The sequence below is a fragment of the Simochromis diagramma genome, unplaced genomic scaffold (assembly GCF_900408965.1).
Source record: "Simochromis diagramma unplaced genomic scaffold, fSimDia1.1 OVJJ01000216.1, whole genome shotgun sequence".
In the NCBI taxonomy this organism is placed as follows: domain Eukaryota; kingdom Metazoa; phylum Chordata; class Actinopteri; order Cichliformes; family Cichlidae; genus Simochromis; species Simochromis diagramma.
The window spans coordinates 13,484,491-13,611,989 of NW_024386883.1; the positions used below are offsets into that span (position 1 = coordinate 13,484,491).

Consider the following 127,499-nt stretch of genomic DNA (forward strand, 5'->3'; position numbering starts at 1 on the left):
AGCACTGACTGGTGTAAATCTACTAAAAAATCATTTTAGTGAATAAATTTTTGAATAATTTTTTTTTTTTTTTTAAATCCATGTACTTTTTCAAACAGCTGTTAAATTCATGATTCAGAATATTAAAGTGGATGGCACCAAAAACCAGCAGCAACAAAGGTTACAACAGGAAATCTTAGAGTGATGAACTGAGCGTTAACGTTCCTCTGCACCTGTCCAAACCTTCCCAGTCTTGTCTCTCTAACTTTAACCTGAGCTGTCCTTCTGCACTCTCTTCTTCTCTAGTGCCCTGTCTGTTATTTGGATGGCTGACCCCAGGTATTTAACCTCATCCACCTTCACTACCGCTATCCATTGCAACTTTATCTGTCCATTTCCTGTTTTGCTTCTACTAACTTTCATTCTCCAGGCTCCCCTCCACCTGTTTACTACAAATCACAGTGTCATCTGCAAACATAGACTCCACAGAGACTCCGGCCTAACTTCATCTGTCAGTCTGACCATTGGTAACAGCCACCACTATAGCATATGACAGACAAATTAGGACAAACATAATAACGTCACTATTTTTCACATTCCTAATACTCCAAGTTTCTAATTCTAGCTAATCCAGTTTATTTTAAAAAATGCAGTCATACAATTAAGTGTGTAACATGTAAAATACATGCTTAAATGAAGCAGAACATCTGTTTGCATTTGTTTTGAATGGTCAGATGATTTATGACTGGATTGATCAATATAAAGCAACAAAACATTCGTTTTTTTGTAATTATTGCTATAACATCACTACAGACAAGTCATAGTGTAACAGTTTCACGATAAAAGTCTCAAATGTGAGCAAAGTAGGTGTAGGTTGAGTCAGTTTGCTGACTAAACATGCAGAGAAACAGCCTGAAGGGATTTTAAAGAGACAAACACCCTCCCACAGCACTCCATACAGCAGCCAAATCCATGTAAATAAAGCAAAACATTGTTTAGTGTTAGGAATCTTGTATGTAAGTATGGCGAATTATTAAAGAATTCATTCAAAGTTTTCGGCTACAATGCTGCTGCAATGTTTTATACCTTAAAGGAAGGTCGTATTTATCAGTAACATAGTTAATTAGGTCAGACTGAGGTAGAAAGAGGCAAGAGATAGTGAGCTTCTAACAAAGGAGAAAATCTTGGATGCTTGGAGGCATGCTTGGAAGCTCTTTCTGTTTTACCTATAGGGGTTTTTAAGTGTTTTGTGCAAAGTGGCTTTTGTTTCCAGGCCTAATGCCTGCATCGTGCCCATAGCTGTAATTTCACTTATGATGGGGGTCGAACAACTGGGTGACCAACTCCAGGAAACTTTTCTGCTGCAGCTGTTAGCCAAGGTGACCCCACATGCAGTGATTAAAAACACTGGGAGCTGCTGTATTGGAAGCAGTCCAGTGTGTCTAAACTTTGCTCAGTTTGCACACTGAAACTCGCAAAACTAAATATATGTTGATGAAACTTAGAGTGATGATACATTTGTTAACCTCCATCAAGCAAAAAATATTTAAATACAGGATTCATTCAATAATTCAAGGTGAGGAAGACATATGAGCAAAACTGCTTGACATAAAGATAGAAAAGTCTTTTTTACCAGGTGTCTTAGTATAAACCCCTTTTGTGGGTTATGTGATTTTTGGACAAAACTCCAAAGTTCTAAGACTTGAGTAAGGTAGACCCACATGTCCCTCAGTCTGAAGACAAAAGACAAACAGGTGAAAAGACTACATATCTAGACAGGTGTCTGACAACCATGCATAGATGCAATAATCAGTAAATTCACTGTGTCTTTGAGTAATTATGAGCATATATTCTACTCAGCAGTGGATAACTGGAATAACCTTGAAAAGCTTTTGATTTAAAGGGACTGTTTTTTAGTAGTAAAGTCGTAAAAGCTGGTTCCAGAATTGCAGTTTTACATTAGCAGCTGCTGCATGAGTAACTCAGAGATTAAAGAAGATAGGGTTTTTCAACTAGCTGCTGCCTCGGACATCAGTAACAAGCAAGCAAACACTAAGTGTCTGTCTCTGAAATCACAGTCTAGTGTTAACACTTTTATCTATCTGAGGTGAAAACAACACATCATTGAATTCAAACTGCACCACAAGGTGATTTGAACCTTCGAATTTGCTTTACTGATAGAATGTAAATCAGATGTTTCCATGTACTGTGGAAGAGGTCCCTCCCAGTGTAGGCAAATTTAGTTTAGGTCAAAGATTTCAAACAGAGGAAAAAATAACATAGTTCATTAATGAACCGAGGCCATTCAAAACATGTGAGAGCCCAGAAGAGCTTATGTCTATGTTGGCTTCGTACCTTCCTAAACATAGTTTGCTCCATATCCTTTTTACTGTATCTAAGAGTGACAATTTGTATCTTTCATCCGTGTTATAAATGGTGTATAGTGATGACAAGTTAGAGAAAATAAAGTGTCTTTGCAAGGTGCTGAGCTACTATTTGCCAAAACAAATAGTGGTGTGCTGGAACAATCTGGAAGATTGTTCCTTCAGAATACATTTTCCCCATTGGATGTTCTAATGATGGAAGTGGACAATGCCAGGGTTATGGATGGGCCTCGGGAGTCCAGGCCAGCCCAGTGAAGTCACTATCATCCTCAGATGAATTCTTCCGATACACTTTGACTATAAATTACACTAATTCATGCAGTTTGGCAATGAAAAACTTAAACACTCAGAGTGTTAAGTTTGAAATTTAAGGGCTAAGTTATTGCAGTTTAGTAGTTTACAGTGCTTCTTCTAAAATTGTGGTGGGCAGCATGACTAAAGAGGACACTAAATAGATGGCTTTGTGCAGAAAAACAAATAAAAACTATAAGTGGAAATGTGATCACAGGTAAAAAGCCATTTTAAACAGATGGGCTTTAAAGTTGAAATTCCAAAGGTGGTGGTTAATCAATATATCTGATATTGGAAAATAAGCCGGGGAGCAGGGCAACTAAAAGCTCTGAACCCCTTGATTGTGAGACAAGCAGAGGGAACAGTCAGGTGTAGGAAGGAAGAAGATCTTAGAGTACAAGAGGAAGTGACAACATGGAGAAGGTCAGACAGATATGGAGGGGTGATGGCCTTGAATACCAGTAGGAGAATTTTGAAGTTGATGTGGAATTTCAGTGGGAGCCAGTGAAGCCGGAACAGGAGTGATGTGGTGTGTAGAGTGGTTCTAGTGATAATACGGGCAGCTGAATTCTGGACCAGCTGAATCTTATGAAGGGATTTGTGAGTAAGGCCAAAGAAGAGGGAACTGTAGTAATCCAGGCGAAAAGTAACAATGATAGAAGTGGTATGGGGAGGGAGGGGTGAAGGTGGCTGATGTTACAGAGATACAAATATGCCGACCAGGTAATATAATTACTGTCAACAATGGCACTCACACTCTTAACCTGTGAGGAGAGGAACACAGAGGAATTCTTAATGACTAAGGAAAAACGGTCAATTTTGGATACTGCTGAAACCAATGAGGAGAACCTCAGTTTTGTCAGTATTTAATTTGAATTTTTTTTGAAGATGACCGAGATTTTACTTCAGATATGTTGTTGATGAGAGAGTGTGGAGGCAAAGTGGATGTAAGTCTGGTACTGAGGTAGAGCTGGGTGTCATCTGCACAGGAGTGGAAATTGATGTTGTATTTATGGAAGATATTGCCAAGGGGAAGAAGATAAACGATAAAAAGGAAGGGGCCCAGGACAAAGCCCTGAATTTCCAAAGTTGGTGGTTAATCAATATTTATGACCCAAATAGGTAGGATTTAAACCAGTCACGTAGAGTGTGAGTGATACCAATGGAAGATAATCTTTTGAGAAGGGTGATATGACTGATAGTGTCAAAGGCCGCACTGAAGTCAAGAAGGATGAGAATAGTAAGTAAACTGAAATCAGCTGCCATATAATTGGTAATTTTTGTAAGTGCAGTCTCTGAATTATGAACAAAGCAAAAACCAGACTGAAATTGTTCACACAACATGTTATAAGATAAAAGTGAATGAAGTTGAATAGCAAAAAGAATTTTGGAAATGAAAAGTTGATTAGAAAGGAAGTTGGTAGGATCAGCACCAGTTTTTTTTTTCAGAATCCGGTTTATTGCAGCAGTTTTGACAGAGATGAGAGGGACCAGAGAGAGGAGGCAACTTCTAAAGAGGACTAGATGAGGGTCCAGGTTACAAGTAGATGTCTTGTAGTTACGAATCAGGTCTGAAATATCTGAGGAGTTGTGGAGCTTGAAAGAGGGGAAGTATGTTCAGATGAGATAGTTGAGGAATACAGAACAATATTCTGATGAATCTTCTGAATATTTCAATTAAAGAAAGGCATAATATAATTACACAAAACTTCTGCACTTAAAGAGATTTTCTCTCCTGTTTGTCTTCTTTGCATTCTGTGTTGTATCTTCAATCTAAGACAAATATTTTGACATTTGTTTTAACTGTGAAGGCATTTCTCTGTGAGTGTCCTATGCATATATTATTGTAAATATGCACTTTTTGTGTTGTTGTTTATATTTTGAAAAGCAAGGTGACTAGAGGCAAATGTCCTTGTCAAAGTTGATTGCACATCCAGTTCATAAGGTCTGCTGCCAACCGTGTAGGTGGATAGTGCTGTCTAAACTGTAATCTCCCATAAGTGTGCAGATAATTTGAACTCTGGTGACTGTGAAAATCCTCATCCTTCCTGTGGGCACTGTCATCAGTATCTCTAATTACAATGAAAAGATTTCCCCTTGCAGAGTAAAACAGCTTTGTTTTTATTTGGAGTGGCACTTCTTCCTTGAAAAGGCAAAGGGAGCCAAACCATACCAGCCAAATGTCCTCCACATCTTAACAGAGCCATCTGGTTCTTCAGATGCACAAGTCAAGGGTTGAGGTTTTCCTCTAACCCTGAATATTTTTTAAAATCACTGTCTGGCTTAAAAACAGGCTTCGCTGGCCTCTCAGTAGTCTTAAGTTTGGCACACTCATCTCAGCAGTCTTAACCATCAGAAAACACAACAGAAAAAACCAAACAAACCTCCATCTATGAAGCTTTTTAATTAATACACGTCAGCTTATTTTAATTTTACAATCTGCACATAATGTGATAAGTCAGAGGCTAAGATATAGTGTAATCTAGTTCATATGAGAGCATTTTATTCCCCCTTTACACGTATTTCCTGTATGTAGGCTATTAAACAAGATATATAATCTTAATTGGTAAGCTTCATAAATGCTGGTAGGCATATTTTTGTTAAGCTGTCATTCAGAATTTATGCTAAACGAGGCTAACTGCCTGCTGGCTCTAGATATGTGGCATCACTCTCATCTGGACAGCTTATTAGCATATTTTACAAAAATCTACAGCCCGGTAGCTCCTAAATTAAATTTCAGACTCCTGTATAAATAAACTTTTAACCTTGATCTAGCATTAGCGCAAAGTTAAACTGAATACAGCCAACAGGCCATGCGATTTGGCCTCAAAGGTGCGGAGGCGTGATAAGGTGGGCATATTAAACAGTGACCTTGAGGACTTTCCACCAAGAAGGAATCTATGCAGCGTGAATTTGCAGCAGAAGAAAACACCGATAAGCTCTGTGCCTCTGCCACACACGTTAAGGCCCCACAATACGAGATCCCAGCCGCACTGAGACTTTAATTGAACTCCCTCCCCTCCCCTCTCTTCTCCTCCACCCTCCCCCCGTCTTCTCTCCTCTTCTCTCCTCCGTCTCCAGCGGGCAGCTAACTTCTCGTCGACGCACCACTTGGCTTCAGTTTGTTTTGGAGTGGATACGGACAAGCAGTAAAAGACATGACTTTCCTTCGTAGAGCGTTTCTGCTGCTGTTTCTTCAGGTCTGCCTGTTGCACGTGAGCGGTGAGTTAAAAAAAATAGAGAAGTAAAAGAGCACGGTTTATTTTTGGTTTTGCTTTTTTTTGCGCGTTATTATCAAAGAATAAAGTTTCGCGGAGGAGTGCAGAGTTTGAATGAGAATTGGATGCGTGTCTCTTCTTGGATGCGGCGACAATTTTCGGAGCGTTTGTTTTGTTTGCTCGAGACGTTGACGTGTTTTTGTGTCGCGTGCTTCTGAGGAGTTCATTATCTTATTCCGTTAACAAGCTTTTGGCTTCTGTGTTGAATTTTCATCCTCATTTTAATATAGTAACATATGAACCTCCTGGTGTTGACTTCTACACGTTTTACATGTTTTATTTTTTTTAAGTTGCTTGTCGTCTTCGTGAAATGTCGCCTTTTTAAAGGTGTGTTTAATTACTGCGTAATTGATACTAATTAAGCACCAAATGCGTAGCTGTAGCCCGTAGAGCTAAACGCGGGCATGCGTCGAGCGTCTGAGGAGCTCGTGTGTTATAAAACTCTTCTCGGTCTGCGAAGAAAGTTGGTAAAGGTTTAATGCGACTGCTGTGAACATCTAAAGAACCACAACACTTTATGTAGACCACAGCACCAAATTTAGAAGAGGGTTGAGTTTTCAAGGCAGGGGCATTTTGTTTTTCTTTAGTTAAAGGATGGGATAGATAAGCACAGAGCAGTGCAATGTGTTTGTTTGTTTGCTTCAGTGTCTGTATATCCTCAGCTTGTGTCATTTTAAGAGCCAGTCTGAGTTTACCTTTTTGTGAATATTTTTGCAAAGGCGTGACTCATTGCCTCAGGGAGCTGTGGAGGTTAGAAGCTGTTTATAGATCTTTTTAGTTGGGGCTTCTATGAACAATTTTCTTTGATTCTCTTGACCAGATTGGCTCAAATTGAGAAAAATACCTATAGTTTCCCGGTAGTGAAAGGTTCTCGTGTATTGTTTGTCTGGTCTGTCTGAGTACAAAATAAGACAGAGAAAAGCAGTATGCCTTAAGGACTTGGGGCTCATCAAAGCTATTCACAGGTAAGCAAACATTAGTTTAAGGTTTGAGGCTTGTTGAATAATCAATCTGCAAAAAAGTACAATACTGAATGCTTTTGTAATAACTGCAACTTCTTCCTTTTATGCCCCTTTAAGTTACATGACATATTAAAAAACAAGGTGGGTGGACTGAAACATTTCAATTTCAATATTTTGACTTTTTTTAAAGGTTCAAAACAATCTGAACCTTTTTGGGTTGTTGGGTTTTGTACTGTCTGACAATTTTAGCTATTTTAAGCTTTTCCCTTGAGCTGTGGAAAATTATGATGATTAATTTTTTATGGAATTTTGTAGAAGTAGTAGGTTAACTGGGGAAATACTTGAAGTTTTTGGATAGCTAACTGCAACTCTACTGTTTATCTAGCCAGTGTAGGGTAATGGCACCATGCACCTTCTCATTTTGAAGGACGTGATCAACTAGAGTGTGTTGTATATCGACGATACAGCTGCGTGCTTTCAACTTTATGTTGGACTGTTAAATGCTGTACTGCTTTCATTACAGTGGCTGATCCTTTTAAATGAACATGAAAAATGAAGAAAGATAAATTATTCACCTGATATGGGTGTCTTTAAATTTTTATTAGAATCATATTTGCAAAACACATTAATCAAAACTCATTAAGTCAGTTTCCCCACCCAAACCATCCGCCCTCTCGCAACTCACTTTGTCCTGACCTTATCCCTCTTTTTTTCCTTAAATCCACTTTTTTTTTTTACTCCATCAGCCTTGTCTTAATTGGGTTATCTCTATTTAATCCTCATCTCCCCTCTACCTCCTCTGGAGACCAAGTAAAGCTGTCTGTTTTTGGATTAGGTCATTAGCCTTTGGTAGAGACCCTGGACCTCTAAAGAGCTTCTAAACCAGCCCCTGTCAAAACTGACCTACTCCCTAATGGACCTTGAAGAGCACTTACTCGAATACAATTTGTGGCTAAAAGCATTTCTGCTGCATGGAAATGAACCCATCCTGAGCATGAGAAGAAACCCAAACATGAAGCTTTGTTGATGCACTGTATGCAACCCACTATTGATTTCAGAGTCCAATGTTCATCAATATGATCATCACGTTCTGTTAAAAGAATGGGCAAGTGGTCCGGGAATGGTGGTGGAGCAGTAAATCTGAGCAGTGCCTGAGCTTTTACGATGACATTTACAGAACATAGAGTAGGGAAAGCAGACAGGCCTTTTTAGTTAATGCTGTTATGAAATATTTCTAACCAAACAAGGTTTTATCCATCGGTGCATTTGGAGGCTCGGAGGGATCCGCTCTGAGTTTGTGTGTGTAAAATGCCTCTTGCATTCAGAAAACTGGCAGATGCTTTTATATAATATATGTTAGTGTAACAACATGTGAGTACCGCAGACTTTAGTAAGAAACTGCTGCAACTTACCTGAATAAATATTTCTTTGTGATGTTAAAATGAGCAGCTGTTTCGTAGTGTACCGCTAACTGTGACATCACCCAAAGACAGTGTGCTTTGTTGACAAAGTCAGTTATTCAGCGTACCTGCTAAAAGATAGGAGGTGCTGGTTTACTGTTGCATCAACTGGTTAGTTTGTTTGTGTTGTTATTTGACTTTGGTCTTTGAAAGGGTTAGTTCAGAACTGGATTAACCTGTTAAAAAAAAGGTCACACGGTGGTAGACCAGCAACTTTCATGATCTGCAGGGTGAAATGGCGATTTTTGTCAAAGAAGTCTGTTGTGTTTAAGGAGTATCGTTGTCATAATAATACAGATACTGGGAAATTCCTCAATCCTTCTCACTATTTTGGATACCACAAGAGGTAAAAAAATGACAGAAAATCAGTTATAAGTGAAGAGTCAGTTAAAAAAAAGAGAGAACAGCGATGGCACTATCATGCAAAAAAGGTTTTAACATAATTGCATAGTGTATTTATGACAAATATTTTAAGATTGTCTTAGGGACTGCTAACAACAAAAAAGTCAGTATTTTTAGGTTTTCTGAGGTGGTGCTGTGCTTCTGGTGAATTGGCTCCATACTTTGTTTGCTGATGAAACACAGTTGTTAAGGTAGTTTGCCACAATTTCTGTTTGGTTGCTGGTAGACTTTTCTTAGCTTCAGTTGGAAGAAACATAATGATTTTTAGACCCAAACAGTTCTGTTATCCTGGTAAATTAACATCGTCTATTATAAAGTTACAGACGTGCAGGGCTGATAACGTTCACGTCCCACCTGCAAAGTTTAGCCATGGCTGTTACCATAATGATAATTAACAGTCAGCTAATGTGGCTGTTACATAAATGCACCTTCAGGCTTGGGATGGGCACTAGGAGTACACTACCTTGTGACTCCCTGGGTTTGTAGCTATTGGGTAAATTGCTAATGCCTTGATTATACTCTGCTGCAGACAGGGACAGCTGGAGACTCAACAGATGAGTAGTCATTCCCGTTACGCTTCTTTGAAGTCTGTCACTTGGATCGCATTGTAATTCAAATTTTCTACAAGTCCATACTGTCACAAAAAACAGGTAGGTACACAGATGTCCACACAGACCATCGCAAGGTGAAATTTACCTCACTAGGACCCGAACAGACCCACGGATAGTGTAATTAAGACTCGTTGTTAAGCAATTAATGTTGCAACTGGAGCTTTATTGGCTTCTCGAAATTCCTCTTAAAGTGTTGTTAAGTGTTGTCAATGTCAATTACTGCAGATGCTAGTGAGGGGAGGGGCTGTATGAAGTTATGTGTCAACTGGAGGAGATAAAAACAGGACTGCTGCTATTAATACTGATGCAAATGAGTACCTAATCCAGTGGTCAGTATCTGAGAATCAGTGTTTTTTGCAGCCCTAATAAGAAGAGCAATTTCTTTCTAAGTACAGTGTTTCCACAAATCACCACCTACTGTGGACACCCATGCAGTTATAACATATGCCTTCAACCTTGGAGATATTATTTATTGTTGGACCATAAAGAAGTCGAACCAAGTGTCAAAAGCAAGCTATATCAATACAATTGGTAATGTCTCAACTTATATCCTGTTTGGAAACATAACAAGAAAGCAAAGAAAAACATTGATATACTGCCCAGCTGTACCGTGAACTCGCATTGTTGTTGAAAACGATTAAGGGCACCTTCTAGAAAATGCTAAAGTTGTAAAGTTAGCCCCAAATCCCAGTTTTACTGGCCTTAGACACACTTTTCACTTGGAGGTAAACTTGAAAGTTTTCCTACAGAGCAGCTCATTCCAGCTCTAAAGAAAATTCAGTATCCAAACACGCGCGAGAACAATTCAGCTGCCTGTTAGGGAGTGACTCCTGATAATACCCCTATAGTATGGGTGTATCGGATAGCCGCATACTATAGGGGTGGGTTGATTTTTAAAAAGTGGTTGTATTGACATCATTTGATCAGTTTTAACATCACTTGGGGAAGAAAATCTGTTGAAGTATTAAAAGTATGATGCTTAATCAAAAACAATACCATGTTGCTGGTGTTATGTGTGTTGAAGTGTTAAATGACATTAAGGTTTCTTTTATTTCCCTTTCATATGCTTACCCACATTCAGCCTTTCTTAAATTCTTTTGGCTTTAAGCATTTTTGATAGAATTAATACACATCTGAAGGACTTTGTAATTTGTTATTTATGTGAAATATAATGAATAGATAGCAGTGGCAATTTGTCTAGCACAACTGCTGGACCAGCTCTAGTTTCAAACCCTGAATTGTAAGCGTTTCCTGGTTGGCATCATATATCATATTTTAATATCCGTGGACAGTAAGCCAATCAATCAAGCTTTCTAAAGATGTCGCCTTTAAATATTTCTCGAATTGTTGAGTTATGAAAATAATAATGTCATTTTTAGACAATAAGTGATGACCATGCAGTCCTCTACAATGTTATTTATAATTCATTGTGGTTTATATACATTTATTTATATTCTAAATATATCAGACTGTTGAATTATTAAACAGTCAATCCTGTAATTGAGACATTCAAATTCATGTTGACTCCAAGGTCATATTGAAAAATACTTGAAAATGAAAATAAATTCATAGAGATATAAATATGCTATTAAAAATGTATTTGCTGTAAATCTGCAGGTCTTTTTTTGACTTCTAAGAAAATATTTTTTGCAGCATATAGAAAAATAAAAAAGCAGTCATCATGTATCCCAGTGAGTCAGTCTTCTCTAGTAAATAATGGCTGGTCTCCCTGACCTCCTCTTCATCCGTCTCCGTGGCTGAATGCCTGGGAATGCCTGCGCTTTGCTGCTGGGCTTGTCTGGATGTGGCAGGAAGTGTGCAGCTGTTGGCTGCAGTTGTCCATGTGGGATTAGTGCATTTGCCTGAGTGATAGCTAGGCATGACAGCCATATAATCTAATGTATTGGCTCATTGTTTTCATTAAAGAGAGTGTGCTGTTTGATCCCTGTAGTATTATAATGGTGACTTGCTGTAGCATTAGGCATATGTAAGCTAATTCGGCTAACATGTAGGTCAGCACAGTGGACAATTAAATAAATACAAGCAATTGCATTAACTTTTTTCATTACTTTAGCTAATCATTCAAACTTAAAAGCTTCTAAATAGATTGCAGGATACCTTGTGTGTTATTCCAGACTTTTAAGACATGGGGTTTGCATGTTTTGATTTAGACTATTTAAATGTTAGTAAATGTTAGGATTTTTAAGACATTTTTGACAGAAAGACTGGCACTTTCTTTAAACCTGAGTGGTTTAATTTGACTTGATATAGCTTTAGAAGTTATGAGGGGATATTGTATATGATAGTAAACCAAGCATTTTCCTTTGTTGTTGGAGAAAAAGATGATCTAAGTATCATAGTTTCCCAGAGAACATAACTTTTTTTTTTTTCATTTTGAATGTGTGCCAACACCAAGACAGCAGGCTTGATACCTTTTGTTTTAAAAGGTGCTCAACCTGTCTGCTTCTCTGCTGCAAATCGACTGGAACAAAAAATAAAAAGCATTTTGCTTGAGCACTCATTGGTGTTTGTTGTTTCAGTTTGTGGTTTGAAGCCAGTGCATGCTCTGAAGATCCAAGACATGTTTTGGGAAATCAAAGCCCTAGCTGTTTAGCTGGCAGGAACAGAGCTGACATCACCCTTAAGCCTAAATTGAAAGGTTTTTCAAGGGCCTTGTCTTGCATGTGTAGTGGATGGTTGATGTTTGAGTGGGATTTTATTTCCAACAGCTGCCTCTGTAGTTTGATCCCTGTCCTTCTGGGAGGGACTCTCCTGTATCGACTACCTTTCTGGTGCTTCAGAGCTGCCCCAAAACATCCTCGCCTGGTATGTTATTCAAAGCACATCATTCACCACAGTGAGAAATCCATAAAGCGAACAATCACCTCAGAAAAGATAGGACCTCTTTTAAGAGCTAGAGACGGTTGTCTAAGCAGACTCAGTCAGGGTGAAGGATGCAGGAAATTACTCATGAGACTTAAGAAGATATGTGTCCATTCAGGAGGTAAAGAATTTGTCATACGGTTGCTTCAGAGCGTTAAACTGTTATCACACAGTGTCAGAAACATGAAAAATCTCCCCAGAAACACATTAAGTTCATTTTTTAATACTTGTTCCCTTAAAAGGCATTGCAGAATTCAGTTTTTTTCAGGAATCTTGCAGGTTCAGGTTTTTCTCGTCTTGTTGGGAGAGTGCTCAGGGGCTTTTTTCATCACACTTCTTTGACTCACAAATATTGGATTTGGCTGCATTGCTCGCACAGGATTGATTATTTCTATCCAGTACTGTAAGAGCAGTGTGAAGTGAAGTAGAGGTATATTTTACCCTGCTGGATTGGCTGTGCCGATGATGTCAGCAAAGTTAGAGCATAAGAGTTACACCTTAAGAGTTACAGTGCCCTTGCACTGTAAATCATTTCCTTATATCCTTCATGTCCACTGCAGCGTAGCACCCACAGAACTCACAAAGTAGCATTATAATTTCGCAGCGGCTTGGACTGCATTGCAAGAGTAAAAATAATAACACAGGGCAATGATGTGGTTTATGCTTTGCTAGTTGTTTTGTTAACTTTGGCAAACTGTGCTTTGTTGTTGGTGATATTTGGGAGGAGTAGTCTTCCGTCGTGTGGGATGCTGCCGGCATATTTGGATATTCATCCAGGAGTATTTACCATCTCAGCTTGTGTGCGTGACATCCCTATCACTCACAGCATTGGTTATCATGTTCATTTCACCTCACTGTTGCCAACTTAGCAATTTTTAATAGCTCTTTGGGGACTTTTTTTAAAAGCACCATCCTCTCTCTTCTTTTCTGTTCAGCAGTGGGGAACTGAAAAGAATACCGACATTTTCTACTGCTCGTAAATTTGTCTCTTAGTAGGCATCTGACTTGTAAATGTAGCAAAAATTATAGCAGAGACCATTTCTTTAACATTTGTGTACCGTGGCAATGTGAGACAACATCACAGTAACAAACTTGCCATACCTTGACATGTTCACATTTCTGTTCGTGGCTCTCTGGGGCCCTGCAAATATGTTATTAAGAACAACACTAGTCAAAAGTTTAATCAGTCAGGGTCAAGTCCCAGCAAGAAGTCTTTCAGAGACATTCAGAAGCACCTTGCCCTGAAAAGCTGCTTCTTTTATCCCTTGAAAACGGTGCTGAAAGGCATCCTACAGGGGGAAAATTTCTTTGGTTTGAATGAGCACAAAGGAATCTTAAACTGCCTGAGAATTTCTGCAGTGGAAAATGATGATAAAGAAACAACATGCAGCTTGAAATGTTGACAGTAGCCTAAATATTTGCTTAAAATTTCCATTCACCAAGAAATGTATGATTATTTGTGACTCTCCTCCCGTGTCTTCTATAATTATGTATGTTATGTAGAATCCTCAGGATTTGATAATCATAGATACTGCATACTGTTAGTAGAATTAGTTGTAATTATAAAATAACAACTAAAAGTTTAAAATGTATCTTTTTCATAAGTAAAATATCTAAGTATGATTGAAAAAACACTGCAGGGAGTACCATAACAACTACTGGGTTCTTTGTCTTAAAATAAGACAAATTTGTAGTATTTCAGTCTTCAGCAGATTTGGCCATTTGTCTTTGAGCTGTGCCCAGGCAAAATTGGCCATCTGTACATTATGTCCCTTCATATTTAGAAGGCCCATCTGTGGGACACATGGCACTGTCTTGGGCCACAGTCCAAGTCCTGGCAGCAGTCCCTTGAGTGCCAGGGCGAGAGACGAAAAAACCCTCCAGTATTGAATTCATTGAGAAGTCTTTCATTTCTCCTTTTCCCTCTTCTCTCCCTTTTTGGTCCATAAACAGAGCTTAAAGAGCAGCTGCACACACCTGACGCCAGTACATCGGACAAGGCACAATCTGCCGTGGGGCAACAAGCAGGGGCTCGTGTTACAGAGAAATTTTACACCACAATGGTCTTTGCCTCCTTCCCGCCTTTTTCTGAGCCATCTCCCCCCCCACACCCTGTGCTCTGCACACCTCTCTCATGCCCTCTTCTTTGCTTTGTTTTTTTTTATATTTGCCAGAGCCTGGGATTATTTGCTTTGCTGTTGTTGAAATCAACAGTTCTCTCACGAGCACACACAAAGGGATGGAATTTATTCCATACTGTGCTGCATACGTTGGTTATAGAGCTTAGTTTAATTTTCAGTTTACTCTTATCTGAGTTAATCAGTAAAATCTTATGTCGGATTTTTAAAGAAATTATACTTTGGCATATGAAACATAACCTTCCACGTGGGAAGCCTAACCAAGTGACAGGAATAATTACTTCCTAACCAGAAACATGATTTGAAATCACACCAGATTGTTTTGGGATTTAGTTGAACCTTCTTTCATTCTTGGCAGTAGAATCTGATGCAAGCTAGTATATTTTATATTTCCTAGAGTTAAGTTGAGAAATTAAGATGCTTAATTTTGGACGTTGATATTAAGATTTTTGTCTTTCTGCAGCCAGCAACTTTAAAGCTTACCATCATGTCCAAATGAAGTTGGATTGTGCAGAAACTGAAGCAATATTTATATATATATAAATTTTTTTCTACTGTTAGCACCATTAGGTTAGTACTAAATTATTTTATAATAGTACCTCAAGCAGCAGGCACTAAAAAAAGGATCGAGTGCCACATCTCTGGGCCAGAATTTACCCATTAATTACGAACATTGTTGCTTACAATTTGTTACAAAAGGGTCCATAAATTATTACTCCTGGAAAGTGGGAAGCAGAGATTCCCCTTGCCATCCTGCGGGGTTCAGGTGTTTGTGAAATGTGACCACAGCACTATGTCATTGGTTTTTCTGTTTTTTTTGTAATGGATATGAGATATGATTCTTCTTCGAACAATGCAGATGTCATTAAGCTTCTTAAGTATTTGCTCAAGGCTTCCCCTCAGACCATGCCATTGTCCTAGTGAATGCCATGTCCTCTGATTTCTTTTGTTCTTTGACTTTATGTCAAACTGTCAATGCATTCGATGTGTCTGTGGGGAAATATATTTAGAGTACCATTTAGCCCATAACCAGGATTAAGTTGCAAAGTGATATCGGCACTATATATGAGGAAAGTAACAAAATAGTAAATACATGTTACTGACAATACCTGCTGTAAGACACAAAGAGGACAAAGGCTTATGGGTTACTGATTATTGTGTCAGATACCAAAAATAAAGTGACAGTTTGACTGCTTCAGGGTGTTCATGGGTTAGTAAAGCGAGGGTAGGGACGGGTCATGGGGTCAACGGGGGTTTTCCTGCTTCCCTCTTTTTTCAGAAACAAATCAATAAGACAGTCATTCTCCGTTGTTGCTTCACGGCTAAGAAACAAATTGACTTCAATTTGATTAACTTTACTTGTCCGTCCTCTGCTTTCGTTTTTTTATGTATTTGCTTTTTTGTATGTCATGATTTTTAGCCAACGGGACATCTTGCCGTGTCGGGGCAGGTTGTCCTGTTGGCTGTTTTTTCCTCTAATATCATATCTGATATCATTATTTCTGCCTGTAGGAAACAAAGACTTGTCATAGATTTTGACAGTTTCATAACCATCAGGAAGGAAACATGATGAAAAAAATAACCTGCCAAATGCATTTACCATTACATTATTAGCTGTACTGTCTTTCCTTATTCATCTCCCTCCAGATAAAATGATGAGACTCATTATGTCTGGCACTGTGCCAGTCAGTTGCCTGCCACATAAACCTGCATTCACATCTGCTAAATTAAAATGAAACCAGTCTGAATCCAGACTGACTTTGATGGTGAAAAGAAATCTCTGTGTTCAGTGTGTGCATGTGCAGATGAATATTCATGAGGACCCCAGGGCTAACCAGACAGTCTTTCATGGTTTTCGCTTCAATCTAATGGGCTGTGCCATGCCATGGATATAGCATGCATCTGGCAGTGTTGCTGTTTCTTAGGGGCTGGTTTTGACCGCCTTTTGTAACTTGTCAAAATTTCAGGGTTTCTTGTTGAATTGTTAGCGTGAAATTTGCACATTAGTGTAAGCTAACATAATAAAACACCCCCAACATTATATGCTTTGCAAAATAAAGTTTGTCTGAAGGTGTGGAGGCATGTCTGCACATGATTCTATGCATAGGGGATGAACAACATTAGAGAGTCCTGTGTCAGTCATGTCTTTTAATGTTATTCTGGCCCCTAAGGCTCAACCATCAGTGCAGAGGTAAAGTGTCTGATTTAACTCACATTTCATGCTTTGAGTGGGTTTCTCCCCTTTAGCTGACTTGTAGTGCAGGCTAATTATTTTGGTCTTTTTTGGTTGTTCAGTAAGTGGTTGCGGGGCATTTGTTGCATTTGTGTGATTGATTCCCCAGAGGGCTGATCTCTTTGTTTAAGTGTCCCTCAGGAAGCGCAAGAGAGGCAGAAAATTAAGCAATTAAGGAAAACCAACAACTACTGTTGATCGGACAGAGGAATTTGTCTAAAATGTTTCTCTACATCATTTTAACATCAGGGCCAAAATATTTATTCGCTTTCACTACCAGTTCTTCACATTAATACTTGGTGTTTTTTTATTTTTGCATTTAACATTTTCTTTAAAAGGTCGATTGCCTCACCAAACTAATAGTTTGTATTTCTTAAGCCTTGAGAAAATATATCTGATTTTGGTACTAAAGAGGTTGTTTTTTCAAGAATGAAAAACTTTTGCATTTTAAATGGCAAAAAAAAAACAACGGACTTGCAAATGTTAAATGTTGGCTAAACAAAAGACTCTTTATCTTTCCTTTAATGATTTTCCTGAAATGACTCATTTGTATTACTGGAAATGAGATTCTTGTATCTTTTTACAATCTGTGTGTGCACACTATGTGTACAGCCACCAGAAGTCATGGGGCAAATGTGTGGGAGGATTTGTAGACAGATGCCTTGCAGTGAGTGAGATGAGCTGAATTCGATTTGTAAAGGATCTAAAAATACGTATTCGAACTGAACAGAATGCCTTCCCACAATATGAAGATGGATTAATATGAGTTTATTCGGATGAGATGTGTAGATATAACAAGAGTATTTAGGCTTTTGTTGGAACATCTTCCTGGTCTTGCTGTGGGCTGTGACAACTGGCTGTATTCACAGATAAGAATCAGATGCTGAAGGGTGATAACTAAATCACAGACAGGATTTATTAAAGAGACATGATGCAGAGTTGACTTTAGGGGCGATTTGGTCGCTGCCAGACACAGGGAATGGATTTTAAAGACGTGTCTGATGAGAGCTGTAATGTGATCTACCTTTGCAGCTCAAGTTCAGCGTTTGGAATCTGCCTTCAGGGGGTCTTCTTCTACAAGTGCAATTTAAGTGTAAAGGCATGTCAAGACTCCAGGTGTACACTGTCCCTTGCAATGTGAAAACTGGACTGAAGACTATGAAATAGCTTTAGTTCAGGACAATAAAGATAAAACCTGTGGTTAGCTGTTGGCAGGCACCATCCCGTTCAAGCAAAGATGCAGATTTGACACAGTTTTTGCTAGTATTTCTTGTGGTGTATTTATTTTTTAAAAGGTTTTACTTGTTTTCCAAAATGTATTATGACAAACAGACTTTTCTCTTCGTACAAATGAAAATCATGTTAGTGATTTATTTTGTCCCTGGAAAGGACTCAATTTAATAAAGAACTTGAATCAATACCAAATGAAGACATCATGCTTACTGCACTGGATTATCTTGCTTCATAGCAGTCATTAATTTGCTCCAAACATATTAAAGTGAATGTTTGTCACAGACAAATGGTAACCACCCAGAGGGTTTTCTGTAAATTATGCGATGGCTGATAATGATTTAGAGATTCCTTTTTCTTTGGCCTTTGGCAAAATGTCTTGGGGAGGAAAAACAATTTTTATCTTGATATTGAAAGAACAGTTTTCATTTTAAGATACATTCATTTAACATTATGTAAAGATGCCATATTTGATGTTTCATAAAGCAGTGAAAAAGTAAAAGATGAAGGCAGACTGACAGGTATTGCAGAAAGGTACTTTAATTAATACTGGAAAAAAAGAAAACATGCTGTACCGTGATGGCAGGAAACCCTGAAGTACTGAGAAGGTCAAAAATATGAAGAATGGAGCAAATTCACCAGAGCCCACTGGGGAGACAGCAATACGGGAACAAAGGGGAGACCATATGGTGATCTGACATAGGTAGAAAATAAAGATTAAATACACAAACCAGAAAAATGGGTAATAAGGCACAAGTGAATTCAATCATGACAGTAACAAGGTCAGAAAAGGAACAAGGGAGGGAGGTAAAAGCACAAAGTCACAGGAGGAACTAACTTTCAAAATAAAACGGGAGACAACTGGAAGCAGGACAAAGAATAAACTCATAAAGCCAAGACAATAAGACACAGAGAACGCAGAACACATTTAGAAAAGGAACGAACATTCGAAAACACACTGCAAGATAGATTAATGATTACAATAGAAACCACAGATAACAGAAAAACTCAGAAAAACCATGACATAGGTAACAGTGACACGATGCAGTGGACAAAGTGAGGTGACTTCTGGCTCTCAGGCTTTTACAAACCGGTAAACTTCAGAGAAAACTGTAACAATCTTTGTGTGTGGTAAGTGGTTTTGTCTCTCTAAATGCACTTCTCAGCTTTGAGAGGAGATGGAGCAGCAGCAAAACTGCCCATTTTCCCTCGAGGCAAAGCAAAAACATGACTCTCATCTTAGCCAAAGTCTCCCTGTAGTTCCTCTAACATTAGTGGGTGGCAGGAGCAGAATTTAGTGTCAAACTACAGTTTCTCCATTTTGAGAGGAGTCATTCAGGGTGGTTTGGGCATCTGGTGGAGATGCCCTGATGGAGGCAGACAAGCCTGGAAGTCATTGCTGTCCTTGACCTGTTGTTAAAGTGACTGTGAACTTAATATGTGACTCAAAATGGATGCAATAGACAGGTTTTTATGCAGTTATACTTAGTGAACATGCAGTCTCTTAACTTTAAGGTTTAATTCAGTGCACTTATATTTTATTTTGTTGCATTTATATGAAAGATAGGTAAGGTAAAGTAACAGACCCACCTTTTTCTCCTCTGCTCAGTCTTCCTGGAAGTACATACACCACATTACCCCACAAAAAATGTCCAGCTTTAAGACCCCGTTGGAGGTGTTTAAGTTGCAACATGTCATACTAATGTAATATGCAGTCAAATTGATATAACAGACCCCATGCAGGCTCGCATTTAATAAATTATGGCTCCTGAAGTGTTACACAGTCATTAGCTGCTTGATTCAGTTTAAGCTCCTTTTCCATATACGCTGTCGCATAGTTACAGACACAAGGAGGAAAAAAAAAAGCTTGGTAATGGCGACTAGATTTTTGGAAACCATGCCAGACAGTATCCAAGTATGGTTAACAAGCAGAAAACCTGCTGAAGAAGTCTCTGACTAGGCAAAGCCCCCTGCAGGGCCGGAGGAGTCAGAACACCATGGGCTTCCGCCACCTCCAGCCAGCTTGGCATCTGCTGCCCAGCAGAGACCAGGAACACTGATATCGACAGGCCTGAAAAAAACACTGCTGCTTGTTAAAGGGTACAGCACACAGAGCCAATTGTTATGGAGGAGTAAGCAATGGTTTAGAGAGTTCCAAGACAAATGTTCATGATGTTTGATTTAATGGTATTTTAACCAGAAATCAGACAGCCAGTTTATTGTGTCATCCCTTATTGAGATTATCTGCAAGACTGGTGGTTCTTTACAACTTGGTCACGACCATGCAGGGCCTATTACCCAGTGACAAAGATGTTATCTGATTATCATCCATCATCTCCACTTCCCCTTCTGCTAGCAGTCTGCGCAAGATCTCATGATGTGTGTTGTAAGGTCATTTTGACACAGAGAGTATAGTCAGCAGTTTTCCAACACTAATTCTTGCTTTGAGAATTTCTGAATTTTCTTTCTTCAGGATTAATAAATGTTTAGTGATCTAATGTGTGTTTTGCTTCAGTGCAGTGAATCTTAATCATTTGCTTTACTGATGCACTTCTTTTAATGGCTCTAGACAGCAGTTGAACTCTTTGGAAGATTGGAAGCTGTAAAATTGTTCGGTTTCATCTGTTGACTTCTTTTGCTGACAATAAGAAAAAAAAAAACAGTATTTTTTTAACTAATGAAAAATAAGGCTGTAGCCATATATTCAATTATTCATGTGATGAGGATCAGTTTAGACCTTATTTTGTTTTCAGTGTCAGAGTTGGGGTTATTTTAATGCGGGATAGTAGACCAATACAATACAATAGTCCTTTCTAATAACAGCAGTAGTGTTCATTAGTTAGTTAATTTTTACCAATTTAACACATTTATCACAAGATTGTGTGTCTTTGTAATTGTTCGAGATTCTTTTTTAAAAAGTACCTAGTGAGAAATGTATTGACAGTTTTGTTTAGTGGTGGAGAGTCTTTATCTCCCACAAGAATTTTGTTTTGTAGAGTGAGGCATTACTCTCGGCCCTCAGGGAGGCTGTGCACTGTGCACGACAAAGTACAAGACATTCTGTTGCTTTTAAAGGTCTTTCTGTGCGAAATGAGTTATTTTTAAAGCCACGATTTATACTTTGAATATTTTCTGTTTGACTAGCACCAGAAAATGCCTAGAAATTTGCACTCAGGACAATCCTGCTATAAAGTTAGAGCACTTGTGATAGGCTGGTAACAAAAATTTGAATGTTAACTTTGAAGCAGCAGAGAGCATTAGTTTCTTTGCATGGATCAAACTCTGGAAATATTTAACACACTTCCCATGAATTCTTTCTGACTGGTTCTTCCAATGCCTCAGCCCGAGTTTAAATTGTAGTTTCTTAAAAAACTGAGTCCTCCAAGCCCAAGCTGAGATTACATTATCTGGGTCTTTTCAGCTACTTCAGAGCCAGAGATGGTGTATAACCATTTCTGCAGGTTTGGTAATTCTCTCCATGGCTAGTGCACAGATACTCTTGTGTTAAATCAGTGGTTCGCCCCTTTAATAAGAAGCAGTCATGCTTTACACAGTGCTGACGTGTTCATAGCGATAGATGTACCTTAACCTTAAAAAACTCTGAGGTGTTGAATACTTTGAAACTGAATTGACTTCAACCTACTTTCAAACTTTTTAAACTTCACTGAATGAACCGAATCTTTAATTTTGCAACTTTATTCATCTCCGATTCAGCATTTTCAGTGCTATATTACCTTGGTGTTCTAATGCTAATCCCCTTATCTTTTTCATATATGAACAAATTATGGACTCAGTCTGCCAGAAGCATTTGCTCTAATCGTTTGATCACCTTGTCTTTCTGATCTCACCTGTACGTGTCTTAACTGAGCTGAATCATTTTTTAAATGCTTTACATGGTGAGAGCTGAGCTTCAAAGATAGGTCTTGATAACAAAGCAGTCACTATTACACTGATAGAAATGTATGATAAATAAAATATGATCTGTCAAGTTCAAGAAAGGTTTTGTATGCACTCAGTAACTCTCTGCAAAAACTCTGGAAATGGAAGACAAATTCTATAGTTTTTGCACATTTTTAAAGCACCTTGCATTGCTTATAAATGTTCAGAGACATGTCAATGCTAAACTTGAAAGAACTATGAGGGTGATGTAAGTGAAAAATGTTATACTGGCACAAACAAAGGCAACTTTGGTGTCTCAAGACCGATGAAACAGCAATAAGATGGAGTCAGTTTGTGACTGAATGGTGTTTTCCTTTTGGTTCTTGGTGTTTTGGTTTCTGTTCTATATTTCTTAGCTTGTGTATTCCTTTGGCCCTGATGTCACTCTGACCCCTGTACTGTGTTCCTCCTGTTCTTGGTCAGAGTTATCCGTGTTCAGTCTGTGGATTTTCTGTTTTATTTTGAAGGTTCATATCTTATGTCAGTGTTTCTAGTTTCGCTTCCTCTGTCTCGTTTAGTCTAATTTTTCCCGGCTGTGTTCCCACCTGTTCCTCGTTCCCTCATGTTCCTGCCCGGGTATTTATAGTGTGTGTCCTCCAGTGTTCTGCGTTGTGTCGTTAACGTCAGTTCTCTCTCGTGCTGTGGCTCTCCTGATGTTTTCTTGTGTATTTTAGTTCTAGCTTTCCAGTTTAGGTTTTCTGTTTGGTTTTCCTTTGGTCAGCATTAAAGCTGCTTTCAAGTTCACGTTTTGCCTCCGTGAGTCCTGCATTTTGGGTCCAATTCCTGCCTGCCACACAGCCAACCATGACAAACAGTTTGTTTTAATGCAGTGATTAACTGTGAACACTGGTGCAAATAACATCGGCTTCTTCTTGAGTTCAGATTTAAGTTCATGCCAACAACTTGCAGAAATGTATGACAAAGCAATGTGACAGAAATCATGGTTCAACCAGTTGGCATCCAGCTGATCTGAGAAATGTGTCATGTTTGAGTTCCGTTCATTGATGCAGACTAACTCAGATTGATTGCAACATGTTTACAATCTGTCTGTGTCTATAAATTGGACAGCAGCTATTTGCAAACCTTCGCCAGTCTGTCTGGGAGAGATTGCAATCAGCCCAAGTCAGAACGTGATTCTTTTGGAGGCAGGGTGCCCTCACGAGACAGTCGACTTGCGATTAAAAGTGGTCGCTCAGAAGTTAACAACAGCTGCTTGCCATCGGTTGCAAGATGCAAAAAAATTAAATGCAAGGCAGGTCTAGATTTTATCTAGTCATAGGGGGGCTGCCTTTCTGTGTTTTTTCTCTCATGAGCCATGAAATCAGGTTCAGTAGTGCATCATGCTTGGTTTGGCTTTGGATGAACTGGCAGTAACTCATTAACTAGCACTGGCACCCTGCTTAAAACTAAAGGTCAGCGTATCACTTCTTTTCATTACAGACATCAAAATCTTCTTTTTGTTTGTCTTTAAAAATTCCACTAACTAAAGATACACTGTGGGATTATGAGAGTCTGCCTGGGAAAGTTTCCTAATTGAATCAGTTCTATTTGATTAGAGTAGGCTCAGACATCCAGTGAGCATTTCCTTACAAAGAAAACACAGCTTTGGTTTGATTTAGACGGTCTGACTGAGCACGAGGCGCAAACATCAAAAGCCTATTTACTGGTTTTAATGTAATCAGAGTTAATAAAACTCCATGTGTACTGTTTTGCTACTTGCCGTGAAGCCGTCGTGTGATGATGGTTAGGAGTTGCTGGGTAGTTCTCTGGGTCGTCTTAGCTCACAGATCAAGGCTGCTGGTCTGGATCTTTGAACTTGACATTTCAAAAGGAAGAGGATAAAGAGATGCTTAAATATCAAATCCTCCCCCACGCCCTCAGCCCTGATATTGGACGCTGTTAAAAGATCAACCGCCTAATCAAAGAGCAGTGTTCTGAGCAGAGGATTTTCCCAGTGTGCTCATCTGTGGAACTTAATTTATACATGTTTCAGCATAAAATTGGGTTATCTAACTTTTGTCTTACAGGCACTTGTGAGAGTGGATTCTTCTGCTATTGTGAGCCACTGTTCTTTCCACACTTATTAAATAATGGATGTTCAGTCTTTTAGTTTATTAATTAAAAGCACTCTAACAATGAAACCATATAAATCCCTGGTGGTCACATCATGTTATTTTTGAGTTCTCCACTGTGTTGACCTGCTAGGTCGCATTTATCAGATCCCTTTTCCACTGAAAGTTGCAAACTGCTGCTGCTTTCGGAAGCACTTATGATGAGAGCGGTTAAAGTAAACCAAAATATACACCATAGACAAGAAATAATGCACTGATAATAAAATACAACACCCTGACTTTATTACTAGTGATGAGCTGGACTGTGTAATAGTCATAATTTTCTTTCTGTTCGCTAAATGTTTGGAATTAGTTTGAGAGTAGATCTCTAGGAACATTAGAGCCAGGCTGAATGCTTTACATTATATTTACACTGTGTTAAGTCCAGCTGTAAGAATAGGGTAGCTAGTGCCCTGACTAGCTTTCTGTTTGTCTCTGAATGGATAAACTGTGCCAGAGTCATCTTTCTTTGGGGACTTTTAAGCTTAGGTGGTACCTGAGTAAAAATGTAGAAACAGCTCGATATTGGACAGGAGTAGGACAAAGTGCAATAAGATCACAGCATTTTATTGATGCCACTGCCATGGTTCAGGATCTTCAGGATCAGCGCAGCTATTTTATTATCTTTTTAGTCTGAGCCCAGAATTGAAACAGCACGAAGACACGCATGTGGCTCAGGTGTGGAAAATTTCTGGTGCTATGACATCAGTGTTTTGTAGTCTGCAGGTGTGAGAAAAACATGCCCTAGTTGATAAAACAAATCGATAAGCTTGCAGGCATACAGTTTCATTGCTTTCAGGCCAGTTCAGCTGGATTCTGCTGTTTTCCACTCCAATTGTAGTTTGAGGAAGTGAAGCCTTTTTTAAGTTGCACAGGTGTGTGTAAGAGCGGAAATCAACAGGCATGACATTGTGTGTGTGGTCCTGTAATAATACTCTACAAAGTTACCCCCCCATCCTCCATTCACACACACACACACACATACACACACCCCTATTTGCCCTCGGTCCTCTGTTCTCACTGCTTCTACACTCTGCCCCACAAATCACTTGACAAATGGGCTGCCCACAGGTGTTGCTGCCTCCCCCCCCCAACTGCCCCGTCCCCTGCAGCATGGGAATGTGGGCGACTTTCCTATTATTCACAGCTGCTTGTGTCAACGTGAACCCCGCCGCCCTCATCCTCCCCAACCCAGCAGGACACATTGCCACCCGACGACTGGGAATCCAGTCATAACCATGGCCCTGGCTCAAGGTTTTGGCATGCTGCGGCCCACTGAATAAAACAAGTGGTGGATATTGTCTGCTGAGCTCTGAGAACTGGAGTCTCCCAGTCTGGAGATCAAGATAAAGTAGGCGCTGAGCTGCTCACTACTTTCATATCAAACAATGCGGCTGGTTATGAGTTTTGAACACATATATCATTGTGTTTGACATTGTGTCTGACCGACTGCACGCATCTGACTCCTGTTAGAGAAAAAGGAGAAAGTGTTTATTACTTCCCGGAGGCAAGGTCTGTGTTTTGATGTGAAATACAGGGCAGGTTTGTTGTGAAAATAGACGACTTTTAGGTCTCGGAAATTTGTCAATGAGGCTGCTGGAAGGTGAAGGTGAAGATGTTTTCAATCACTGAAATAAAGTGTCTTAGGATACCCTGGGGATTGGAAGACATTCTAAAACCGGTTAATTTATGTGAGATGTTGCTGTCTTGGGATTTGTGATTCATCGCCAGCAATTACTTAGAAGTTGTGAAGCATAAACATATTTTTAGCTATAGAAAAAGCATTGTAATTGCTTGTGCAGCATTTCTAAACGCTTGCAGTTATCTAGTAGCAGTAAAACCTACATGTTCTTTGTTTGCTTCTTGCTCTGCCCTCCACCACAAGTTTCCCTCCCCCATCTCTGAGTGTTTACCGATATCTCAGCTGCACACCCCCTAACCACCAAGTAATGCAAGTTCACCCAGCCACAGAAGACCTGCAAAGCGCCACAAACAAATGATCTACTGATTAACTAGACAAAACACTAACATTCAAAAAATAAACGAATTATATTTATTTTGGGCTTCTTTTGGAGCTGATGTGATCGCTACTTCAGTCTAGCTGCTGAAGAGTTGGAGCTGATTGATGTGGTTGATAAGATTCCAGTGCAGGGGTGTAGATGCATGTTTTCAGATCCTCTTATAACTTCTTTCTCATCTTTATCTTTTCTCACTGCAGAACTGAATGCGTGTTTGTTCAAACCTGGCTTCAGATATAAAAAACAAGCATGATTGATCTCAGCAAAACATAGATGGCCTAAATGGGTGCTTGGCTGAGCCACAGCCAATGTATGTGCACCTAAATGTTCTCTCTTTATCACTTTTCTGTCCACAAATTTTCATGAAATTCATCTTGGGAGTTTTGTGTAATCTTGCTGACAAGCAGACAACCGCAGCTCTCTCATTGGAAGAGTAATGACCAGATTTACTTGAGCAAGCACTGTTTCTGCAAGTCATCTCTTATTCTTTTATATTATTGACTGTGACATAATAGCATAACAGCATAATGGTTGTTACTGCTAACAGATTTTCAGTTTCCATTGTAAAAAAAGAAAAAAAGAAGAAATTTTTGGCAACCAGTTCCAAAGTCTTTTTGGATTTACTTGGATTAATTAACAGATGACATGTTTCATTTTGTTACGAAGTGCAATTAAAAGGATTTCTTAAGTTATTCAGATTTAAGATTTAGATGTAATTGTATGCTTAAGGTCTCACGCAGGCCTAGAGATCAGTCAGTAAACCTGGATAACAACATAATTGACATCCACGTTTTTTTTCCCTTTTTTTTTTTCTTCCCTTTTTTGGGTTTCCTCCGAATCCGGTGTGATCCCTGCCACAGTTCTTCACTTTGTGTGAGTGTGTGATCACAAAGAGCAGTTGGAAGATGTGGTTGATAACATTCTGGTACAACCAGACAGATATACTCAGACCCTCTTATCATTGTATTCTCATCTTCCTCTTTTCTCTTCTTCTGAACTGAATGCATGTTTGCTCAAATGTTGCGTCAAATGTGAAAAGCTGGCGTGACTGATCTCTGTGAAACATATTTGGCCTAGATGTGTGCTTGGGGAGTCCTGAGCCACAGCTAATGTCCTGTTTGAAAATTTGTAAAGCAAGAGAACCAGATCGGCCCCAAAATTTGCTGGTTCCATGTGGTTTGGTTGTTTTTGCATAATCTCGCTGACAATCAGACAACCTCAGCTCTGTCCTCGAGTGAGTAAGGATTGAAATAACGTTAGAAAACAATGCTTCTGCAAGCCTATCTCTTGTTCTTTGTATTATTGGCCATGGTGTAAAAGCAAGATGGCAGTTACTGTTAGAAATCTGATTATTTTAAAAGTCTATTAGTTACAATTTAAAGAGAAAAAAAAAAGAGAGAAATGTGGATAAGAAACTACTTGAACCAGCTAGATTTTTGTATTTACTTAACATGTGATATGTATATTCAGATAATAGGTTTAATGAAAGTGAAATGTTAAGTATGTCCATTTAACATTTAGGTTTACTCGTGCTCATGACAAATTGAATTTCAGTTGAAGTTTTTGGTTGAAATCGTCTTCAATATATAGGGAGGAGGACAGGAGAGAGGTGTAAACATGAGGGCAAGCAACTTTCTGTAAAACACAGTAGAGGCTCTGTCATGGTTTGAGCTACGTTTCAACCAGTGGTGTTGAGGATCTTCAGAATCAGAATACTTTATTAATCCCTAAGGAAATTATGTGGCCGCAGTTGCTCCAAGACAATAAGAGCAGTAACAATGTGAACTAAATTCAATAATACAATATATTACAAAGTTACAAAATATAAGAAAGAAATAGCTCTAATGTATATACAAATAGCTCAATTATAAATATCCTGAATATTACAGAGATTAAATATATAAGATTGATATTTCACTACGATACGATAAAGGTGATGTTTTAAACCTAAGAATGCTGTACCAGCTCAGCCATGGTGGTGGTAGCATCATGCTGTGGGATTGTTTTACTGTCAGTGGTACTGGTACATTGTGCAACGTGAATGGAATGAGGACTACCTCCAAATTCAAATCAACAGCTTTAAGAAAACTAGATATAGTTGGGTTTTGAAAGAGGATAATTATCCCAAATACACATCAGAGATGACATTAAGGCTACGTTCACACTGCAGGTGTTAATGCTCAATTCTGATTTTTTTGTCTGCTTGTTCACGCTACAAATAAAATGCAACAGCAAACGTGCTCCTGTGTGAACCCTCAAAGTGGCCCAAGTGCGCAAAAGAAGACGTCACACACAACGCAACGCCACAATTTACATAATAATGTAGATAACCTAATAATTATTCTTATTGCTGTTTTAGAGAGGAGCGGTGCTTCAAAGGATAGTTGCAGATTTCTGTCAGAATCTGCAGATTATGCAGTATAAGTAAAATCTCAAAATCCTCAAGGAGGAAGGACCCAAAATGCAGGATTCAGTGAGGCGAAGTTGAACTCAAAGTAAACAGCTTTATTTGCAGATGAACAGCGGACTAACTACACTGGGAAAATATAAACTAACAGGCAGATAAACAAGGACCGAAACACAGAGCATAGACTGAGGGTGAGTAGACATTAACGACGCGACAGAGAACAAAGGAAACACAGGGCTAATATACACACGGCAGTAATCAAGGGATGAGAGACAGGAGGGGAACACACTTGGGAGAAATCACAGCTGACGAGACGGGAAACGTAAACCGAACACACTGACACCAGACACGAACCTCCAAAGTAAAACAGGAAACAAGAAACAATTTACAAGGAGGCAGACAGACACTGAACTTAATCTAGAATAATAATCAATACTATAGAAATATACCAAAATATAAAAAACTGAAAAAGCTGGGTCAAAATGACCCAGAACCGTGACAGGATTCAGTACCACATACGAAAGTGACCCAGATCGGATTTGGAAATATCCGATTTGTGCTGTTCACACTGTCAGACCATGATCGGATATGGGTCGCATAGGGTCAAAAACATTTACCCAAGTATTAGTGAGTGTGTATGTATATATTCGAGCTAGTATTTATACTCTTGACCCCATATGGGTTAGAGAAATCCCAAAATGATTCAAATGTGTGCATCCAATTTTTGTTTTTAGGCATTAAAGATGTATCCTGTACAGTCAAAAAGTTACCCATGATGAGTGTATGTAAGCTTCTGACTACAACTGTATTTACTGAAAACTTTAAATGAAAACATGTATTAAACTCCCCACAATCAACCCTGTGTTAAATTAAGAGTTGGACCACTCATTTCAGTCTTTTTGCAAAAAATTGGTGTTTTAAATTGGTGTTGAACACCATTCTTCCACAAAATGTTCCTTTGTTGTCTCCCTTTTCCATTTATTTATGTCAAATTATTTGGCTTATATCTATATCTGATTAGCGGTTCTCTCAGTTTTCCCGTTAATGGTTAGTTCAGTGGCAAATATGATGATTTGTGAAAACTGAAACCAGATTTTCTGAAGAGATTGTGGCCAATTCTCAAACTGCCCTGTCGCCAGTGAAATCGGGCGTGGTTGTTGGACTGCTGGCTACAGATCTTTTCTTGATGGGAGTGTGCTATGAGAATTAAGATTATTTTTTTAATAATACCAAAACAGCATTGGTTTTGGATTATGCTTTTGTGAATGTTGGAGGGTACGACTGGCCTGGGCACAGGGAGTAGCCTTTTCTCCTCATTAACACAGCAGTGCACCTGTGATCACTATGATATTCTCTTTGAGAGCATTAGGGTTCTCAGCGTGGGATTTGGGGGGGCTGGGGTTCAGCATTTTGATCCCGGTGAATTGGGTGTGGCACGCCTGCCCGACAGCTCCCCTCATGTCTGGGTGATGGGATAAAAGGAGAGCGAAAGCACAATTAGGCCTTTGTTGTAGCACAGGCCTGCCTGAATATTAATACACACATAAAAACAGACACAGATGCACAAAACAATCCACAAAAGTTCAAACACATGGAAGCTCATAAGCACAGAAATATGTGTTTATGTGAGCAACTTGGTGTGTCACATCGCATGTAATCACCATTAAAGATAAATGTGTACGTTTTGTTTTTTCTGTGAAAACTCTGCTGACAAATCAGTGTGTGGCTGTATCAGAGAACATCCCACTAAATAGATTTGACCTGTTTGCATACATGATTATGTAGTTGGAATTAATCATTCCTCTTTTTGTGTTTTTTTTTTTTTTTTTTTTTTTTTTGGGGGGGGCTTTCTTGGTTACAGTGCTCCAATGAGAGTGTATGTTAGTTGGTTTGATTTGTTTTATACCATCTACTTAACTTTTAAAGAAAAAGGTCGCCAATTTTGAGGTTAGCAGAAAAGAGAGACTTTAGTGATTAGAATCCATTGATGTTGAACATCTTTAAGCCTTAGTCTGTTTGACGATAAGAGATAGGACCTGTATCCTCAGAGAGATTAAAACCAGCAGCTACATGTTGAGTGTGCAAAATGTGCAAAAAAACCCACGATTGTGGTGGATAACGTAGGTTTACACTAGTGAGTTTGATTTCTGAAGGAATAATATAATTGCATTGGTATTGAAAGAATAACATATAATCAGCTTGGAAGATCCCGAAGAAGGGATGTAAATCTTGTAGCAATAAACTTCCTGAAAACACATCACACTCAAAGAAAACAGGACTGCAGAAATCCTGCTAATGTCCTGTTGATTGAAATGTAAAATATAATGAGTTTTATTCAAGCCAGTTACTCTTGTTTCATGTCATAACATACAACATCTGCATGTTTTCTGTTTGTAAATACTCTGCCAACGATGAAGTAAAGCCAAAAGTGCCAAAAAATATAGATTATATTGCTGCTTTTGTTCTATAATAACTTTTTGAATTCAAAGTTAGCAGAGCTCTTGGCTCCTGGGGACTTTAATTCATCCCAGGCCTTTCTGCTGTGCGGTTGAGGGAAAGCTGATTTAGTTGGCACCTAGTTTGTAGCTTTCAAGGATATTCAGCACTGTGATGATGACCACAGGGGCTGGGATAAGAAGGCCTTTGTTGGAGTAGAGCAGCAAGTCAGTGTGCTGTCGTCAGAGGTTTGATTGGAAAGAAGGTCTCCTATTTATAGTGTTAGGATAACAGCCAAAGCCTCATATTTGGCCCCTTTTACCTTAATGTCTCGTCTTTCACACACGTTAATATGAGATGAAGAAGGAATCGCTGTCATTTCCAGATTCTGTCTACCTCAGAAATCATTTTTGCCTACCTTTCACAGAGCAGGATCGCATGACCTGCTTTTGAAAACTAAATTAATTAATGGAAAGGGTTTTTAAACATGTCGTTATAGGTCAGAACCTTCTTTGAACTTGTGGTTAATATTTTATCCAACCTATCCATTTAGTAGAGGGAAACCATGCCATTTATTCTTGAATTTATATTTATGTTTAAAGAGAAAACCAAATAGCAGTAGCAACATTGTGGTCAGGGGTATTTCTGGATTGCTGAGCTGCATTTGCTCTTGTTCCCAGTCTGACTTCAGTTACTGTTACTAACATTTAGGAACTATAAAATCATATATCCAGTTCCAGTGTTTGGTGAGAGGAATGACTGTGTAATATATTGGTTGTATTTCCATGTTTTTAGCTGGTGGCTTTGTAGTTTCCACCCCTACGCAACATATGTCTAATTTTGTTTTTGTTTTTAGCAAAACGACTTACCATAGGCTTATTTTCCAGATGTTTTTGTTCTCTCTCATAGTAAAAGGAACCCCCCATAATGTTGATACAGTGTTTAGCCTATTGACCTTTAATTATCCATCCTGTGGCTGTGGAGCAGCCTGCGTGCCAGAGCCCAGCGGCTCTGTAGGGGATCTATTGATGGATAGTAGATACCGAGGAACAAGCGGCACTCAGTGCTGAACATCAGATACAAGCATAAATAAAACATTCATGTTGCTTCTTTAATGAAGTTTCACCCACCGGGTGTGATGATTAAAAATGTATGCAGCTGCTGAAGAAGTTACTAACCAGCGGGAATGATTAGTAATTCCTGAAAAGCCAAAAATGGCACTGTGTTTGTTGGTGATTGGAAGATGTGGTGAAACAGTTGAGAAAAGATGAGAAGCATTCCCAGTATGTGTCTGTAAGCCATCTCCAGGTATGTGAGCAGAGGTTTGAGTGGTAAGGTGGATAAGAGTTAAACAAGAGCAGTCATGCATACCTCTACCATGGCTGAAATTTTATCCCATAATCATGCATGAACTAAGCCCCCAAATCCTGCAGGATATCTGGATGTTTGCAAAGACCATCATGAGAATATTAAGACAATGTCTCTCAGATGTTCTTATTGAAAATTTATATATATTTGTGAAAATACATTGTGACAAGTACAGTTTTTACCCTTTACCTCAGGGTTAAAGAATCCTTCCGAAAAATTCCTGGATCCAAATGTTGATTTAAATGAACTGAAAAATGTTTAGTTGGGCTAAGCCCCATTTGCCAGCCAAACAGACGGACAGTCAGACATACTTGAACCGACTCGCAACCTTTTTGGCTGAGGTAGTGATAAAGAAAATAATAAAAGACAAAGAGAGACCTGGTGTGTAGGAAGCTTTGCCAAAGTACATTCAAAACCAGTGCAGCAAAGCTGACATTTAAATAGTTTTAATCTCAAATAAGTAATGTTTCTGTGGGCAGCCTGCCACTTTCAACTCACTCACAGACCAAGGAACATGGTCAGGAGATGTAAAAGTCTAGTTAGCAAATGACAAAAACAATAACTCGGCACGTTGATGACATGCAGACACATCATTAGTGAGAATGTATCTTTTAACCAGTTTTTTTTCTAATCTGAGGTATAGGTAAGTATTGTTCTGACAGAAAACAATCAGTCACCTTCATTTAGTGCAAAACCTCCATAAGGCTGATCCCATTGGACTTGGTTTTTTTTGCAGTGCTATCATATAAGATTAAAGTTAATATGCAACATTTGAAGTTGAGAATCCTTCACAGTCAAAGAACTGCAAAAGATGTGCAAAGCAAATTGGTCACATAGTTTAAAAATGCTTTGCAACCAAGTTTAAAGGGTGCACTGTCGTGAATCTGAGAGAGTTCACCTCGGCATTGATCATGGAGGACTGTTTGAGGTCTTGACCTGAAGCTGCGATATGCTTTACTGCATGAAAGGAGAGATCACACATGCATAAAGAGGTGGCTTTGAGGAGATTTGCAGCACTTCCTTATCTGTCTGTGTGAAAGAATAGAGCATGGGTGACAGTTGCTGCACCAATGGGAAAGGGGCTGCTGGGAGATTTGTGCCAGATGCTGCTTCTGAAAGAACAGCCACATTGGGAGGACAAGGAGCGCTCTTCTTGACTGTATGCTTTCACTATGTGTGTGTGTGCTCTTTGATGTCAGGCGGTACACAGTGTCCCGCAGGTGTTCAGCACCAAACCAGGGTTGCATATTGAGAAATCCTCCACCCTGTCATCCACACTTACATGCTAGCTTTTTACACCCTTCACTCTCCGAGGGGACACTCAGTGCCCGCGTACAGCTTTTATTCTGGGCGTTTCCAGGTCTCTGAAATTTTGAAAGGCTAATCTTCTCATACATTTTCTCTAAAGTAGCTTAAATAAATAACATTAAATGTTCTGATTTAACTATATCTGAATATTCCAAAATATATCTTAACCAATTTGATTTTCATTCAGTAAAATCCTGTTCTAATAGGCACTCAGTCCTATTTCACGGGTCACCAGGCATGTGCAGGATTACAGATTTGTAATGTCAGAATTGATTTGGACTCTTATCAGCAGCAGAGCTGCAGATCTGCTAAAGGCCTAAGCTTGCAGCCTTAATGGGATGGAGATTGCAGTAATGGCAGTTTACTTAGTTAGCATGTGAGGATACTGTCTGAGTATTGTCCGACGTGCATAATGAATGACTGTACACAGATGCTATCCTGGAACTATCCCCTTATAATGTGTATTATTGTCTTATTAGTATTGTGAGAGCATGTGAGTCTTACCCAGACATCAGACAAAATGGTTTCGTCTGTGGATTCTCTTACTTTTCCAGTCTTCCCCTACTTCTCTCATGTCACCTTATCCCTAGCATCCTCCTTTGTCACACCAGCCCTCTGAATATCCTACCTCACTGCATCTGTGAATCTTTTCTATGTTATTCCTCTTTTCCTCCTGCCTGGCAGCTTGACAATCAACGTCCTGTGTCCATTATCCCTCCTCTGCAGATGTCCAAACCATCTCAGCCACCTCAGCCCATTCTCTCCAGTGCTCTTTCTTTTCCTGTATCTTATTAAAAATAGTCACAAGTCTGTATAAATACATTAGGACTGTCAGGGATCATTGTAGCACAAAATGAAAATTGCTATTTATCCCAAAGAGGACATCAGAGTTTGAACCTCACTGTGCTCAGTTTAGTGGGAAGCATAAACATCTGTATACAGTTCAATGCTAATTCAGCTTCTGGATGCCAAGATATATAAGAGAATAAGTAAAGCAATTTCTTAAATGAATGTGAAGGAACCACTGAGCTGAACATTGAGAGCAATCCACTGAAACTTTCTAACAAATTCAATTCCAGACTGGATCAACAGAACGGACTAAACATCCCTAGTCTGGGTAATATTGTATCAAGGCAGTTAATAAATTTGTGCATACTTCACACATCAGCCTTTATCATTTGAGATGTTAATTAAGAATCTTAATTGTCTTCATCTACACACTACATAGACACTTGTATTGAAGGCATTTACATGAAACAGTGACGTGTATTCCCCGACTGGTTGGCGAGTGGTTGATGTAATTGGTCACAAAAAGGTGCGGCACCAAAACTTAGTGTTACTCGCAGATTGCTACAGTCTCTGGTAGTTTTCATGGAGGACACCAACATGTCTGCAGAGAACAACTGTGATTGTTTTTGGTCTTTGAATGCAAAGACATTGGAGAACAGGTTTTGAAAACTAAAACAGCCACATGTTCAGACAATATTCTTAGTGGTATTTAAACAAAAGAGGAAAACTAAGTTTTTATAATGAAAACTTATTGCTAAACAAATAAATATTAGTATTAGAAATGTGAATTTTCTCTGTATTGTTGTAGGCTCTTTACCTTAGGCACCTTGAGGTGACTGTTGTTGCTAAATAAGTAAAATTCAATTCATTTGAATAAACTAAATTGTTATTTTAAACATTGGTATCAGAAATAATCCAAAATATCTCAGTCAGCGCTTCCTTAGATGAACTCTTCTTTCAGTTCAAGCCTGAACTATGATAATTTGAGAAAGTGCCGTTTTAGTCACTTGGTTTGTTTGGCTTCATGTTTCAACCACGCCTGGTTCCTTGTTTCTAGCATGGTGGTTTCATTTGCTTTACTGCTGTCATTATGGGAAATTGACTGAATAATGGATTATATTTAATATTTAATGTTTTATTTTATAATTTTGCATTGTAACTGGTCTGTCTTCCAGTCCTCCTATATTGTCCTCTTGACAGGCCACTCAGTTAAGGTCCACTCAGAGCCCTCATGCTGTCAACACATCCAAATATTCTGGAGTAGTGTTTTTTTTTTTCCTGAATTAATTAGCTCTATATCATCCAGACACAGACAGCAGACTGCCACAAATGTATGCGCATTCACACCCACAGGCAGCAGTTTCGGTTGTCAGGCTCCATAGATCATGGGTCATGTGTGCTTGTCCTTTAGTCCATGCTGTATAAAGTCACAACAGGAACAGATAAGACTGGTCCCAGGTTGGCTTGCGAAGCTAAATCCCCCCACTGCTAATCGGATTAGCTGAAAAGTTAGCAGCATGGCCCCAAAGAGACGCAACATTTTTTACACTGACTTCTGTGACATATTTTGCTCTTCAGTGCCCGTAATCTGTTTCTTGTCTCAAAGCCGTTTCACATCATCTTTGTCACAGTAAACAATGTATTCAGTACATGATGAACTGTTGCTAACCTTTGCTTTGGATGAAAATAACACTTTTTGGCTGACTGGTGTGTGGGATTTTTATTTATGTGTGCAAGGGGGGGATTTGGTCCACCCAGGTGGGGGAACAATAGTTCGCCCGTTGTCTTAAAGGAATGGTTGGCTGAGCATAGCCCCACGCAGAGGAGGGAGGGACAGAAAGAAAAAAATGAGTTGCGAAAATGATTGGTGCCGAGGAAGGGGGGCTTGACAAGATGGTGATGGGGAGCAGCCGGCAGAATGGGGGCAGCAGGGTGGCAACTGGACTCTTAATGCTCCTTTCATGCTTGATCGGTTTCAACCAACGCTGAAAACATACTTGAGGGCACCATGGTGTAGCTCTGACTCATTATTTTTATTTTCGTTTTAGAAGCCATTGGTAAAAAAAAAAAAATTGCGATGCAATTTGTTTCCCCCCATCTGTATGTAGTAATTATTAATAGACTTAAAGGAATATCCATGAATAATTCCCTGGACTAAATAAATCTTATAAGATGTGTTGAAACTGCTCTGGGAATCGGCCCGTAAAACTCTACAAACTAACTTGATTTAAATTTGGCTGACCTCGCATTCAGTGTGTAAAAACAGCAAATCTTTAACTTGATATTCATTTTGTGGAAGTACACAAAGTCAGAGGAGTATCTGGAAGTAGGGCAGATTACGAATCAAGATTGTGTTGCTGTGGCTAAAGAAATTGCGGTGGATGATGGCACACCCAACAGCTCGGCTATTTCTGCAGCTATCTGCTCAATACAAAAGTTGACCTAAGCTAAATCAGTGTGAAAGAGAGGTTGGTATTTGCTGTCTGGGTACACAAGTGCAACTGTTCATACAAGTTCTATCTGTTCTATCCTGTGATTGCTTGACTTGTGAATGAAAATATACAAGTTACTGTAATGGTTATCGCATGGTGACGCCTGACAGTGTAAGAAGGTGGGGGTATCTTGTGTCATTTTGCAAAGTAACTCCAAACAAGATTAAGCAGAGAAAATACACGTTATTGTGCCATCCTTCTGTTTTTTCATCACTGTGTGAGTGGGCCCCTCTGGAACAGCAGCCAAGTCCAACATGGCTGAAAAAGCTCTTGGCTCTCTGAATCAACAGCACAGTGTCAAACTGGCTAGTCTTTTTCTTGCCTGCATTCTCCCAACGGCGCCTAGGGAACTACATTTCTGGCCAAGATGTTTTTGTGGGTTTTTTTGTTACAGTCAGTCAGGCAGAAGGGAGATTAAAATTATGCCATGTGGACAGGAAGCCTTTTCTTCTTTGTTGTGCTAACAGGGCAGCCTAGCTTCAGTTTGGCTTGAGAAGACAGTCAATCATCTGTCAGGAGCAATGCTTTAAGAAGTAAAACATATTTTAAGAATTAAAGTTTGGTAAGGATGAATACATCCAATTTCACTGGACAATGCTCTCTGGATTTACACGATTCCTGAATAATGTTTGATAACCATGTAGTGCTTACAGGAAGCATAAAGTTGATTTATGCGCATGTATTTCTGTCTTTTTCAGTGTTGGCCAAGGTAGAGCTGTCTATGAATGAGACTGTGGATGTGTACATCGGTGACATGGCTGAGATCCTTTGCCAGTACACTTCTACGAACAGTGACAGCAAGCCCTGGATTTTTGATCCAGTGGTTTGTGGTGAGTGAAAATTGATGCTCAGACTATCTGAAACTATCAACTGCTGTTATATGAAGTCTTAAAGTCAAGCATGTTACCTCACCATTAGGGAGCCCTGAGCTCCATTTTTTTGTTGCAACATCAAACTTTTGTGTCATTTCCAGAGATTTCTTAAAGTGCTCTATTTGTGAAGTAACATGCAATCCTAAGTCTTTGAGGCTCTCATTCATTTTAGATTTATTTTGATTCATGCAGATCTGGTCACATAGCAGGGTTTCTTATGTAAATAGGGTTCAAATGTGCAGTTTAAAAAAATAAATAAATCCAAGCTTCTTAAGTGAGTTCTATTCAATTCTGTTTTATTTATACCACCAAAACACAGCAAAGGTTGGCTCAAGGAACTTGAGGTAAGTTAAATTAAGGTAAATTAAGAAAACCCAGTGATCAGACTCCTTATGAGCAAGAACTTGGTGACAGTGGGAAGGAAAAACTTGCTTTTAAACAGGCAGAACCAGGTTCAGGGAGCTGCAACCATCTGCCACGGCTGGTTGGGGGCGAGGATGAACTCCAACTTGGCCATTTTGGACGTTTTGTTTCGGATGCCAGTGCTTGTTATGATTTTCTAGCTCAGAGGGACATGAGCCAGTCAGTAGGAATAGCTGTTTAGCAACAGCTAAACTTTCAAAATAAAAGCCAGGGAATTGCCCATTAGGCAAACTGTTTTTCTGTGTAGGAAAAACTGAGTTGACTGAAAAAGAGTGATTGAACTTTAAATATGCCATGTTCTTACTGTATGTCCTTCTCTACTAGGCTGAACGTGGTGGCTCGCGGTCACGGCTCTATTACGCTGATGCCAATCAAAAACTGATTGATAGCGGCACAGATTACACCGACCGCATTAACGTGGTTACTGACGAGAAAGGAACTCGACTCTCAATCCAGGACGTCAGACTGTCTGACGAGAGGGAATTCTACTGCCATGTTAATGGGCTGGCTGCTGGGAGCGGGGTGCGCAAGACACACCTCAGAGTATTTGGTAAGAAAGCACAGAAAACAAGCTAATCGATCTAAAGGAACATTTAGAATGTCACTGAGCTCTATCTTTATTTATTATAAACCACTACAATTGTTTTTTGTTTCTTATTCAGCTCCTCCAGATGTTCCAGAGATTGAGAGTGTCACTACTGGAATATCTGTCACGAAAGACACACCATCTAAGGTGAGCCATTCAATTTTAGATGCTGACAAATAAATATTCTTTGAGATGGCAATGTGAAGGAGGCATCTGAAAGTCACTAAAACAAATAAATTACCAAGTTAAAGATAGCAAAGATTTCTCTATGTGACCTTTAACCCAGGTTGCATCATGTGAGACACGAAACGGCTTCCCTAAACCTAACATCACCTGGTACAGGGACGGCGAGCCACTGATGAACGAATCAGGACGTGAGTACAAACTGCAGATGGATCAAATAAGAAATAAATCTCCCTTTGTTTAAAATTCACTTTTCTCCTGTTTTATTATAGTTTTCTCAAACACACCCCACAGGACTATAACAGAAAATCCTTTTTGCACATACCAGCTAGGAAATGATAAATTGCATACGTGTAGTTATCTAAAAGAATGCTGTCATACTGGATCAGTACATCCATCACCTTCAGTAAATATTTCTCTATGTAGGCTGCCTTTGACAATGTCCAGCACTAGAGGAAAAACTGCCTGCAAGCTATACTAAAAGCTGGATTGAAGTTGTAACAATGTTAACCATTACATGTTAAATGTCTGTGTTTTTACCTTGTGATCATGTTAGCATGGGAACACAATATTAGCCTAGTGTAACTCTGTAACTGTTCCCATGAACAAGGACTCAAACAGGAGCAAAATATGTGCACTTTGTTCAGATTAGCTGATTGCATGATGCTGCATTGTGCATATTGCAATTAAATTACATAATGGTGTTGGTCGATGCATGTTCACATTTAGTCTTGTCCAATTTCCAGGTGTAAACATAGTGATCCTGAGCTCTCGGATGTCCAGTGACCTCTACAGCGTCCAGAGCACTCTGGAATACAAGGTGGAAAAGGAGGACAAGGATGCCCGTTTCTCCTGTGAAGTCAGCTTCTTTGTCCCAGACGGTATCAGGAAATTCGAGTCCCCAAGCGTCAACATCACTGTCCACTGTGAGTTAACACTCAGGGTTTTTATATTGTCATGTAAACTTAAGAAAATAAGTGTACTAAGTAAATATATAACCCAAGATTCAGTAGCTTATAGAACCATCTTTAGAAGCAATAACGTCAAGCAATTATTTCTTTATGACTTTATTAGTCTTTCATCAAGTTTATTTATAAACTTTTAGTTTATCCAGGTTAACTGGGTTTGTGGGAATTTGTTTATGTACAGGATAATTTGTTAAAAGAGATTTCACAACCTTATTTCTAGTATTCAAACATCACATTAACCTGTGAGTTGTGATGTATCATGAGCTGAACTGTAGCTAACATTCTGGTCTGTTTTATAGCATTTGTTGTTAATTGATTATCACTTTTTTATATGTAGTGTCATAACAGAGCATAACGTAACAGAAATATTAACACCTTGGATATATATGAAATCCTTTTCCTTTGTTTTGTATTTGGGTAACTGGCTTCATCCTCAAAGGAAGCCGCTTGTGTTTCATTTTACTGTAATAGATGCTAATTCGTTTGAACTTGCTCACAGTCGGTGGAATATTCATAAGACACACATCAAAGGAGCTGCGGTGATTACTTGTTAACGTTTATGCTTGTTGTATCGAAATGTACAAAAAGGTTTTTTTGAAGCTACAGCTATTATTGCTCACCATTTTTAACCATGCTGGTTTAGTTTATTCTGTAAGAATGAAAAACAAAAGCCATCAAAACAGAGACAATATCACACAAATCCCAAAATAAGTCACTTGTCTTTCACAGCATCTGTCCATACTCATCCTAAGATGGTGTTTACAGTAGTAGTACAGTAATTTCTTCTTTGGGCCCCAACTTTTTAAAAATGTCCTCAACTCATAAAATGACCTTATCAAAACAAACTTCATTTCAATTTCCGTCACCTATAAGAATTTTAACAGCCTCAGTATCTCCTCTTTCCTTCATTGGCAGGCAGAGCCAAATGCAGTCTGTGCTGTCAGCAATATGGAAATGGCGTTATAAAGTGACTTTAACAGCTCGCTGAATAAGCCTGCTTAATTTGATTTTGTGTGTGCGTACAGACCCCACCACCATGGTGGAGCTTTGGAAGGAGTCGCCCCAGGGCTTGGTCAAAGAGGGGGATACTGTGGAGCTGCGTTGCCAGGGTGATGGCAACCCCCCACCGCACTTCATTTTCAACAAAGTAGAAGTAAGAATGGACGGCCTTTTCTCATCCTGCAAGTCCCAGAGAGAGAATGGGTGACACACAAGAGACATGTAGGGAATGTTTTTGATATGCATAGCTCACAGGGACCCATGTAGACATGAGTGTGCAAGGTCTATGAAGACTCTGTCAGCTCTGACCCTGCAGGTCCAGGCTGGGGTCTGAGACCAGAGGCCACAATGACAGGGCTCATGGGTAGGACTCATTCCCATGTCAGACACGCACTCATTGTACGTATAGACAATGCAAAACCTCAGCTCAGCCGAATTAAGAAAAGTTGAAGTGGCAGTGAGCTGAGTTTTTGTATTGTCCACTTTTGTCAACTTTTCTTAACTTGGCTGTCAGGGTTTTTTATTCCCGTTGTTGACTTAGGCACATAAGAGTAATTGGAAAAGATTTTTTTTCTGAGAAAATAAAGAAAAGTTCTCCATTTTGTTAAGCCATCATCGAGGTTACATGATTTATTCACACAGTAACAGCTAAAAACTCAGACAAGATGGTAAAAAAATGATGTCAGTCAAGCCGTTTGAAGTGTGGAACATCCATTGAATGATAAACAGAACTGTAAAATGAACTCTTTTGTTACAAGATCCTTTCTGCACTGTCCTGATCATACTAGTATTTATGAAGGTGAAACAAAAATTTGTGTTCTTGACTCTAGCCAATTTCTGGAATTTCAGATAAACAGATCTTGAAAAGTTTTAATAACTCACCCCATCAGTTTTTAATGTCCATAAGACCTTTCATGATGTATTAACAGTTGTATCATAGCTGTATACAGAATGTTTTTGCACTGTAATGAATAATGCAACAGACATTATGTGCCTTTTAGTTTTGCTTTCTCGTACGTACACTTGGTAATTGTCTGGCCATATGTGCTTATCATTAATGGACTCACCCATAAATAGTGGGTGACTTTGTTGTTGTCCCTTCAGAAGATTTTGGTAAAGTTGGACAAAAAAAAATCAAACTCTTTGTTGTAAGTGACTGTCAGTCTAAGATAGCAGGTTACAAGAAAGTATCTGCTTTTAATTCATCAAATATTTGTGTTTAAAGTTACTAATTTTGAGTCTGTCTTTGGTCGTTCTCTAAGAGGACACAAAAGACTACTTGATTCACTAGAGGATTGAGGAAACTCTTTGCCAACCACAGATTCTGTTTCTGATAGATAAAAGTCAATTACTGCTTTTTTGCTTCCTGCCAATAATATTTTCAATTAGGCATTTATCTTTTTTTTTTTTTTTTTAATCAAGCCCAAATATGGTACAGTGAAGTCAAAGGCAAACTATTATTAGCTGTTATTGCTTTTACACCAAAGTAAAATGTATTTAGATGAAAATTAAAATGAAAGTATTTGTTGCAGGAGCCTGATGTGAATTTCGAGAGCAGTAGGGATGTGTTGATCCTGTCATCAGTGTCACGGAAAGATAGCGGCACCTACCAATGTCACCCTCTGAAAGGCGATGGCGTCATGGAAGTCAAAGGAGAAGTGGAGCTCAAAGTGCATTGTAAGGAGCAACTTGATATGAATGGCATACATACTTACATATGGGAGGAAACAGCTTTGTACAAATGAAAGTTTACTAATAATTCTCAGGTTTCCCTCTAAACCTGAAGACTTTCTTTCTCTAATTTTAAATATTTTTTTCTTATATTATAGTAAGAAGCTCTGATGTTGATTTAAACTCGACATATCCTGTATTTACCACAAAGTAAATCTTTCTGCTTCTGCTAGAAAAAAGGCTTTTAATTTTAATTCTGTGTATTTTGTTCTACAGTACATGGTTTCTTCATTGCTGTTCTGGGTTTTTTGGGGGGATGTTAAGCTGCTGTTACTATTAAACCTTCAAAGCTGCCCAACAGCTCAATGGACGTAATTCCCCCCTGTCTTTGCAGACTTTTGAGTTTTGCATTTCTGTTAATTGGCAAGCTTGGCTTGCATATTTTTTGGTTCAAAACCAAGTTTAATTCACAGATTCTTTTACTCTGTTAATTACAGCCTGTTTTAAACTGTGTTTTCACATATCTTGTTTTGTCTCTTTTTCTTGTGTCCAGATTTGGATACAGCTGTTGTGGTACCAAAAGATGAAGAGTTAATGCACAAAGGAGAAGATCTGACTGCAACCTGCAATGCTCTGTCCTCCCGCTCAACATCTACTGTCTGGTACAAGGTATGAACCTTTAAAACACAACACTGAGTTTACAGCTGCTTCCTTTGATCAGAGTAAAAAAGAAAGAAACAGAAGTAAGTAAACATCACTGCTGTTCTAGTTCTCCTTGAAGGGAAGATACATTTCTGCGACTGTTCCAGTCTATTTAATAGATGAGATGATGTTTCTGTAGTAGCCACAGTGGATTGACCAGCTATCATAGCCTTTTTTATGTTTGTGCATCTTTTCTGTGGATATGTATAGGATGGGAAGGTGGTGGGTCGAGGGAACACGTTCCACCTGCAGAATGCCACCTATGAAAGAAGTGGGGTGTATAAATGTGAGGTGACGGTCCCCTCCCTGCCTAACCTGAAAACCAACGGTTTTGTTAAAATCATCGTCCAAGGTTAGTAATCCCCTGCACTGCTAGAACAACTTCCCATCACTTTTACTTGCAAGGAAATCTTTTTTTCTTTTTTTTCCCCAATTTGATGTATTATATGTATATAATGTAAATGTGTGTGTGTGTGTGTGTATATATATATATATATATATATATATATATATATATATATATATTATTATATACTCATATCGATATTGAACCGTTTGATACAGTTCTTTTGGTTTGGTACGCATTTATATCGAACAATACAATTTTTTAAATTTATTTTATCAACTTTTCTTCTGACGATGCTGTCTGTGTTGAGAGCTCAGTGGATCTGCGTTCGACTACTCCGCCTAGGCTGCACTGTCGAGCGCAGATCCACGAGCGCAGCACAAGCTAGCAAGACAGAAGCGCTCGTTGCAACATGGCAATTGAACCTCCCCCACCCTCATTCAGATCTGGACTTTGGAACTATTTTGGTCTTCATGTGAAGTATGACCCTGAAAGTAAGCGCGTCATGGACAAAAGTAAAACTGTATGTCGGATGTGCCACACAATGCTCAACTACTGGGAACTACTGCGTTAGCACGTTAACGTGTTGACGCAGTCCAGCCCCACGCACGGGGCGATCCGCGGTAGCTCGTTAACGGAGATTTGCCGTGTTGTGGCGTTAACATCATTTCAATGAGATTAACACTGACAGCACTAGTGGGAATACAACGAATATGACTGCACATTTACGCCGACATCATCCTAGTGCAAAGACAAGTGGAAGCAGACAAAAACAACAAGCACGCATGCTACAAACTTTACCTGAGTCATTTAGACAGCCGTTAGCACATGATTCTCCTTATGAGGACCTGATATGTTGAATATGCTGCTGAGAGGTATAGCCCAGAAGAAGCGTATAGTATAACAGGGTTTTATTTTGGGAAAGAGCCATTTCTCTGTAAGAAACTCTCTTTTCCAAAGATGAGTGATTTCTCGATCAGATAGATTAATTTTTTTATTACTTTGTTGTTTCAGCAACATTAAATTTAAAAAACTGTACTTTTGAGTTAAAAGATATTTATAAATTAATAAATGACAAAATTAAAAAAGCATGAACATTTTTGTATCGAAACAATATCGCTGTGACACCAAAGTATCAAACCGAACCGTGAATTTGTGTATTGTTGCACCCCTAATATATATATATATGGTATATATATATATATATATATATAGATAATCTAGATCTATATATTAATATAATGATATTGTATATAGAGGGAGAGAGAGTTATGTAGACACCCTACAATAATACAGAGAAAACAACAACAATCACACAACCTTGGCAGTGACATTGATGACATTGGAAAGGAGAAACCTTTTTAATATTTGGTATAACCAGGCTCACAGAGGGGCTAACCTCTGCCTGATTGATGGTGAGTTGGGGGAGACAAGACAAAAGACAGACTGTGGAAAAGGGCCAGAGATTAATAATAACTAATACAGAGTAGTTTATAAAGGCACAGAATGAAAAGAGGTGAGTGAAGAAGAAACATTTGTCCATCATGGGAAATTCCCAGAAGCTTAAGGCTATTGCAGCTTAACAAGGGTGGGTTTGGTCTCACCTGATCCAGCCTTAACGATATGCTAACTAACTATCTATCCGGTCATCACGAATCCTACTTCCAGGCCTAAAGTAGTCTGCGTTTAATATGGCTTTTGTGTCGCTAACATGTTTAATGTTATGTATTTTCTTCTATTTAATCTCAAAAAGCTCCTAAAACAGTCAGTGATCACTGTTGACCTCCCTTGGCTTTTATTACCGCTAATCATTTATTTAAGCTCAGTTTTTAAAACCTTAGGATGTAACTACAGCCCAGCCCATGCAGCAGTATATGAATGACTAACCTCGTATTGTGGATGGATTATCTCAGTGGCTGAAGTTTGGTCCTTTTACAGCATCCTGCAATGCGATTATATTTGTTCCTGACCACCGAGAACACTCACGTTAACTTTTATCGAGTGGAAAAAAAGTTAGCTTGTTTATGTTATGCTAACATAGCTGTGTCGCTAGCGGTCACGTAGCACATCATTATATACCAGCTAGCCAAACTTCAGTAACCCTACAAAGGTCACTGCTGTTTAGTTTTCTGTCTTCAGTTATGTTGGAAGTGATAACAGAGCTGTACGTTTTAATTTGTTTCCAAAACCCCGCAGTCAGGACATGCTATATTGTATTTAGATAGAAGCTAGCGAGCTAACTTCCTGCTAACTTCTAACTCCGTTAAAGGTCATAAATTCCATTTTCATGGATGCCTGGATGTTAAACTCAATTGTTACACCTGGTAGAGCAGAACGCTGATCATTTTATTAAAGATGAAAGACTTTAGACAGTTTTTCAACTCTCAGTAATGCCATAGTGATCGTTTGGACCTGCAGCGGAGTTTAGGCCCAGACACGGCTAGTGATGACAGACTTAACGACCGGATAGTAATCATCCACAACTACTTTCAGTTGCAGATGATAAAGGATTCAGAAAGTTTGTTCATGCAGGCCCATATGACAGACAATGTGCATCTTCTTGTTGTTTTGATATTTTAATTTATATTTTCATTGTATTGTGGTTTGCAGTGTTTTGTGTTGTTTCACTTTGAATTTGTTTAAAAGGAAAAAGCTGATTTTGTACGTGCTTTTGAGTTTTTACGTGCTTCTGAGTTTTTACGTGCTTTGGATTTTGTACGTGTTTTAGAGTTTGTATGTGCCATGGAGTTTTTACGTGCTTCTGAGTTGGTATGTGCTATGGAGTTTTTACGTGCTTCTGAGTTTTTACGTGCTTTGGAGGTTGTACGTGCTTTGGAGTTTGTATGTGCTTCGGAGTTTGTACGTGTTTTGGAGTTCGTATGTGTTTTGGAATTTGTACATGCTTTGTCTCTAGGGGCCACCATAAATATACTTTTATTTATTCACTCCACATAAAATGTAATAAATAAATCTCATACTAGTGATGGGAATTCCATCTCTTTGTAGAGAACAGGCTCTTTTGGCTCGGATCACTAAAGAGAGCCGGCTCTTTCAGCTCCCAACCAGCTCTTCAGGATGTTTTGTTGCTTTTTTGTTGCTTGTGTATTTATACACAAGCACTCATATATATATTCAAATAATTTTTAAAAAATGTTCATTTACCTGTTACTATCACACACCAAATACAGTTGTTGGTACTTCCTGGCTTGTGTAGCCACTTTGGAGTTTTTACGTGTTTTGGGGTTTGTACGTGCTTCAGGGTTTTTACGTGCTTCGGAATTTGTACGTGCCATGGAGTTTTTACGTGTTTTGGAGTTTTACGTGCTTCGTAGTTTGTACGTACTTAGGAGTTTGTACGTGCTTCGGAGTTTGTAGGTGTTTTGGAGTTTTTACGTGCTTCGGAGTTTGTAGGTGTTTTGGAGTTTGTACGTGCTTCGGAGTTTGTATGTGTTTTGGAGTTTTTACATGCTTCGGAGTTTGTATGTGTTTTGGAGTTTTTACGTGCTTCGGAGTTTGTATGTGCTATGGAGTTTTTACGTGTTTTGGAGTTTTTACGTGCTATGGACTTTTTACTTATTTCGGAGTTTGTACGTGCCATGGAGTTTTTACGTGCTTCAAGGTTTGTATGTGCTTCGGAGTTTGTACGTGTTTTGGAGTTTGTATGTGTTTTGGAATTTGTACATGCTTTGTCTCTAGGGGCCACCATAAATATACTTTTATTTATTCACTCCATGTAAAATGTAATAAATAAATCATATAATACAAAAACCAACTATTTACATTTCAACTTTTAACTATTTAAATTTTCAGCTTTTTCCTTTTAAACTAACTTAAAGTGAAACAACACAAAACACTGCAAAACACAACACAATCTTTCTAATGTGAAGTTGTTGTCCCTGGCTCTCTTTCTCTCTCTCCCTCCGGCTCTGTTCCTGTGCTCCCCTCTTCCCAGCGCAAAGCACAAGGCTCTCGTGCAGAGTGAAGCGGGAAAAAAGTGCGAAAGAGAGGGTGAGAGATAGAAAAAAGAAATCCGGGAGCCGGCTCGCGTCGTTCACTTCAAAGAGGCAGTTCTAATAATACAGATCGGCATTTGTTGGCCTAGTGGAATGTTCTTTATGCTTAAGATCATTTTTAGTGCTTAAGTGCCCGATAAGGGTGTTAGTAGCCCTTAAGGATGACATTTGTCAACACTCACAGAGCTTGAACTATAACTGTTGGTCAAACAATAGAATAGATCTTTACTGTCACTGGTACAAGAATAATGAAATGCAATTTGGCATCTCTCTGTTGGCAGCATGTAGATTTACATTCAGAGTCTTTTAGGATAAGACGATAAAATAGACTTAAGTTTCTGCACAGTAACATAAGTATCTTATATATATTTATATATATATATATATATATATATTTATATATATATATATATATATATATCACTGTAGTATATCAATGAGTGCTCAGATCGCTTTGTCCTACTGAAGTCAATTGCTATCACCTTGGGCTTGCCTGTGTTCAGATGTAGCTTGTTGTTGTCACACAAAGCATGTTTTAGTAACCATACTTCCAGTTTCATTTAATAAACATCAGACTCTTTTATGTATTTCCAGCTCTTTTTTGGATTCCATAGATTTTTCAAAAGTATAACAGTTAACTATGGTACAGAATTTAACAATGTGTGATTAAAAATTCTAAATACACATAAAAAATAACGAACTTCATTGTTTTTAATTCATAAAATATAATATTTTTTTTATTTTTGAACAAACAACTAACAAAGGAACTGTACATTTTTTAAATTGTTCACACTGATTTTTTTTTTTTTAATCTGCATAATATGCTTCCCCTTAATTTGAACAGTAACCATGGCCGCTGCCTCCAAGTTCCTTATCAAATGGATTCCACAGCTCACTATCAATGAATAGGCTTTGTCCATCGTCCAACAGCACCTCAAGCTGGTTCAGCTTTTCACTTGTAGCTACACCAATGATGAGGACCTCCGCTCTGTCCTCTACTTTTGTCTGTTGACAGAGCATAAGCACATATTTAGCCCTGCAAACATTCGATTTTTTATCCAAAAAGAAAATCTATGGTCATCATGTGGTTTCAGTAAATCACCAAGACGCATACATTGTTTGTATTTGTACACATAATGTGTGTATATGTATGTGTTACATTATGCATTATATGATGCATGCTCCATCCAGGTAAGTAAATCCCAAAGACCTCTTGGGATTATGTTCATCTGGACATCTATATATCTATATATTTTTCGTGTGTGTGTGTGTGTAACATAATATGATGTATATAATATTATTTCATATTTTGACCCAGACTGAAAAAATATGTATTTACATTTCAAAACCTAGTTCTAAACATTTGTTGATAAGACTGCTGTGAAATGTTGGTACAAAGGTTTAGCTTCTTCATACCTCAATCTTTGTATATGTTGTGCTGTGCAGCTGTGGCCCACATTAAAGCTGTGAATTGCTGCCTCCCTCAAGAGGAAGACTGACATGGTATGACCATCCTGAAATCACAAACATGACAGAATTAAAGATGTATTAATTAAATAATCAAAAATCTAGTAACTAGAAAACGAAAGCTCACAGCCTCATACAATCAGCACTACCATACATATATCTACAGTACCAGCAATGTCAAATTTGTTGCATTAGTTTAACCAGTTTCAATATAAAACTGAAATTGCATCATTACCTCCTTACATTACCTCTCCTTCAGCTGGCGATATCTTAAGAGAATGTGCTGTTTTACTGACAGTACGTCCTTTACCGCAGAAAACTGAAAAGTAAATTGAAATAAAATGTCAGTAATAGTTAGTGTATTGATATGTAATAGGTTTTTATTTCTACAGTAATGTGTTTAGATTATGTTATTGCTGTTAAGTATTCTGCACTGAACTTATCAGAAGCAGTTTATTAGGATGTTTTTCATATACAGTGATTATGAAACAAGGAAATCTTTCTACTATCTTCTAGTCTCTGCTTGGCAGCAAAAATCTAAATTATTTTTAACTATAAAAAATACCCGCAATAATGGGTTATTTGGAAACCTAAAGCCATGTAAATTCTGATGGAACCACAAATACTTACCTCCACCACATGTGGCTGTGATGAGCCCCCCATTTGTGGAGCTCATCTTCAGAGGAGTGAGAGGAACAGGAGGATGCAGAAGATCCTGTGCTTCTGTGAAAAGATCTTCCCTAACACTTAGCGTGAGTGCCCTAAAAAACTGTGTCCTTGCTGTTATGTTGATATTGTAAGGTGGGGCCGTCCCCCTGAGTTCATGGCCTCTCATTATGTAAGACCCCCCTGCTGGACTTTAGAGGCAAACTCCTTGAACATCGTGACCTTGGTCACAGTCTGCCCATCGGTGATGGCTGCCACTGTGTTCCTTTTGTTATTAGGGGTTTTGCTGTCCCATCTTTAAAGTCCCAGCTAGTGACCCTCAGCTGGTCGCAGGATTTTAACATTCTGAAGTGCAGTGGGGGTGGCTGGAAATATGGCGTGTCAGGGCGGTTATTAAGAAATTTCATCAAAGCCATTCTGAAAAAAAGCAACGCAAAAATATTAAGAGCTTAATACATTTCTGTTATAGCCAAGGGTCATATAATATGGTAACACCTGTAGCTTTTGTGCAGTCTCTTTGCTTTCTGATGTCAAACAAAACTCATAAATACCTTTCTGAGGTTCCCGCTTAAAAATGACAGGCCCAAAAAAACAGGCCTGTCTAAAAGTATTTTTCTGATATTAAATACAATGTTGGTTTTAAAATAAAGCTAACTGTTCTAAGACTTCATAGAATTAATGCTAATATTACAGCAGAGACAAGTTGGTCAAAGTAACTGAAGACTGAACTCATACTCACAGAACCAATGAATTGTTTTATTCTCACCAAGTTGTTATTCATTTATTTTTTGTATTTTCTAGCATATAATCTCCTCCAGGAAACATTAGCAACATTAGCTACAACATTTGCTGACTCGTGAATCATGATTCACAAGCCCAACCGACTCACTGACTCATCCCTGTTGCTCTTAGCAAACTAATTTCATTAGTAGAAATATATCTAGCTTATAATTAAAACTGTGGGGGAAAAAAAACAACAGCCAGTTTCTTAACAAAAACATTTCTGCTCTGAACTGGAAGAAAAAGCCCTGAGTAGAAGCTCACACCAAGACAATCCAGTCGTTAAGTGATGACGTGACGAATCCTACTTCCGGGCCTAAAGTAGTCTGCGTTTAATATGGCTTTTGTGTTGCTAACATGTTTAATGTTATGTATTTTCTTCTATTTAATCTCAAAAAGTTCCTAAAACAGTCAGTGATCACTGTTGACCTCCCTCGGCTTTTATTACCGCTAATCATTTATTTAAGCTCAGTTTTTAAAACCTTAGGATGTAACTACAGCCCAGCCCATGCAGCAGTGTATGAATGACTAACCTCGTATTGTGGATGGATTATCTCAGTTGTTCTCCTGGCTGAAGTTTGGTCCTTTTACAGCATCCTGCAATGCAATTACATTTGTTCCTGACCACCGAGAACACTCACGTTAACTTTTATCGAGTGGAAAAATAGTTAGCTTGTTTATATTATGCTAACATAGCTGTGTCGCTAGCGGTCACGTAGCACATCATTATATACCAGCTAGCCAAACTTCAGTAACCCTACAAAGGTCACTGCTGTTTAGTTTTCTGTCTTCAGTTATGTTGGAAGTGATAACAGAGCTGTACGTTTTAATTTGTTTCCAAAACCCCGCAGTCAGGACATGCTATATTGTATTTAGATAGAAGCTAGCGAGCTAACTTCCTGCTAACTTCTAACTCCGTTAAATGTCATAAATTCCGTTTTCATGGATGCCTGGATGTTAAACTCAATTGTTACACCTGGTAGAGCAGAACGCTGATCATTTTATTAAAGATGAAAGACTTTAGACAGTTTTTCAACTCTCAGTAATGCTACTGGTTGGATGGTTTAGTGCGATCCACAGATTGGGTCCCAGTGGAGAGCCAAGAAAATGATGAAACGTGACTAAAAAGAAAAAAAAATAATAATAACGACAAACCAATGGGAAATAAACAATATTAGAGTGAAAATTAGGTGAGGTTGGAAAATTGTAATAAAGATAAATCAAAGTAACTTAGTTTCTCTGAGAAGACATGTTTGGTTGAGGGCGTCTTTCACACTTGGTTGGCACCATGCTACTGTTAGAGAACGTCTACTGACAGATGAAGTGCTCGTACTGAGGGCTGTTGACATCCAACTGAAGTCACAAGACAAGCTTATGCAAGACTTCCTGTGCTTTTTTTCTTCTTTTCTTTAGATGGTGGTTTGCTCCACTCAAAAAAAGTCATAATTTCCCCCCATTTAACCAACTTGCTGCTATTCATGGGCCTTGACTGTGTCACACTCATAATTTCCACCATCCTGCAACTGCATGAATTGACTCAAAGGTTCAGTTTTAAGGTTTTTGAAAAGAGTGTACAAATTACTACTGTAGCTATTTAGCAATTGTTTCTTAGCATTTTGTGCAGTTATATATTGCAGTAATAATGGATGATTACTGTTGGTAACTGGTAACTGTTAGTCAGTCAGCCCGTAGTTGAAAGCAGAACTAAAGCGAGTGAAAATCAACTTAATTTAGTAAACTATTCACTTTACAAACTGTGACCTCTTGGGTGACAATTGTGCAACTTCAACTTTACCATCCCTGCAACCTCGTAATGTGGATGTTTTTGGTTTCTAAAACAGGACTGTTATCTCTGTGCCTGAGAATCGACACACCATTTTACACACCATTTGTAAAATACTCGAGAAATGACCCCGAGGAGCTCCATTCTAGATTGCAAATGTGCAAATCACTCAGACAACACATTAAAGAATTTTCCCCATTTGTTTGGGTAGAGCAGATAATTATGTGGAGAATTCACAGCAGTCATGTGTTCTGCCTTTGGCATGCTCTAGTCAGACACCACCCTGCGCTGAAAAGTATTTTCAGCGTGCAGAATGCATCGAGCTTTCTGTGTTCTGTGTCCTGCATCTGTTGGATTTGAGAAAAGAGCGCTTTGGGCAACTTCAGACTTGATTTGCATTCTTCAGAGTTCACATATCAAGTCATGTCAATTTTATTCATATAATGCATTTTATAACTATTAGTTGACCCCAAGTGTTTTCTAGGTCTCCAAAAAAAGAACAATTTCAGAATAAGTCAAAAATAAAAATAAATATATACCTAATAATAATAATATTAATAATAATAATACATTTTATTTATAGGCGCCTTTAAGACCCTCAAGGTCTCCTTACAATAACACAAGAACAATAGCAGCAATAAAATATAATAAACATGGCAAAATAAAATTTAGACATAGGGTTAAAAAAAACCCACAAACTCTAATAGTGGTGGGAAAAACTGTTGAAATTGAAGAGCGACAAATGTTTGACTAAAATAAGCAGTTTTGAGGTTTTAGAGGTGACGTACAAGCGTCATTGATTGCACAGGTTGTTACATGGGCTGGCAGACTACTCTAGAGTCTGGGGGCAATAACAGCAAAGCCCTTTAGTTTCTCTGAGAGAAGTTATTGAGAGGAGGACCTATGTGACCTGGAGGGAAAAAATGAATTGTGAAAACAGCATTAGATATGTGGACATGTTTTTGTTGCACTCTCTTTATTGGTCATGACTTGCTCCCTCTGTTTTTACATCCCTCTGATTTGCCCTGAAAACTAATTACAGTATATGTCAGCCAAGTGATGGGATTTGTGGTGATTCTTAGAACTTAAACTAGAAAGACTTCATTAAGGCTGTGAGAGTTTGACCGTGTTGTCACTGACATGTAATGATCTTCATTTCTTTATGTGTGCTTCTAGGTGGTCCTGAACTGGTGGGTTCAGAGGAGGAGGTCCAGCTAGATGAAGTGGAAGGCAGGGTGGTGAACCTGAGCTGTGAGGCTCTGGGCAATCCACTGCCAAGCATCTCCTGGAACATCACTGGCAGCCAGGTACTTAGTCTGCCTCACAGTGCAAACTTACTTCACAGTGGGAGATGACATTTGTCCTACAATGTTCATGTTCAGTTGAAGCTAGCTCTATTTGTTATGATTGTTTACATGTCACGATGATGCTAGCATTTATTACAGTATTCTCAAACAGCTTTAGTCCAGCTTTAGTTAGTGTGTTTGTGTGTCTCCACAGAGCTGGCATGAAGTGGATAAAAAAACACATAAGCACATGACTCACAGCGTGGTATCGGTCAAAGTCACCTCGGACATCACCGCTGAGTGCAACGTTTCCAGTGACAGGGGCTCTGGCGTCAAGATTTTCAAAATCAAAGCCAGTAAGAGCCTCTCTCTCACTTACACCAGAACACTATAACTATGACTTCATTTACATATATGTTTTCCCAATGCTAACCTTTGCTCCAGCATGCTAGTTTGGAAACTCTCGGTGCTAAAGAGTTTTCTTTCATCTTTTAGCTCGTTTAATTCCAGCTTGCATTCCCATTTGACAGGACTGTTACACTCAGTGCCACAACTCTTGCACAATATTTGGCTCCTGGCTAATTAAGGGAGTTAAAAAGTACAGCTATGAAGAGGACAGAATTTTCTGACCTCTTCCAGGCAGCATCAGTGCTGAAACTTAAAACTTATTTTGCTTTTCAAGTCTAAATGAATGAACATCATTAGCTCGCCCTGGTTCTAACATTAAATCTTCAAATACATTTTCCATTTACTTACTAGCCGCCTGCTCTGTAATAACTGTGCAAAAGGAAAGATTGGAAACATGGTTTTTCCAGAAAACATTTATTTTCCTAAATCTAATCAGAAGTCATTTGCTCAGTATTCATAATGCTGATTCCTTTTATCCGTGCAGTTGGAGAAATGAAACATTTTGTAGAGGCACTGCTGGTGTGTTGATTATGCTTTGTGAATTCACATATGGAGAAAGCCCTCAAACATCTTCTTCATACTTTTTCTTAATCATTAGTAACGTCCCAGTGCACAACGTTAGTGTCTGATTTCCTTCGCATTTGCACATTGAAAATACACGCTTCAAAAACAGGCTGGACTTTCAACATGAATATTATAATAAAAAACAATAAAATAAGCAATATAGAGAAAATGTGGTACAAATATATGTGGTGATGTTTGCGTGCATACATGTCTGCAAAGAAGAGTCTCAGGGTACCGTGAGATGATATAAAACAAGCAGATGACTTTTCAGTATTAAATAGATTAAATGCATTTTTCAGACACTTTGAGGACACACCAAAAAATTGATTGTCACATTTTAACCAAACATCACTACTTCTCATGCACTATAATTGTAACTCAGCGTGGGTCTTTCTTATTTGATGAACTTATTGCAGCCCCCAAATCATTCAAGGTTTGGTGAACTTTCCCCCCTCCTCAGCTCAAGAAGCCCAGGCCTAACATGTCTTCTGTTTTTTTGGGGTTTTTTTTTTTTTTTTTTCAGAAGACCCGTTAGGCCAGAATGCATTCATGAGGTGAAGCTATTAACTCCTCCATCCATAAAAAATCAAAAAAACACACCTGCTTTAAATTTGACCAATCTCAGCTTTAAAGTCATTCCTTGGGCAGAGCTTCCCAAATCCCTTCCTTCCCTCTTTAAAATCTCTCTCTGGAAGTTAAGTTTGAAGGACAAAGTTACAGGGACTCGAGTAGGGTGAGTGATGACTGAAAATGGCTTAGAGTGGTGCACACCACTTGCTCACGTGGTTTCCTCGTGAAATTTGGTTTTTATAATCTTACCCTTAGCAATTAATTCATATTGCAAATGAATGTGCTGAGCATGCGCCTGGTCGTGCTCCTGACTGAAGGCTTGTACTAATCTGCTCCAGAGCAGGTTAGTTCTAGATTAGGGATAAACAAAGTCAGACTTCTATGTACAGATAGCAAAAGGGTTTAAAATTTTACAGTAGCATCTAAAGTCTCTGTCTGTGTCTCCTTCTGTAAGAAATATAGATGCAGCTCTATTCCTTGACAGAATAAAGCTTTCTTTTGTTTTATTGTCCGGTCCACCTCGACAGTCTCTGTGATAGTAAAATGTGTCCTCTTAAGGTACTTGCGGCTGTTACATGACATTTGTGACACGGATGTTACACAAAGGCTTTATGATGACACCTCGTATCAGACTTAATTTGAATGAATGTCAGTGGTAATGATTGTTAAGAGGTTTAGACCACAGAAAATACATCACACCTTAGTTTATCACATAAATGCAGTGATTCTTACCTATTTTGGCCTCTCAGAAAATTACACGTCTCCCTATGATTACTGATAAAAAGGTTCTCATGGATTCTTGGATATCATGGATATTTTCAAACATATCTTTGAAAAACCAAAGTATTTCTTTCTTTCTTTTTTTAACATCTCTTTAAGTCTTGTGATTGCTTGAAGGCTGCTGCATTAAACCTCAGATTTAGATCGAAGTAAAAGGAAAAAAAAGCACATTCAGTTGAATAAAACGGAAGAAGCCTGCAGCTACCGAACTGAACTCAATAATTGGTAGCTATGTTTTAAACAATATCTGAAACTTTCCCTTGTTCCAGCTAATAAACTGATCTTTGTTTAAATGATCAAATATCTAACAAGTGAAAAATCCCTGCTCCGGTCCAAGGAGGAGACACAAATCCCTCGGGGTTTGTGTCGAGAAGGGCATCTGGCGTAAAAGTCTGCTAAATCAAATATGTGGAGCTACCCGCTGTGGCGACCCCTTGTGAATAAGGGTGCATGTGAAAGTAGCTTTTTGAACATCTTTGAGTGACTCATTATTGATTCTTTGAAAAGTGCTTTGCATGCTTCAGAAACTTGTGTTACACAGTGCAAGTAGATTTTTATAATAAATGAAAAGAATCCAGTTAAATCTGAGTGTCTGTGTGTGCTCTGCGGATGTTGGTAGACATGAACAGCTACCCGCTCTAAGTTTTGTTCTACTTGTTCACAGTTCCCAGGGTCACCACAACTGCTCCCTTCACTCCTGGTAAGATTATTGCCCTTCAGTCTCTTCTTGTTAAAGACGCCTATTTTTCTTTCATTCAGTTTCTATCAACTTGTGTCTCAGTTTTCACGCTTTTGACTTAAGTTTTGTGTGTGACAGTGAAGGGTTGGATGAGTCCATACATTATTTATCAATCCTTTTCAGTGACTCGATACGAGTCCTGTCTTTGGTTCGCTGGCAGATCTTTGGGATGGCCTGTGGGCACATTAAATATTCTGTTTGATATAGACTAAAAAATCGTAACACCAGCAAATTCAAGCACAGCAGAAGCTAGAATGGTACGTAGACCAAACACTCAGACCTGGTACAAATACTATTTATTTATACCAGAATTTTTAAAACAAATAAAATAACTTATTAAACACTAAAAACAGACACTGTCTCACTTTTACTGACTTTTCCAGACACCCCTCTTGTTTTACAGCAGATTTTTACATACCTGGAAAATTTGCACTTATTTGTGGCGAGGGGCATTAAAGTAATTTTCTGACGTTATCTGAGCAGTCACTGTTAAATCTTCATCGGCCCTATGGGCCATACAAAGGAACCAAAACAACAGTAAAAAACCCAGTGTGTGCTCCATTTAGGGTAGAGTGCTCATAGGAAGTAAATTCTTGTTTACTTTTATTTACTGCGTTATCGGGAGCTGTAGTTATCTCACATGGAGATTGGCTGGACTCAAAATACTGCAGTTATGTGTATTTTTAGAGTGAATTAACACTATGCACCGTGTTTGGTGTGCTTCTCAATTTTTATATGGATTAAGGACACTCGTGGATATTTCAGTGGATGAAATGCAAAAAAATATCATGACCTTTGAATTCTGACTGTGAAGTGTGAAGTGTGTCCACGGGTATAAAAACACCTGAAGAAGTCCTCAAAACTAACTTCTTAGTAGTTCTCCCCTTACATTGGATGGGTTTGGATGCATCTTTCTCTAGGAAAGCAGAATAGAAAGATAATAGTATCACTTTATTCTAATCCTTCTGCCCATGTCACCTCTCTGTCCATGTCTTTGCACGCTGAGTGTCTCATTCACATTGTTTGTGTAAAATGATGTTTCAGTGCCAAAGGTTATATAGCCTTTCATCCCACGCACCTATGCAAAGGTTAAGAATTCTATTAAAGAGGCTATTAAGCCACTTGGTTAAATTTGTAGTTTTTACGTTGTCGTAGATGTTGTTGTTGTCGTTGTTGTTGTCGTTGTTGTTTGGAGGTAAACGTGACACAAAGAGCTGTCATCTTTATTGCAATGAGTATATATTCAGAAGGCTTAGAGCAGTGCAGTCGAGGGAATTTATACAAACTACAAAATTTATTTGAGATTTAAACTGAGAAATTTGGAGTTAGATTTGGGAACACATGACTGTGGAAGCGTTTAATTGCTTTTTATTTTATTAAAAGAACAGAAAATGCAGATCAGTTTATAACCACCTGGCCTTGTTGCTAGTTTTGTAGTCATAGAAGACCCGGACAATACAATGAACTGACACAGAGAGACTACACAGATATACCAGTGGCTGTATGACATGTAGCAAAAGGTTTTTTAAAGACTTTTGATTAAAAGGAAAGGATGTAAGCTTTTGTACTACATATTTATGCATCAGATAACGATTGTTGCTATTGTGAGTTACAAATACACTAAAATTAATGAGTAACAGGGCTGTGGGATGCCAGTGATGGCATGGTGCCTCTGTTTCTGATGCCTTCAGTGCCCACTGATTGGACTATGCCTGCCTTCACTTTTATTTCAGCTACTAAACCGGTAAAGTTTTATCACTGCATCACTATTCCATTAACAGGATTGGTTACAGACAGACCAGCATATAAACACCCCCAAAGTACTTAAAACAACATTTGTGATAGTTACCTCTACATGAGGTGTCTAAGACATTTTTTGATGATGGCATGCAACCAGGCAAGTCTTATGAGGTGAGAAAAAGCCATCAAGGAATGCTATTTCGGACTTGAAATGACATATTGAGTCAAAATACAATATTACCCTGGAAGAATTAGTTTTTCCTTTAAAATATTCGTATTATTTCCCACCAGTCTATTACTTCTTACAAATGCTGTTCCAGTAGACTTCGACGTGATAATACAGCTCCCCTACATTCTGGATGGATAATGCAATTCAAATGAAGTCAATTATTAGGGCTACGGGTCACAGATGCTGAGCAAAATAAATGATGATTATAAATGAATGAATAAAGGATTTTTCATACAGTCCTGCTGCACTGCAGCGTCCACTGCCAGTTAAATGATAGAGACAATATAATAGACATAATTTCACAGTCAGTTAATTATTTCTTACGCGTAAAGAGAAGAACTTTGTTAAATAAACTACTTTGTAGCAGAGCAGCAAGTAATGCAGTATGTAAATACACCCCATTATACTTCCTTATAGTTACAGGGTTTTGCAAGAGATAAGTTAAAGAGAAGAATAGTAGAAAACGCTGCCATTACAATAATGTTTACACTTTAAGTCCCTGGTAGAGCTTTAAAATTCACAACACCACACATGTGACACAGTCTTTCTGTTTCATATTCATGTTGTTAAAGTCTAAGCTGTACAAGCTCCTCCGGCGACTGCAGTGATGTTATGAAACAGGCACGAAAGCACTGAGTGATTTAAAGTAAACCATGTATCTTCAGTGAAGTGGGATTGTTATGTGCAGGTTGAACCAGTAAACAGAAACGTTATTGATAAAGTTAACTAGGTTAACCTGATTAACCTTTTAGATGAACCTATGATCAGTGTGTCCTCTGTCTGTGTTTTTGTGACGCAGAGGGCAGTGGGGTGATCATTGTAGTGATCATAGTGTGTCTGCTGCTGCTGGCCTTCCTTGGCAGTGTAATCTACTTCCTGCACAAGAAGGGAAAAATCCCCTGTGGACGCTCTGGCAAGCAGGAGATGTAAGTATTGTCTCTACTCATTCTGCTTAAAGGTGACCGATTGTGCTCATTCTTACACTTAAACTTTCTAACTTGCTGCCCATGGCAAACAAAATGTAAGGTGGAGCTTCTGTGCTCACGGGCATCACATGTCCCTGATATTAGTATATTAGCAACGTCTGCATCATAGAGATAAAAGAGTTGAAAAAACAGGCTGAAACAGGCTATCTAGAGCAGTCTGAAGCCTCCAGCTACTCTGTGAGGGCCAGATTTACTAAATAGGCCCTAAAGAGCGTTGACAGGTGTGGCTAGTTTTCTGGGTGATTTATAAAAGTTGTGCTGCTTTCTAACACCCAGGTTGTTTCTTTATCAATATAAAGCACAAAACATGCTTTTTCTGTGTTTAATATCAACTCAATTAAATTGCACATCGTAGATGTTTGTAAATCAGTTTGTGCACTTTATTTAAATATTTTTCTGCCTATATTTTGCATCTTGAAAAGGGAACTGACAGGGATACATTTGCAACAGGGTCACGGTCACGCAATCGTGCCACTACGCTGCCAACAATATTTTTTTACGCCTGCATCCAGTTTGCACTGTTGCAACGTGTTAGTAAATCTGGGCCTAAGATGTGTACACTATATATTTTTTATTATATATTTTTGGGTTTACACTCTCGCCATTTATCTAGCCATCCATCCATTTTTTCTTCCAAATGATTAAGTAACACTGTGATTTTGGCTCTCTAAAACACATGCATGCTAGGTTAAGCAGTGATTCTGAATTGGCTGTAAAGTGAAGTGCTTCAAGTGTAAAAAAATAAAGGACTATTTGAGTCGTGTGTAAGATTAGTATGGTCTATAAAAGAAGGAAAAACGGAATTACTGAGTCTATGAAACCAGAGGTAAACTGTCTAAATTGGAATTTGCCATCATACCAAGCCCAGCACTGATGCCTGGGCCTTTAGCCATGACATACATGTCCCAACATCTCTTTCTGTCATCAGCACCAAAGAGAAGACCACCAAAGATGAGATTGTTGTGGAGATGAAGACCAACACAAAGAACGAGGAAGCCGTCCTCCTAAAGGCTGTCAACGGAGACAAAAAGGGCCCTAATGACCAGGTAACTATTGTTGTGGATGAACAGTCACAATTTACGCTCAACTTCTATGTATAGCCAGTAATTTTGTGTGAACCATGACTGCAGTTTTCATTTCATCAAACACCAACAACAATTTTTGTAGTGACAGCATTTTTAAAACTGCCATCAAATGCCTTTATTCTGTGAAGATTTAACATAACTGCCAAGGCTGTGGGAGTTGAAAATTGTCTATATTGTGGTTAGTTTCACATGTTTGGTAGCTGTTCAGTTAAACTTAAATGTTTGATCCAAGTTAGACATTTGTGCCGTCGCATTCTGGGTAACATTCAGGGCTGCGCTGAATGTGTGATAAATATAGAATAACAGTCATGTAGTGCATGCAGCTGGAAACAGAATTTATTCAGTGTGATCACTGGACTGAGAGGAGTATCTGAGAAGCTGACGCTCTCCTCTTTGTCTCCGGTGAAGCCCCTGTGAAGATGTGCAGCAGACAGCAAGATAAATGAAGCCGGCAGTGGGTGTGTGTTGGAACAGCAGAGGCAGGAGACGCTCCCACTGACCTGATACCTGCAGAGTAACACCACCTCACAGTCTGGACGTTCGACCCACCGTGCTTTGTTCACAGCAGTATTCAGATGATCGACACAGAACCGCAACCATACACGCACATTACACTCACACACGCACACACATTAACACACACAGGTATGTACATAGAGATCTGTATTTTCTTTTGAGTGAATGTTTTCTTCCATTCATTAGTTCTTGTACTACTTCCTGAAACTGTGTTCAGCTCTTTGCTGTTGTTCAGTGTGTATGATGGCGTCTTACGTGCATCATGTTATTTTATTTTTTGTTTTTATCAAAGTGTATATATTATATATATTTTGTTATTTAAGGAATTTGGCACTCAGATTTTCATTTCATGGCAGCGTCTGGGTCTTGTGCATGTTGATCCGTGTTCATGGTTCCAGGTGATGTTTAAGGCAGGACGTGTTGTCAGAGACCAAATGATACAGTCATACTGAGAGGGTGTCAGTGTGTTTGACTTTAAGAAAAGGACGAGTAATTTCAGCCCGAATCGATGATCATCAGCAGGTTAATCCCAACACTAATTTGAGCGTCAAAACGACACGACACACTGGCAGCTTCTTTGGAAACTGCTGTCAAGCTCGTGTACCGTTTGTAAATACATGTTTGTACAGACTTGCTAGTGGTGGCCTTGAACTATTACTGAAGGTGAAAAGGTCAAAGGTTAGAGATCTGCTGTGCCTATGTTTTTGAGAATGCATCATACACTGAATTTGTTTGCTGTTTGCTTTGTGTTTCCACTGAGAGCTAGTTGCCTGAAAAGGCGTCCCAGTGTTTTTGTATGTGTGAGTCCAGACAACACACATGCTGCAGATACTGTTTTCCAGTCTGGCTGCAGGCTCTGCGCTTTTTTCCTCCCTCAGGCAGCCACACTTTTTGTTTTTGTAGACTTTGAGAAATTATATGCGAAGACCTGAGATTTGAACATTTAGTTTTCTGGTCAGCATTGTGCCAGACTGATTAAAATAATCTTGGCTTGGCATTACCATTAAACTATCACAAACCTTCAACAAAAATAAATTGCAGACATTAAGATTTCTGTTATGGACTGCCAAACTAAAGCAAGTGCTTTTTTTCAAACCTTGAAATATCAGTCTACAGTTTGTCATTTTGGAGGAGAACGGCTTGAACAATCTTCAGCAAACCCAGAAGTCTGAAAACTAAACATTACTGATTTTCTGAACATATTTGGAAGACTCTTCTCACAGTGTTTAAAAAACAATATCCAGAAATGATGAGCTGCTTCTCCTCGACTCATTTGTACAATGTAAACAAGAGTTTATGCCTCCATTCTTCTGTACACAGCAACACGTTGATTTGTTTCTTGAAAAATATCTTCAAAGCTTTTTGAAACACCTTCAACGATTTATATTTCAGTAAGTGCTCCACTCTGTTACTCCCATGTAATTATAGTACATGAGGCAGAAACTGTGGCTAACCTTAAACACTCTGTACAAATGCAGTCCGGCTGCCTGATGAGGGAAAAGAGGCAAAAATATTGGTGCGCTCCTTTTTTTGGCCCAGTGTTGTGAATATTGCTCACTGTGTACATCATTGTGAAAAAGATACACTTTGTTGCTGAGAGCGCTACATTGCCCCGATGACTTGCAACATTAACAAAGTAGTGATGTGTTTTCTGTTATCTGCTTTTGGTTTGTCTTTTTTTGTTCCACTGAGCTGAAGTTGGAAGAAATATCCAGGTACAGGTTGTCCTCAGGCAATAACTGTCATTATGGTTTAGAAAAGCTGCACGAAGCCATAACGCCGACAGTGTCCTGTGTGCAGTGAAACATTTCTGATTCTTTGTTTTGTTGCTCTGGATTTTTTTCACTGGTGAGGAAAAAAATGTTGTGTTCTTTCTTTTTCTCTACGTGTGTAAATTGAGTACTGTACATGTGATTCTTTGAGCTTGCATTTTTTTTATATTTTTCGCAAGAAAATAAAGCCAAATAAAGTTTCATTTAAAGTTTTCATTTAAAGTGTTATTACTTTTGCAGAGGTATAAGGGAGCTCTGAAGTGAGAGCCCAGAGGCTAAATATGAACCCCAGCAAATGTGAGCTCAGTGTGTTAGCTCTGCACAGTCCCACAGTGAGAAGACAGGAAGGAGTGCAGCCTCCAAACCGCTGTCAGCACGAACTGGAAGTGACTCCAACAGTAGCTCAGATTTCCAGCTGGAGTCTGGAAGGAGGCAGGTCAGAAAACAAAGCTCACATCTGCAATGAATTCAGGCAGCGTTAGCTCATGTAGCTGCAAATCAAATCAGCCATTCTCTCTTCATTTAGTGTAAAGCCTCCAAAGGAGACGCCGCCACCATGATTACAACTCAGTACTTTGGCTTTGTCTTGCATTTATGCTGCTTGGATGGATTGCTGCCTGTGACGGTTTTTTTTTGAGGGAAAAGAGCAAAAGTACATCATATTTTCTACACTGAAAGTTTGTGCTTTAAGCATTTAGTGTTTATTTAACAGTGGGGGAACAACACATAGGAACCCAGTGAGCTGGTTTGTTTCAGAGGTTCTTAATAGGTTTGATGTCTGAGTGTAAATTCAGAACCCAAATCAGAAATAAATTGTGTGTGATTGGGTGCCTCACAGGAAAAATGCACACTGAACATTTTAAGCACAGTGTTAGTTCAGGCTGTGATGGCTCAGCCGACACCCTTTTACACATCCAATAGGCATCTCTCACACAGATTGCAGTATTTAACCTGCTCAAAGCAAGCTACTTTGCAACCCACGTCAGCTCCTCTGTTTCTCAAATACAGTTGAAGATCTAAAACAAACACCTTTTGTCAATCTTAGCCATACTTACGTGATGGCAGAAGATTTATCATGCAATTTTTCCCCCCCATTTAACCCAGAGTTATCCCCGCAGTGTACAACATTGACAGGTCAACAACAGAGATAAAGCTATTTGCACATGAGCAATGTAGAATCACTACTTAACATAACCCACTAAGTGGATATCTTTAGGAAGCTAGAGTACTCAGAACCCCTGGAGACATGAGGAGAACCTGCAAACTCCATGCAGAATGGCCCTGGCCAGATGGTGGATTTAAACCACCCCATGAAGTACAAAAGAAACTGAATGAATGAAATGTGCAGCCGTTGTCATGCATACCTTTATACACATGTAGGCTGCTGGGTATAATGTTACAGGAACGTTTTCTAATGCAAAAAACTGACAAAGCCATATTATAACTTTGTCTAGATAATAAGCAGGAGGCAGGTGTTACTCATGGAAAAAGACTTAAAAATGTTATTTAAGATAAATCTCAGAACCTCGATGAGTAAAACCAAAACTGTCTGCATGCAGAAACAGTGGAACTTGTGTTTAAACATGTGAGAACCTAACTTTTAAAACATGTATTCACCTCCAGTGTCCCATAACTGTAACATAATTCATAGCACAGTGGTCGCAGCACACCTTTAGATTAATAAATTGCCTGCAGTGACTCTACAGTCGCCTTCAACTCTGCTGAACCCTTTTTGATCTTTTAATTTGTCGAGTACAATCTCATTAACCTCGCTTCAGGCAGAATTGTTCAGTAATTGAGTCTGATAAAAGCAGACAAACCAAGTTCTCTAGCAGTAAACAAAGGAGAAATAGCAGCTCCTCCTGGAGTTTGTGGAGAACGTTGGCTTTACTTTCAGCATGTAGCCAGAAACACAACCGCTAATGAATGCAGAATAATGCAGCAGTAAATGTTTGGAGACCCACTACGTTTCCAAATGTGATGCACTGCAGATGACAGTCTTGCAGCGTACTGTGTCGAGTCTTAAAATTGTTATTGCAGGATCGTTTCATTAGCGTGTCCCATAAAGTTTGATAAATGCAAATAACCTGATGCTCAAACACATTAATAGAGAATCTGTTTGCTTATGTTTAGTGACAAACCACACAGATCAAATGTTAAAGAAAATACAGTTTAATTAAAAATCTTAATGGCTTAGGCATGAAAACATTGTAACACAATGAATGCCGAGGATATTAAAAACACAATAAATAAAATATCTACATAGACAATAATAAAGCAATGAAGACAGTTTTTTTTAGTAGGCAAGTTCCTGTTGAGAAGGCTAGTTAACATGAATAAAGCGCACGCACACATTCCTTGTTAATCAGCGGATCAGAACCAACACACCGGCCGAGGTTACCGGCGACACTGAGAGAAAGCGTGTGAGACGGAGGAGCCTCTGGCAGTGATTCAGCAGGACAATGAGCCTTGAGTGCGTCATCACACATCAGGACTACAACAGTCCTGGAGTTAGTGCCATTTAGTTAGTTGCCTTGGTACAAAACGCCAAGACTGAGTGAAAACAAAGCTGAGGGGACTGAAGACACATTCGTGGTCTCCGTTCTGGGGCAACTCGAGGAAGATGAGGAGGAGGAGCAGCGCACGCTTTAAGATTCTTTTGGTTTGGGGCGATTAAAGCTGCAACATTTCTGTGGCATCACAGACAGCCAGAAAACAGCAGGACAACTCCAGGGTATTCTGGGTTCTTAACAGGATTTACTGGGTTTTTTTCTCCCCCTTAGCATCAGATTTAGAAATTTAGTAACATTTCTTTTCATTTAGTTCCGTTTGAAGTATTAGGTTTTTGCACTGTCTCCAAATCCAGCAGCACATCTATTGGGGGGGGGGGGGGGGGGGGGGAATCCTAGTGTCTGATAATTACGAGAAACATTTTTCAGATAAAGTTCATGTTTAATATAAGTCAATCACCCTTTGCCCTTTCACCCAAATCAGGGGTAAAGTTTGTTATTTTGACTGTAAAAAAGTGGAGCTCACTCTATTCTGAAACACTTTTAAGTCAGTTAAATTTTTTTAATCTAAAAAGGTAAATTTGCATAAACTGTAGTTCTGATATAGTGTTACCATGGTGAAATCAAGAGAGCGCTTGACCTGAAAACAATCTGCAGTAGTTTCCAACACATTTAAATGGTGAATGTGGAGGGGTTATTTTGGCTTGCCTGCTGGCATGTGCAAGTTGTGATGGACAGAAGGCACGTTTACTGTACATGTCGCTGCGGAGGAATGAAAAGGTGACCAGCTGACAGTGAGCTTCCTTTCACCGTCAGGCTCATTTGATTAAACTGGGTTCTTGTCATCTACCTTTAGGACTTGTAAGAACAACAACAAAAATCACACTATGGTTTAAATAATATTCATGCAGAAAAACATAAATGTTCCAGATGTTGCAACTCTTTTTGTGTTGTGTTTGGATTCAGATCAGATCACTGTTCTCCTTTAATGCCTTCAATCTGAATCTTTCTTTAATTTCTTAAGTAGACAAACCAACAGCCCTCATGCAGGCATGACGCTGAATACCACCGATGGGCTCATCTCAGACGCTATAGGTGTGGTGCCTGGAAGTGGCAGCTGCTGAATTTTTTGGTCCATTGACAAGAAAATATAACCTGAGAGAAATCCAAACCTTTAAAGGGCTTTTTACATGTCAATTTGGATATTTTATTGGCGCGTTAAGGACCTAAGGTCTCTGTGCACTGAAAAGCAGCAGTTCATAAAAGTATGTATGGGAAGAGTGTTGATCTCACCAGATGTTTACTTCTTAGCAGCTTTTAAAGAGGAGAAAAGGGGAGTAAAACTACACAGCAGCGTACATGAATCAGCGAAGCTGCACATGGTCACAGCACATGGAGAAAGTCCCGTATCGTCAACTCAGACATTTTACAGGAAAGCTAGTATTTGTAATGGATTGCAACACTACAAGTATTACAATCTAAGTTCATCCTTAGTGGTGGTACCAGAGTTTTGGTGTGATGAAGAGCACGCGTGCTTGAAATTTTACGCGAAGAAGTTAACGTGTTAGTAAAATTGGAGCAGATTGTTGATTTCTTTGTTTTTTGTACCAAAGTTAAAATAGAAGTCAGAGTCTACGAGTCCCTGTTCAAAGGTTTTGTGACAATTTCAAGCCAATTTATTCTGGGCATTTATTCACGACCCATATAGGATAAAACAAAACTGATATTTAGTGATTTAAAAATCTGATATCAACAGTTGGTTTTTCTTTCAGCAGCCGAAATAACAAAAACAAATTTGTTATGCATAGTTATTTCTGAGTCTATACACACACAAATACAGACAATGCATGTCATGGATCGTTTACTCTCTCACTCTGCTCAGAACATTCCTGTTGCCAACAGGGAAGTTACAGAGTGCCCTCTGGTGGAAAACTACGAAACATCACGGATAAATCTTTGAAGGATGTTTCGCTCATCTAAACTTTTCGTTTTAATTTTCATTTAGTAGCAGTTATATAGTACCAAGAGTGAAATATATCTGCAAATAGCTCAAATCAGCCAATCAGCCCCCCCAAAAAATGGCTTTCTAACTTTGAAACTAGTGATCAGCAGCGTGTTTAGTGTTACCACTTGCGCATCTAGAAGCTGGCTATACAACACGTTTATCAGACCACCATCCAATGTAAGGTTTGTGCCCCAGCTGCTGAATGAACAGTGTTAGTATTTACCGAAATCATCTCCATACCAGTTAATCCACCAGTATAAACAAGCTATTTGATTGAAATTTTATTTTTAATGCTTGAATATAATTATTTTTGTTACCCATGAAATTGGTTTAAATACAAAAATGTTTTTTTTTTTAAATTAAGATGCCACATTATACTTATTTTCTTGCATTCTTGCACAGGAAGTTTTTACTGGCTCACTGCTATGCCTGATTAATTTTAAGTTTTGACTTCTTTGCTGGCTCAAATATCGGGATTAAAAACATGAATTCTGTTCATTATTAACATTATAACTAATAATACAATTTTTTTTGTTTTAAACAAGTTTAAACAAGTTTTTACAAATTTCTAAAACATGTTTTAGAAACTTGTTGGCATTTGTGACAGCTGTAATGTGTTGTAAATTGCTTTGACGGATTAATACAATCCTGAGATTTTTGTTGCCTTTCCCCAACATTCCTCCCATGAAGAGTTTTATGAACTGCAGAGTGACTGAAATCCACAAAATGGTCATGCAGGACTGTGGACAGATGGAATTACCACAGCTACATTAGAGTCATATCCAGAGTTTAAAGTTAGAGGACGTAAACGAGCTCATCGAAGAATCAGAAAACAGATTTTAATATCTTAACTATGGTAGCTGTATGTAAATATGCTGCAGGAAACCTAAAAATATAAAGAAAATCCACTCTATGGAATGTCTGTGAGGATGGAGGGAGCGTGTCCTTTAGCATCTGCTCGTTACATATAACCTGGCTTATTACTGAGTACCTGAGTCCACGTGACTTCACCCCACTTTCAGTTTTTTGTTTTTTGCTTTAGGCTTTAGAGTTTGATGTGATTTCCCAGTGAACTGAGTGAAGCTGTTCTAAGAGCTTCTTTCGTTTATTAACTAAGAAACTACGAGCGTAGAGAGAAGCTTTGCGACTAAATAAACCAGCCTTCAGTGTCGGGCCACCTCTAGCGGTGGCAGGAAACGATGGAATTAAAAAGAACTCAAACTCAGCCATTGTTAGTACTACGCACACCACAACACATTATGAGAGTACTTAAACATTAAATCTGTTATTTCATCATAGAACTATCACCGAACATGGAGCTGACAGACGGCAACTGAATTGTGTTCACCTTGTCAGATACCATCGAAAACGGAGCGAGCCACAGCGACGCGTACGACATCGAAGCCCTGCAATACTGCACCGCGACTACACGTTCACATTCATCAGCACGAGCACGACTGCCACACAGTTAATCACCAGTTTCAGACCGTATCGCTACATATTCGTACGCCACGATTTGCAAAGAAGCCAGTAAAAGCACCAGACCGAGCGGCTGCAGGCAGTGGGACGCCCAGTCGGACGCGACTATGTGCGGGGTACCTTCGCTGAACAAAGTCTGCACGGCTTTAACACTTAGCTTAATGAGAGCGTGCACGCAGACTGAGGGGGGACACTGCCGCAGCATGTAACTAACTCAGCGAATCACAGCAGGGTCACAGCAAGCCCATTTTAAAGGCTCCGATTCTCCATTTATGCTGTGTTCAGGTCATATCGGACTTACAGTTGACCTCTCACGTTTAAGGCCAAAACCCTCAATCTCCAAATGAACATTACAAGTAAAAGAGATTCTGAGACTGTAACTTCAGCCACTTGACATCGTCTTTAACAATAGTCCCCCCCCCACCCCACCCCATGTTGCTGTTTTCCCACTACAAATGACTTTGGATGAGATATAACATGAACGCAGCATCATCCCTCAGAGTAAAGCCTTCTGAAAGTACTTGTGGCCCTGCAGGAAAGTGCTTGGTAAATGATAATGGCACAGAGTGGAGAGAGACGAGACAGAGGATGAGCAAAGTGACTATGTGGCGATGTGCGCTGTGGAAGGGATGGAGACAAACTCGCGCAGGATGTTCTTGGCCGTCTCGAGGTTGTTCTGAGCGATCATCAGGGCCTTCTGGATGTCCTGGATGGAGTAGCCTTGGGATATGAGGCATTCAATCTCCCCGTTTAGGGCCAAGCTTCCAGGACCTGAAGGAGGAATAGTCGGAGGTGGAACAGGGGAGGCAGATGAGGAGGGGCCAGGGAGGTCTGGCGGCGGCGGAGGTGGCTCGCGGTTTAACGGACGAGGCCGTCGGTCAGAATTGGCTCGCCGCGGGAGAGGTTTTGGGGGACGTTCGGGATCGCCGCCTGCTACAAACATACCTGAAACAAATGAGAGAAAATGAAAGAAAAATAAGAAACGTGATGAGTCAAATACAAAATAAACACGTCGAATACACATTTACATTCACACATGAGCACTGATGAGTAGATGATTTGTGGGAAAAATAATTTAAAATTTCCCTTTCTAACCAGACATTTGCTAACCTGAAACATCTGAGAAACAGAAACATTTAGGAAGTCCTTAAAAACTGTTAAAAGTATCCGCACTCTGAAAATAACTAAAACACTGGATAAATCATCTGTAACAGTCTGTGAAAGGCAAAGAAACACAGCATGCGCCACAGAAATAAAACTTGCAGGAAAAAAGGCCTTTAGGTTATCACTGACATTAAAGTTCTGGCTTCAAAATAACTGTTCCCAAGCAAACTGCCAAGCAGTGACACTTGCTCCTAGAATGAATGTGGCTTCCTAACAGAAGGCTGATTGGTCCAAACTACCTGTAGTTCATCCAGAAGCACATAGCTTCAAGCCTGGCACGATGGATTCTGTTGTAACTTTGACCTCATGAATCGCCTGAGCAGTTTCACAAGCTGGCCCGACATGCAGCACGTTGTGGTTAGAGTATCTATGAAAGCAATTTCCATCACTGACTTCAGTGTGGTTAAAGCAGTAATTTGCTGAAGCCAAAGTTAAACAAGAAGTTTCAAGTTACATTCATGTAGCCTAATTACTTCTCAAATTAATATTCATTTGTCCACCACTACTGAGTCTAACTAAGACTACTTTTCTGTTTGGACTTTTTGATTTTTTTTTAAATTGTGATTAGCTTCAATGCCCAAAAAAATGGTTTGGCACTTTTTGTTTTATTTCCAGCCTGAGGAAAAATGCTCAATAAAACAACATTAATAGTGTGGACAACAGCCTGCACACGAGAACTGGATGTCACCGGTTTGTTCGTGCATCATCTTGAAGCCCCAAGCTGAGCATACTGGTGATCACTATTAAAATATAAATCACGCTGTGTTCAGTACGACGTAACTAATGACCACAACTCCCTTTTTGCAACCAGAAATTTCGCCACCTGCTGATCATTAGAAATTAAAAAAGGGGGGAGGAAAAAAAAACAAAACAACAAAAAAGCCCACACATACTGGGATCTACTGCAGAGTCTATGTTGAGATTACTGAAGGCTGCAGAAGGGCCGCCGATATCTGACAGGGCTCTTCTGGCGGGGGCAGGAGGGATCACTGGTCTGGGAAAGTCATACTCGTAAACATCCTCCACACTGGCCTCCTCCTTTTTGTCCTGCGGAACAGCTGAATGCTGAGGATGGTCTTGGAGGAAAAAAATGTAAATAAAAATGAGGTTTTACACTGATATTCTTAATTCTGTGATGTCAGTTTATCCACTACTACTAGAACAAATAGTCCGATTACTGTTAGTAATCCACAATGATCAAGCACTTCCCATACCCAGCTCAGAGTTCTGTGTCGTCTCCGACGAGCCGGCCTGGGCCTGGATGTTACACATGGATTCGTAAACCTGGGGGTCCTCAGAGTCACTGTCCCCCACCTCACTGCAGGCACACAGCGAGACGGAGAGAGATAGAGGAATCATTTAAAGGGGAACAAACTGTGCTCATTTTCATTTAAAGAATCTTATTCTTGGACTCAAATAGTTTTCCATGATTTTAAATAAATAAATAAATAAATAAATAAAGCCTTATTTATACTTTCAGGCCACCGTCCCCTTAAAGTCAGTTTTCTTCTGACAGGATGCCCCTTGCAAACAGCTGGTTTGAACTGTAGGTGGTTGGGGACAGAGCGGTGTGCCTGGAAAGTCTGCATCCTGAGCTGACTTGCAGGGCTTATTTGCAATTACACTTAACTCACAATCTGAAATTTTGTCTAGTTACCATGGTAACACTACATGACCAAAATAAACAAAAAGAAAGGAAAAAGTATTAGAAGCAGATTTTGAAAAGGGCCATTGTTGGCGATCCTTTATGCCTGACTCTTACACAAACTAATCCTCACAGAGAAAGTAATATTCTCAATGACTGAATCTACACTTTGTAAGCTAAATCACCAAACCTCTGATCAAAAACTCATCATTTCAGTGTGCTAACATCACAAATAGACCGCTAAACATCTAGCTCTACTTCAAACAAAAATCCACCAATCACACAGAGGTATGAATGCTTCCAAATATTACACATTTTAAGCCTAATTAGTCGCGCATGGACCCAGCGAAGGCATCTTTGTAGGCTCACACCACAACTTTCAGCTCTCGAGTTTTAAAATTTAAGCAGATTTCCTATCCATTCGAATTCCCTACATTTTAGACACTTTCATCATTTTAATCAAAGAGACAAGCTGAGATGCAGCCGCCGTCATCTTCAAGCAATGCCCTTTAAATTATTTAAGGAGGTGAAAAACAGCAAGTAAGTGAACGAGAGTTCTGTCTAAGGAATGGGAACCTCGAGAGCCCCCTGCTGGACAAAATACACAGCTTCAGATTTGAGGGTTGCATTACTGTGTGTCAGACTATCCCTTTAACTTGTTTATAGACCAACTTTCTCACTTTTCACTCTACGAACTGTTTGAAATTCACTTGTAACCTTTCCCAGTGAGATTTTTCTCTGCAATTCACTATACAATTACATAACCACACACACAAACACATTTTATTACCTGCCGGAAGGTCTGAGCATGTTTGTTGATCTGCTGGTATTTCCAACAACCCAACATCTATATTTTTCCCTTAAAGACAGCGCAATATAGCCCTGTTCCAAAAGACAGCACACCCCGGAGCTTCAAGTCATCTGACCTGATCTGGTGTAAAGTTCTTCCTTTTACACTATACATACTCCATTAATAAGATGACAGTGGGATCAATTGTGTCATTTTTATGCTCCCTTTGGGTCTGATTTTCTTTCACTTGTAGTCTAAATCCAGAGACACTGCTGGGCTCAGCGCAGGTCAGTGTTGTCTATTTGTTTGCCTCACACTGTGATACTTTCAATGCTGTTAAGCTGTGTTCTTCTTCTGGTCATTGATTATGTTTGGCCTTTAAAAACCGAGTCAGAATACTAAAACTAATCCAGAAACCTAAAAATATGGGAAATAAATAGCCCACATGTTAAGTGTCAATACGTTCCAGCTGCGGAGAAGCCTTTAGAGGTCATTTTCCTGAAAAACATTCCTCTAATAGAAGCAACTTCATCCCCCTTGCTGTTCCGTTTACCTGATGTCATTGTGGTTGTTTCCCTGGGATGGTGGTGGGGGCACCAAGGAGCCTGTTATTACCCACGGGGCACCGGAAGCTGGAAGGGATGTGGGACTCATGTACTCGTTATCTTCGCCGTCTGACGACAGCTTCTCCCCGCTGGACACCGCTGACCCTGGCAACGACCTGAGCAAAGGTAGACATCACAGAGCGTGTTTTTTCTCATCAGTCGTAAATGACAAATTTGAGAAATCCTGAAGGAGACACAAAATGCAAACACACTGACAGTTTTTTTTTTTTTTTACTAGTTCTTGAAATATATGAAAGGCATCATTTTGATAGATGTGGCTCTACATTACATCACCAAAACAAATGTTAAGAACGCTGCTGGCAAGGTCGAAGAAAGATGGAAAAATATCCATTCGCTCCTCATCAGTTCTTGTCTCACTACATTATTTCCTGTCTACTACACCTCAGTGCAGCAGAGCTCCGTACCTCGCAGCCAGGCAGTACACAGCATTGATCGCCGTCTGCGGTTTGCTCCCCTCTGCGCCGGCTCCGTTGCTCTGAGGGATGGACGACGGGGCCTTCGTTGCAGGGCGTGGCACCATGTAGTTGGCTGCCCAGGCTGGCTGGTCCGGGGTGGAGGGGAGGGGTCTCCTTTGGAGTCTGGATTCCTGGCCGACCAGGGAGGGGCGCTCCGGTGGGGGAGGAGGGGGCAGCTCTCTCAGTGCTGGAGGCAGAGGTAGAGGCTTGTCCCTGTGTGTGGCTACCATCTGGGTCAGAAGACACAGTACAGGATGTTTTTTGTTAGAGATGTGAAGACTCAAGTACACACACACACACACATCCTATTTTGGTATTAACAATAATTGTGTTAGCAGGGCTGGCAGCACACTGGAGGTTTAATAAAAAGGCGTGACTATTAATCTTTAAGTCACACGCAAACAATTGAGCAGTTGTGAATACCAACACTTAGCCAATTCACATAATTTCCAGGAATCTGCAGCCACATTAACACATGATTATTTTTGACTATCAAATGGACATCTGACACACACTGTGGTAACTTCAAGGCTTCTAGGAAATATTGACTAAAATATACTTGGGCTCATTACAGCTTTATCTCACAGGCTCTTTTGATCACAACTAAAACTATAAATGCTCTTTTCTAGAGAAGATATTCATTAGATATTTATATCGTTAGCTACTCATATACACTTATTTATTGATATAAAAAGTGAGTTAAAGCTGGTAATAGGAGGTGGTTAGTTTGTGATATTACTCTGACCTAAATGTACTGCTCTTGTAATGAAGTTTGCGTCCCAGCAGCAGGTGTTGGCCTTAACACTTTGCATATGACTTCCATATGATTAAGCAGTTATTACTTCTGGTTCAACTTCTTAGTGTATGTTTGCACAGGGCTCTTCTTATAGGCACTATTCAGAGGGAGAATATTTCAGTGACCAGTAAGTCTTGAATGCACCTTTGGCCAATGCAAGTGTTTTTCTAAAAACTATTTTTCCACCCTTTGAATTCTTTTCCACAGCTAGTCGGTCTCAAAGTCTTTTGTCTTTAGTGCACTCAGGCGTGTACTTACTTTGGCTGTGGCTCCCTGACTCAGTGCACTAAGGGAGGCGGAGGACCTCTGCTGTAAGAGGTCCAGTCGCGGAGGCACCGGAGGCAGCTGAGACACTGGAGATGGAGGGCGCTCCACCTGCACACCCACACATTGATTTACACATTTTGTAGCAGATGAAGTGCTTGTAATATTCCTCAGCGATATTTACACGATAAGGATCACTCAAATCACCTTTCATTCCTTTTCTGATGCTCTGCTTGAACTTGAGCAGGTCATCTTGACCATATCTATTAGCTAAATTTACTGAGTTGTTGTAGCAATTACCTGATTAATTATGTGCATTAATAAGCAATCAAACAGCTGCGTCTAATAAAGCACCCAATGAGCGTCTAAATATATGTACGTGCTCGTCTTACTTTGGTGCAGGCCAGCCTGCTCATGACAAGTTGCTGGTCTTCCAGCCGATCATCCTCTTCCTCTTCGTTGCCTGCGGCTTCTGCTCTGCTCGACCCCTGGAAACCAGCAAAGGAAGCCCCACTGGCCTTCGGGTGAAAGGGGTCCACTACAATTGGCTCCGTGCCTTTAATCTCACATCGGCAAAACGGGCAGCCCTGACCCTCCGATTCCTGAAATGCACACACACAGAAAGACACAGCAAGGTTAGGAGGTAAAGGTAAAGGAGCAGACTGAAGCTTTCATCATTTGTAAAAGGCTTTGCTTTGATTTAAACCCAAATTACAGCTGCAAGTCTTTTCAAGAATGAAAGCTGAAGGAGGAAACCATGAAAACTACCACAAAAAGAGTCAACCTGGATAGGATGAATTATAATGTAAATAAAACTGAAGATGTCAAATAAATGTTGTACATCAAAGATCTGCAGAAGGAGCACTTCAACAAAAACCATGTCTAAAGAACTGTGCAGTCATGCTGCGATTAATTAATCTGTTAAATTAGCCCGGAGAGCATTTCTGTCGTGAAAGCAGAGTAGTGAGAACAACACGACTGTGCTTGGGAAGACAACGATTATATTGTTCGTCTGATGTCAACAACAATCAAAATAAATTCCATATAAGGAAGTCTAAAGTCCAAAGTCCATCAAGAATAAACAGCACATCAAATTAATTCATTTAATCACTCACTCATGGCAAACAAGTCCTTTGTGTCACTCTTAGCAAGTCTATGTTCCCAGCCAGTCAAGTCTATTTAATCTTTTATGTTTGAAGAGGAAAAGTTGTTACAGTTGTTGGTAACAAGAAGGATTTTATTAAAGGAAGTACAAAAAGAAAGTGCTTCAGCTTCACTGACTGTAAGATCACGTTAATAAAACAATAAAGTTACAGCTACACGTGACCTCGGTGCGTTGGTCCAGTCGTCACCTTGTTGTGTTTTTATCAGCACCCTCGTTAACCTGATCTCACTTTAGATTTATTCTTAGTGCCGATTGGCTGCTGAAGCTTGATGGTCAGTAACTGGAATCTCTGTCCCTCCCCTCTGCCTTTCTGTTGCTACAGGCCTGTTTTTGATTTTGTTTTTGGTTCTTAGTTAAAAAAGGAAGAAAAAAAAAAGTAGTTTAGGGGTGACGCCTGAAGCAGACAGTCTGGTGTGGTTCGTTCATGGACTCCTTCCTCTTTTGTTTGTTTGTTTGTTTTAGCCGGAGTTCTTTTGCTTCCCTTTGTTTCACACTTTCATTATTAAAACTCAGCAGCACTGTGGGATCTTATGGCTCAAAGAACCGAACGTATACGTTTGGGGACTGCAACAGTTACACTGAGGAACATGACACGACTCCTCTACTGCAGGAACTACTAATAATAATTTTTTTTAAAAAGAAAAAAAGACTTTATACTTAAGTTTAAACATGCAGATCAGAGAGTGGAGTAAAACACTTGCAATCTGAAAATGAATCTAAATCAAAGACTTATTATTATTATTATTATTATTATTATTATTAATTGACCTATTTAAAAAGGCACCGTTGAACACAAAAAACTGAATTTAAAGAAAATTCTACAGCAGGAAAAAGAAGGTCCCTGTCAGGATTTATCGAGCTGCTTCAAATCAGTGTAATAAAAGTTTATAGTTTAAATGGAGAGGTGGCATATAAGGTCATACCTGCCAGGCGGTCAGACACGAGGTGCACATCAGGTGTCTGCACGGCTCGATCTTCACATCCTTGTCGTTCTCTGCACAGATCTTACAAAGCTGGAAAGTAGAGCCCATCTCGCAGTAGAGCTCGTACTGCTCCTACACAGAGAAACGAGGGAAAGAGGGAGACCGTTCAACACCGGCTGCTCATGTTACTCTCATCCTGTAGAGATTTATTCCTAAAAATCTGTCATTTTATGCATCTGTATTTGTTCTCTGCATTAAAAACATGCACGCACATGAGAAACAAACCTGAGTAACTTTGATGTGGTCCTGTGGAGACGGTTCACACAACCCTGTCAGGTCTGGGTTCTGTGCACGGCCATCTGGGAAAAGATAGCTGGAGAACCACGGCGCACAGAAACGCAACCAAGTCACGAAAAAAGGGTCAGTTTCAGATTTTATAAATCAACAGTAAGAAACAACAACCTCGCCATGTTTTTACAATTCATCGAGGCTGCCAAACAATTTCTCATTATAAAATCCTTAAAAAAAAACAACAAAACAGGTCTGTTTCTCTGCAGGTTGACACAAACTAGTTAATTATACATCGATTGTGACACCATTTTATCCACACTCTCCAACCTGTTCCTCGTAAGGTTTTTTTGTTCAATTTTGAGGAACTACTACAAAGACTCCACCCTCCTCACTATTAATTCAGTAACCTAAAGTAACATGTACTCGGTAGGCTGAAAGACAATACTCTCCCCTGACAGCTTGCAGTTTAATAGTGCTATAAATCTACACTAAATACTAGTTCATTGACCCCGATGATATGCGACTCACAATCCCTCTCTGTATCCATCAATGAGTGCTTGGAAGAGTGGTTTGTTATGCGGGATGGTCTGCAGGATGTTCCCATCAGCTGTCACATAGCCAATTGCCCACTGGCCCAGCCGAGTGCAGCTCAGCCTGAAGATATAGCTGTGGGAGAGAGTTATTTCAACCAACAGCTACAAACTCCTGCAACAAAATATTTAATACAGTAGGAATTTTCCCCCAAAAGTATTATAGGATATATCTGATCTGTGAGGCCTACCTGCCAGGTTTGTGGATGAACCTGTGCAGTCGAGCCTTCACCTCATCGTAGGTTAAGAAGGCCATATAACCAGGGTGCGTAACAGCCAGGCTGTTCCAGTTCCTTAGAAGAGATGACCATGGCTGCAAGACACAGATTCACAAATGCAAACATTTTATTTATGTTGTGTACATCGGCTGTTTTGAAGTTGAATTCACAACAAAAATCAGGTATGAGACTATAATGCATATAGGACAGAAGATCTGTTTGCAGCAATAAAATTACAAACACCAACTCTGATCGCTGGCAACACTACAGAAAAACATATGCGAGTGGGTTCAGACCCTGCTGCTGCATTTACACAGGAGAGACTAAGCTGGACTCAAATTTAAACAAATAAACAAATTTAAACGTCCTCGTGTAATTCACCGCCTTTACTAAAATGTTATTAAAGTGCAAACTGTGCAGTTTTACAGTGAACTACTCTGAATGCTTTGTGACGTACCTGAAAGAGCCTTGTAAAGATGTCAAACTCGAAGACAGAGATGTAATCGTTACAGGTGAGGTCGATAGTGGATTTGAGCGCCATGGCCTCCAGACCTGAGCTAATAGGGTGAAACTCATGAAGAGCCTGCCGAAATGTCCTCCATGGCACTATGGTCCTGGGTAGAAGGGAGGGAGAGGAAACGAATGTTTGTTGTGGGAACATTGCCTTTCACTATTAGTTAAGACAGAATTTGGGGTTAAACAGAACCTAAAATGTAATAAAATTGCAGATTTGCTAAGCTAACACCTAGCTAACAAGGCAGCAGACCTTTATAAAGACACAACTCTAAATGTATACACAGGTGTATTTTTAGTTGACTAAAGGGGACCTGGTATGCTTTTCCTCAAATACACACACTCAACTGTGACTTTATTAGATACGTGTGTTCAACTACTGATTAATACTAATATCTGAGCATGACAGCAACTCAGTGCATTTATGCATGCAGACACATATGTATATGGTTACTAGGGGTGTGGGAAAAAATCGATACTGTGTAGTATCGTGACATTTTGTTTGCTAATAATGTATCGATACAGGGACAGCAGAAATCGATATTTTGTTACAAAAAAAAAGTTTTTGTGGACTGGAACATGCTCTGACTTCAGAGCATGTTGATCCTTTTTCTGAGCAAAAGATTAACTTTTTTTTTGGCAGCAATAAACATGACAGTTTACTTATTTTAATTTAAGACATTTTTTTATTTTAATTAAGTTTAAAACTTTTTTATTTAATGTAAAATTATATTTTGTTTTAATTTACTTTCAAATTCTTCAGTTGCTGAAGGGGCTGCATAGTTTTCAAAAATTGCATAGTTCAGAATAGCTATAATTGTACCAGATGGTTGCATTCAGTTAAGTTGGACTAGACTGTAATACAAACCGTTCAGTTTGTCAACAAATAAATGCTCAGTTTCAGCGCTTTTGTTGTGTTTTTTTTACTTTTCGTATGTATGTTGCCCGTGAATGTGACTATGCTAATATGGTAATCTGACTTCTGTTTAAATCTTTTGTTTGCAAGGGGCAGGAAGCAGTAAGTAAGATAAAACTGCTTGTATCAGCCAGAGATGAACTGGAATCGATGGCCAGCATGACATAAATAAGGATTACTGTGAAATATGAGTCATTCGAGCATCAGCCAAGAATAAGAATAAAGAGCTGAAACAAAAACTCACTTGTCCCCGAATGACCTTCTCCAGAATTCAGCAGCATCAGCTTTGGTAATCCTGAAGTTGTCACCCTGAAATAGGCCATTGGGGAAGATGGCTTTTAACTCCGCTAGCATGTGACTGAAGATCAGAGACAGCTTGGTAAGGTTTCGCCTAAGTGAGAGAAAAGGAAGAGAGACAATTAAAGGAAACCGTAGCAACAAGTTAGTTACAGGTATCATCAGCCTAATGTCTTTAGTATTCTATAACGCCATGTTCGGTTTTAAATAAAAAGGGGAAGTTACACTTGCATGCACACAGAAATAGAAGTTTTCAGCAGCCAGACACTTTCGAGTACAAAACAATCAGGCGGAATCAAAGATGGTACCACTCGTCTCGTACATTTTATGGATCTACAGTTAATTTTTTTCCCTCTTTCTCAACAAACACAATAGTCAACTGGACATTTTCTTCTTCGCTTTTTTCTTTTTCTGCTGTTGAAACAACTCGTGTTATTTTGTTAAATGCATATAAAGCACTTTCTGTAAAATTACTTGTGGCCGGCTGCACCACCTCCCAGACAAACGAACCCCATTCCTGACAACTCACGTGTCAAATTTATAAAAATATGTCCACTTAGAGCTGAAATGATGAACATAACTGCAGAAGAAGGGAAGCAATGTTGAAAATTGACATTTACACTTGCGTTTGCTTTACATTTGAAGATAACTGGTTTGAGCAGTCTACACGAAACGCTACTTTTCAGAGGAAGTGAGTCCACCCTCATTGGGGTTGAACATAACCAGTGCGGGTGCATAATCTAGTCCAAACTTGTTTTGCTTTTTTTAAACAGTAAATCAGTTTAAAAGAAGGCACAAGGTGACACATGACAAAAAACTGAACCAAAAGTCGCAGACGCATACTGAGCACACAGCCAGTTGGGCAACGACTTTTTAAAAAAAAAAAAAAAAAAAAATACATATATATGTTTATGACATCGTCTGAGCATGACCTCAGCTTTGAAGGTTCAATTAAAAGGCTTTCCGATGACCTATACATGCATTTGCTAATGCCAGCACAGCTGTTTGTGTAGAACATCTTACACTTGATAAAAATTCAGTGCGTAAAAGGAAGGATGAACTTTTGCTTAGCAAAGACTTTCTGAGAAGCAGAGGAAGTACACATGATTGCGAAAGTGCAATCACTTCCCTATAAAGTTCACTTTGCTTCATATGGTTTGATTTAATCGCAGCGATGGAAACTTGTAAGAACATTTTGAGAAAAAAGACAAACTTTTTCAATACTTCAAATTAATATTTACAAAAAGATTGCAGGTTTAATGTTATAGAGCTTAAATGACATCAGCACTTCCAGTAGTTTTCTGGTCATTTTAAATGCACAGAGTTAGAGATGTGCAAGCATGCCACTTTTTTATCTTTTTAATCATCTGATGGAAAAAAAATAAAAAATAGCACACAAAAAAAATCTTAGTACGAGTTGTATTTCTTGGGTAGTTTGGAAGGTTTTCATTAAGAACCCATTTTTTTATTTTGGTTAAAATAAAAATAGTCAGCCAATGCTGACAGCAGACCTTCAGACAAAGGTGGTCCATTAGTGAAGCTTTTATTCTATTTAGGTAACGATCTTTATTAATGTGATCATCAACATCTGTGCTTTCCAACTATTTCATGTCAAAACAGATGCTGTGAAAAAGCTCAGTTCTGTGCTCCATAGGACAGAGACTGTCTCGAATTATCGTACTATCATGAGCTTAAGGGATTATTTTATTGATAGGAAGCCAAGAAAAACAACGATTAGCTCTTTAACTGTGCCATGATTCAGATACCCAGTACTCCCTGCTTCACAGCTTTTCCATCCTGGCTTTCTGCTGGTGCAATATTCTGTTTCCCCCACAAAGACAAATCATGTTTTGTCCGGATATAACGTGCGCCTACCTGGGCTGGGAGTTCTCCTCGTACATCCTCTCCTTGGCCTCCTTAAAAAGGCTCATGGTCTGCTTCGTCTTGTTCGTCAAGTTGTCGATGACCACGCGGAAATACTCGTTCTCGCCGAGGATCTCTATTTTGCCCTCATACCTGGACAGAATGGTGCGTAAATGCTGGTAGGTATCCGGCAAAAGGTCCAGGATGTAGGGCGGGCTGTTCTTCAACGCCACCTTGGGGTTCTGGCACAGACGCACCACCTGGACAGAGAACGCAACGGCTCAGAGATTTTTTTTTTTTTTTTTTTAACTTGCAAACAACGAAAAAACAAAACAATAAAACAAACAGGATTAAAACCTTTAGCTGTGGCAATGCGAGATGCTGCAATGTGCATGTTTAACAGTCAAGGTAAAACATTTTTAAGTTTGTCTAAGTATGGTACTGGAGAAAAGCCTGAGGTCATTTAAATACAGGGCTAACCAGTTTAATACTCAGGGTGCTTAAAGAGACATCACAGATTTCGTGACAGTTTTCCAGCTAGATCATCAGCTATCACACGCAAGTTTGGATATGGATGTGTCTATAAATTTTAAGCTCATAAAACTGGGTCACGATTTTTGCAATGTGATGTTACCGGACAAAATTGCCATTCTTACAGATGTCATGGTTTAAAGTTTCAGCCAATATTTCCTAATGTTTATGATGATAATGTTCTTGATAGAGTCTTTTCGGTAATCGGAGAATAATGCGGCACAAGCTGTAGATCAAAGTTTGACCAGGAACTGCTTCTTTAATCTGTGACGGACATTTACTACCCGTCTAATCACCTGACAACTAAGGTTACTTATCAAATTGCACTCAATTATGCTCCCATACCCACCAAATAACTTCCAATATATTGTGACCATAAACATGAAATTGCTCATAGTACAATAACACGTTGAATACCTAAAATTTGCATCAACTTCACCAGAAACTTTTACCTGTCACTATTCATTTAAGTGCATCTTTTCCCCACGTTGCTGTGGACCAAGCAGGGTTTTGTTTCTTTTTTGCATACATTTGCACACTCACTCTTTATATCAGATCCAGCCCTTCCCCCAAAACCCTCGGATTCCTCATCTTGCCACTTTGATGGCAATGTATTCCCACAATACAACTTTACAGCAAGGCAGTAAAAATTTTCAGCACCCAGCCCTGAAGCATACCACCCAGGTATGAAAGCTTTTGACCTCAAACGTGCCATTTACAAGCACAGGTGTAAATGAGTCTGCACAGAACACTGCACATGCATGCCGTGGTTCACTCTCTATTATCTGATGCACTGTTACTTCCTACATCAGCTCACTTGCATTAATATCTTGTGAGCTCTTGTCTCACCATCTCTCTGCACTTCCCGCTCATCTGATTTAGTTATAGCCAACTGCAAAAGAAAGTAAATAGGCTGCAATGACTATAGAGAACCTTGCCTTGCCCCTGCAACATGTACACCTCTTCTTATCCAATACTAAATATAGGGTGTCCTCCCAGGGATATGAATGTGACCTAATTCAGGAGAAATGACCCCAATTAGACAATCAGACACCACTGTACTGCAGTTTTAGGCTTCAGGTTTAGACTGCTTTAAAGGTTATTGTTTAAATTTAAGCCAAAGCACCTTCCTGTGTGGATGTCCTGGAGGTTATTCATGTCATGCAAAGGGAATTAGTGATGATTCAATATAACCGCAGTTTCACGCTAAGTGAAGGAGCAGATGGAAAGTTGAGCTAAATCTTTTTTCAATATGTGAGAAAAGAAAATCAGTTAGTGGCCTTGCATTTGTCTCTGATGTAGAGTTACAGACAAAAAGAAAAGAAAAAGTCAAGTAAGAAGTTTTTCGTTTACTGTTTCAAAACCCTTTCTTGTAAAGGACTTATTACCGGAAAACCACTGTCAGTACCTTATCCATGAGTTTCCAGCATTTTTCCACCATTTTCTTGTCGACCACTGCGGGCTGGTGAGGCTGGAGAGCTTGCTGGTGAGGCTGAAAGGCGTCCTTCATCAAGCCGATGAGACCGGCGCCCCTTCTCGGATTTCCGGCCATTAATTCGGTCGGTGACCGGGGGTTAGCCCGGGGCTGGGCTGGGGGTGGGTGGCTGACAACCGGAGATCAGTTCTTGACACGTTTTCAAACAAAACGATCGCTGTCTTCGTGCCCTGCCTGCACTCAACACTGGTAATAATTTGTCATGCAGAGGCTGTCCATGAGCAGAACAAAAAAGGCAGTGTGTACACTGTACGCGATGCAGCTAGCTAACAAGCTACATTTGAAAAGCCTCTCAGTTTGATTCCGAGCTCAGGACATGCTCACCGTGTTGCTTAATCTGTCCTCAAAAATCGACCTACCGCCTCCCGGCGACGGCAAGTCAAATCCCCCCCTGAGAAATCAGCCCGGCTTATTATAAACTCGGGGCGTTAATAAGCCACACAGCGCGATTAACAAACAGGTTGAGAAGCGGATCCAGCCAACAGCAAGCCAGCAGCTAAAGTAAACAAGGATGTCCGGCCGTACCTTCAAAGTAAAAGCACGGTCAACAAACACGCAGAACCTGGGAAAATTAAAACTGGCTTAACGTAAATTACCTGTAGAGCCAAATAGCCAAAGTTATAATAATTAACTGAAACTAAACTAAGAACTAAATCTAAATGTAAAAAAAAATTAACTAAAAAAAAAACAAAACAAAACTAGACTATGAGTCAACTGCTTTAAAAAAAATGTTTTACTGTAATATTCAGTTCACTATGATATATTAATACATTAATTTTCCTCAATCTTGCACCTCCCATATGCTTTCCACATAATACTAATTAAAGAGACTGAAACTAAAAAAAAACTAAACTAAAACTAAACATTTTTAGAAAAATAAAAAGCAAAAACGAAACAAGAAAAAATTGAAAATATAAATCATTTATAACTCTGCTAACAGCTAAAATAGCATTTAGGTTAAGCTGCTGTTTCAAGTAAATTGCCATTTATTCAAAATCTTTAAAAAATACTGAGCTTACAAGTGATTTCAAAGGACTCATGAGCTGCAAAAAGAAATCCATAACTTTTAACTGCTTTCTTTTAAAAATGTATTATTTAGTAAAGTAATCTCTCCAGTGACAATTCATTTCCCCCAACATGAAAAATGTTATTAGAAATTGCTCCAAACCCCAGCAGAAATAACACTCTATTCAGGAAATACAGAAGACAATAATTCATTTGACCCTGGCTTTTTATTGAAAAGTTATCTCTTTTACAATATAATTTATTATATCCTTTAAATATCACAAAGTAAATCACTAAGCAGCAGCGGCACTCCCAATCCCTCTACATCCTGAACACAGTAACAATAAAGGTTTTGTCTTCATGTTTGTAGTCCTTAATCAAATTCATATGTTGCCAGCTGGATGAACCGGAGATGTGACTCTGTTGTGAATACAGACATCTGTGACCACTGAAGCTAAATGTGTGGATAACGGCAGCAACCTCAAAAACACATTTAGAGAACTGAAAAATAAAAGCTTTGACACCATTGCACATTTCCTGCTTCTTTTAAATAGACAATGACTTCAAGAAGAATGACTTGAACACAAAAACTTTGTAAAGGCAGTTAGTTTTGAGTGTGCGGGCCACATCCTGTTTGTAGTTCTCACTCTGTGTCTGAGAACTCATCGGGAACTGGACAAACTGGGTTTCAGAACAATGACTCGCAGCCACTGCTGATTCAACAAAGCCAGATATTAAAGGGCAGCTGCTGCACATGATTGTTTCAGGTGACAGATCTTTTGATTCACTTTTGCAATCAGATTTGTTTTTGTTTTAAGTCATACTTTACTGTTAAATGTTTATCTTAACAATTATAACTGCAGTTCTGAAGGAGAAAAAAAAAGCTTCAATCCCAACAAGTATATAATTCTCTATTCAGCTTGTCATCAAAGATTTGTTCTTATCATCACAACGTCAAAGATTAGGTTTGTGTCAGTCTCTCTCTACACACACACACACACATATATTTATATGGGTCAATAAAAGCTTCCACTTTTAAACAGGGGTCAGGGGTCGGTGCATTGGTGGTTCTTGGTGTCCGGGGCTGGGCGCTCAGGTATGTACCAGCTCACTCCCGGTGGCTACTTGGCGGGGCCTGGCGCCTGTTGCTCGGTCAGGCCTCCTCAGGGGTGCGGGGGGCCCTCAGGGCTCCGGCCTCTGGGCCTGCGGCTTGGTTCACTCTGGCACAGCTGGCTGTCGGCAGAGCCGGCGGGCACGCCGGTGCAGCCCCCTCTAGCTTCTGCTCGGTGGCTACCGGGTGACGCCTCGTCTGGGGATCCTCAGCCCTTCCCATGAGGGTGGCACGGATGCCCCTCCGGTGGTCCTCCTTGGGCTCTCGCACTCTGGGGCCTCTGGATGTCTGGGGCCTGGATCTCCTCCATGCCTGCTTCATGCCCTGGGGGACAGGGCTATGGCTCTCTACATCCTCTTGCAGACCATTACATGTGGAAACCATTTGAATACAAGCGCGCTGATCCACACAGGTGTGCACACGCGTGTTCACTGTTTGTAGACTTAAATTACACCTTTCTTGGCTGCTACTTCAAAGCACATTGTGCGCTGTCTGTCCTGCGTGCTGCACAACAACATTGAATATTTAGTATTTACTGCTGTCTACACTTAGCTAGATTAATGCGATGGTGTTGTGTTTAGTATGTTGCTTTGGGTTTTTTTGCTTGTTTTCTATTCTTTCTCTCTCAACAGGTGATCCAGGAGATTTTATTTTATTTTATCCCTTTCTCACTGTCCCTCTCCCCTTCTGTTTTTCTTTTCCTTCCTCTTTCTCTCTCCCTTTCCTATCCCTCACTCATGTCTGTCCCGTCTGTAACAACTGAAAATAAAATTAAATAAATAATAAACACAAAGGTCGATCAAATGGACCAATACGGCAATGCCACGATGATCCATTTGGCAAAATAAATCCACTGGGTATCCTTGTTGGTCTTCAGACAAAAATTCTGACGGCTAAAGAACCAAATGGGACAGGCAAAAAAAAAAAAAAAACATCTGTAATTTGAGACTGTCTATTTCCAAGAATGACAGAGACAGAAATGCAATTCAATGCAACAATTCACTTTAAAGGCCACATTTAAAATGATTTTGACACAATAAAAATAATCAAGCTTACTAAATTATTATTATTAAGGTATCTACTCTGGCCATACCATTCACCAGATTTGAACCGTTAAAGAGATGTGTAAGGCTGTGCTCTCCATCATCCAAACACTAAATAAGTGTGTATGTATATTTTGGGAAAATTGCTTTATTCTCTCCATTTGTCATAAAACAAAAAGAAAATTCAAGTTTGTGGTGGAATAAAATAATGACATTGCAGCTATTTTAACACAATTTCTCCCCAACATTTTTTCCAAAGCAATTTGACTTCAGCTTGGCTTCGCAGCACAGCAGATGTTCAACTAATTAATGCACACAAGCCTCGTGAGCACTGCTCACTGTTTGGGGAGCTGGCACAGATCCAGCAAACAAGCCCTAGGGTGCCTAAAGGACACATCTTCACAGTTTAAGACAAGTCCAAGTGATTTAGATTGCAGCTCCCTCTGGATCCATCAAATTAGATTAAACCGGAGAGCCTTGGAAGTTCAAGGCGATATTCAACAGCTTTGCTCCGAGGTCTGCCTGCTGCCCTCCAGGCAGGAACTCTGCAGATAGCTCTCTGTAGGTGCTGCAGACTCTACGTATATGAATGTCCTTCCTGTGAATGGCGTGTTTCCATATATGCCGTGCCTCGCCGTATAAAACTACTAAACATCTGCGAGGAAGGTGCACAGCTACATGGACCTCCCCTGTTAGTCCCAGCTCTGGCAGGCCCTGCTCCAGAGACATGGTGAGTGTAGTGTCTGACAACATGTTAATGGTGACTAAGCGCTCCCCCCATAGCCAAGAATCGTCTAAGTGTGGATCAATGGCTGCACCTCGCTCAGGATGATAATCCAAGTTGCACTGCTCCACTGGCTGGAAGCCAGCTAGAGTTGATTCCTGATACATCCGAAGCACAAGTTTATGGCTCAAAGCAGGGAGTCCACTGAAGCCACACACACGCACTTTCTTTTTCTTGAAGTTCACCTTCGGGCCAAAGTCCTGCAACAATATTGGAGGAGGCTTTTGGTCACTCCATTACTATATATATATATATATATACTTTCCATACTACATATATCAAATAGAATTGACGACAATGTTATCTATATAGCACACATTTTATTATGGGTACACTTAGTATGCTTACCATAAAAGGTAAAAAAAAAAGCTATGTAGCTCTACAACATTTAAAGGCAATAAAACACATACACAATAGTAATTCATCTCATGTCCCACCCACAGAATAAGAGTGTTACAGTAATCTAACCTGCTTGATCTGAAAGCATGGCCCAATTTCAGAGTCAGTTTAAGATAAGAATTTTCTAACCTATACATTTTTAAGTAGCAGAAAGCAATTCTGGTTATTTTATTAATATGATTATCAAAACTGAGACCACAGTCCAAAATGATGCCAAGGTGCCTGACTTGTTCATTGTGTTTCAGAGAAAGGGATAATAAATATGAACAAATTTTCTCTGTCTCTGACCTTTTTGGATTTTTCTATATTGTCTCTATTCATTTCTAGAAAGATTCTAGACATCCACAAGTTAATGTCATCAACGTAGCTTCATAATTTGTGAACAGGTTAGATCAGTTAGAATCTAACTAACTATTAGATGATAAGGTTAAAAAGTAACCACTGACGGAATGTTTATTTCTGCAGTTCTAAAAATATTAACTGACACATAGAAACATTTACCCTTTAGTCATGATGAAACCCAATCGAGAAACTGACGAGTTAAACCAACTGAATCACGAAGCCTTTGAATTAAAATATCACGATCAACAATCAACAGTGTTGAAGGCAGCATGGATAAGTATGACTCAAACTCTCTGTGAGTCACCGTTGATGACCTGAGTAAACTCGGACTGGCACGTATATTGACTTTACAGCCCTGATAATCGCTTCTATAAATCATAGTCTAAACAAAAATGTTTTGTCTGTTTTTATTTGATAACATGCTAACCTGTTTTCTTCGACCGGACTGCGACTCCTTCCACACGTCCTGGTCCATCGCACATATGAGCTCCTTCTCTTCCTCTTCTGAAATGAAGTTCTCCCACAGAAAGACCCCAGAAAAGGGGAAGGATGCAGCCTGGGCATCTTTTCCAACAGCGAGCCTCGACTGAGGATCGTAGAGGAAATGATGGACAATCTTCACAGAAAGATAGATAAATAGAAAAACATCGTTATTTATACAGTAACGCAAATGTATTCCTAGAATTATTATTATTTTGGCGATGAAATTGACAGTTTGTAGTGAATGCCTTTTTGTTATAATGACAAACGCTGTTGGCACACATTTATAACCGCAGTAATATCCCTTTAATAAGAATGGAATGTCCTCAGAGGGCACCCGTAGCTTGTTGTGTGTGCGCTGCTGTTAGCAGTATTTGATTTATTTATTTTTTTTAACTGTTATAAACACAATATATAAGTTTTCTGTTGGAAAACAGTACCTTTGATTCACTCGCCTCCGGTTGTACTTTCTCTTTCAACCCTTCGCAAACGAGACACCGGCGGACACCTTTACAAGCGCATGAAGGCACGTCGTCACTGGTATCGGGAGCCATCGTCCTGCATCTTCTTCTTGTGTCAGGAAGAGGCAGCAAACGAAAACATTTTTTATCGACACCTAGCGGAGAATGCGGGTATTTTCAGGGTTTGAGAAGCTTAGCTCAACCAAAGCTAAAAGAGGATGCAAATAAGAAAACAAATTTCTGAATATAAAAAATACACACACACACACACACACACACACACACATATATATATATATTTATTCATATATATATAGATTGTTGATCGTGATATAAGGGTAAATGTCGGGAGTGACTGCCTTAAAAATCTGCCCCCCAACTTTTATGTCCTTAAAATACTTGTAAAAACTATTTGCTTGTTTGTCCAAAAGCCTCTTATTGCCTTTGTTTTCTTAGAACAGATAATGGTACAATAAATAATTTTAAAGTGTTTTTGTGGATATTTTGTTGACTCCGTTTACATATAGGAGATTTTCATATACTTCAGTGCCACCCTGCCTAGACCTCTTGCCCCTCCTTGCCGTTCTGTTAAAGTCTTCATTGTTCATTGCTCTAAACTGGGAGTGCCAGAATGAATGCATTTCAGGGGCTACAGACAGCATAATCTACTCTTCAGTTCTAGACCCTTTCTTTTGAACCACATCCTGAAAATGTTCTGAGTGGTGATTAACGGCACAACTTCAACTAAATCATTCAAAAATGACATGAATTTGACCTTTTTTGTTTTATCACATTGGAACTATACAAAAGCAGAAAATATTCAGATGATGGCTTTTTGGAATGAAATGTCAATAGTATTTAATTTCTTTGTGATCCAAAGAACTTAAAATAACGTAATTTTAAATCAATGTCAATTTAATTTATACAGCACTTTTAATTACACTTAAACTCAATGTGCTTAACGTAAATGAAAAATAATCATATTAATAAAAACTAAGTTATTGTACAATTGTCATAGGGTTAAGGTTAGTGCCTGGCAGGCAAAACCCAGGCTGTAAAAACAATCTCGTATTTAAACCACGCCCACCGGATATACGTAACATTTCCCCGGGAAAGCTCGGTTTCGGCAAGAGTCTTTTGAGTTCGCTCAAGTGTTTGGTAAGTGATATTAATCACAGATATTGGCAAGTTTTAAGTTGTTTAATAATAAAATCAAAACCACTAACGTTTGCTCTAATTAAGTCAATAATTGTTATTTGTGTTTGTAGCCGAGAAATATAAATATATAGAGATATATACGGCTGTCGGCACTGCAACGTGGTTAGCTAGAAGAAACTCAAACTTATTCTCATATAACGCTTTCTCATCTTCTTTAAGTGAAATATCCTTCCTCACCTTAGTATGTATGGATCTCTATATAGACGTTATGATAACGTTACTTAAAGGATAGCGCGTTATGAAATCGCATTTAGCCTGTTATTGTTGAATAGCCGCTAATTTATTGTAAACTGTTTTTGGAGGAAATCTTCCATTTCTTTAACAGATTCATCATGCTGAGGAGCTAGAGGGGGTTTTAATTGCTAAATGGAAAAAAATGCCAAAAAAGAGTAATTAGATCAGCTAAAACAAGTGGAACAAGCTCAGTTGTAAACAATATCTGTGTAATAATATTAAACACAAATCTACTTTTCTAAGTCTTTGTCTGTACTACAGCGTTTCTCATCCACGGGAATTTTCATTGTTCTCGAGGCTGATCAGTGGTGTTGATTACTAATCAGGCCTTCTAAAGCAGTTACAGACCTTATCCTATTGTTTGTATCTAATTATATTCCTAAAGAGCTTTTACGGAGTTTCAGTCCTTGATGTAGTCAGTTTGTTTTGGCCATGTGGGCGGTGCTCTGGTTGTGTGATTAGAACAGGATTGACAATATAAACAAACTAGGAGGACACTTATCTCAGCCCTATCTTCAGTTTGCCATCTTCACTCCTGAATTGTGCTTCTTCCTGCAGATAAGCGATGGAAAAAATCACTGAGAAACTTTTACTGGAGAAAGCCTCTCCAAAAGCCAACAAACTGGAGCAAATCATGACTTTGAAGTAAGGACTTCTTATTCTTCTTATTCTTATTCTTCTTATTATGCTCTGTAGGTGTCTTGCTGTCTTGCTGTTAAAGTTGCACTGAAGTAAACTGGTAATGCTTAGTTACAGTTGTGGTGACAAGTTTACATCCACTCATCATGGGCATGATTGTCATGGTATTTTTATGATGATTCTTGTTTTTTTAAAGTAATTAAAATGCATCCATTCATTCCACCCTGGAAATTATGAAGCCCTAAATGACCATGACATTTATACCAATGCTGAGTGCATATAAACAGCTAAGGCCCTAATAGTCAAAGACATTTTCCAGTTGGCTATTTAAAAACTGGAATAAAACATTGAATTAATGGAAATATTTTTATACTTTTGTGATATTTGTGTGTATGCAATAAGATTTAAATAAATGATTATAGATGTAATACTATAATCACTAAACTGTGTCGTATGTAATTTTATTTCATACCCCATGGAAACACTAACTTTGGTGCTCTTTGTGTTTCAGCCTGTCTAAGATGAGGTTGAAGCTTCAGGATCTACCTGTCAAGCTGCTGTCCCGTCTCCAGTCTCTGGAGAAGTTGGATCTTTCTGGAAACATGCTGCAGGAGTTTCCCAAGAACCTGGAGCTTCCTGCTCTTCGTTTCCTGGACCTGAGCGACAACCAGATCGAGGACGTTACCACTCTGGACTCGCTAAGCAACGTAGAAGAGCTGAGGATGGATGGCAACCTCTACATCACTGTGAGCACATAGCTTTGTTTTCTCCTTACACTCCTGTTTTAGTGTCACTCTTTGCAGCTACAGCACAAATGGCAAATACATGAACAGCTTATAACTGACACTTGTCATCAGTATTTCATAAAATCACATACATCTACACCTACTGCTGTCTGGCTTGGCTTATGGAGAAATATTTGAGTCAGGCCACATTGCTGAATGATCATACCAGCTGATTATTAGTGTTAGCATTGCAAGGGAGCACGCTGCATCAGTTGTCATGACAATAAAATATTCATGTGTTTGACTCCCTCAGCCAGCTCAGGCCTTTGTCTGCTGAGTTTGTGTATTCTGTCTTAAGGGTTTCCTCCTGCAATACAAACACATGCTGATGATGTGAAATGAAGTCCTGTAGGTGTGAATGGCTCTTTTTTGTGTCAACTCTAAGATAGACTGTTGTCCAGCCTTTTCCCCCCACTGTGAAAGAGACACAGTTTCAGCCCCCACTATCCTGCAGACGATAAATGGAAATAAGGAAATCCTTGCTCCTCTGTAGGATCTGGTTGTTTTTCTAGGTGATGCATATGATAAAGCAAAACACATCCCTGCATTCTTATTATCCCAGTGCCCCAATGAAAACTGTATTATTAGCAGAGAAATTCTTTTAAAAATGGTTTCCGCTCATTTTCGGAGTGTCCTCCACATTTGCACAGTCACATCAAATGTACAGTATGTTTGAAAGTGTTCACAGAGAGACTGCTTTTTTTAGGTCCCTTCATCATAAAATGCCGCCACACTGACTTAATTGTTAACGTTTCTTTTGGTTATCAGGTGAGTGACACTTACAAGCTGATGGTGTTGCTGCCCAATCTGAGGATTTACAACGGTAAAGATGTCAGTACTTATGCCAACCACTTGCGTTATGTCTACAGTGATAATCTGAGGACCAGGGTATGGAACTAATAGCTTATTTTGCTCTACTTCATGGTGTTGGTGTTAATGTTCCTGCATTTGATACTGTACAAAGTCATAACATGCACCAAAAAATGATTTTTAGCAACTGTTGTTTTGGAAAAAAAAAAAACTTCTGGCCCAGATGTGGCAATGTGCCATCGTTTCATCACGTAGCCTGGAATCGCTGTCCTAACTATTGCTGTTTATTTTAGATTGCTGCTCTTTGGGAGAATAGCTTCTGCCTCCCTGATCCCATCACAGCAGAGAAAATAGATGCCTTGGAGAGCAAGTTTGTCAGCACTGCTTGTCATCAAGTTAAATTTGGGCCCAATTCAGTCAGTGACTTCACCAGGTGGAGGGTAAGTTTAGAGTGCTTTAGCACTTGTTTTTGGCTGCTTTCTGTTACATTTAATAACTTCTTCTTTGTCTCCTTTGGATCCTAGGTGGGGATATTAGCTAAGGAGTATCTTCTCTCACTGACAGAACCGAAGAAAGAAGTTGATAGCGTGGAGACTACAGGCACTCAAAATAACTCTGTGAGTCATTGTGTGCACTAAATATTGCTGCATTAATGAAGTTGCACCAGAGATCAGCAGCTTCCTACTTAGTGTCTCTGCTTTAGTCCAGAATATGCTTTTATATCCAAAGTTCTGTAGTCAGCTGATGATGATGTTAGAAGATTTAAAGTTCATACAGTGGCTTCGTCTTACACAGGATGTCTCGAAGCCTGCGAAGAGGAAACAAACTGAATCAGTTATAGACACCAGCATAAGACTGAGGCCTCACAAAAAGCCTCGCACAGATCCCGCAGCCTCTGCAGCCGAAGACAGTCCACGCCAGTCGAGATTCCGCCTCAAGCCTCAGACACAAGATCCAATCGACACAATCAGGAACGTCCCCAGCAAAACAAGTCGGCCTCCCATTACCCCGAGCAGGGGAGAGAGGAGGTCAGAGAGACCCAAGAGAAGTTTTCAAGAGCAGCAAACCAGCGAGGATGATGCTCAGAAGAAACGGAAGGAAAGTTCGGGCAAAAAGGATTCGCGGAGAGATGCTGACATGCTGCAAACAGTAGAAATTCGCAGCGACACACAGGTAAGGGAAATATACCTTCTTTGCTAAATGCAGTCATTTAAATTTTAGTCTGGCCAGTCAGATTCTCAGGAAATTTGCTGCCAATGCCATTGATCACTGGAAAATTGATCTGCCTGAATTCCCAAGACAAAAGATCTAAAAAAAAAAAAAAGGAAAAAAACATACCTGAAGTCAAAATGTATCTTGAGACTGCCAGTAGGTGGCAGTATTAGTCCGTGTTTCTATGCAGACTTGTACATCTGGCAGCTGGTACAGAACATATGTCCCCTCTTGATGAATTTTAGTAATTTGGCTCTTCTTTAAGTTTTCATTTAGCTCCAGCAGGTCTTTTCTTTTGTCTAATAACCTGGTTTATTGTCAAAATAGCTGTGAACCCCCCACTTTTTTTTTTTTTTTGCTCGAGCTTTGTGTGCATCAGTATTGGTAGCATCACTATAGGTATCATCAGATTGTGCCTTCATTAAAGTTTCTCCCCCTATCTCCCTTCTCCATCTCATGATTCCTTCCTCCAACAGCCGGTGCATCTCAAGCCGCTCCATGTTCTTCAGTGCCACAGCAAACAGGACAGCTTAGAGGACTTCTCCACCCAGCTGTGGGCCTGTGCTTTCCAGCCACTGCCTGATTCTGCTGGTATTGTTTGAATACACGTTGAAAAACAGTTGCAGGGCTTCTCAAAGTCAAACAAAGCTTTAAGGATTAGAAGAAAGAGATTTGAAAGTTGTTGTTTTTTGTAAATGTGGGATTAAACTCAGGCTTTTTATCTTTATTAACAGGCAACGCTGGAGGAAGTCGTTTGGTCGCTACTTGTGGAGGAGACTCTATCTGTTTGATTGACTGTGAAATGGGGATGGTGATGAAGAAGTACAAAGTTCCCGGGGAGGTATGCTCCATTTATTCGGATTAGTCTGCAGTAGTTAGGCTTTAAAAACCTGAATTTTCTCTCTGTCTTTTGCTCAGACTCGTAGGATACTTGGTTCATAATGGCAAGAAAACAATAAAGCTCTCTGTCTGTTGCTTTCCTTTACACCAGGAGTTCTTCTCCCTGGCCTGGACTACAGTGCTGATGTCCAGAGGAGGCAATGCTTCAGCGCAGCACTGCAGCATTCTTGCAGCCGGTGGGAAGAGAGGGATAGTCAAACTGATTCATCCCAGAAACAACGTGGCCTACGGAGAGTTCAGAGCCAGCCGAAAGGCGCTGTCTGCCCTCCGATTTAACCACCAGCGGGGAAACTTCCTCTTCAGTGAGTAATTAATTACACAAACTCAAACCATAATAGCAAGTATGGATAAAAATTGGGAGTTTAAAGTTCTGACAGAGAATCAGATGGTTTGTAAATAAATCTTTTGTCAGGCTTAAACTTCTAAAGAGAAAACAAATGAATAGCGAGGTGATTACCCATGTCTGTTGTAATCATTTACCATTGTTTACATATCAACCTCTGCTTCAGCTGTGATCTGATGTAGTGTAATTGTCCAGTTAGGAATTATTACCACCTCTTTGAATGTTTGCTGGACTGTTTTCTGCTCATGTTTTTCTCTCTGTTAGATATATTTTTTAAGGTTTTAGGGATCTGATGCCGTTTGTAAACAGTTGGCTATGGAAAGTGACACTCCTGTCTCTATGTTCTAGTTGTATTCTTAGCTATGCCTGCTCTTAAGTCCTCACATCTCACTGACATTGCTTTAGCAATAATTTGCTCACCTGTTAGAGTAGTGGGCTTTACATAGTTTGATTTGCTCTTGTTTAAAGTGGGTTACTTGTAAAGTAACACTGCCTCAACTTCTCTGTCTTGTAGCGGGATCGTACGACAACAAGATCTTGATGTGGGATATCGGCGGGGTGGACAGCCAGTACAACTTCAAAGTTGTGTGAGTCTTTCTGCCAGGAAAAGTGTTTGCGATGCAATTTCTTTATCAGATCACATCTGTTGTACTGAATTTTCTAAAATATATAATTGTTTATACATTTTTAAAATATATTTTTTATGTTTTTTCAAACTGCTACCATTGCCATTAAGATGAAAGGTTCAGACTGTGATGTTGAAAATTTGCTGTTTGACCCTCCAGTCAGCTGCTGGTATTGGAAATCGGTACCACCCCTCTGCACATCTGCTTGCCCCCCACTGCTCCCAGTGCACACCTACTGACTGCCTGTGAGGACGGCTTGCACTGCTACAACACACAGCTCGGTGCCAACAACACCAGTAAGAGGTGAGATTTGAATCTCTCCCAGTCTACCTTTTATTCTGGTGACAGTCAGTGACCTAGACTATACTGGCTCACTATATCTGTTCACTGATGTTTTAATGAGAAAACTATGAATACATATGCGGCCCACCCAGAAACAATTACGGTGTTTTTGTTTTTATCTCCTTGGTAGGTCAAAGGAAATGGAGATAACTTTCCCCATATACAAGAAGGAAGACAAAGACCATGACTACCACACGGTGGACGGCCTGAGTTTCCTTAATGATGACATAGTGGGTAAGTGTACCACAATACCACTGTAGTTTTATTTACAGTGCCTTTAAACACATGCCACTCTGAGCTGGAAACATTGACTCATGCTGGATATAATTAGACCTTTCAGCGATGCTTGGCGTTGGCAGTCAGTCCAGGTTGGTCCCGACTTCATTTAAGTTTGAGGATCTGACTCTGGCACTCTGTAGCGTCATAGTCTTACTGTACAATATCAATCGCCTTGAGGTGACTCCTGTTGTAAATTGGTGCTACATAAATAAAATTGTCTAGCTTAAAATCTCCTGCTTATTCCTATTCCTGATTTCCCTTTTCTCATTTTTTTTCCTAATCTTTGCGCGCTCGGTCAATTATGATAGCATCCAAGAACTACCTGTATGGTTGCATCTACCTGTGGAGCTGGAGCAGGACCAAGGTTCAGCGGCCTGACAAGAAGAGCAAAGCAGTGCGTGCTGTGGTTCTGGCTGAGCTGCAGTGGACCAACACTCAGATTCCCTACCTGGCTCTCAACACCTGTCCTGGTAAGTTCACCTCATCTCGTCAGTTCTGATGCATTTAACATTCAGTCGTCATTTCAGGTCATCATCAGTGTAGACAAAGGCAGTAAGCTCATTAACTGCCATCTTCCGGTCACCACAGATATTTTGGGAGCTGGGACACAGAAGGACAGTCAAGACTGGGTCTGAAGCCACTCCATAGTTGCCCTGACTGTCGGCTTTACTGTAGAACTGGATGTTTTCACTTTACAATCTAAATTACATTCCAGGGTTATGATTTTAACCCTCCAGATTGTGGTGAATCAGATAAATAAAACATTCTAAAGCACAAATGGATGAGTGCACACCTCCACCGAAGCCACACACTCAGACCTGCATCTCTGAAACAACAGAGAGGACAGCTGATGTAACTCAATCACTCTATGCTGTGAACTAATTTAGAAGATCTTGAAATGCAGACAGCTAATGACCTGAAGGACTTTAAAGGTCATTTAAAGGTTCCTGGTAGTAACTTGTGAAAAACTACTATAGTGCTTAGACCAAGAACATCACAGATACTCACCACGTGTACTTTTCTGTGTTCTCATTCCTATCATTAGGTCAAGCCTACATGGTGTGCGGTGATGACAAAGGCAAGATATGGACATACCACATCCCCAACCTCCAGAAAAATAGCTTCCACACTGGGAAACCCATACTGCCCACTGAGGTATCTGTATTCTCAGACAGTAGCTTTCTCTTACGATTCTTGTTTAGAGAAATATCGATTGTTTTTTTGTTCTTTTTTTTTCTAAAAATGAGTCTATTAAATTAGTCTGGGAGGTAGTTGCAGTCAGACAAAACAAACTCTCAGATTAGTGAACGTTATCCTAATCATCAGTTATACTTTCCTTCGTTGTCCTTGTTTTTGCTCTCTTTTACTTTTATGTCTTATTAAAGTTGTTTCACAATCTTAGCTCTGAAAAGTGAAAACACGTGGAGCTTCATCCGCCCACTTGTTTGTTTTCCAGCTGGATTTCTGGTGATGTCACAACATACCCAGATCTCAGCACTGGGCTGAAACATTGTCCTTCATGTGTGAATCCACTGAAGTCCCGTAAAGAGAGTTTTTTTTTTGTCTTGCACTCACAAGACATTTAAATTTGCAGAAGCAGTTAATTGTGTTGTTCCTAGAGAAATACACGTGCACAGGAATGCACACAGGAAGCTTACAATAGATAAACACGGGCCATTCAAGTATTATTTTAGCTTCAGCGTAATTTCCTCGGATTTTGTCTGCATCTCTGATAACAGATGTGTGCAACCACCATAAATATGAGAGATCTGAGCTGTGTAGTTGATTTTTGTTTCATTTTGGAAGATTACACAATGACCAGCTCTCACGTATAAACACAGGATTATCGTGCACAGGAGTGCCTGTGCAGGCCATTAAGATAACGTAAAGGATGGAGACATTTTAAACCTACATTTCAATGAAATAAATGTCACTATCCATCTTCACTCTTTAAAGAGAGCTCAGTTTGCTTGCCTCTTTCCGCCTGCACATGAAATGTAAAGACTAGTGATTTGAGACTTCCGAAGCTTCACGTCGGCTGCGTGTAATGAGACTAAACTTCAGATGCATGTAGCTTTTCTCTCCACTCAGCACTAACATGTTGTTTGTTTTTGGCAGGTGTTGGAGTGGCCGACCCCAGTTAAGAACGGCCACGGCAAGGTAGAAGGCCCCTCCATCAACAGCGTAGCCATGGACCCTGAGCTATGCTATCTAGTTGCCCTTAGTGACAAGAATATGGTGATAGTGTGGAAGAGAGAGGAGTCGCCCTGAGCAACCATGGACTGCACAGCCATAAAGAATCTGAGTGTGCCCCATTACTGAAAATGTGCACATTCATAATTTGCGAGTGTTGATGCTACATCAGCATCTAAAAGCATCACAGACTGAAGAACAAAAGAACTCTGTTACTTTTTTTTACACAATAATGTATTATGTGGAGTTTAAACATAAAACTGTAATTTTCAGATGTTTTTGTTTTTACTTAAAGTTGCTGCTGTTATGAGTTATAGGCGATCATAGCTAGGTGACTTTGACTGTGACAGAATTATCTGTTGATTTGTCCAGAATGGACAGAAACGGCTGCATTTAGATCTACATGGTTACAATAATGAACCGTGGACTTCAAAATTCAGCTGATGACTGAATTTGTTTTCTTGTTTCTACTCCCTGGCACAGTTTCACAGTTTGGATGTGCAAAGTTTACTTCAGTGTAAAAGTACAAGCGAGCCCAACATTAACAAAGCCATTTAGCTGGTTTAAGTTTAACTTGAATTAGTTAAAGCTTTGTTAAACTTTTTTTTAGCAGATCTGTGTGTAATGTCAGAACGGTCACGAGTTCGTGTCAAAGAATTATTCCTAACTTTAATGATGTGTTGTGGTAAGGTCTCACCCCTCCATCACCCTTGTTTCCACCAGTAAGGACCTGGTTTTTGCAGAAAAAGCAGTCCTAGCACACAGCAGATTGTGACTCCACATAATAAGACTGCTCAGTGTCTGCAGGATGTTTTAAGGGCTACAGTTTATCCACATTTTCACTGTAACAAACTTCATGTTTCACATTAAATTGGTTCATTCAGATTTAAGCCGGCAGAGTCTGCGGCTCGTTTCTTTTTTGAAATATATGCTTTGTTGATAAGTATAGTTTTTGAATGTGAATGATTGAGGCTTTTATTTTCCCGTGCTACTTTTTTAATGATCAGATAACACTGAAGAGTGAAACTGCTGCAACATTTACTTTTCTGAATACTTCTCATGTCAGTGTGCTTATTGTGTTTTTATGCTTTAAAGCAGAAAGTGGACTGTTTTTCTATTTAATTAAAGAAGTTTTTAGCTTGCTTCTAACTGCTTTTGGCTTTTAAGTGTATTCTGTTGTCGAATCAAATGTCTGAATTCTTAAGAAGTACAGCAAAGATGTAAACAGGTTGTTCTGTTGTACCTGGTATTGACTATTCTCATTTTAACCACTTGGTGGCTGGCATGGTTGTTTTTTCCTTAGCTCTGAAAACACAGACTACATTCTTTGGAAGGAATTTACTTGAAGGGTGCTTGCTACCCACTGTGCCCAGTAATGTATATGCTTAAAAAACAAACAATAAAAACAGAAGATTTCATTACAGAATCATATGTTTGGAAAAGGGGTTCAAAAATTAGATGAAAAGAACCACTCAGCTTATTTTACTGGGAGTACTTTGGTGCTACAGGGAAGAATGGATTCAATTACACAAATGATTTCCAGGAGTAAACATTGAAGTATTTGTAAAAGACAAAGATGAAAAGAAGAATGCTTCAAGAAGAAAATGTTCCAAAACTATGAAAAATCTACAATGGACCAGCTCAGAAAGTGTAAGATGAAGGTTTTGACGTGACTCTCCCGGTCCACAAACCTAAACAATAATAGGAAATCTCCTAAAGGCGTTCTGAGACTCCTGGGAACCCAAGACTTTGGCAGGGATGGCTGTAAATTCTCTACACAAGAATCAAAAGACTTGCTGCTACAAAAAAAAACTTCCCCAAACAAGTTTTACTGAGCAGGTTATCCAACCATGCAGGATGTCCAAACTTTTACCTCAGACTTTTGTCCTGTTTTGTCTTCATAGGTCAGCAGAGTCCCTTTGTTAACAGTTTAGAAAGAATGCACTTTTGTATTAATTCAACCACACTTCATGTAAGGCTATATGAGTGCAAAACAAGACTGAGTCTTTCTCTTCACCTTCAGTGTTTCTGCCCTAGTCATCTTCCTAACATTGAAATATAGCAGGTATTAAGAAGTGCCCTCTCACCAGTGGTTTGAAAAAAAATCTACACAATGATGACACATCATTCTTTATTATTCATCATTTCATTTTCTAACACCTATCCTGTGACACCTATTTTCGGCCCTCCTTCTGTTAGGACATGCCTGGAAAACTCATTTGGGACTCCCTCCCAAATTACTTATTAACTCCTCACCCTATCTCTAAGGGAGAAGCGCTCTACCGTTTGGAGGAAGCTATTTTCTGGGATCTATGTATCCTAAGATCCCAAGGTTGTCAGGGGGCTTTTGCCTTTGGTAGGGTCTCCCAAGGCAAATCCTGGATGAGGGCACCATGAAAGATAAAAAAAAAAATGAAGGGACCTGTTTACTCTGGATTAGGGTTAGGGGGTTAGGGTTACTGGAGTTGCACTCTTGGGCCGGGTCTGGGGAAGGAGCTTAAGGGACAGGGTCTTCTGTGGGCTCACCACATACAGGATCCCCCATGAGGATTGGGTTCAAAGTGTGTTCGGTGGCAGTAAAAGGTAAGAGGCTGGGCGGTTCAATCCGTGGTTCTTGGGGCGGATTATTGGGACATTCTCTATCATTATTTACATTTATTTAACAGGAAGTGAAACTTGTGGGATTTGCATTTTTCACTTCTTAACAGGCACACAGCAAACACTAACTGCAGGGCCCTGAACCACGTTTTGTTTTTTTCAACAAACAGGAAAAATCCTAAGTAGCAAAAGGCATTCTAATTAATGGTCCTGAGCTCGTTTCTACCTGCATAAACGATTCACAAGTAACATACATGTTAAAATGTCCCCTTCAGCCTCAAGTCGGCCAATAAAACTTATGACTGGCGCAATTTGACAACCGGCTGTTCCTGCTTTGCCACCAGTACAGTACAGTACAGTGCGGGGGGGCTTTGCAGACGCCGGGCTCCGGGGTGTTGTTGATGCTGCTTCGCTCCGCCTCTGGTGGACTGATTGGCTGAGCTGTCATGTCGTTCCCCCAGCTCTCTTCCCCACTGGCCAATGCGCACAAAGCCCTCTCTGCACCCTCAACGCAACTGTATTCAGAGATACGTGCCTTTGTGCTCTAGTACGACGCGACCCTAATGGCCTCGTAGCGACTGTGATATTCCGTGTTTGTATGAGAGCAGGGCAGCCCTGTTCGCACACACAGCTCATCTCCAGATGCGTCTGGTCCTGGCGGGTGTAGCGGCTGAGATGCTGAGCGGCGCAGCCAGCAGGGCTAGGCCGAGGCTCGGCACCTTCTTGCTGGCCCCCGCCACCAAAACAGTACCGCCGCTGGCAGGCACGGGGAGCCAGAGATTTCGGTCAACGTCCTCGATGCAGGGATATTCAGAGATGGCACGAGAGCGGTCGAAGACTGTCACGTCGTTTTATAACCAGTCTGCAATAGATTCTTCTGCAGAAAAGGTAATAAATGTGACGGGTTCCCGGTCTTTTCTCCTGAAAAGGTCTCAGAACTCTTGTGTAACTAAGCTAGCTGTAGCTAGCTGCGGCTGGGTTGTGCTACGTTCAGGGGCAGGTGGAAAAGCAGTGACATGCTGCTACTTAAAAGAGCAGTGCTTTAGCCTTCAGAACTAATGTTTTGTCAGTTAGAAGCTTAAAAACGACTTCCTTCTATAAGAGGAATAAAGCTGTCACCTACAATGCAGTGTCTGTAGTAGTAATAATTTGTAATTTTCCTTTAATATTTCGGAGTTTCCTCTAGCAAAAGAAAAGAGCGTGCTTTGTTCTGTTATTTTGTTGTTGTTGTTGTTGTTTTAAGTCATATAGTGTATTGAATTATAATTGTCTATTTAATAATAATAATTCAGTAATAATGTAAAGCGGCTGACATGCCCGGTACCGAAGACCTGAACGCAACGCCCGGGTAAATTTATCTGCAGCCTGCTGAGCTTCTAGACAAATTATAACGTCGGTTCTTTGTCGCTGATGTTTACCGGACCAGACGAGGTGCCAACGCAAAATTGTAATATTAGCTACACTATAGATATAAGACGATTGTCCAGTAACAGGAGACTTGATGGTGTAAAGTTTCAGCGATGGAGCTGAGCTGACGTTGACCCAGTTAATGAGAAGCAAGGGTAACAATCTGTTCTGCCAATCTCTAAAATACTTTGCCTTCAAGTGAAATAAAAGAAAGAAAACACAACTCCTGAATGAATGTCGCCATGTTAAGTAGTATTATTATTATTGTTATTGTTACCAATAAAAATAGCATAGATGCTTTTCTTCCTCCTGGCTCAGTTTTGTTTTGTTTTTTTGGTCACATTCTTCAGTTTTTTTCACTTACTTACTCCCTTACTGGAGTGAATATAAGAAGAACTCTTACAGCAAAAAGAGGAAGGAATTGAAATACTGAAACAAAACACTACCCAACGACAACATTTTCACTTTACGGAAGACAAATGTTATTGTTTTGTACAGTGATATCGATGCGATGGCTTAATGTCTGCATCAGTATACATAATGTAATACGACCAATCCAGCAGATTGTTGTTTCCAGTGGGTCCTACCTGCGGGTGTAGGACCCACTGGACCTACTGTAAAGATTAGGACTGCACTGACATTACTTAGCATTTAGATCCTGGAGCAATGAGTAGTGTTTTTCCACTTGTACATTCTCCACTTGTGCATGTCGGTTTAGCACTGGAGTGTCAGTGTCCTTTTGGGGTAAACACAGCTAGAGCTTATAAAACTGATGCCTGTTTGATTTAGGTGTGCCTGTTAGGCTCCATTTATCCTGGTTTCTAACTTGAGATCTGTTCCCAGATCTGTAGACCATCACCAGGCATACAGCTGTGCATTCTGCACTGTTATAGTGCACATGCCTGTGGTTGGTGGAGTTGTGGCTCCGTTGTAAGGTTTTATAATGTGGCAAGTTTACATACATTAGTCAGTGATGACTGAGCACAGTATTAAATGTTAGACTTGCTTTACCACAGTGACTTACCTCCATCTTAGCCTCTGTAACTATCACTGTCAGACTCTGACTTTATCTGAGAGATATATATCTTCCCTGTCTTTCTATCGATAATTTTTTCTTTAAATCTGATTATATTCTAATCGATATAGAGATGGAAAATAATTCTTGAAAACAAACGTACTCTTACAAGAAAGTCTAACAACGATGTCTAGGTGATGTTGAAGCCGTAATGAGCTGAACATGGTTCTCTGTTGGCAGTGCGTTAGCAGACAGGATAGCTAATTGTGGGCTGTGTGTAGAGAAGAGCGAAGTTCTAACATTTAATTGCATTTAAAACAATGAAGGGTGTCTGCTGCAGCCACTGTCTTTTCTTTCTAATGCATTTTGTTAAATTAAAGCAATTATCAGAACTGTGATTTAACAGTTTTAAGGCTTTGTTTTAACAAATTGAGTCAACAAAATCTACAGGCCTAGTCAGTGATAACAGGTATCACGAAGCTGTTTATCAACTTTCTCTGCAGACCAGTTTTTCTGCTTCAGGCTCTGTGTGTGCAGATATGAAGGGGGTGTTTCATGTGTTCTTTCTATTATCTACAGCACCAAAATGGACCAAATGAGAACATAATAATACACTAAGCAAATGCATCATTGTTGCTGCAAGCACATCAAAATAGCAGTGCTGTTTTGTACATCCATATCCTGCCTTCAACATCAGGCTTGGCTTGGCCTCACGAGAGGAAATAAAACACACAGTCATGCAGCGAGCGTATAACAAGCTGAGTTTTAGATGTTTTGCTCCGAGCACTTTTGCAGTTTTTTCAAAGTGCCCAGAGCTTTTAGTCTCAGGAACCTTTCTTTCACGACCAGGCAAATAAGTTCACAGACAAAAAAAAGTTGCTAATGTTTTTACATGTGTGACTTTTTAGAAATGTAGTGATTGGATAAAGACAGCTGTCTTTTCTGCTGTCACAGCTCCAGGTCTCTGTGTCTGTGTCTGGGTAGACTTAACCGCCATCAAACAATCACAAAGTAATGCTTTAGTTTTCTGAGTTACTGCAGTTTGGAAGGCCAGATTATGGACTTTCTGAATATAAATTATATACCGCAGTGAAAATGTTTCGTTATGTTCTGCTCGTCACCTGGACCAGAGTGTACAGCTAAGACAAGTATGGAGTGTCCTTCAGTGTCCCAGCTAAAAATCTGCATGAACTGCCTGAAGGACTTTATCTGTCACAGGCTAAGCAGCCAGTCATTTATGTGGATAACAATCATGTGTGTTTTTACGGCTGCACACTTGAAACTAAAACACAATCTCAACCCTGCTGTTATGATTGTGTGTGTAATTTTATGTGCCGCTTTCTCCCTAGGCCTCTGTTCGACTGACTTTAGCAACCCTCTTGTATTCTGGGAAGTCTGCCGATGGACACCACATCTTGGTAAATATTTCAGCCGTGCTGGGATTTCTGTAAAGTGTAACAATAATGAGACTTCTGAGACTCTTCATTGTTATTTCTGTGTGTTTCTACGCTCACAGAGCAGTGCCAAGTACCTCCACAAGGAGCTGCCTGTACGAATCGCTCATCGCATCAAGGGTTTCCGTAGTTTGCCCTTCATTATTGGCTGCAACCCCACGATTCTGCAAGTGGTAAGCGCACAGCTCTCCAGACACACCCAAATACAGTTTACAGATTGCTGAGCTATACAGGAAGTGGGCCCTGTAACTGATTATATAAATAGAAAGTAACAATACTGCGCAGGAAAGTCTTGACTGAAAGCGCTCTTAAGATGCTCCCTGTCCACTCCCGTCAGAGTGGACAGGGAGGTATGGCTGTGCATTAAGAGGTACAGCAGGTTTATGGTTCAATACCAAGCTGAGATACGACTGCAAGAACTGAAAGGAGGGGTTTTATTTATACACATAATGGCGACATCAAACAACCTGTAGACTCTTTATGGGATATCCATATCCCGTAAACATGGGTCATACCAGGAATGTTGTACCGTTCTGTTTTTTTATTAAAATAAAGAGCATCAATGGCACTGCTGACTAGGGCTGGGTATCGTCACTGATTTCTAGAATCGATTCAATTCCGATTCACAAGGTCCCGAATCGATTCGATCCACGATTCGATTTAATTCGATTCGATTTAAATCTGGGAAATTTTGACAGTCAGAAATATTATAATTCAGATCAGTACATTTACATATTTTTGTATCAATAAAAAGGAAGCTGACACACGCAAGACTTTATCAAAGGTGTGAGCGTCACAGCAGATGCCTTTGTGTCAAAGTAGCTGAAGATAAAACACAGAAAAACATGAAGGTGATTTTCCTGGCCTGGGATTTTATAAAAATATTCTGCAGTACATCAAAAACGAAAGAAAACCATTAATCAACATATGAACGTTACCTCTGACGTTACAGCGGTTTTATTAGAGACACGGTTAAGCGTTTTGCATTTTGAATAATTTTAAAAAGTTTAAATTTGTTCAGTATTGAACAGCAGAAATGAGGTTTTCTTTTCGGAAGAATGTAAAAGGGAAAAAAACAGCGGCCGACAGCGCTGTAAACAACGGTAGACTTGTGCGTAACAAGCAAGCGAATAATGAAGAAAGGGAAACTGTTCTTGAAGTACAGAGAGAGAGAGAGAGAGAGAGCTGTGCATCGCAGTGGAAGCAAAACAGTAAAAGTAAGAGTGAATTCATGACGATGTTTATGTGAAGCGTTTGGATCTTCTTTTGCTGCTGGTTCGGTCAATATTGTTTGGAGAGAGATCAAACTAACAGCTTTAGAATCGGCGCATGAAGGGCGTGAACACAAAGCGCGGACCCGCCGACCCATCAGAATCAGCGAGCTGTCGGCTTTCAGCCCCGACCGTGAGAAAGGCGACATCTAACTGATTCTGATCCGCGGGTCGCGCTGTGTGTTTAAGTCTATGTGCAGAATCCGTGTACCTGCTCTCATTTACTGTCTTAACTGTTTGGTGGTTCTTGAAATTTTGTGAGATGTCACCTGAGATTCTGGCATTTCGGGCAAAATAAATTTATATTAAAAAATCGATTCAGGATTTTAATGAATCAATTTTACATTATCCAAGCCAGAATCGATTTTAATCTATTATAAAAACCCACCCCTACTGCTGACGCAGGAGCTGCAGCTTGTGATTTGAAAGCACATGTTTGTATTCAGGTTTGTGGTAAAACTGTCCTGGGTGCTATTAATGCTGAACAATAAATGCAGGTTTTGTTTTCTGCCACCCAGATGTTGTTTTTCAGGAAGAGCATTGCATATTACCGCAACAAATTGCACATTTGACATTTTTAGGTGGAAGTTCCCATATTTGGACAAAGTGATGGGGTTTTAAGTTATCATCTGATTTTTTTTTTTTTTTGGTGTTTTTTTTTTTAGGAAGCTTGGTTTGCAATATGCATCATAAACATGCTTATAAACACATAAGTGGTGCTTAGTAACAGACAAATACACAAAACTGAAGCACAGGCTGCCTGGATGGTCATTATCAGAAAGCTTGTCTTATTATTTGTCATTAAAAAAAACTTCAGAAGGCACCAACACTGCAAACACAGTGGAGAGGTTCAGTTCAGTTATTTGAGTTAGCAGAGGTGAGCGCAGGCAGTAAGGTGTCAGCACACCTGTCAGTCTAAGCTGCCGTGCCCTTAACGGTTAGCTTCAACAGTATCCAAATGTAGGAAGCAGAAAAAAGTCCCACAAAACATTATTTTATTTTCTGGATGCTTTCCGGGGCTGTTTAGTTGGTCATTTTAACACAGGAGTCTATGGAGATGGATCCACTTTCAGAAACAACCTCATGTGGCCATTCGAGGAGCCTTTTGGCACTTAATTGTGGTTTGTTTTCCTGCCACTTTCCTGCCAGCTGTCGCAACTACTTTGGAATGATTTTCTGGCACCAAATGCAAAATATTTTGAAACAATGCAATTTCTCAGATTTTGTAATATTTACCATCGTACTATTTTTAAATCATAAATAAGGTTTAAATGACATCGAAAACACTGTTTTATTTAAGTTTCTGACAGTCTTCCAAACTTTTTGCAGGCAAGGTTGTTTTTGATTAACTGTAACGACATCAGTGCCACACCTTGTCCAGTAAATAATTTTGATACTGTTATTGCACACATGACTTAGGCCTGTCATATCAATAACTCATACTTAATGACTATGCTGTCATTCTCTACTTTCCTAATTTTTCATGGGAAAATGTTTTTTCCAGCAGAAACTGTCCACATCAGCAGGATTCTGATCTTGCAGGGCTGTTTAGTTTTTCAGATGCCATTTTATACATATATCTCAAAAACTTAACCAGAAAAATACGCATGTGTCTGGATATAACAGACTCTTTGACACCAAAAGAATTGTTGTTGTCATTGTTCCCGCTGAGCCTTTAATTCCCCTGCAAGCACTTTGAGTATTTCGCTGCTTCTGCATGTCTCGTTGCTGGTGAACTTTCACCCAGATTCCTTCCTTTTCTGGTATCACGGAGCCGCTCTGTGTCGATTACATAAAGCAAAAGCTCCTTTTCTGTGCCACTACTTGTGATGTCGGAGTGGCTGTACCTTCACTGTTTAGCTCTTTGATCATAAGTGAAATAATTGCTGGAACTGATTTTAACTCTCCAACTTTTGCACATCAAGATGATCACATGGATTTTAATAAGCCAGTCTAGTCATTTATGCAGAATTCTGATTCAGAGAAATTGCTCAACTCTGCAAGTAACAGAAAACTCATCCCACTGATGCTTGGTGAAAGTTGCCACATGTAAGCCTCACATGGACTTGTCAGTAACACAGTGAGGCCCAGTCAGGGGGGACAGTGCTTGTGGTGTGATGTTTTCTGGCTGATTGAACGATCACAGAGAAATCGGTCTAACCATAGCCCGCATCTCTCTTCTTTTCTCACAGCATGAACTGTATATCAGAGCCTATCACATGCTCAGTGACTTTCCAGAGGTGAGTGCCCGACCCACTCAAACACAAACAGTAAACACACACGCGCACAAACACGGGTCACAAGTTCAAGTTTTATTTCTCAGGGAGTGGGTTTGCTCATGAGTAAAAACAGGAAGTGTGAACCTTTTTTCCTGTCGAGACGTGTGATGAATCTGCCCGCAGCCGCTTTAGGATTGGCTCATTTGAGTAGTAAACAAACCGTGACTCTGTTATTAAAACTAATGAAACATTAGCCGTATGCATTGTTCGAGTCAATAAAAATCTGTTTCTCGCCAATCATTCTGTTTGGCATTGAAAGGTCGTAGAGGGAAGGTTAGTGGATAACTCTTCTCTGCTATCAAGTTTAGGATTTGTAGCTTTTCTACCACACTGATTATTGTTTGTATTTATTTGTGTACTGTCAGGGCTATAACACGTGTTCCATCACAGTCATCCTTGCTTGCTAGATGTAATGCATTTCCTGGGCAGACGTGGTTTTCAGTGCCAAACTGTCTCACTGACAGCTGCATGCAGTAGCAAAGTGAACATTGTGTTCTGTTCTTTTTAGGTTTGGACAAAGCAGACGAGTACAAGTTGCTCAGTGTGTTCGCACATGTATGATTGGAGATTTCAAACTGGCTGAACATGTTTTCCTCTGTGTTAATGTAAACACTTAAATCTGATAAGTAACCCTAACATTGTCAGGTTAAGAAAAAACAACACCTATTTCAGTGCCTATAAAGGTGTGTGCCTTCTTTATGGAGTGTTGAAACACTGCACTGTGCTGAGACTTTCAGACTCCTCTTGTTCTCTTGTATAAACACATTTCTAAAGAGATGAGGCAGACGCAAGGTTAGCTAAAAATAAAAGGTCCCTAGATTTAAGAGGAAACTACAGAGACAAAGGATCAGATAATGTGACTCTGGGTTGGAGTCACCTATACTACAATAGTTCTCAGGGGAAATCATAGTGTCTAAAAACATCTCTGTGCTACAGAGGCAGGTCACGCTCACCCGGCTTTTATCTGTATGCCTGAAACCTGCTTTGCTTTTACATTTGAATTCTCTCATTGGTGGCTTTAAAATGACAGCGGTTTGCACAGAATTGCTCGACTGATTCTCAGTCACTGGTCCTGTGCATTCGTTATTTATTTCTCAATACACCATTTATGGATTTAAACAACTGTTAATGTGAAGCTCTAGTCGTGAAAGAAACGGACAATTTCATAAATGGAAGCAGCGTTTCTGTGAAAGAAGAAAAAAAAAAAAATCTCTGTGCAGTAGAAGTGTTGAGTATGAGGCCGTTGCTGCACTGAAGCTGACTCTATCAGTGCAGCAGGTAAACATGAAGCGTTGAGTCATTCAAGCCAGAATAAATATAAAATCCAAAATAATTAAAAGGCTCTTCTTAGAGCAGGCTGTTTCTTTAAACGTCGGGTTTCTCGGGTTTAGTGTGAAGCATCTCTGTTTGCAGATCAAGGATCAGGACGTGGAGGCTCGTTTCTGCAAACTAGTGCGACAGCTGCTGGACGACCACAAGGATGTGGTCACAATGCTGGCACAGGGCTTCAGGGAGTGTCGCAGACACATCCAGGTACAGAGATACTAAGACTGACCTGATTCACCATTTGCTGGAAATGACTCCTTACTAAAACAACTTACTCTCGGTCTGCACAGGTTAGGTTATTAATGTCAGTTTGTTTGTTATTCAGTTTAATTAAACACTATTTTATTATTTGGAAAGACTATTTAAGGCTTTCTCAGCTAACAATGATGTGTTTTCTTAAGAAAACTGCTGATCTGCCTTTAACTCTTTACTCCTTAAAGCTTTCAGGGAGTCACCCTTGAGGCTCTTTATGTCATATTTCAGGCCTGCTTACAGAACTAAATTACTGGGGCTGCATTAGAAGTTAGTGAGGGCGGTCTTTGCATTTGCAGCTACACAGAAAAAACCAGGAAACTTTTCTAATGGTCATTAAATCACATCTTTATGTCAGAACCTTTATGGGAGGTAGAGCTAAAATAAAACATTTGCTGTGATTCACCAGAAGCTGTTAGAGTTGATAAGTTAGTTTCAACTGTGAAGTTTCAGTTGCTTTTTTTATTTGCTGTCACAGGATGAGATGGTCATCCGCAACTTCCTGGATACAACGCTGTGCTCTCGTTTGGGAATACGAATGCTGGCCACGCACCATCTCGCCCTTCATGAAGATAATGTACGTGCAACTGTTATTCAAAGGATTTGAAAACCTCTGAACGGTGACGGTTACCCAGAGCAAATCATGCGGTAACTGTTAAGGGGAAAGGTGATAGTTGTCCAGCTTTTCTGCAAACATGGGATTAATGTTGGGTTGGGACAACAGGATCCTGTCAAATAGAAGTTGCTGGTTTCATGGTGTTTACCTTCAGCTACAAGGAGGCATAAAATACGTCATGTTTGTTTTGGCAGCTGGCTATTTAAGTAAACGCTATTGTGTAATTAAACCAACAGTATTGATTAATCAGAGGTGTTTTAGTTATTTTGTGAAATACTTTTTAGACTTGACTAAAAAGAATGTTTGTTTTTTTTTGTTCATTTCAGCCTGATTTTGTTGGGATCATATGCAGACGTCTCTCACCCAAAAAGATCATCGAGAAGTGGGTGGATTTTGCCAGGTGAGTGTTTGGTACGGCTTAGTTTATCTCACCTTTCGGTGACTTTCTCCCTGTGCTGACCGAGTTCATCAGATAACCTTTCAGAAACGGCGTGTGGAGCTGTGAATGGGCTCTCATTCTTGTTTGTCTTTGGTAATCTAATCAAATGACCTTTTATAGACTTGTTTTAACCAAGTTCAAAGGAAGTTTGCAAAGAAACAATCAGAGATGCAGCGTGTTCTCTGTCGTTACAGTTTAACATTTGTATGAATGAAATTGGACTTCCATTTAATGAACTGTATGAACTGTAATTGTCATCCAGCAGTTTAGGTCCACTGCTTTGGTTTCTAATCCCACGCAGACAAAACTAACACCTTTCCTATAACTGTGAGGTTTACTTACTGCTTTGTCCATGGTAACACCCTACACTACGTGTGGCTCCTCCTCCTTTTTTTTAATCAGGTAAAAAAGTCATTAATAATTTTTTAAAAAGTGTCATGAAACAGTTTCATTTCACTCATAGTGTGGAGGCAGAGGATTTATATATATTTTTGACTTTGTAGTCTTCAATATTATGAGAAATGTTCTTGGTGTTTGATAGACGTCTCTGCGAGCACCAGTACGGTAACTCGCCCAGGGTGAGGATCAACGGACACGTAGCAGCTCGCTTCCCGTTCATCCCTCTGCCTCTGGATTACATCCTGCCAGAGCTCCTCAAGAACGCCATGAGGTAAACTAACCACTCACTCACCCACGGAGATGTCCACTGACCTCAAATCAGCTTGTGTTAAATAAAGTTATATTGAATGATTTGGTTGGTTTTTTTTTTTTTTTTTTTTTTTGTCTGACAGTGAAAAATTATGTGAATCAGTAAAATAATAGATGAGCAATAATGTGATGGCAATAAAGGATCATTGAGGGAGAGCAGTGAAGATTTTAGTTGGTGCTGGTGTGAGTGAGCCCTGGAGCTGGCTTAATGTTGGCACCAGTGTAGCTGTTGCTAATGGTTTCCAGGGCAACAGCGGGAGAGAAGGGGTGCAATTTGGAAAATGACTGGCTCTTTTGATGTAGCTTTTAACGAGTGTAGAGAATGTTGTTGATTTCAGCTTGGACATAGAAGCCAAGTCCAAGTCGGTGTGCACACAGGTCCTTTTTAAAAATTTTTACTGGGCTATTGGACCAGCATTTAGAAAGATTATTGTGTGTCATCCACCTGGAAAAATTTAGATTTTCATGTGTCACAACAGTGGCTCTGGCACAATTTAATTTAGTATTATGAATAAGAAGAACAGGTTTGCAACAGAATCTTCACTGTTCGCTCAAAAGCCTGAAAAAGTATGTAGTTTAGACTACACATCTGCTTTTTAGCACACAGCTTAAATTTAAAAGTGGATTGCATCAGTTAATCAATTAAATGAGCTGAATACTTGCTCTTGCCTCCTCGTGATTGACAGACTGTAGAAAAATAAAAGTATTATTAAAAAGATATATTTTTTTGCATAGTGGATTGTTATTAAATGGGAGTACAGTTGTCACATCGATCTTCAATTTGCATCTTCAGGGCCACCATGGAGAGCCATCTGGACACCCCATACAATCTCCCCGATGTGGTTGTCACCATCGCTAATAACGACATAGATTTTGTCATCAGGTGAGTGCCAGAATTGTAATCCAGGTGTGTCCTGAGCCTCTGAGCAGGTTTACCTGTCCAGACATGGTGACCAAATACCCAAACCAGCCCAGTTGATTTCTTTTAATGTGTAGGACCAATAATTTGTACTTCCTTTGCAAATCTGTGCGCTCCTCACTGCTGCAGGGGAGACTTCCTGTAACAGAAGGTATCGTTACAAGTTTTTGTTGCCATTTCTTTCTAATTCAGGATCTCGGATCGCGGCGGCGGCATCCCTCACAATATCATAGACAAGGTGATGGACTACCACTTCAGCACAGCTGAGGAGAGTGCACAGGATCCCCGCATGAGCAACCTCTTCAACAACATCACCAACAGTGGGAATCAGTCTAACCCTATGCATGGGTAAGCTCTTTACTGATGCACTTCTGTTTGTGTCAGAGATAAGAGAGGAGTATTGATTTTATCCAGTCTCGATGATTCCAGTAGGCTTCTTTATGAGCCAGTAAAAGCTCTGATGGCTGCCTGTATTTACCTGCAGCTTAATGTTTCACCTACAGTAAATCACTTTCAGCCTGGTGTGATTCTGTCACTTCACGTAATCACCTTAAACCTGTTGCCTGTGTGTTGTACAGGTTTGGCTTCGGCCTACCCACGTCTAGGGCCTATGCGGAGTACCTCGGTGGCTCTCTGTCTAGTCAGTCTATGCAGGGCATTGGCACTGATGTTTATCTGCGTCTGCGCCATATTGATGGCAAAGGAGAGAGCTTCAGGGTGTAACGTTCCCCACGTCAGTAATCCATGTAGACACCAGCCAGGAAATCAGGCCGTGCAGGAGTGCAGAGGGTTTCCCACGACGAAGGCTGGTGAGGACGAGGACGAAAAGTGTTTTTTCAGAAAGCTCCTAAATTCACTAACCCACTACTTGTTCTTTAGTTTGTCTTTTTTGCCTTAGACTGATTATAAGCTATGTTACCTGTCAAGGTGATGATTTCTGTTGTTTTTCCTTTTGTGTTCTTTTTGTTTTGTACCCTGTGGCATGTTGTATTGAAGTTTGAGGGGCGGGACGGGTAATGAACTTTGAATGTGTAGGTTATCGGGACAAACTGTGCATGATAATTGATATTATTGATGACGATGATTATGAGAGACAGAGGAAAGCAAGAAAGAAGAGCTTCAGTTTTAAAGAAGTTCACGATGAAGTTACATATCTCATAGCCTCAAAGTAGAAATTTCGATGATAAATGTTTCAAGTGGAACTATTGAGACACTCCAGCAGCCCTGTCAAAATCTCCTCAAAGTTATCAATGCTGCTCATGTGTTAAATTACCAAATCCTCCCAGCGTGTCATTGACTGCAAGGGGAAACGTTGGTGGAAGCAGTATACATGCTTCGCTTAAGCATCCTCATCTTAAAGCTCATGTGCTCTCCTCAAACACCGCTTTCTTCTTCTGCTGTACAGCTGTGGCTCTTAAAAACAGAAGAAACTGCCAAAAACACCAAATGCTCATTAACACATTTCTGTCTTCTGTTCTGATGAGCGTCTTTGTCGAGCAGCGTCTTTGCAGAGCTTTTGAACGGGGAAGTCGACCGAGATGTTCAGCTGCCTTACGCGTGACACTAGTCCTTTAACTGCATGCTGAGTTCTTTTGTTTTCTTTGTGGTACTTACCTTTATTGGGTCACACAGACGCACACCATGTCAGAACGTTTCACTAGTAATGAATAGGTTTCCTGTTGTAATGCTCAGTGCAGATCATAGCAGGCTTTAACATTGTAACAACTTTCAAAGTAACAATATACCAGAGAAGTATTGTCTGATATACGCTTCTTTTTTTCTGTGTTATTTGACTGTTTTCTCACAGTTTTTCTTTAGGAAGGTGTATATTTTCTTTTTAAAACAGGGCTTTGCAGAAGGTCCCATTTAATTTCACAGCATCAGTAGACAAAGGAGTTTCTCCACCGTTAGCCAAGTTTGCTGGTTTTCTATTAGGTATAGATCACTGCTTGATTATGTCATTATTGTGAATGGCCAAACTTGTAAGTAGGACACACTTTATGTGTTTGTATAGTCAGTGTGATTGTCAATTTGGTGGATGGAAAAAGTAGCACCAGTACCCTACAGGTGGGTTCAAAGCTTCCGGCTTCCTCCCACAGTCTAAAGGCGTACATGTTAGGGTGATTGGTGACACAAAATTGTCCGTCTCTCTGTGTTTGCCCTGCGATAGGCTGGGGCTCCAGAAAATAGATGCGTAGATGGACCGATGAAAAACAGAATGTGTCTGAGAAAATAATGAGATAACCATGTTGTGATCTCAGTATTTGTACAAGAAAATCACAGCAGCATCTGTACGGACTGTTGGGGGTAGAGAGAAAAAAAATCGAGCAGAGTCAGAAGGTGTTGGAAAAGTTGCGATATATGAGTTAACACAAACACTCCTTGCAGTTTGTTGAACATTCCCCAGTGGGTCCCAGCTCCAACAGATCAATCAGAATGCTACACCTCTTCTGTTTGATCCGTGGGCTTGTTATTGCATTAACTTTTTTTGTTTCATTTGAAAGGGCATTAGAAATCTTAGGATGTTATCTGCAAGATGTAACATCTCTAAACTTTTAAAATCCGTCAGGTTTTTGTGTGGGTTTTTTTTAGATTTCAGTGACACGGTCTTTATCATTAGCCTGAAGTTGTGCGACATATTATTCTACAGCTGAATGCATATTACTTTTATAGACTATGAACTGGTTAGAAACAAAATGACAAAGATCTTTAAAAAGTTGAGTACAGAAAGCTTCATTTCTTCTTTCCCTGAGTTTACATACAAATTAGTTCAAATGCCATTTTAAACCTGTGAGACATTGTGAACGTATTCTTTTGCCTTCAGAATCTATTTCATTTTGTAAAGGCTGGTATTTATTTTGACATTTTGTGAAGCAAAAACAGCCCCCTATGATTAACTGTTTAAAGGTCAGAGAGGGTATACTGTCTGTACCTGTATTCTTGATGAAGCCTTCTACATGTTTTTATTACTGATTTGACAGTCTTGAAGTTCTTGTATATACTTTAGCGTATACACGTTAAGGCGAGGGAGCATAAACAATCATAGCTTCAAAAAATGCAGATGAACATTTGAGGTTTGTGTCTCCTTTTGGAAATATTACCGTAAAGAGCATTTTGAGGATTCCTCCTATTAAAAAAAAATGCTGAGAGTGGTTTTGCACATTTTGAATTTCACTGCCAGGCTGTAGCTTTTCATAAACATAAAATGTGCACTGTATGCCCCCTGTAGGCCACAAAAGAGAAGGGCAGACTGAAAAATATTGTTCATGGAGAGAATATCAAGTGATTTTTTTTTTTTTTTCCAAGGAAGAAGAGGACATGGTGAATACAAGTTAATTTAATTGTCTAGAATTCAGATTAATTTTGCATTTTAAAATGAGGATCAGAAAAAAGTTCATTTAGAAATGATCTCCAGTACAATACCAAAATATTCAAGTCATGTTACTGAGAAAGTGTGCTTTTTTTCTCTGACTGAAATTAGTTTCTCCCACATTTTCTGTAGATATTAAATTTCACTTTGTTGGAACTGAGAGTGAGCTTGATTTTTACTTCGTTCGTTATTTTACAAATGGTCTCACCTTACCGTGTTAGGTAGGGTGAGAAGCTTGACGAGGAGTTTGGCATAGAGGCGACATTTCTGTGCATTAAAAGGTGCTGTTGTAAGGCCTCCTAGGTGAGGTATTTAGGGGATGTCATATTCAGGCAGTGCTGGAGAGACTGTATCTTTTGGCTGGCTTGGGAACACATGGGGTCACCCTGGAAGAGCGGGAGGAGGTGGCCGAGGAGAGGGTCTACTGCCCCCGCAACCCGGGCCTGGATAAGTGGCACAGAATGAATATATGGGTGTTTTTGTTTTTGGTTTTTTTTTATAGCTGACACAACTAATGGACGTATTTGACTGTTTAAAGCCACCATCAGTGCTCCTTTAGTTTATCAATGCTAAATCACAAACTATAGGTGAGTCAGTGTTCCCTGTGTATAAATGGTTAAAGAGTGGAGTCATAAAGAAAAAATATTATTATTTTATTATTTATTATTTTTTTGTTAGCTAGACATTTGCAACATATAAGTCAAGGCACAATACACAAAGTCTCAAAGGTAACATATTTACATACACAGAATTATGTATACATGTATAGGGTTTATAGGCCTATATTTAGCCCTAGATTGACAACCAAGTAAGGAATGTCACACAACATTCTTGTGTACTAGCCAAATATGTGGATTGTTAACATACCTTTGTGTGCTTTGTCACTCTGGGTTTTAGTTTCTTTTATCCACATTGCTGGTGCCGCATTGGAGTACAGAGTGCAGTACCAAGACCAGAGAAGAAAAGATGTTCAGATGGTTAATGCCAGAGGAATGCAAACTCTAAGAGTGAAAAGAATAGTAAAGAATTTAAAGGGTGTACATTAGACATGGGGATTTTTTTTTTTAATAGTTAAGTATTGACCTCATAGAAGCTAAAATGACCTCAACCTGACAAATTAAAGCTGTGAACTGGCACGTATGCGTTTAACATTAGTGCTATAAACAGGTTATGTATAAACGCAAGTAAAATCTTGAGTAAAGTCTAAACTGCAAACTCAAAATGGTTATTTGAGATGCTCTTAACCTTAGTGAAACCAATCACTGCAATCCTGGTATATGGAAGAGCAATGGAAACGTGCAAAAAAGAACTTGGTGTCTGAAGGTGTGTGTGTGTGAGAGAGAGAGATTCTGCAGATAAGTGCTTGGTAGTGATGTGTATGAAGTGTGTGGTGTCATTCCTGTCACTGTGTGTTCAGGAGTGTGATGTCTTGGGGGAATAAACTGTTCCGCAGTCTGGCAGCGAGGGCCCGGAGGCTCCGGTACCTCTTTCCAGAAGGCAGCGGGGTGAAGAGTGTGTTTGAGGGGTGTGTGGGGTCCTCCACAATGCTGGTGGCTTTGCAGATGGAGTGGGTGCTAAAATTGTCTGTGATGAAGGGAAGAGAGGCTCAAATGATCTTCTCAAATGCTCGTTGTAGGGTATTGCAATCGGATACGGTGCAGTTACCATACCAGACAGTGATGCAGCTGCTTAGGACGCTCTCGATAGTCCCTCTCTAGAACGTGGTGAGCATGGATGGAGGGAGATGGGCTTTTCTCAGCTTCCGCAGGAAGTAGAGACGCTGTTGGGCCTTCTTAGTTATGGAGCTGGTGTTGCGGGACCAGGAGTGGTTCTCGGCCAGGTGAGCACCAAGGAATTTACCTACACCACAGGTAATATGTACTGCAAACTATGAATGATTGCTTTACCTGAAGGTCCTTTCTGAAAGGGTGTTCTATAACTAAGCAAATATAGAGTCCTTGATGACAACCCATGTTTAAAGCTCTATGTATGAGCATAGGTCTCTTTTTACTGAATCTCAAATTCTCTCTTTGCTGTAAATGTTGGACCGAATTCTAAAATGACACAAAAATGTTTCAAGTTTCTCTTTTTGAAGTCTGTTTTTAAATCAAAGCCAGCGTCCTTCAGTAGTCTTTGTGCAGCCGGCTTAATGGTTCTCTGAATCCTGGACAGAGTTCTGTTTCTCTTACAAGACTTGAGTCTTTAAGTGCTTCAAAATATGCACAATGTCCTCCACAGCTGAGCAGAGGCATGCTCGCTGCTTCATAGAGCGCACTGCACTAGTCTTAGACATGGGCTAAACTTCACTTGGTGACACTCATCTAAACAAATGATTTCAAGCAGAATTTACATTTCAGGAGTACAAGAATTCCTGTTTGCTCACCATATTCATCATCACTGTTTAGCATTTTTATCAAACTGTTAAGAGTGATGATTTAACTCAGTGCCACACACAGAAACCTCTCTGGCCTTAAATACCGTGGATCGTTCAAGCCATGCAAAATGCTAAAAAAGTGCACTATCATATTGATATTGCATGTTGGAGATCTTTTACTTTTTTGCTGTCTCGTGCTGTTCAGGATGTCTTTGGCTTGCTAATCAGTCACAGTCAATCACAGTTATTTTGTAATACTGGGAACTGCAAGTTCCCAGCTAGCAGGAAATCCTCCCACAGCGTTGAAGACGTTCTCACGGTCTTCTCAAGAAATGTTCAAAGAACATCGGAAGGACGTTTATCACTAAAATAAAGTTCCTTACAAAGGTTTGTCTAAGACATTATGTTTTTGACAGCAGTAGTCTGAAGATGTTTTTACTATTAGCCTGTAGCACTGCAGGAATGCTTCACAAAACAACAGTGTGACCTGTTACCTCAATAACACCTCCTCACATTACAAGACTTTTTTTTTTTTGAAGAACGTTTGGACATTTCAGGCCTCAGTCTCATCCTGAGAAGATTATCAGAACTAGTTTACCTGGTTGGGACAGAAGCAACAAGACAGGAAAAGTTTGATTTTAATTATCTTTTTCTCAAGTACCATTTCCTCCTGTGGCCATTAGTCAAGCCACACGAGGTCAGTTCATTTCAATAGACAGAGTGAAGATAAATCATTATTTTTCACAGTGCCTGAAACTGGACGTGGACATAAAAGACACAGAGAACTTTTTATTTTTTATTTTTGGTAGCCTTCAGGGTGTTAATTATCTTACAGCACAGGTCTCCGTGTCCTCTGCAGTATCCATTTAAGAAGCAACAAACACAACACAATGGAGGACGTTCTTTGATAAGAAACCGACACTTACTTACTGTACAATTAAACTACAAGTGCACTTTTTTCTGTTCTGAAAAGAAAGAAACGACACATAACTGAGCAACACTTTGGTCAGTCATATTTGGAATGTTGTTTTGAACATTTTTCTTTTTTTCAAACATCGTCATTCGCCGTGCGGATTTCCGTTCATGGACCCGCACTTAACTGAAAACATTTAAAAAAAACTGTAAACTGTAAACACCATAAATCATGCTCGTTACATGCACTTTGTGACTGTTCATATGTGACTCTTCCTCCAAATATTTGGATGACACCCAACTCACATTTTAGCTTCACTACATTTCCAACAAAAGATGTGCTTGTGTTATGACCTTTAGCAAAACAGCGTTTCATAAAAGGCAACAATTCTGTAAGGCAGAACTATATTTGGACAGTAACACATTCATATTTAAGCAATTTGCGCATCATCAGTATATACAGAATAGACACATTTGACATCTTTTACAAAGGATCCAAGGTCTTAACAGACAGTAAAAGCTATTTGAGTAAAAAGGGGAAAAAAAAAAGGTTTGAGGCATTTGTGAGATTTTGGCTGAAAAAACACTAGAATGCAGCTTTTTTAAGACATACCAACAATAGATACTTAGTTTAACAATTCCCCTCCAGTCAGAACAGAGACGCCGCACAGCTGCTTGCAGTTTGTTGTATACCCCACTGGAGGGGCAGGTTGAGGGTGAGCAATAAGGCCACCACATAATGCATGAGGTCTGGGGTTCAGTAGCATTTCATCAAACCTAAATCAAATATTGACTTTGCTATACAAATCCAAATCTTTGAGTCTCTCACAGAATCCATCTGACAATTACACACAACTCGCGTTTTTGTTGGCAGTTACACTTTGCCTGTCATTATAGAGTTAAGCATGTAGGTGCAAAAAGCTGCATCTTTCTATATCAGGATGGCTGTGGCTCAGAAGGTAGAGCAGGTTCTCTAATGATTAGAAAGTTGGTGGTTTGATTCCCAGCTCCTACAGATTGTGTCTAAGTAGCACTGGGTAAGAAATAGCTTCCAGTGCATACATGTTATTCAGAAAGTGCTTTGTGGGTGAATGTGGCTTGTATGAGTGTTCAGATATAAGTGCTGTAAAAATATTAACCCTTAACTTGGTACAACTAATTAAAAAAAAGGTAAACTGACCAATTCCATGATTGACATCAAAGACCTTCTACAAACCTCTCTCTAAAGTAGAATTTTTCCACTCTGGATTGAGACACAGACCCCTTTCAGACACACACTCTTTAACTTGAATCTGATGGCACCTAAATGTGTCATCTTCAAGTGAAGTAGAACCTTGGTCAATATGATAACCGCGTCACAGGATTATGAGCATCTCTTCCATCTTTGTGAGTAGCTCGGCTCATTACAATAACGTCACGTATACGACGATTAATATAATGATCCCTCCCACAAAATGGCATCTGCGTGGGAGGGATGGTACAGATGCATAAAGAAACATGTTTTCAGTAACAACAGTAGGAAAAGCTGAACATTCAAAAGCATCGTTACACTTTGCATGACAAATACTGCACGCTATGGCTCTCTCTGTCACAGTTATGCCTAAATAAAGCTGAGCATAGAGACCAGTTTTCAGAAAAGACAATAATCAAACAAAAGCCACATTACATTATGGCAAATTACTTAAGGCTAGATGATAAACAAAGCTTAATCAGAACAACTTTTTGAGAATTATTGGTTACTTTTATGCCATTAAGTGAGGACTTATAAGAGATTCCAAAAAAATGAGTCATTCTCAGACTGAACAAACATTGCAACAATGGAATCATCACCAGCTCCCAACCCTAACATGAAAACAGAGATATAGCAAGAATGGCACACAGAACTTAATAGCCCTTTTTTTCTGTAAACCTTTTAACTTGACCTTTCATCAGCACAGATTAAAGATTGAAAGCACAGAAAAAAGTCACTGCACAAATCTTACAATACAAGTTCACCATAAGAATAAATTAGCAGTCTGGAACACATTGGTTGTCGGCATTGCAACACTTTAAAGCTCACTGCTGACATGTCCAAGGTATTAAAAGTGACCAGAATACATTTTAGAAAAGGGAGAGAGGGTTTGATAAATATATGAGACAAAGTGAAGTCATTAAAGCTGCCGTCATGTCTTCAGACATTCTGGAGTCCTCTCTCGTGGCCGTCCAGCTGCACCTTAATCTTGTGCAGTTCTTCGATCTCCTGGTGGTGGCGCTCTGTCTTGTGGCGAACCAGAGAGCGATAGAAGTGAATGGTGAACACCACAAAAATCACCCCCACCGGGACCATGATGATGGTGGAGGCCAGGGCAGCCTGCCAGCCGGGGTTCTGCTGCGAGGGGGTGGTGGTTTCCAGAGGGGTGGCTGATGTGGTAGTTGTCTTTTTGATCTTACCAGATTCTACAGGCAAGAACTTGATCCAGCAGAGGAGCACCACTTCTGCTAAAAACAACAGGATCCCCAAGGCCGTGGAGAAGCCCCAGGCCAGCTCGATGTAGTAGTGCATGCGTTCGTGAGGCGACTCGCTGACGGAGTTGAGGTTGTGGATGTTGCTGACAGCTTCCACATTAGGAAGAATGCAGGTGCTGATCAGCAGAGCAAAGAGGTGCACTGCCACCAGGATGGTGGTGCACACACTGAAGGCGATGAGAAGCAGACGAGGGTAACTGTATTGAACTTCCAGCTGCACCTCAACCATGGCCACCTGAGACATTTAAACAGAGACATATCCAAATTACTCTACATCCATGAGTACATCAAAGCACACCAACACAATGCAAACTATACTACGCAAAGAATTTCAGGCATTTTCTAACCCTTCTGTATGAGGTCCCATTAACTGTGGTCAGGAGTATTTAAGCCACTAAGAAAGAGCAGTTTTTTGGCAAGTCTAAGCCTTCAGAAACTTTCTGGAATGTTAACTCTCAAGTCAGATAACAACCACCATGCTTCCAGGGCTGAAAAATAAAGCCAACAAACTGCAGTCCCTCAAATGGAGGCTTGAATTGGCTTCAGCATGAATAAATCTCTAACTCCAATGATCAGGGGTGTCAAGCATAAGGCAAGAGGGCCAGAATTGGCCCAGCAAAGACCCGGTGGCAGTGGGTGTGTGTGTGTGTATATATATATATATATATATATATATACATATACATATACACACACACACACACACACACACACACACACGGGAAATGAAGCGGTTTATGAAATTTCAGTTTCTGGGTCAGTGTCAGATTCTGTTTCGAAGGCAATGCGTTTTGCTCTGTCTGCCTTACTCTCCATAGCAACAGAGGCTGTGGCTTGTATTGTGAGAAGCCACAATGCCAGAACAGCTACAAATGCTTCTTCTTGATGAGCAAAATAATTAATTTACTATGGAGATAACAAAACAGCAACTAAGTTAACTATATAGCTGTTACTTTGTGGGAAAATTGCTGTCCAAATTTGATCACAACAGAACACAAGATGTGCTTCTCTGTCAAAAACTTAATTCATCAACTTTAACGATATATTTAATTTATATTGTCAGAAAAAACACTCATCCCATTAAGAATGCAAATGGACAGCACAAACATGACATTTAAAACCACTTCCTTCCTGCAGGTTAGTGGGGATTTTTCATATTGGACTAAACTGACTAACCATTGCAAAGCCAGACAACAGTGCAGAGGTCCTGCTGGAGGCCTTCAGCTTGGCACGGCTCAGATAGAGTTTCCTCCACGACAGTGCCTGCACTGAGTGGTGGTTGGAGCTGACCAACTCCAGGTAACTACGTCGCACCCAGTCCCTGTAGTCCATCCCGCTGTTGTCTGGGGCATGCTCTGCGACCCCTAGGGCTGGAGAACCCATAGGCACATTCAGCTCACTGCTCATTTCACCTGGTGGATATGAAGCAGAGACAGAATCACATCAATGACCTGGTGTCTCAGATCCCATTAAAGATTAAGATTAGAGATATGAGATTAATACACGTGGCATGTTTAAATGATAATAACAAAAGTTTTTTTTTTAAATCTCCTGCAAGAACCCTTTGACATGTACCACTTTTATGCAAAAAATGAAGCCACTTTAGCGTGATTCTTAGCTCTAAATATAGTCACAGCTGTTAACTGCTATTCCATCACATTACCATGAACTTTATTTTGAAAGCACTTCCTCAAATTAATCACCAAATTATGATTGATTGAGAAGCAGGAGACAGTGTTAACCTTGTGATCAGCGTACTGTGGGACATTTAACAAAACCAACATTTTTTTTAAGTGACTCATTTTGAAAACAGAAAACTTCCCTTGTGGTCACAGGAGATACGCATCAGATACAAAAATTTACATTTGGTGATGCTGCTGTGGACAATTGTAGCTCATAAACCATCAATCTGTGACATTCATATTTTTAACCATACAATACTGCAGCATTTATAGCCAAGATGGTTTACCAGCTCCTGCCCATATCTAGGTTTTTTTCTTTTTTATTACAAAAAAAGAAGAAAAAAAAAAGATACATCATGGGTCCTTCAGTTTATTAACTGCGATGATATCATAGTAACCCAATAAAGTTTATAAAGAAATGCTCGGTTGTGAATGTTTATCTTTGCTGTGTTTTCTCCTGACCATCAATCACAGGAGCTCACTATCCAAATACTCCCAAAACTCTGTGTGTGTGAGTGTGAGAGAGCGAGAGAGAAGATGGGGGGCTGTCTCAACAATGTTTTGCACCAACAACCTACTGGCAAAGAGCCAGGGGAGCTAAAGGGAGGGAACAGGAAATCACTATTGTGGAAAAAAAGACAAAGTTAACGCATGAATACAAACAGCCATGCCATGAGTAAAAACACATGAAAAAAGCAAAGACTTAAGCATGTATATATAAGCACATATCCACTGGCATATTCTAAAGTGATGCACTCAACAACAATATTCAACAAACTGCACAGCAGCAGTACGTCTATCTCCCTTCACGATGTGCAAGCACAGGCTGTGCAAACACAAACCACTGAATTTTACAGTTTGCACTTTAACCATTAATGCGTCAGTGCTTATGATAGTTAGATATATAGATAGTGGTGCGCACTATCTCGCCCACTCTCTTTCTCTCCATCTATCTATATACACACACACACACACACACACACACACACACACACACAAATGCAAAACGGTGGCCCCATGATTTTGCAGGGGTAACACGTTTCAGCAGATGGGTGCACCTTTACGTCTCTATGTATATTTAGAACTCTGGTAAGTTGGCAGGATCCGTTTACAGAGTTTCGCTAACAGAAAGCTAAAATACCGCTGTTATTTCAGTCAGCGTTAAACAGTAAAAGCCGGAAGACATAATGCTAATACTTATGCAAAAAATCTGGTGCGCATTTTAGCCTGAGTCCATCTTCACCTGATATGAGCACCATAACAAAATTCAGAAAAAGCAGGTCTCTATCAGCTAGCTTATTTAGCTAGCCATTCTCAGCAAGTTCGCCTGTTCCTTAACTTTCCGTCTTACCTATCCGCCAAAGTGCCTTTTAATTACGGGTGCAAACTCCGAGACAGTCCTCTCTCCACGTTGCCACCCGACAAATGAACGCTCTCCGGTCCTCTCCGGGTGTTTTAGTCAAACAACTTCCGCTCTTGGCTTGTAGTTAATCAATAAAAGTACCCCCGTTTCACTCCTGCAGCTGAACAAGGGCCTCCAAATGCACTGCTCTCCTCCATACCCCGACAACCTGCGTGACAGTTGCGCTTCAATTCCAAGTAAGTTCACCTGCCGGCTGGTTTCCTGGTTCGGATGGTGCGGTCCCAGCAGAGTGCAGAACGGAAGCTGAGGAAAACTAAAGTCCTTAAAATAAAAGGTTTCCGCTTGGGCGTGTAACTTTCAAAATAAAAGCAAGTTGAAGCCTCCCGGTGTCTCCTACAATACAAGGAAGACTGTTCAAAAAGCCTCTTTCATTGTTAATGCATAAAATAATTCCACATAAAACACTTAAAAATAATTAAAGAAAGTTTAACAGTGAATCCTGTTCCCAGTAACACTGCATTATAAGCATAAATAGTTGTCTAGACTGGGTTTAGAAAAATAATGACTTGCACCATGTTTTGATTGTTTCTAGACCCAGCAATGCTTTATGTCACAATCTCTAAAGTAGGCCTCTCACTGGGTTAATAAGATACATAAATTAAACAATGTTATTATACCTCTTAAAGTATGTAATAAGACCTGTAATGTTAATTTTAGATCAAACTCAAAAGTGCAACTAACTGTAACTGGTGGGTAAGATCATCCAGGGCTATTTTGGAGGTAATATCCTCTGTAAAGCTGACAGAGTGGTTATATCCCTCACACCACTGGCACTAGCAAAATGCCAGTATGTGGAAGTGCATTTACTGCTGTCAAAACTTTTTTTTTTTTTTTTAGATGCATCTATTTAAAGATTTTTCATCCAGGAGCCAGGCTCACGCTTGCCACTCATGTCAGTTTCCTGTGGCTGAAATATTGTATTGTATATTATGAGAAATCTTGCCTTATGCACAAAACTACTTACCTGTAGAGATCTTTTTTTGGTTGTTTCTGAAATTATATTTTAAGAGTAACTCTTGACAAATTGTCTATTTAACTTGCATACATGCTTTTGTTGTTGAATACCTATGTAGTTGCTGAAAGTAGCTGGTCATGCCTTTGCACCTGCTGTGAGAATTGCGAAACTCTTTACAAACAGAACAGTCACTGCTGTTTGTAAAGAGCAGTGTGTGTGCTGAAGTGGTCCCAGATATAACCCGGGAAACACTGGACTTCTATGCTCCTTTAAAAATGTTGCTGCATTTCTCAAATGATGAACTTCAGATGGAACAATAACACTACATGTCCTGAAAACTTCAAACAGCTGTAGACATATCAACAGCCCCCCTTGACATCCTTCAACAATGCTGACTAGCGAAAATCAGATCTTAATCCACCTCGTGCCAACTCTGACTCTCAAGTATTATTGTCTTAATCTCAGTATAACTGCAGAGAGATCATAAATAGCAATAGATTTACACGTGGTCTAATCAGCAGATGAAATTAATTCATTGGGAGTAAAAGAAGAAGAAAAAATCCAACTAAATCTGGTATTATCCTAATGTAAAGAAATCTGTTAATAGGCCAATGAGAGGTAAATGTGTCTGACTTCTGTAACATAACTGGTTCTTATTGTAGATTTACAGTACTGTGCAAAAGTCTGGAGCCCTTCTTATTTCATTATATTTTTCTAGGAAAATACGTGTAGTTAAAAAAGCAAGCAAACATCAGTGAAAATACAATATTTGAGGACAAACATAGTTTATACAATTCTAACAAGCTTGAAAATCAATATTTGGTGTGACCACCTTTACTCTTCAGCAACTGGGTGTCTTAGGTAAGCTGTCCTGTACTTTCTTTAAGTAACTCCAGGAATTGTTCTCCAGGGGTCTTGAAGGAGATTCAAAGCTCTTCTTTGGATGCTGCCTGCATTTGTTCTGCTCTCTGTCAAGATGATCCCACACTGCTTCTGGAAGCTGAGGAGGCCAATCCATGGCTGATAGTGTTCAATTGTGTCTTTTTTAACCAGGTAAGCATTTACTGCATCTGCGCAGTGTGTTTGGGATTACTGCCATGTTGAAGCTGTTGCTAGTCAGATACTTTCTAGATAATTTTGCATGGCAGATCAAAATTTGATGGTCCTTTTCTGTGTTCATAATTCCATCAATCTCCAACACCACTGGCTGAAATACCAAACCATGACAGAGCCTTGTCTTATATGCATAAAGACAACTTGTGCACAAGGCAACTTGAAAAAAAAAATACAATAAAGTATGACTCCTTGGAAGAAGCAGCCCGCCCGGAAATGGGTATTATCAATTATCTTCTGTGGATTAAAACACATGGCATATGTGCTATCTATCCAAAATAAGATG

General features: G+C 39.6%; 6 protein-coding genes across 6 annotated transcripts; 3 read left to right on the forward strand and 3 right to left on the reverse strand.

Annotated features, from left to right (window-relative positions):
- The first annotated feature begins 5,612 nt into the window (after window positions 1–5,612).
- LOC120733900 (cell surface glycoprotein MUC18-like) lies at window positions 5,613–63,069 on the forward strand. Its single transcript, XM_040032409.1, is given in 17 exon segments — window positions 5,613–5,876; window positions 37,418–37,529; window positions 37,531–37,549; window positions 38,339–38,564; window positions 38,677–38,747; window positions 38,887–38,974; window positions 39,530–39,709; window positions 40,777–40,904; window positions 42,283–42,427; window positions 42,975–43,090; window positions 43,334–43,475; window positions 53,355–53,485; window positions 53,679–53,820; window positions 56,451–56,486; window positions 59,294–59,420; window positions 60,409–60,526; window positions 60,974–63,069. Coding segments are annotated over 17 exon segments (1,854 nt in total). The 5' UTR covers window positions 5,613–5,812; the 3' UTR covers window positions 60,983–63,069.
- Window positions 63,070–65,009: 1,940 nt separating this feature from the next.
- LOC120733899 (E3 ubiquitin-protein ligase CBL-like) lies at window positions 65,010–83,897 on the reverse strand. Its single transcript, XM_040032408.1, has 15 exons — window positions 83,303–83,897; window positions 81,376–81,623; window positions 79,448–79,594; window positions 78,232–78,388; window positions 77,748–77,869; window positions 77,495–77,632; window positions 76,961–77,048; window positions 76,676–76,807; window positions 74,980–75,189; window positions 74,582–74,698; window positions 73,477–73,757; window positions 73,000–73,167; window positions 71,226–71,329; window positions 70,905–71,087; window positions 65,010–69,792 (listed from the first exon to the last, which is right to left on the reverse strand). The coding sequence occupies exons 1-15, from the start codon at window positions 83,444–83,446 to the stop codon at window positions 69,449–69,451; spliced, it is 2,583 nt and encodes an 860-aa protein (XP_039888342.1). The 5' UTR covers window positions 83,447–83,897; the 3' UTR covers window positions 65,010–69,448.
- A 2,593-nt stretch (window positions 83,898–86,490) lies between these two features.
- On the reverse strand, window positions 86,491–89,141 carry alkbh4 (alkB homolog 4, lysine demthylase). Its single transcript, XM_040032411.1, has 3 exons — window positions 88,994–89,141; window positions 88,501–88,689; window positions 86,491–87,532 (listed from the first exon to the last, which is right to left on the reverse strand). Exons 1-3 carry the CDS (start codon window positions 89,105–89,107, stop codon window positions 87,011–87,013), a joined length of 825 nt encoding a protein of 274 aa, XP_039888345.1. The 5' UTR covers window positions 89,108–89,141; the 3' UTR covers window positions 86,491–87,010.
- Window positions 89,142–90,100: 959 nt separating this feature from the next.
- Window positions 90,101–100,021, forward strand: lrwd1 (leucine-rich repeats and WD repeat domain containing 1). Its single transcript, XM_040032416.1, has 16 exons — window positions 90,101–90,172; window positions 91,025–91,111; window positions 91,617–91,851; window positions 92,659–92,778; window positions 92,994–93,140; window positions 93,225–93,317; window positions 93,496–93,873; window positions 94,389–94,503; window positions 94,647–94,753; window positions 94,904–95,114; window positions 95,670–95,742; window positions 95,941–96,084; window positions 96,254–96,357; window positions 96,711–96,872; window positions 97,448–97,557; window positions 98,521–100,021. Exons 2-16 carry the CDS (start codon window positions 91,032–91,034, stop codon window positions 98,671–98,673), a joined length of 2,232 nt encoding a protein of 743 aa, XP_039888350.1. The 5' UTR covers window positions 90,101–90,172; window positions 91,025–91,031; the 3' UTR covers window positions 98,674–100,021.
- Window positions 100,022–101,678: 1,657 nt separating this feature from the next.
- Window positions 101,679–116,405, forward strand: bckdk (branched chain ketoacid dehydrogenase kinase). Its single transcript, XM_040032417.1, has 11 exons — window positions 101,679–102,081; window positions 104,965–105,033; window positions 105,132–105,242; window positions 108,533–108,580; window positions 110,033–110,152; window positions 110,676–110,774; window positions 111,140–111,213; window positions 111,794–111,922; window positions 112,754–112,843; window positions 113,072–113,227; window positions 113,458–116,405. The coding sequence occupies exons 1-11, from the start codon at window positions 101,836–101,838 to the stop codon at window positions 113,600–113,602; spliced, it is 1,287 nt and encodes a 428-aa protein (XP_039888351.1). The 5' UTR covers window positions 101,679–101,835; the 3' UTR covers window positions 113,603–116,405.
- A 2,741-nt stretch (window positions 116,406–119,146) lies between these two features.
- orai2 (ORAI calcium release-activated calcium modulator 2) lies at window positions 119,147–125,399 on the reverse strand. The gene is made up of 3 exons (XM_040032418.1): window positions 125,074–125,399; window positions 123,217–123,452; window positions 119,147–122,275 (listed from the first exon to the last, which is right to left on the reverse strand). Exons 2-3 carry the CDS (start codon window positions 123,445–123,447, stop codon window positions 121,706–121,708), a joined length of 801 nt encoding a protein of 266 aa, XP_039888352.1. The 5' UTR covers window positions 123,448–123,452; window positions 125,074–125,399; the 3' UTR covers window positions 119,147–121,705.
- Between the last annotated feature and the right edge of the window lie 2,100 nt (window positions 125,400–127,499).

Coding starts and splice junctions, on each gene's coding strand:
- bckdk (XM_040032417.1), top strand. CDS start 101,836: ATGCGTCTGGTCCTGGCGGGTGTAGCGGCTGAGATGCTGAGCGGCGCA. Junction 110,153..110,675: donor AGTGTCGCAGACACATCCAG/GTACAGAGATAC, acceptor TTGCTGTCACAG/GATGAGATGGTCATCCGCAA. Junction 113,228..113,457: donor CAGTCTAACCCTATGCATGG/GTAAGCTCTTTA, acceptor TGTGTTGTACAG/GTTTGGCTTCGGCCTACCCA.
- alkbh4 (XM_040032411.1), bottom strand. CDS start 89,107: ATGGCTCCCGATACCAGTGACGACGTGCCTTCATGCGCTTGTAAAGGT. Junction 88,690..88,993: donor CGGAGGCGAGTGAATCAAAG/GTACTGTTTTCC, acceptor CTTTCTGTGAAG/ATTGTCCATCATTTCCTCTA. Junction 87,533..88,500: donor AGTCCGGTCGAAGAAAACAG/GTTAGCATGTTA, acceptor ATATTGTTGCAG/GACTTTGGCCCGAAGGTGAA.
- LOC120733899 (XM_040032408.1), bottom strand. CDS start 83,446: ATGGCCGGAAATCCGAGAAGGGGCGCCGGTCTCATCGGCTTGATGAAG. Junction 79,595..81,375: donor GAGGAGAACTCCCAGCCCAG/GTAGGCGCACGT, acceptor TCTCTCACTTAG/GCGAAACCTTACCAAGCTGT. Junction 71,088..71,225: donor GACACAGAACTCTGAGCTGG/GTATGGGAAGTG, acceptor TTTTCCTCCAAG/ACCATCCTCAGCATTCAGCT.
- lrwd1 (XM_040032416.1), top strand. CDS start 91,032: ATGGAAAAAATCACTGAGAAACTTTTACTGGAGAAAGCCTCTCCAAAA. Junction 91,112..91,616: donor GAGCAAATCATGACTTTGAA/GTAAGGACTTCT, acceptor TTTGTGTTTCAG/CCTGTCTAAGATGAGGTTGA. Junction 95,115..95,669: donor GCGGGGAAACTTCCTCTTCA/GTGAGTAATTAA, acceptor TCTGTCTTGTAG/CGGGATCGTACGACAACAAG.
- orai2 (XM_040032418.1), bottom strand. CDS start 123,447: ATGAGCAGTGAGCTGAATGTGCCTATGGGTTCTCCAGCCCTAGGGGTC. Junction 122,276..123,216: donor TGTTGTCTGGCTTTGCAATG/GTTAGTCAGTTT, acceptor TAAATGTCTCAG/GTGGCCATGGTTGAGGTGCA.